The sequence below is a fragment of the Anomaloglossus baeobatrachus genome, chromosome 5 (assembly GCF_048569485.1).
Source record: "Anomaloglossus baeobatrachus isolate aAnoBae1 chromosome 5, aAnoBae1.hap1, whole genome shotgun sequence".
Lineage (NCBI taxonomy): Eukaryota > Metazoa > Chordata > Amphibia > Anura > Aromobatidae > Anomaloglossus > Anomaloglossus baeobatrachus.
Genome location: NC_134357.1, coordinates 507,037,690 through 507,140,337, shown reverse-complemented (window position 1 = coordinate 507,140,337; position 102,648 = coordinate 507,037,690). Strand labels below are relative to the sequence as shown.

Genomic DNA, 102,648 nt, shown 5'->3' with positions numbered 1-102,648 from the left:
GAAAGTCCTAGCAGAGCCAGTCCATGGCCGGGTAACTGTCCCATCCCCAAGTCAACGTGATGACTCACATGTCCTGAATGCGGTAAGCAGAGCCATACAAAAGATGACCCCGGTGGTCTATATTGAACATCCTTTTTATGGTGTTTAAAAGGATTGCAGAATGGGAGAAACTGCTTTTGGAGCAGTGAGTGGAGTGGCTGGCTCCACATCTGACTGGAGAGCCACAAAAGAACTATTGGCATGCTTAGCAACTGTCAGGGCACAATGGGTGCTCCATTGGGCATATCACACAGACAAACTTCCCTGCTCCCAAATGTTTGACTTGATGCGTTTAGTCCAAAAGTGGTTGCAGCTGGAGTCCTCCACCCTAGCACAGATAGTGGAGCAGGTTGTCATTGACCGATTCATTCACTCCTTTCCAATGCTGCTGCAGTTGTGGGTTGCCCAGGATGATCCCCGGAATGCTAATGACCTGATGGGCTTGGTAAAAAAGGTGAAAGGCAGATCAGAGGTCCATGGGGAAACCAGGGGTCAAAGCATTGCCATTCTTGAATACAAAAGGGAGGCCGACACCCACAAAAAGGGTACTAGAGCCACAAGTGACGTGCTTTCAAGCATGGCTGAGCTATTGCGAAGCCTTTACCAAATAATGTAATTTGTTGGAGGTGTCACAGCCCAGGTCACATAGCTGCCCATTAACCCATGACCAAAGAGCCGATGAATTGCATCATGGGTGCAATCTTTGTAGTATGCCTATCCGCTCTGCAGTGTCGACTCTCAACCTGGTGAGGGGTCGCAGGCCTGTCCTGTGTCAATAAACGGAGTGCAAATTATGGGAATATTGGGCTTGGTGAGTTTGGTGAAACAGGTAAGGGATACATTCACTGGCTGATTCTGGGAAAACCGGTGGGTGTCTGCTAAATCTACAGAGATACTAAGGACTACCTTGTGGCTAGAGTGGCCATCGCGACAAATTGTGCCACTGTATCTCCTGAGGTCGACGTTATTAAGGACTTATTTCACCTGGTTTTTGGCGGGACTTTGCCTTTTTCTGGAACTTGTGGGGGTGCCTTTTTACTGCAGTGAGCCAGGTTACCCTTTAAGAAACCTCACTGCAGCTGGAGCCTGATGGGGTTCCCTTTTGTGTATTTGTGGGCGATGAGAAAGAGGCAGCATTCTCAGAGGCCATGCCTTAGCTGGGGGTGTCCGGTGGAAACATTGACACTGCCCAACTTAGGGACGTAACCCTTAAAGGGACATATAATAATGTTACGGTTCTACATGGGATTGCCCAGAAGCCGAGGGCAGATACCAGGTACCCCTACTTCACTGTAAATGGACACTTGTTATATTTGGCTACCAAGCAGAGAGGTAAAGTAATAGAGCAACTGTTTTTACCATGGCCCTATAGACAAAAGGTATTAAATCTGTCCCATTCTAATGTCTTTGGTGGTCATCTGGGCATAGACAAAATCCAGTTGCAGAAACTTCAGAGATTATACTGGACTGGAAGTCGCTTAGAGATTATGTACTATTTCAGGTAATGTACCACCTGCCAGCTAACTGGTTCAGTTGCTCACTTCCATAGTTCCTTACTGCCATTACTTATCATAGTTTGACCAAATTGCTTTGGAGTTAGTGGGACATCTGGTAAGACATTGGTGTACCATCCACAGACAGACAGCTAGAAAGGTTCAAGAAAACTTTAAAGGCCCTGCTCAAGAAGGTAAGTAAGTAAAATGGCCAGGACAGGGATTGCCTACTGCCATATCTGATGTTCTCTTTAACCTCTTCACGACACATGATGTACTGGGTACGTCATGGATCATGGGAGGTTAAGCTCTGTGGCCTGCCGTGGGAAGTCCGCGATGATCTGCACACATATCAGCTGATTTCAACAGCTGACATGTGTGCCTGCTAGTCGCGAGTGGAATCGTGTTCCACCCGTGACTATTAACTCCTTACATCTAACTGCCAATAACTGGCAGCGAGATGTATATGCGCGCCGCCATAATGGTAACTTTCCCGTCCCCATCGAAAATCACGTGACTTCCGGTGGTTGCCATGATAGCACAAGGTCATGTGATGACGCTTGTAGCTATCATGAGTCAGTTGCTTTTACACCCGGCAGACTGCGCTGTGTAAATAGGAGAGCTCCTTTTCTACAGATCTCCGCTGTGTTGCTGTGATCTGGAGAAATGGAAGAGCGATCAGATTGCTGATCGTTATAGTCCCCTCAGAGACCTGGTAAAGTAAAAAAAAAAGTTAAAAGTTTTAAAAAATTTAAAAAAAACCCCAAAACCTAAAAGTTCAAATCACCCCCCATTCGCCCCATTGATAATTAAAGGGTTAAAAAAATAAAAAATGTACACATATTTAGTATCACCGTGTTCAGAAATGCCCGATCTATCAAAATATAAAATCAATTAATCTGATTGGTAAACAGCGTAGCAGCAAAAAAATTCCAAACCCCAAAGTTACATTTTTTCGTCGCCGCTAATTTTGCGCAAAATGCAATAACAGGCGATCAAAACGTAGCATCTGCGCAAAAATGGTACCGTTAAGAACGTCAGCTCAAGAAGCAAAAAATAAGCCATCACTGAGCCATAGATCCAGAAAAATGAGAACTCTATGGGTTTCGGAGAATGGCACAAAATGTGTGACACTTTTTTTGGACAAACTTGTGAATTTTATTTAACTCCTTAGATACAAGTAAACCTATACATGCTTGGTGTCTACAAACTCGCACCGACCTCAGGCATCATAGTCACACATCAGTTTTACCATATAGTGAACATGGTGAATAAAATATCCCAAAAACTATTGTGCAAGCGCACGTTTTTTGCAGTTTTTCCACACTTGAAATTTTTTGCTGTTTTCCAGTACACTATAAGGTAAAATTTATGGTTTCATTTAAAAGTACAACTCATCCCGCAAAAAAACGAGCCCTGATATGGGCAGATTGACCGAAAAATAAAAAAGTTACGGCTCTCGGAAGAAAGAGAGGGAAACACCCCCCCCCTGAAAAACGCAAAAACGCCTGGGGGTGAAAGGGTTAACATCAGCCCCAACATCCAAGCACTGTCCCACTTCCTCCTCCAGGAGGGAACGCTGGCGCACTCATCCTTCTGGTCGCTTTACAGTGGTGTTGTATCCTGCTTCTGCCTTCGGCTCCCAGAACCTGCAGACGCAATGCAGGTCCCTCAGGAGCGTGCTTAGGGCACTTGCTCCTGCTCTCTTAAAGGGCAAGCATGCCATAACCTAGAAGTGCATCTCAGCCGGTGGCTGAGAATCATTGGGTATTTAAGGCATCTTCCCCCTATGGGAGGTGCCTGAACAATGTGATCATACTCCTAGACACACTTACTAGTTGCCTGGTCCCATTTCCAGTTTCCTGTTACTGTTATTAGTTCTGATAATCCGTACCTGTGTTCCAGAATCTGCCATACTTGTTGTACCTGCTAAAACCTGCCTCTAGTCTTCCTCTCTATTCCAGCCACCCTGCCTGGATCTGTGTTCATGACTGCACTCTCGACCCTGGGGTCAGTTACCATGGAACCGAGAGATACTGTGTAGTGGCACCTGGCAGCTACTTTCCAGCACAAGCCTAATCTCACCAACAGAGGCTCTAGTGAATTTGAAGTAGTCACTTAGGGTGATCCCGATCCTGTTGCACTGTGGGTCCGCACCAGCGTGACATTCATCATTAGATAAAATCCCCAGGCCTCTACGGGGTTTTCTCCATTTGAACTCCTTTAGGGCCGACATGCTTGTGGTCTCCTAGACATAGCGAAGGAGATGAGGGTAGGGTCCCTATAGGAGCATCATCAAACAAGTGGCACAGATGCAGAAAATGATTGTAAAAGTGATGCCTATCGTGAAGGAAAGACTTCTTCAGGCGCCAGAGGCCCAGGATAGGGTCTACAATTGATACGTAAGGGTGAGACTATGCAGTCCTGAAGACCGAGTGTTAGTGTTGATTGATTAGTTGATTCCTATGGTGGAGAGAAAACTTCTGGCCAAATGACTGGCCATGCGAAGTAGTAGAAAAACTTGGGAAAGTGAACTATAAGGTCCACCAGCCTGGAAGACAAAAGCCCTATCAAGTATACCATATCAACCTGATCAAGATGTATTATAAATTTGACCAGAATACATATCTCAGTCATTTTTTATCTAAATCTCAAAAAGACCACTCCATAATAGCATAAGAACCAGAAAGGACAGGAGTTTTTGCAAGGCAGAATAAAGAATTTTATTGATACAAAAATCACAAGTAAGCATATATGAAAAAACACGTAAAGGTTAAAATAGTGGTATAGGGGGGAGACACCCAGAGACATGTGGGACAGAAAAGCACGCTCATATAAATATCAGAAACATGGGTATATACATCAGGCTTAAATAAGTTATAAAGTGCAATCATATAATAAGCCTTACTTCAATTGCTTACCCATTGTTAAAAGAGCGTCGCTAATGCGTCGCTAAAACGTCCCACAAGTCAGAAAAACCCTTCCAACGCGCGTTTCGCGTCGCACATCTCAGCTTCTTCAGGGAGGGCCGCCCTGAGGGAGCTGAGATGTGGGACGCGAAACGCGCGTTGGATGGGTTTTTCTGACTCGTGGGACGTTTTAGCGACACATTAGCGACGCTCTTTTAACAATGGGTAAGCAATTGAAGTAAGGCTTATTATATGATTGCACTTTATAACTTATTTAAGCCTGATGTTTATACCCATGTTTCTGATATTCATATGAGCGTGCTTTTCTGTCCCACATGTCTCTGGGTGTCTCACCCCTATAGCACTATTTTAACCTTTACGTGTTTTTTCATATATGTTTACTTGTGATTTTTGTATCAATAAAATTCTTTATTCTGCCTTGCAAAAACTCCTGTCCTTTCTGATCAAAATGTGGTGAGACAGGGAGCTGGTTTAAACTCAGTGTATGGTAGTCAAACCTGAAGCCAATATCGATGATGTCACAGTGGCAGAGACACTGTCACTGGAGCAGAAACATCATTGCCGGGAAATGCTCTAGTGAAACTGACACGTGTTTTCTGAATTACCGAGATCTCGTGGAACATGAGATTCTTATGGAACCTTACGTGAGGGTGAACTTGAAGCAATACCAGATCCCTGAGGCCTGTGCTGATTTTAGAAGAGGTGAAACAAATGTTGAACTTGGGAGTCATTTGAGGAAGCCAATGGCAATTAGAGATTCTGCAATGACTATCAGAAGGTGAATGAAGTATTCGATGTGCATCCGATGAGTATCCGATGCCTCATGTTCATGAGCTAATTGAGAAGCTAGGGCCAGCATGCTATGTTGCCATTTTTGACCTAACGAAATTGTACTAGTAAATACCCCTGTCCCAAGATGCTAAGGAGAAGAGGGCCTTCTCTACGCCTGACTGGGGCTTTCAGTAAACACAGATACTGTTCGGGTTGCAAGGAGCTCCAGCCAGCTTCCTGAGGGCTATGGACCGGATCCTAGCTCCCCACAAGAAGTACACAGCGACATACCTAGACAATGTTGTGATTTTCAGAATAGAGTGAGGAAGTCATTTAAGAAAAGTTCAAGTGATGTTTGATGCTCTAAGGAAGGCAGGGTTTTCTATAACTGAAGAAGTGTGGAAGAAGTGTGCCATTTGGAAGGAGAAGGCCCACTATCTAGGCAATATAGTAGGTAGGAGTTGAAGCCATTCAGAATTGGCTCAATTCAGGGCTTTTGTTGAGATTGTGAGATACTACGGACGGTTTATCCTAAACTTCGCCATGATTGCCGCACCCCTGATTGAACTTGTTAAAGGTAAAAAGTAGGCTATGGCTAACTGGACTTTAGAAGCGGTTACGGCTTTTCAAGAATTAAAGGTAGCCCTCTGTAAACAGCCAATCTTGGTGGCACCCAACTTCAAGAAGGAATTTGTGGTCCACACAGATGCCTCAGAGCTCAGATTTGGGGCGGTTTTGTTTCGGGAGGTAAACAGTAGAGTTGAGTGAGTACCTAACTATTTGTACTCACTATACTCATAACGAGTACTGTGTAATATTCGCGTATTCGTTCCAAATAGCATGTGCAGTGCAAGTCAATGGGGAAATCTTGCAAATTAACGAGTAACCTGAATGCCGCACTATTTGCTACTCGCACTAATAGCATGGCATTCGAGTCACTCATTACTTTGCAAGTTTTTCCCCGTTGACTTGAACTGCACACGCTATTTGGAACAAATATGCGAGTATTAGACAGTACTCGCTATTAGTATAGCAAGTACGAATAGTTAGATACTCGCTCAACTCTACTAAACAGAGAACATCCAATACTCTACATGAGTGGGAAACTGTCGTCCAGCAAAAATAACTATTCTATCCTGAAGAAGTAATGCTTGGCTATTAAGTGGGAGGTTCACACATTAAAGTACTACCTTTTATATCGATGTTATGCTTAATAGGAGAGAGACACTGCAAGGCCAGCACCAAACCAGCAAAAGCACAGCCACAGACAAAAGCTAGGCAAGCCTTTAAAGGCTGGAATATTCTTCACCCAGCTCACAGTAAATGGGAGGGGGACTTTGACAAAAACTTTCTCAGCTGCTGTCCCCGGACAGCTGGTGTCTGGTTTTGCAGACTGAGTATTGTAAAACACCTAGAAAATGACTCTCAAAGAAACACAAGAAGTGTAGTAAATCAAAGGGATAAAACAAATTAGAGAGATCAAATCCAAATGGAGGAAGACAAACAATACTTGTACCACTCACCACTACTACCATGCATGAACTGCAATAAACAGCATTGACCTGGGCTGGGAAAAGGATTGAAATAGTCCGTCTCATGCTGGACGAGATGATCAGGTGTTGGATATCTTCCAATCACTCCCAAAAAACCACTCCCTCTAACCAGCACAGCAGAATGGACATGCAATGCCTGCCTGGAACCACAGACTCAGACTGGTTGTCACAGACAGGCTAGAGGATAACCGCTCACAAAGCAGGACCCCGAGAACCCTTAAACCCTTTAACCCCTATACAGGGATTTGGAATTACTGCAAGGCCCCGGAGATCGCTACCTGTGGAAGGCTGCAGTCCAGAGGAGAGTAGTAGTCAGGCAGGGTCAAACCAGGAGATGCAGAACAAGGCCAAAATCAACAGACAAGGACGTAGTCAGGAAAACAAGCAGATGTCAAATCCGGATCTGACAGCGAGGTACAAAAACGGCAGGCAGAAGAGTAGTTGTGACGCCCTGGCAAAACCAGGCAGTCACACAATAGGCCCCCGCATAACACCTTCCCTCACAGGGTTACATTCAGCAGACCTGAAACCCTAGTCACCCCCCTTAGGGCAAGACAGGCACACTAGTGGGCGGGACCAGGCGGTTAGGGAACACCCACCTAGGGGTCTAGACAGTAGATCAGTTTTAGAGATTGAGCTTGAAGATCAAGTTGAGAGGAGTGGAAGGCTGGGGCTAGGTGTAGCTCCAGCGGAGGTGAAGCTCAAGTTGACTGGTGCCAGCGTCGGAGCCCTGGTACCTTGGCTAGGTGGCAGACGGTGGTCCCCGTCAGCAGGCGATGGGAAGACGGCAGCCGGAGATCAGAAGTGGACCGGGACAGGGTTGGAGCCCGCCGGTACCGACACCAGAGACCCGACCCTGAAACCGAGCACAGAGGGGGTACTTGGACTCTGAAGCCAAGACCGGAACCAACGGCCTAGCTAATTAACCAATTGAGGGCACAAACGGAGTACAGCCAACCCCGTACAACTACGTCCCCCTTTTCATTTGGCGTGTCTGCGTAACCCCTGGGTCCGGAGGATCCCTCGAGCCACACAGCGGGTCCAGACCCGAGCAGCTCGGCTGCTACAGGCGTGGGGGCGACACATAGTCAAAGAACAGGCAGAGGTCAAAACACAGGGATCACTATTCAAAAAAGAGTGGGAACCAGAAAGCAGAAATACAAAACTATCTCTGGCAGACACCAGCAGACAGGAGGGAGAAATAGAAGGGTGGGGTGTCTTTCCATTGGTTGTAGCTGAATGGTGGTAACTTCAGCTGGAAGACACATGCCACCTACAGTCAGCTAGTGGTACTGCAGGTCCCAGGGAAACCCAGCTTAGTGGATGACCGCAGCCTGCACCCACCAGAGCCACTGACATCAACTCCTCTCCTATCACCTGCACACTCCATGGCGGGAACATGGCGTTGCCTGGTGATCAAAGCAGAAGTCACAGGAGCGGACTCTGGTGGTGACGTGACAAAATACAATCCCACCACTTACTAGTACGAGACACCTGCAGCATCCTGCGTTGCCTGGCAACTGAGGAACACAGTGTCCTATATTCACCGGGCAGTTAAACCAGTGAGAGACATGGTGTCCTGCGTCCCCACACACCCCACCACTCCACTATGCGCAGCTCCCTCAGATTGAGACGGGTTACCTGTGTTAGTAGAACTCCACCCCCAATGCAAACAGACCCCTTCCTGGTAAATGGGGGGAGGGTGGACGGTGTTCCCTTTTGGGCCTGCAGGATAATGGCAACGCTACTGACCAGAGTTGTGCTACACCAGACCAGATTTGCTTCCAGAGGGAAGCACTGAACTACCATTCCTAACAGTACCCTCCTCCCTAAGGCTACTTTCACACATCAGTTTTCTGCATTCAGGCACAATCCTTTTTTTTCCTGATCCAACAGATCTGGCAAAAAATGTAAAAACCGTATGCACCGGATCCGTTTTTTAACGGATCCGTTATGCCAAATGCGTAAAAAAACCGGATCCGTTGGATCCGTTTTGCATCCGTTTTTGCATCCGTTTTGTTCGTTTTTTTTTGCTGGATCTGGTTTTTCAGAACATTGGAGCATGCGCAGTTTACAAAAACGGATCCGGCAGCCGCATCCGTTTTTTGCCGCATTGCGCCGGATCCGGTGTCCATAGACTTCCACTGTAAAACACGCCGTATTGCGCCGTATTCGGCGCAATGTGGTTTTTTTGCCGGACAAAAAAACGTTACAAGATACGTTGCCTCCGGCCGCCGCTTTAATTAATTTTGCCGCATCTGGAAAAAAACGGATGCAACGCAAAGCCATCAATGCAAATCTATGGGGATAAAACGGATGCGGTGCCGGATCCGTTTTACCCGTTTTTTTCCGGATTGTGCCTGATGGAAAAAACCTGATGTGTGAAAGTAGCCTAAGAGACTTCTGGGCTCTCACCACTCTTTTTGTCTGGAAACACTTTGTGGAACTCAGCGATGAGATGGTTGGCATTCATTTTACCTCTCAGGACCAAAGACCTGTCCTCTGTAACATACCCTTTCCAATGAAATGCAGTGGTAAAAGAAGCACTTGCTACATTTTAGTTGTTAGATGAACATTCCCATTAAGTTTCTTGGTCAGGGCACCGGTGATGTTACGAGAAATGTGCTGGTGTAGAGCAGGGGCGGGCTAGGCCGAGGGGCGAGGGGCAATTGCCCCCCGGGCTGCTCTCCCAGGTATTGTAGAGGGCCGGCCGCCTGCTGCATAATGTCATTATAACACACATGGCCGCGCACAGTGAATTGCGCGCGGCCGTGTCTCGTGTACTGTGGCCGGGCACACTGACACTTCTACAGGCAAATGACCGGCCGCATAGTTCAGGAGACCGGCCGCTCGCAGTGCACAGTGCGCGGCCACGTGTGCCATAATGACGTCATGCAACACGCGCTGCCTCCATCCAGCCGAGGAGCATCAGACAAGGTTTGCTACTACATCCCAGTTTCTAGGAGCTGCCTGGGTAGTGGGCGTGACCGGCTTTGTTAGTGGGCGTGGCCATGTTTCCTCCCGTCCACTATAATCATGCAGGCTGCGCCCCCCCACCTACCCTCCTTCCCCCCCTGCGCCCCCCTGCACCCGCCTGAACCTCCCATCTGGAGGTCTTACCTCAGACCCCCGCTTCTATTATAAAGAACTCCATGACACCTAAAGTTTCTTTCTGTTTTCAGCTGTATTGCTGAGGCCCCGCCCCCTAAGGATCACATGAGTGTGACGTCACCACAGGTCCTTTAGCCCGTGGGATTTGATTTTACCATCAAAGAAGTCTGTGGCTGCACGGGAGAGAAGAAGAGAGAAGTGTCCCCCAATCATCAAAAGTAAAAAGCCCCCAGTATGTGTCTGAGTGTATAGGATTGTGTCTGTGTATGAATTTTTGTATGTGAATGTTTTCAAATATGTATACACTTCTATGTGACTATATCTGTGTGTGTCTGTGTATGTGTGTGTGTATGTATACAGCTGTACGCAGGAGTGTGTATATGTATACGGCTGTACGCGGATGTGTGTGTGTATGTGTATACGGCTGTACGTAGGTGTGTGTCTATGTGTATACGGCTGTACGCGGATGTGTGTGTGTGTGTATACGGCTGTACGCAGGGGTATGTCTGTGTACGGCTGTACGCAGGTGTGTGTGTGTCTATGTGTATACGGCTGTACGCGGATGCATACCTCCCAACCGTCCCGGATACAGCGGGACAGTCCCTCTTCTGAGCCTTTGATCCCGGATCCCGCCCGTGAGGCTGATTGTCCCGGCTCCACCCACCCACTGTAGCCCCGCCTCGCTGTTTCTCCCTTCTACTATTCATTACAGAGCCGAGCGCGCACCTACTCCTGTGACTGCTGCTGAGGTATGAATCACCCCCTGCAGCAGAGCGACCCCCCTGCAGCAGAGCGACCCCCCCCTGCAGCAGAGCCCCCCCCCCCCTGCACCAGAGCCGACCCCCCCCAGTCCCGGAGCCTGCGTTTGTCTGCAGCTGTTCTCTGACTCCCCGTGTGCGGCTTCTCACTGCTGCAGACACGCGGGGAGTCAGGAAGCTGAGGAGACCGTGCAATCAGCACTTCTCTCTCCTGCAGATAGCACTGGCCAGTAATAACCTATGCAGAGTGACATCTGCAGGCTTCTATTACCGATCAGTGGTCTCCTGCCTGTGGAGCAGAGCTGCTGGGTCCTAGCTTCCCAACAGCTTCAGCTCTGCTTTATCCTGGCTCCCCTACCAGTTAAAGGGAACATGTCAGCAGAAATTTCACAATAAAAATAAAAGATTCCCCTCTGCAGCTCCTGGGCTGCTTCTAGAAAGGTTCCTGTTGTTATTGTGCCCCCTTTGAGACCTACAAAAATACTTTATGAAGTCTTACCTTTTTGTATGCAAATGTGTTTTTATGGTCACGGGGGCGGGCTGTCTGGCGTCCGTTATTCCCCCTCCTGCCGCTTTACGCAGTCCCCCATTGCTCATTTACATACACAAGGACGCCTTCCTCATGTAACTGTCCTCCCGAAGTTTTGCGCATGTGAACGCTTTTTCAGGTGATTGCGCAGGCACGAGATTATGGGCGGCGCTGTGATTGTCATCAGCAGCGTTAACCAAGTACCCGCCCATAATCTCGTGCCCGCACTTTTCCCTCTGACTCCACCGTTATGCGCAAGTGCTGGCCATATGAACCATGTTACCTATTACTGCTTGCACGAGATTATGGGCGGGTACTTGGATGACTTTGCTGATGACAATCACAGCGCCGCCCATAATCTCGCGCCCATGGTAATAGGTAACGTGGTTCATATGGCCAGTGCTTGCGCATAACGGTGGAGGCAGAGTGAGAAGCGCGGGCACGAGATTATGGGCGGGTACTTGGATGACGCTGCTGATGACAATCACAGCGCCGCCCATAATCTCGCGCCCATGGTAATAGGTAACGTGGTTCATATGGCCAGTGCTTGCGCATAACGGTGGAGGCAGAGTGAGAAGCGTGGGCACGAGATTATGGGCAGGTACTTGGATGACGCTGCTGATGACAATCACAGCGCCGCCCATAATCTCGCGCCTGCGCAATCACCTCAAAAGCGTTCACACTTTGCACAGTGCTCACTCCCGCGAGTGTGGCACTGGGCATGCACAAAACTTCAGGAGGACAGTTACATGAGGAAGGCGTCCTCATGTATGGAAATGAGCAATGGGGGACGGCGTACAGCGGCAGGAGGGGGAATAACGGACGCCAGGCAGCCCGCCCCCGTGACCATAAAAACAGATTTGCATACAAAAAGGTAAGACTTCATAAAGTATTATTTTAGGTCTCAAAGTGGGCACAATAGCAACAGGAACCTTTCCAGAATTCATCCCAGGAGCTGCAGAGGGGAATCTTTTATTTTTTTTGCTAAATTTCTGGTGACAGGTTCCCTTTAAAGGGAACCTGTCAGGTGCAATCTGCACTCAGAGCCAGGAGCAGTTCTGGGTGTATATTGCTAATCCCTCCCTAACTGTCCCTGTATACACTAGCATAGATAAAGGCATCTATAGAAAAAGTATTTTTAAAGAGCTTATATCTTATGCTAATTAGCGCGGGGACTAGTCCCAAGGGCGTTACTTCACTTGGCTAGTCGGCTCATATAGCGTGTTAGTACTCACACAGGGGCGTAATAACATGCTAACATGCTATGCGAGCCGACTAGCCAAGTGAAGTAACGCCCTTGTGACTAGTCCCCGCGCTCATTAGCATAAGATATAAGATCTTTAAAAATATTTGTTCCTGATCTCTTTATCTATGCTAGTGTATACAGGGATGGTTAGGCAGGGATTAGCAATATACACCCAGAACTGCTCCTGGCTCTGAGTGCATATTGCACCTGACAGGTTCACTTTAAAGGGAACCTGTCACCAGATTTGGGGCCTATAAGCTGCGGCCACCACCAGCGGGATCTTATGTACACATTCTAACATGCTGCATACCTCCCAACCGTCCCGGATACAGCGGGACTTTCACGCTTTACGTTGTTTGTCCCGTTGCCACGGGCGGGACGGCCGGCTCCTGGGCTCCGCCCACCCACTCTCCGCCTCCCTGCTTTTCCCTCCTACCATCCTAGTAGACGTGGCATAGAGAGGAGCGCTGCCTGTGCTGCTGCTGGTACAGTAAACTAATCTCCCCAGCGCTGATTTCCCTCCCTCCCCCCTCACCCCCGGCCGGAGCCTGTCTGTGCGGTCGGCCTGCCACCTGTCTGTGCGGGCGCCCCCCGCCGCCTGTCTGTGCGGGCGCCCCCCGCCGCCTGTCTGTGCGGGCGCCCCCCGCCGCCTGTCTGTGCGGGCGGCCCGCCGCCTCATTGTGCGGGCGGCCGGCCGCCTCTCTCTGCGGGCGGCTGGCCGCCTCTCTGTGCGGGCGGCCCGCCGCCTGTCTGTGAAGGCGGCCGGCCGCCTGTCTGTGAAGGCGACCGGCCGCCTCACTGTGGCTGCCTGCGTGTCCGTGCTGGAGGCCCGCCGGCTGCCTGCGTGTCCGTGCTGGAGGCCCGCCGGCTGCCTGCGTGTCCGTGCTGGAGGCCCGCCGGCTGCCTGCGTGTCCGTGCTGGAGGCCCGCCGGCTGCCTGCGTGTCCGTGCTGGAGGCCCGCCGGCTGCCTGCGTGTCCGTGCTGGAGGCCCGCCGGCTGCCTGCGTGTCCGTGCTGGAGGCCCGCCGGCTGCCTGCGTGTCCGTGCTGGAGGCCCGCCGGCTGCCTGCGTGTCCGTGCTGGAGGCCCGCCGGCTGCCTGCGTGTCCGTGCTGGAGGCCCGCCGGCTGCCTGCGTGTCCGTGCTGGAGGCCAGCCGGCTGCCTGCGTGTCCGTGCTGGAGGCCCGCCGGCTGCCTGCGTGTCCGTGCTGGAGGCCCGCCGGCTGCCTGCGTGTCCGTGCTGGAGGCCCGCCGGCTGCCTGCGTGTCCGTGCTGGAGGCCCGCCGGCTGCCTGCGTGTCCGTGCTGGAGGCCCGCCGGCTGCCTGCGTGTCCGTGCTGGAGGCCCGCCGGCTGCCTGCGTGTCCGTGCTGGAGGCCCGCCGGCTGCCTGCGTGTCCGTGCTGGAGGCCCGCCGGCTGCCTGCGTGTCCGTGCTGGAGGCCCGCCGGCTGCCTGCGTGTCCGTGCTGGAGGCCCGCCGGCTGCCTGCGTGTCCGTGCTGGAGGCCCGCCGGCTGCCTGCGTGTCCGTGCTGGAGGCCCGCCGGCTGCCTGCGTGTCCGTGCTGGAGGCCCGCCGGCTGCCTGCGTGTCCGTGCTGGAGGCCCGCCGGCTGCCTGCGTGTTTGTGCTGAATGGGTGTGGATGTTGAGTGGATATGGGCGTGACTGTGAAATGGGTGTGGTTAGGGGGCGTGGCCTAAAAATTTGCCGCGGCGCGCTACGCGCGCCGCAAACTTTGTCCCTCTTTTCCTTCTTTAAAAGTTGGGAGGTATGGCGGATGTGTGTGTGTATACGGCTGTATGCAGGTGTCTGTATGTGTATACGGCTGTACACAGGTGTGTGTGTCTATGTGTATACGGCAGGATGCAGGGGTGTTTATGTGTATATGGCTCTACTCAGTGGTGTGTGTATACGGCTGTACGCAGGGGTGTGTGTGTGTGTATGTGTATATGGCTGTATGCAGGGGTGTGTGTATGTGTACACTGCTGTACGCAGGGGTGTGTGTGTGTGCATACGGCTGTACGCAGGTGTGTGTCTATGTGTATACAACGGTACGCAGGGGTGTTTATGTGTATATGGCTGTACTCAGTGGTGTGTATACGGCTGTACGCAGGAGTGTGTATGTGTATATGGCTGTACTCAGTGGTGTGTGTATACGGCTGTACGCAGTGGTGTGTATGTGTATCTGGCTGAACTCAGGGGTGGTGTATACGGCTGTACGCAGTGGTGTGTGTGTGTGTGTGTATGTGTACACTGCTGTACGCAGGGATGTGTGTATACGGCTGTACGCAGGTGTGTGTATGTATACGGCGGTACACAGGGCTGTTTATGTGTATGTGTATATGGCTGTAGTCAGGGGTGTGTGTATACGGCTGTACGCAGGGGGGTGTGTGTGTGTGTGTGTGTGTATGTGTATATGGCTGTACTCAGGGGTGTGTGTATACGGCTGTACGCAGGGGTTTGTGTGTATGTGTATACGGTTGTACGCAGGGGTTTGTGTGTATGTGTAAACGGCTGTACGCAGGGGTGTATGTGTGTGTGAATATGGCTGTATGCAGGGGTGTGTGTGTATGTGTATACGGCTGTACTCAGGGGTGTGTGTATGTGTATACGGCTGTACGCAGGGGTGTATGTGTGTGTGTGTGTATACGGCTGTACGCAGGGGTGTATGTGTGTGTGTGTATGGCTGTACGCAGGGGTGTGTGTGTGTGTATGTGTATACGGCTGTACTCAGGGGTGTGTGTATGTGTATACGGCTGTATGCAGAGGTGTGTGTATGTGTATACGGCTGTACGCAGGTGTGTGTGTGTGTGTGTGTGTGTAGGTGTATACCGTGTCGGTGTATATGTCTATATATGTGTACACATCTCTGTACTGTATGTTTACAGTCCGTGTTTCTGGGGTTGTGTATGTGTGTAAGATGCCTGTATGTGACGCTGCCTGCCCACCATCAGAGTTCACAGTGTTTTGGATTCAGAGTGTTTTCGCTGCATTGTACAGTACAAGCCCAGTGGATGGGTTTTGTACAAATCCTGTGTACACTGTACGTGTACAGCCCACAGCGAAATCTGACTTGTGGTGCTGCTTCCCGAGCCCTGGCATGTCAATTTATTGCTGTGTAGCCACAAGTGTCTCCACAGAGAGATCAGAAGAGAGACCACAGCGGCCCGATCCCTGACTGTGGGCACAGGCTGCTGTGGTCCCTGCGGAGAGCACTCGTGGCCCTGCAGGAGGGGACATGCTGCGTCCAGGACACACCATGTCTAGACCGTGGGCATGTAGCCTTATAGTGCATTGTGTATGTGTAAAACATTTGTATCTGTAGGACACAACACTAAATCTATACGGGTGAGTGCCCACCATCAGGCGTCCTCACGGTCTGGAGACGCAGCGTGCTTTCTCTGGTGGAGACACTAGGCTCCTGGGCGGGAGATCGCGCTGTCAGTGCCCACCATCAGGCGTCCTCATGGTCTGGACGCAGCGTGCTTTCTCTGCTGGAGATGCTAGGCTCCTGGGCGGGAGAACGCGCTGTCCGTGCATACCATCAGAGTGACTGTCAGCGGATATTCGCTATATTATCCCGCTCAGAGCACTAGCATCGCTGTTAGAATAAATTGACTTGCTGAGGATAGGAAAGCAGCGCCACAGGTCAGTTTATGGAGCGTCCAAAAGAGCCCAGGGGGCCGGAGATTTCTATAAATCCATCCACTGTGCCTGTGCTGTACAATGCAGCATTTTGGACTGTGAAAAACACTCTGCGTCCAAGACGCTGCCGACACTGATCGTGGGCACGCAGCACTAAGGGCTTGTTCACATATGTGTTAGGGAATGTCATTTGTCTTTCCATGTTTATGAAAAGAAGTGAAATTAACCCCTGCAGTGTGAGGTAGCTATGCCACCACCTTATGGCCTCCTTCACGTGTGTGTGTGTGTATGTGGTATGTGTTGTGTCCGTTTTTTTCACGGTTACAACGACTACCCATTATAATCTATGGTGCTGCTCACATGTCCATGTGTTTACACAGACCGTGTGTTATCCCTACGGAGACATATGTTTATTTTTCCGGCAGCGCAGATGGCAAAGGCCAATAGAAGTCTATGGTGCCGTGAAAAACACACACAGCACACAGATGGCATAAGTGTATAGTCCGTGTGCCTGCCGTGTTCTGTACGAGTTTAACATTGAAAATATAGGATAAGCTTTGTAATTGCTGTATATGTAGTTAGCTGGGTTATGGTACTGTATCTATGTAGTTTTGCTCCTATATCAATACAGTAAGCTCAGTTATGGTACTATGTCTATGTAGTAAACTTGTTGTCCTTGCTTGGTGTCCTGTTGCTGTTTCTATGTAGTAGACTAAGTAAGTACAATTTTGTTCCTGTATGGGTACAGTAAGCTCGGTTCTGCTCCTGTATCTCTGTAGTAAGCTCGGTTCTGCTCTCATATCTCTGTAGTAAGCTTGGTATTGATTCCCTTATCTCTGTAGTAAGCGCGATTCTGCTCTCATATCTATGTAGTAAGCTTGGTATTGATTCCCTTATCTCTGTAGTAAGCTCGGTTCTGCTCCCTTATCTCTGTAGTAAGCTTGATTCTGCTCCCTTATCTCTGCCGTAAGCAGGGTTCTGCTTCCTTATCTCTGTAGTACAGTAAGCTCGGTTCTGCTCCCATATCTCTATAGTAAGCTCGGTTCTGCTCCCATATCTCTGTAGTAAGCTCAGTTCTGCTCCCATATCTCTATAGTAAGCTCGGTTCTGCTTTCATATCTCTGTAGTAAGCTTGGTTCTGTTCCCATATCTCTGTAGTAAGCTCGATTCTGTTCCCATACCTCTGTAGCAAGCTCGGTTCTGAACCCATATCTCTGTAGTAAGATCAGTTCTGTTCCCATATCTCTGTAGTAAGCTCTGTTCTGCTCCCATATCTCTGCAGTAAGCTTGGTTCTGCTCTCATATCTCTGTAGTAAGCTCGGTTCTGCTCCCATATCTCTATAGTAAGCTCAGTTCTGCTCCTGTATCTCTGTAGTAAGCCCGGTTCTGCTCCCATATCTCTATAGTAAGTTCGGTTCTGCTTTCATATCTCTGTAGTAAGCTCAGTTCTGCTCTCATATCTCTATAGTAAGCTCGGTTCTGCTCCCATATCTCTATAGTAAGCTCAGTTCTGCTCCTGTATCTCTGTAGTAAGCCCGGTTCTGCTCCCATATCTCTATAGTAAGCTCGGTTCTGCTTTCATATCTCTGTAGTAAGCTCAGTTCTGCTCCCATATCTCTATAGTAAGCTCGGTTCTGCTCTCATATCTCTATAGTAAGCTCGGTTCTGCACCCATATCTCTGTAGTAAGCTCGGTTCTGTTCCCATACCTCTGTAGCAAGCTCGGTTCTGAACCCATATCTCTGTAGTAAGATCAGTTCTGTTCCCATATCTCTGTAGTAAGCTCTGTTCTGCTCCCATATCTCTGCAGTAAGCTTGGTTCTGCTCTCATATCTCTGTAGTAAGCTCAGTTCTGCTCCCATATCTTTGTAGTAAGCTCAGTTCTGCTCCTATATCTCTGTAGTAAGGTCGGTTCTGCTCCCATATCTCTGTAGTAAGCCCGGTTTTGTTCCCATATCTCTGTAGTAAGCTCGGTTCTGTTCCCATATCTCTGTAGTAAGCTCCTTGCAGTTCCCATATCTCTGTAGTCATCTTGGTTCTGTTGCAGTATCTATGTAAGCAGTAAGCGTGGTTCTGATCCCATATCTCTGTAGTAAGCTCCTTGCAGTTCCCATATCTATGTAGTCATCTTGGTTCTGTTGCAGTAATCGGGGTTCTGTTCCCATATATATGTACCAGTCTGTTCATAAAGTCTGTTACTGCTGCTTTAATGCAGTGGCCAGAGATAAACAGGCTGTACGCAGGGGTTTGTGTGTATGTGTATACGGCTGTATGCAGGGGTGTATGTGTGTGTGTTTGTGTGTGTATACGGCTGTATGCAGGGGTGTATGTGTGTGTGTATATGGCTGTACGCAGGGGTGTGTGTGTGTATGTGTATACGGCTGTACTCAGGGGTGTGTGTATGTGTATATGGCTGTACGCAGGGGTGTATGTGTGTGTGTGTATATGGCTGTACGCAGGGGTGTATGTGTGTGTGTGTGTGTATACGGCTGTACGCAGGGGTGTATGTTTGTGTGTGTATATGGCTGTACGCAGGGGTGTGTGTGTATGTGTATACGGCTGTACTCAGGGGTGTGTGTGTATGTGTATACGGCTGTACTCAGGGGTGTGTGTATGTGTATACGGCTGTATGCAGAGGTGTGTGTATGTGTATACGGCTGTACGCAGAGGTGTGTGTATGTGTATACGGCTGTACGCAGGTGTGTGTGTGTGTGTGTAGGTGTATACCGTGTCGGTGTATATGTCTATATATGTGTACACAGCTCTGTACTGTATGTTTACAGTCCGTGTTTCTGGGGTTGTGTATGTGTGTAAGATGCCTGTATGTGACGCTGCCTGCCCACCATCAGAGTTCACAGTGTTTTGGATTCAGAGTGTTTTCGCTGCATTGTACAGTACAAGCCCAGTGGATGGGTTTTGTACAAATCCTGTGTACACTGTACGTGTACAGCCCACAGCGAAATCTGACTTGTGGTGCTGCTTCCCGAGCCCTGGCATGTCAATTTATTGCTGTGTAGCCACAAGTGTCTCCACAGAGAGATCAGAAGAGAGACCACAGCGGCCCGATCCCTGACTGTGGGCACAGGCTGCTGTGGTCCCTGCGGAGAGCACTCGTGGCCCTGCAGGAGGGGACATGCTGCGTCCAGGACACACCATGTCTAGACCGTGGGCATGTAGCCTTATAGTGCATTGTGTATGTGTAAAACATTTGTATCTGTAGGACACAACACTAAATCTATACGGGTGAGTGCCCACCATCAGGCATCCTCACGGTCTGGAGACGCAGCGTGCTTTCTCTGGTGGAGACACTAGGCTCCTGGGCGGGAGATCGCGCTGTCAGTGCCCACCATCAGGCGTCCTCATGGTCTGGACGCAGCGTGCTTTCTCTGCTGGAGACACTAGGCTCCTGGGCGGGAGAACGCGCTGTCCGTGCATACCATCAGAGTGACTGTCAGCGGATATTCGCTATATTCTCCCGCTCAGAGCACTAGCATCGCTGTTAGAATAAATTGACTTGCTGAGGATAGGAAAGCAGCGCCACAGGTCAGTTTATGGAGCGTCCAAAAGAGCCCAGGGGGCCGGAGATTTCTATAAATCCATCCACTGTGCCTGTGCTGTACAATGCAGCATTTTGGACTGTGAAAAACACTCTGCGTCCAAGACGCTGCCGACACTGATCGTGGGCACGCAGCACTAAGGGCTTGTTCACATATGTGTTAGGGAATGTCATTTGTCTTTCCATGTTTATGAAAAGAAGTGAAATTAACCCCTGCAGTGTGAGGTAGCTATGTCACCACCTTATGGCCTCCTTCATGTGTGTGTGTGTATGTGGTATGTGTTGTGTCCGTTTTTTTCACGGTTACAACGACTACCCATTATAATCTATGGTGCTGCTCACATGTCCATGTGTTTACACAGACCGTGTGTTATCCCTACAGAGACATATTTTTTTTTCCGGCAGCGCAGATGGCAAAGGCCAATAGAAGTCTATGGTGCCGTGAAAAACACACACAGCACACAGATGGCATAAGTGTATAGTCCGTGTGCCAGCCATGTTCTGTACGAGTTTAACATTGAAAATATAGGATAAGCTTTGTAATTGCTGTATATGTAGTTAGCTGGGTTATGGTACTGTATCTATGTAGTTTTGCTCCTATATCAATACAGTAAGCTCAGTTATGGTACTATGTCTATGTAGTAAACTTGTTGTCCTTGCTTGGTGTCCTGTTGCTGTTTCTATGTAGTAGACTAAGTAAGTACAATTTTGTTCCTGTATGGGTACAGTAAGCTCGGTTCTGCTCCTGTATCTCTGTAGTAAGCTCGGTTCTGCTCTCATATCTCTGTAGTAAGCTTGGTATTGATTCCCTTATCTCTGTAGTAAGCGCGATTCTGCTCTCATATCTATGTAGTAAGCTTGGTATTGATTCCCTTATCTCTGTAGTAAGCTCGGTTCTGCTCCCTTATCTCTGTAGTAAGCTTGATTCTGCTCCCTTATCTCTGCCGTAAGCAGGGTTCTGCTTCCTTATCTCTGTAGTACAGTAAGCTCGGTTCTGCTCCCATATCTCTATAGTAAGCTCGGTTCTGCTCCCATATCTCTGTAGTAAGCTCAGTTCTGCTCCCATATCTCTATAGTAAGCTCGGTTCTGCTTTCATATCTCTGTAGTAAGCTTGGTTCTGTTCCCATATCTCTGTAGTAAGCTCGATTCTGTTCCCATACCTCTGTAGCAAGCTCGGTTCTGAACCCATATCTCTGTAGTAAGATCAGTTCTGCTCCCATATCTCTGCAGTAAGCTTGGTTCTGCTCTCATATCTCTGTAGTAAGCTCGGTTCTGCTCCCATATCTCTATAGTAAGCTCAGTTCTGCTCCTGTATCTCTGTAGTAAGCCCGGTTCTGCTCCCATATCTCTATAGTAAGCTCGGTTCTGCTTTCATATCTCTGTAGTAAGCTCAGTTCTGCTCCCTTATCTCTATAGTAAGCTCGGTTCTGCTCCCATATCTCTATAGTAAGCTCAGTTCTGCTCCTGTATCTCTGTAGTAAGCCCGGTTCTGCTCCCATATCTCTATAGTAAGCTCGGTTCTGCTTTCATATCTCTGTAGTAAGCTCAGTTCTGCTCCCATATCTCTATAGTAAGCTCGGTTCTGCTCTCATATCTCTATAGTAAGCTCGGTTCTGCACCCATATCTCTGTAGTAAGCTCGGCTCTGTTCCCATACCTCTGTAGCAAGCTCGGTTCTGAACCCATATCTCTGTAGTAAGATCAGTTCTGTTCCCATATCTCTGTAGTAAGCTCTGTTCTGCTCCCATATCTCTGCAGTAAGCTTGGTTCTGCTCTCATATTTCTGTAGTAAGCTCAGTTCTGCTCCCATATCTTTGTAGTAAGCTCAGTTCTGCTCCTATATCTCTGTAGTAAGGTCGGTTCTGCTCCCATATCTCTATAGTAAGCTCAGTTCTGCTCCTGTATCTCTGTAGTAAGCCCGGTATTGTTCCCATATCTCTGTAGTAATCTCGGTTCTGTTCCCATATCTCTGTAGTAAGCTCCTTGCAGTTCCCATATCTCTGTAGTCATCTTGGTTCTGTTGCAGTATCTATGTAAGCAGTAAGCGTGGTTCTGATCCCATATCTCTGTAGTAAGCTCCTTGCAGTTCCCATATCTATGTAGTCATCTTGGTTCTGTTGCAGTAATCGGGGTTCTGTTCCCATATATATGTACCAGTCTGTTCATAAAGTCTGTTACTGCTGCTTTAATGCAGTGGCCAGAGATAAACAGGCTGTACGCAGGGGTTTGTGTGTATGTGTATACGGCTGTATGCAGGGGTGTATGTGTGTGTGTTTGTGTGTGTATACGGCTGTATGCAGGGGTGTATGTGTGTGTGTATATGGCTGTACGCAGGGGTGTGTGTGTGTATGTGTACACGGCTGTACTCAGGGGTGTGTGTATGTGTATATGGCTGTACGCAGGGGTGTATGTGTGTGTGTGTATATGGCTGTACGCAGGGGTGTATGTGTGTGTGTGTGTGTATACGGCTGTACGCAGGGGTGTATGTTTGTGTGTGTATATGGCTGTACGCAGGGGTGTGTGTGTATGTGTATACGGCTGTACTCAGGGGTGTGTGTATGTGTATACGGCTGTATGCAGAGGTGTGTGTATGTGTATACGGCTGTACGCAGAGGTGTGTGTATGTGTATACGGCTGTACGCAGGTGTGTGTGTGTGTAGGTGTATACCGTGTCGGTGTATATGTCTATATATGTGTACACATCTCTGTACTGTATGTTTACAGTCCGTGTTTCTGGGGTTGTGTATGTGTGTAAGATGCCTGTATGTGACGCTGCCTGCCCACCATCAGAGTTCACAGTGTTTTGGATTCAGAGTGTTTTCGCTGCATTGTACAGTACAAGCCCAGTGGATGGGTTTTGTACAAATCCTGTGTACACTGTACGTGTACAGCCCACAGCGAAATCTGACTTGTGGTGCTGCTTCCCGAGCCCTGGCATGTCAATTTATTGCTGTGTAGCCACAAGTGTCTCCACAGAGAGATCAGAAGAGAGACCACAGCGGCCCGATCCCTGACTGTGGGCACAGGCTGCTGTGGTCCCTGCGGAGAGCACTCGTGGCCCTGCAGGAGGGGACATGCTGCGTCCAGGACACACCATGTCTAGACCGTGGGCATGTAGCCTTATAGTGCATTGTGTATGTGTAAAACATTTGTATCTGTAGGACACAACACTAAATCTATACGGGTGAGTGCCCACCATCAGGCGTCCTCACGGTCTGGAGACGCAGCGTGCTTTCTCTGGTGGAGACACTAGGCTCCTAGGCGGGAGATCGCGCTGTCAGTGCCCACCATCAGGCGTCCTCATGGTCTGGACGCAGCGTGCTTTCTCTGCTGGAGATGCTAGGCTCCTGGGCGGGAGAACGCGCTGTCCGTGCATACCATCAGAGTGACTGTCAGCGGATATTCGCTATATTCTCCCGCTCAGAGCACTAGCATCGCTGTTAGAATAAATTGACTTGCTGAGGATAGGAAAGCAGCGCCACAGGTCAGTTTATGGAGCGTCCAAAAGAGCCCAGGGGGCCGGAGATTTCTATAAATCCATCCACTGTGCCTGTGCTGTACAATGCAGCATTTTGGACTGTGAAAAACACTCTGCGTCCAAGACGCTGCCGACACTGATCGTGGGCATGCAGCACTAAGGGCTTGTTCACATATGTGTTAGGGAATGTCATTTGTCTTTCCATGTTTATGAAAAGAAGTGAAATTAACCCCTGCAGTGTGAGGTAGCTATGTCACCACCTTATGGCCTCCTTCATGTGTGTGTGTGTATGTGGTATGTGTTGTGTCCGTTTTTTTCACGGTTACAACGACTACCCATTATAATCTATGGTGCTGCTCACATGTCCATGTGTTTACACAGACCGTGTGTTATCCCTACAGAGACATATTTTTTTTTCCGGCAGCGCAGATGGCAAAGGCCAATAGAAGTCTATGGTGCCGTGAAAAACACACACAGCACACAGATGGCATAAGTCTATAGTCCGTGTGCCAGCCATGTTCTGTACGAGTTTAACATTGAAAATATAGGATAATCTTTGTAATTGCTGTATATGTAGTTAGCTGGGTTATGGTACTGTATCTATGTAGTTTTGCTCCTATATCAATACAGTAAGCTCAGTTATGGTACTATGTCTATGCAGTAAACTTGTTGTCCTTGCTTGGTGTCCTGTTGCTGTTTCTATGTAGTAGACTAAGTAAGTACAATTTTGTTCTTGTATGGGTACAGTAAGCTCGGTTCTGCTCCTGTATCTCTGTAGTAAGCTCGGTTCTGCTCCCTTATCTCTGTAGTAAGCTTGATTCTGCTCCCTTATCTCTGCCGTAAGCAGGGTTCTGCTTCCTTATCTCTGTAGTACAGTAAGCTCGGTTCTGCTCCCATATCTCTGTAGTAAGCTCAGTTCTGCTCCCATATCTCTATAGTAAGCTCGGTTCTGCTTTCATACCTCTGTAGTAAGCTCAGTTCTGCTCTCATATCTCTGTAGTAAGCTCGGTTCTGTTCTCATACCTCTGTAGCAAGCTCGGTTCTGAACCCATATCTCTGTAGTAAGATCAGTTCTGTTCCCATATCTCTGTAGTAAGCTCTGTTCTGCTCCCATATCTCTGCAGTAAGCTTGGTTCTGCTCTCATATCTCTGTAGTAAGCTCGGTTCTGCTCCCATATCTCTGTAGTAAGCTCGGTTCTGCTCCCATATCTTTGTAGTAAGCTCAGTTCTGCTCCTATATCTCTGTAGTAAGGTTGGTTCTGCTCCCATATCTCTATAGTAAGCTCAGTTCTGCTCCTGTATCTCTGTAGTAAGCCCGGTTTTGTTCCCATATCTCTGTAGTAAGCTCGGTTCTGTTCCCATATCTCTGTAGTAAGCTCTTTGCAGTTCCCATATCTCTGTAGTCATCTTGGTTCTGTTGCAGTATCTATGTAAGCAGTAAGCGTGGTTCTGATCCCATATCTCTGTAGTAAGCTCCTTGCAGTTCCCATATCTATGTAGTCATCTTGGTTCTGTTGCAGTAATCGGGGTTCTGTTCCCATATATATGTACCAGTCTGTTCATAAAGTCTGTTACTGCTGCTTTAATGCAGTGGCCAGAGATAAACAGACCAAAGGTGGGCCACCGCAACTTGAGGGCCACTGCCTTATGATTGCCCCCCAGCCTAAAATGTGCCAGCCAGCCCCTGGTGTAGAGCGAGAAATAGTGGCAGCCTGGGAGTGAGTACCAAAGAATGACCACCGCCATGAAGTTGTGGCAAGCCTTGGTGTCCACAAGCCTACACGGCAACATTCCCAGGGCAAGCATGACTGTACTATTGTAGATGCTTCCTTCTCGCTATGCACTAATCCCTTCATCCCACAGATTCCCCTTTGAATGAAGACATGACACCCGCTTGGATAATTTGGCCAAATCGGCCTTTATTATACAAACATGACATTAAATAAATATCTTTCTTTAAAGCGAGGAGGGTTCTTGGAGCTCCAAAACCTGGCGGACGTTCCTGTAAAATTGATAAACCATCCGGAGTTGTCCCCAGCCGCAAACGACCACAAGCTCGGGGACACCATGACCGGAAAACCATTTCCCTAACACCGACTCCCAGGGGACCCCACCCTGGAGAGCCCCAAAGTCTGCCAGGTAATTACCATTCCAAATAAAAGAAGGGGGGTTACCATCCACCTGATGTACAACCCCCCACCACCATTTTCCCACCAACTCCAAGAACCCAACCTCACTACCGCCACCACGAGCATTACCTGAGACCTCATAATGCGAGTCACCCCACCAACAAAGTGCTCGCTCCACCTTCCTGAACACCTGCTAACAACAGGTGCATCCACCGCGCCAACCTGTCCGTTCCAAGCCAAGAAACTCCCCACTGCCCTATCCACCTTAATTTCAGTCCTGTCGATCCCCTCTATCGACCGAACCACCAGTAAGGTTTTGTAGGCACAATATCCGACCGCACCATCTTCACCTCTCGGGGAGGCGGAGCATAGCTGCAGTAAACCTTGGCAAATAACTCCAATTTAATCCCCCATAGGGGGATATCCCCACATCATTTTCACCCGTGTGCAACACCAGCACATCGGGGGCATGGTCCAACCTTAAAATGGTGAAAATCCAGTGTTACCTTAGACCACTCATACCTGGAACCAGATCCAAAGCACTAGAACGTGATCTCTCAACCAACCCAGCTGGCACTCATTCCTCCCCTCAACTGCCATCAGCCCCCCCCCCAATTCAGGGCAGTGACCCAATTATCCAACCAGTGGCGCACCGCCTAGGAGAACGTAGAAAAAACAGGGGGGGGGGGGACATTTTTCCTTTTTTTTTTTTTTAAATTATACTTTTGCAGGAAGTCCCCCACTTTTCCACCTTGATTGAGGCCCAAGACCACCAGTGAGCCTGAGCGATCACCCCCCCAACAAAAATAAATACCCCCTGCAACACTCTACCGACCGCCTTATCAACCTCTTTACTGCTCACAACCTGACCCCCCAATTTTTAATTTATTTATTTTTTTTTTTTTTAAATATTTATTTAAGATGTTTTCAGTTTGACCATTCCAACCAAACATTCCATGGGGTAGGTTAACCCCACAACAACCTGACTCAACATGCCACCTCCACTTGACGATGGAGCCACCAATTCCCCTAATTCCCCAAAGAGCAACTAAGAACAACTAGCCGAAACCACTTCACCTCAAATGGGGGTTTTACTCACTGGTCTTGGCAGTGCCCACTGATCCAAGCAATTAACCAGTCCAGTTAAAGGACTCATCCCGCAAATCCCTCAAAAATTGCACTAAACAGTTTAATGACATCAACCAGACATTGAAACTTACAACCAGGAGTGGTCCTGAGCCATAAATTATTAACCTCAGACTCAGACCTTCCTTCAGCCGACACCCTACGTAACCAACACAGCAGTGCCCCTACCAAATCCTCCTCAGACTCCCCCGTGCCAAATTCCTGATCCCCCGTTGCCTCACCAATCCGCCTCGTATGCTAACCTAGTACCCCCAGCAAAGGATACTGTAATGCATAATAAGCCTAGTGCCCAAATACCACCTCACAAAGCTCCTCCGGCCACTTGCAGCTGGTGGACTCTGCCTCTAGTGCCAGGCACCAAAAGCGATCCCACTACCATTGAAAAAGAGCATTAACGCTAATCTCCAAACACCTGGTGCCTGCACTGCCACTATCTTTGTGCTAAAGCAAAAAAGGCGCCGTAACCCAAAGTGCCTCCATAGCCCTGTTAACGGAGGAGAAACACCAAAAATTAGTTGCCAAAAACACCTGTTGACGCAACGAAAACTGATGTTTTTATTGCTGAAGTAATCCCCCCACATGGAACTGGCCACTACCAAGAAAAACTCGAACAAAATCCGATTCCTGGTAACATACTGCCTCCACCCAAGATTGTGGCTCTATGTCCATCCCCCCATTTGCCCTGCTGAAAGCTCTGTCAACTAACCCAACCTGCCGCTACAGTAAAAGTTCACAATCAAAATAGACCACAAGCTCCAAAACCCTAACGACCATCCATTATAACTACCCAGGAAAATATATCCTGGCCCCCACTGCCAGGTCGTTGAAGAATTCCTCCGGCAACCATATACAAAGCGTGGGGGCCTTGCCCCCGCCATAGCCACCTTCTCACTACCCGAAAAAATTCCGGCTATGGGCACATGCAAAAGCAAATTAAAGCATGCCCAGCAACCACCAAAGGTCTGCCACTGCATTTGATTTTTCTTATTAATTTTTTAAATATATAACCCGCTTTGCGCACTTCAGTGAGGAAAGACACACTTCCTTGTCCCGTAACCTGTACTCAATCCCCCCCCTGCTCTCCATCCTCCTAGAATCAATGGAGATTCCCAAGATGTTCAGACAATTGCCAGGGCCCTTCTTTCTCTCCTGGCAAACTGCTGAACTATCCATGCCCTAGCCCTTAGCAAAGATGGCAAAAAATTGGGGAGCTGACCGCCCCATGTACAGGAAGTTGTCTTTTTTTTTTTTTTTGAGGTAAGACTCATCATCAGCAACCCAGCCATACTGCAACCCCCCATTTTAGAAATGAACCAAACCCTTCCAATAGGCACAACAAAATAGGGCAAACCATAAGTAAACACCAGACCACAAAATATGAACCATCCCAAAACAACCTAACAAATGCATGCTGTCAGGACACCCTAGCAACGAACGGCATGTCAGAAACGATAACTCACAAGTGACCCGGAATTTATTCGGCTCCTTCTTTTGCACTACCCCTAACGAAGAAAAACCACCAGAACCAGAAATGGCAGAGATAAAACTGAACCGCCCAATACCTGCACGATACCTCGCACCAAAATTATTATTATATTTTATATACATTTACTATTATTATTATGATTCTAGAACCCACCGCAGCCTGAACCCTGGTATCTCAACGAGCCGTAAGGCCCCGTCACACACAAGGACAAATCCCCGGCAGATCCGCGGCCGCAGCGAAACCCCGGACACACCGCTTCATCTGTACACAGCCACAAACCTGGCACTGATTGTCCGCAACTTCACCGCGACCACCGATCCGCCGCAGATCCATCCCCGCGCGCGACAAGGCCCCCAAGGCTTTATGCAGTGTCACCCATCCTTCCACTGCCTGAACTACCCATCATTTCAACACCGGGTGTGATCGCCACAAAACCAATGAACCTTCCTTGTAGCAGAGCACCCCTGAACAATTCTCAGGCCCCCCCCCTTTTTGTGTGTGTGTGTGTGTGTGTGTGTGTGTGTGTGTGTGTGTGTGTGTGTGTGTGTCTGGATGCTTGCAGAATGGCACACACCAAAAGCCAGTTAACAAAATCGAAAGTTTAACCACTCACCCTTCTCTATCTGCCCTGACACCGCGACCCCCACCACAAGATGTGGCCTAACTTGATGACCAACCGGCGACCTGCCTCAACGCCCGACACCCAAAACGGAAACGGGGGACCCCATTGACCCGACTTTTGCCTGCTCCACACGTTTCGGCAACTCCTTCCCAAACCCTAACATGCTGCAGACCCTACTAACTGACCCCACAGAGGCCCCCCAACATGCTAAAACTAAGACCGCCACCATTCCCCCTGGGCCTAATAAAACACCTACCCAGGAAAATCGCACTAGATGAACACACACAGAACATATAATTAAACTCACCAGGCTGCGTGGGGGCATGGGACCCACCAGCCGGAACACCCGATGACTCTCCTCAGGATGTTGAGGCACTCAAGCCGCTTAAGCAGCTTGCTTAGGGAGACCCCAGCAAGCCACTGCGCTCAAACCTAGCGGGACCACCAGGTAGCAGACTACCTGTTGAACGACCTCCCAGGACGTGGATCATCCCCTCCTAGATGACGACCTCTTCCTCGACACGGACCTCATCCGCGACGACGAGCCCCTCCGTGCTGCTGACCTCCAACATAAAGGCGACCTCCACTGTGATGACGACAGCCTCCTCCTCAATGCTGACCTCCTTCCAGATGTCGATCCCTGCGCCGACCTCCTTACCGATAACCATTACCGAGCTGAAAATGACCTCCACATTGACCTCCAGCCAGATGATGACCTCCGCACTGACCACCACACTGAAAACGACCTCCACGCTGACCTCCAGCCAGATGATGACCTCCGCGCTGACCCCCTCACTGAAAACAACCTCTATGCTGACCGCCAGCCATATGATGACCTCTGCGCTGACCACCTCACTGAAAACAACCTCTATGCTGACCGCCAGCCATATGATGACCTCTGCGCTGACCACCTCACTGAAAACAACCTCTATGCTGACCGCCAGCCAGATGATGACCTCCGCGCTGACCACCTCACTGAAAACCTCCATGCTGACCGCCAGCCAGATGATGACCTCCGCGCTGACCTCTGTCCCCGATGACGACCTCCGCGCCGACCTCTGTCCCCGATGACGACCTCCGCGCCGACCTCTGTCCCCGATGACGACCTCCACGCTGACCCCTGTCCCCGATGACGACCTCCGCGCTGACCTCTGTCTCCGATGACGACCTCCGCGCTGACCTCTGTCCCCGATGACGACCTCCGTGCTGACCTCTGTCCCCAATGACGACCTCCGCGCTGACCTTTCCCTCGATGTTGACCTTTGCTTTTCTGACCTCAAGCCTGAAGCCGCCCTCTGCGCTGACCTCTGTCTCTGAGTGTTTCTCCGGATGTCCAGTTGCTGCCACCACAAGCATTCCCCTCACAGGTATATCACTGGGAAGGACCGCCGCCATCTTGTTGAAGCCCTGATCACTAGAGGCTTTAGGCAGAGCCTCGGTCACATGATACACCGAGGCCCCGCCCACCTCCGCAGGTCCCGGCTGCCTTGTAAGATTCCTCCCCTGTTCCATCTAAAAGCACAGGATGGAGAGATGGACAGGGAGGGTCCCCGGAGAGGGGGCTCTTGCGGCACCACTGAGACCTCAGGAGCTGCTCCTGGTGGCAGACTGTTAGGCACCCTCGCCCTGCATGCCCACTGGGGAAGTGGATCTTCTGCAGCAACCCCCACAGCCGAACCTCCCAATATCTCCAGCACCTGTGCTCTGATGCAGCTCCATCCACGCTGCTGGCAGCCCCCTGCAGCTGCTCCAGAAGTTTTAAATCACCATGATTACAGTCACAGCAGGAGATGAGGTGAAGGGGGCTCAGCACCTTTTCTGCTGGCTTCACAATCGCTGTTCTGATAGTACCCACCCCTTCTACTGATTCTATATTCCCAACTGACCACCCCTAGCACTTAACCCAGCCCCTTAAACTTCTGACCCCCCACAGCCTGCGCTTTCTTTCCCTGCAACCAGTGTTAACCCCTCGTTGCCCTTCAAAGTCAGTCATGAGTCACTTTGCCCATGGCTCCGCTGTGGGCTCCGTTCAGCCTATCTGTCAATATGCCAGTTTAGTGTTTGGTCCTGTGGGTGGGTGCTTGTTTGGCTGGCTATCCATGTCAAAGCCTGGGGAAGGGACACCTGAATGCTGGGCTGGGAAAAAGAAAATCTGACATTGCTGATGGTTCTTGCAAATGTGCAATGACAGGTGCAGGATGGGAGGCATCTGCACCTTTATCCTGGACAGCGGATTGGCAAGCATGTAGGACCCTGTATACTTTCTTTCTTCATCTTCACCTGGTCCACATTCAAAGCTTCCTCTTTAACTGTGAGCAGGGAGCGTTTGAGTAGAAACAGAAGCAGGATAGTTAGGCTCGAGTCACACTTGCATATGACTCGCAGGAGTGCAATGTGAGAAAATCTCGCGTTGCACTTGGCCCCATGTAAGACAATGATGCGGCTCAGATCTGCGTGTATTTTTCTCAGCCATAATCGGACTGATGAAAAAATTGCAGCATGCTGCAATTGTCTGCGAGACAAGTCTTCAAGTGTATGGGTGCGAGAGAAACATCGGACTGCACTCGGATGTTATCCAAGTGCAGTACAATATACGCACATGTGACGCCCTGGACTATTCGGGTCGTCACAGGGTTCTGCACAATCTGCCCTTCCCGTGCAGGGCTCAAACCCCCATGGTTCTGGGAACCTAACCTGCAGTACTTCACAAATCCTAGATACACTTTGCACCACACCTGTCAGGCACACCAGTGGGCTGCTTAAGCAGGAATGCGGCCGCCCACCCAGGGGTCAGACAGTGAGGTGGGAGGTGTCAAGTTCAGTTGAGTTGTAGCCCTCGAGCTGTGAGGAGCTCTGAGGAAGCTGGGAGTTGTAGCTCCCAGGGGAGAAGCAGAATAGGTCGCAGACAGTGGCCTGGACCTAGAGGAGTCGGACCACTGGTCGCAGGGGATTGAGGCTAGGTGCTTGGAACCCGTCAAGGAGGACGGTGGGCAGCCTGGTCCTATCACCGGTACGGGGCCGAAGGCACGTCGGGGTACACGGACCCTAGATCGGGGAGAAGCTTCAGGCGACCTGGCAATTAACCTGCGGAGGACAGGGCCTTTATGAACTGTTCTCACGAAGCTCAGAGATCATGGGCACGAGCGCATCGAGGGGGATAGGGCTTTCCTAGCAAGCGGCCCACTGAAATCCCAAGCATGAGCTCCTTAGAGCAGGGTCCTTCACTTAGCCACAGTGGGGAGCGGGGCCCGGAAAACTCCAAGCTACCGGGCCACAACGGACAATCTATATTGGTGCCAGGAGGCAGGTTACGGACCACCAGGCAGTGCTGCAGGGGACGGGACCCGGATGAGCTCCCCTCAGGAGACAGCGGCAGTCAGAGACTTGGTTTACCCTGTTGTCAGCATCTGCATCATTGCTGAGTGAGTACCCGACTGACCCCTGCACTGCGTCCCCGCATCACCATCCAGAGTCCCGGGGCCTACCCCTACCCGTGGAGGGTAACGTCATCTTGCTGCCCCACTCCATCACCAACTCCCAACGGCAGCGGCGTTACTCCCAATTACCGTACACCACGGGTGGCGTCACGAACTACATCTGTCCCCTGTAAATAGTCCCCCTTTTTCATTTGAGTGTGCCCCTAGCCCCCGGGTCCGGAGACCCTCGAGCCACGAGTAATCAGCGGTCCAATCCGCTGCACGGGCGGCACACACAGGCTGACAATTAAGGAGATAGGGAGATTAATCCCTCCCTCTCCTCCGCAGCGCCACTCTCAGCTTCGCAGCTGTGACCCGATCACATGACACTCAGCTCATGCTCGCAGCAGAGCCTGAGCCAGAGGTCATTAGAATATCGCATCCGATGCCATACGCTAATGTGACTCCAGCCTTACACTGATTATCGTGTTATCAGCCTCCTCGTTGATTGCTCAAACTTGCAGAACTTCACAGATGTCATGCATTCATGCCCACTCATCGGTTCCTATATGTGGAAGCTGATTGGAATACCGACAGGCATATAATAGCTGGTATTGAAAAGTGCTACGGAATATGTGCTTTGGGTGCTATATAAATAAAAATTAAATTATGTATGTGAGGGCCCTCCCACTTCCCAAATTTCTGTTAGAGGGCCACCTGTGGGTTGTGGGCTCTCCCAAATAAATGAGTGGAAATCACGGTCTTATCATCTACCATTCTGGAAAGATCCGCAGCTCTGCTGACAGGACCTGTGATGATGTCACAGTCATGTGATCAGTCACATGGGGAGGAGTCAGAGGAGAGGTTGTAGGAAGTGAAGTGTTTTCCTCTGTAGGAAGGAGCTGCATGTAAGAGAAGAATCTGGAGGAGAAGTCTGCACTGGAGACCGGTAATGAGGGGACGGAGGGAACAGGACTCAGTGCTGGGGGAAAGGACCGGGGCTCTCTACACATAGGAAACACAGGAGAAGCTGGAGGAGAAGACTGCACTGGAGACCGGTAATGAGGGGACGGAGGGAACAGGACTCAGTGCTGAGGGAAAGGACCGGGGCTCTCTACACATAGGAAACAACCAGAAACACAGGAGAAGCTGGAGGAGACGTCTGCACTGGAGACCGGTAATGAGGGGACGGAGGGAACAGGACTCAGTGCTGGGGAAAAGGACCGGGGCTCTCTACACATAGGAAACAACCAGAAACACAGGAGAAGCTGGAGGAGAAGTCTGCACTGGAGACCGGTAATGAGGGGACGGGGGGAACAGGACTCAGTGCTGGGGGAAAGGACCGGGGCTCTCTACACATAGGAAACACAGGAGAAGCTGGAGGAGAAGTCTGCACTGGAGACCGGTAATGAGGGGACGGAGGGAACAGGACTCAGTGCTCGGGTAAAGGACCGGGGCTCTCTACACATAGGAAACAGCCGGAAACACAGGAGAAGCTGGAGGAGAAGTCTGCACTGGAGACCGGTAATGAGGGGACGGGGGGAACAGGACTCAGTGCTGGGGGAAAGGACCGGGGCTCTCTACACATAGGAAACACAGGAGAAGCTGGAGGAGAAGTCTGCACTGGAGACCGGTAATGAGGGGACGGAGGGAACAGGACTCAGTGCTGGGGGAAAGGACCGGGGCTCTCTACACATAGGAAACAGCCGGAAACACAGGAGAAGCTGGAGGAGAAGTCTGCACTGGAGACCGGTAATGAGGGGACGGGGGGAACAGGACTCAGTGCTGGGGGAAAGGACCGGAGCTCTCTACACATAGGAAACAGCCGGAAACACAGGAGAAGCTGGAGGAGAAGTCTGCACTGGAGACCGGTAATGAGGGGACGGGGGGAACAGGACTCAGTGCTGGGGGAAAGGACCGGGGCTCTCTACACATAGGAAACACTGGAGAAGCTGGAGGAGAAGTCTGCACTGGAGACCGGTAATGAGGGGACGGAGGGAACAGGACTCAGTGCTGGGGGAAAGGACCGGAGCTCTCTACACATAGGAAACAGCCAGAAACACAGGAGAAGCTGGAGGAGAAGTCTGCACTGGAGACCGGTAATGAGGAGACGGAGGGAACAGGACTCAGTGCTGGGGGAAAGGACCGGGGCTCTCTACACATAGGAAACAGCCGGAAACACAGGAGAAGCTGGAGGAGAAGTCTGCACTGGAGACCGGTAATGAGGGGACGGAGGGAACAGGACTCAGTGCTGGGGGCAAGGACCGGAGCTCTCTACACATAGGAAACAGCCAGAAACACAGGAGAAGCTGGAGGAGAAGTCTGCACTGGAGACCGGTAATGAGGAGACGGAGGGAACAGGACTCAGTGCTGGGGGAAAGGACCGGGGCTCTCTACACATAGGAAACAGCCGGAAACACAGGAGAAGCTGGAGGAGAAGTCTGCACTGGAGACCGGTAATGAGGGGACGGAGTGAACAGAACTCAGTGCTGGGGGAAAGGACCGGGGCTCTCTACACATAGGAAACAGCCGGAATCACAGGAGAAGCTGGAGGAGAAGTCTGCACTGGAGACCGGTAATGAGGGGTCGGGGATGGAGGGAACAGGGCTCAGTGCTGGGGGAAAGGACCGGGGCTCTCTACACCTAGGAAACAGCCGGAAACACAGGAGAAGCTGGAGGAGAAGTCTGCACTGGAGACCGGTAATGAGGGGACGGGGGGAACAGGACTCAGTGCTGGGGGAAAGGACCGGGGCTCTCTACACATAGGAAACAGCCGGAAACACAGGAGAAGCTGCAGGAGAAGTCTGCACTGGAGACCGGTAATGAGGGGACGGAGGGAACAGGACTCAGTGCTGGGGGAAAGGGCCAGGGGCTCTCTACACATAGGAAACACAGGAGAAGCTGGAGGAGAAGTCTGCACTGGAGACCGGTAATGAAGGGACGGAGGGAACAGGACTCAGTGCTGGGGGAAAGGACCAGGGCTCTCTGCACATAGGAAACAGCCAGAAACACAGGAGAAGCTGGAGGAGAAGTCTGCACTGGAGACCGGTAATGAGGGGACGGGGGGAACAGGACTCAGTGCTGGGGGAAAGGACCGGGGCTCTCTACACATAGGAAACACAGGAGAAGCTGGAGGAGAAGTCTGCACTGGAGACCGGTAATGAGGGGACGGAGGGGACAGGACTCAGTGCTGGGGGAAAGGACCGGGGCTCTCTACACATAGGAAACAGCCGGAAACACAGGAGAAGCTGGAGGAGAAGTCTGCACTGGAGACCGGTAATGAGGGGCCGGAGGGAACAGGACTCAGAGCTGGGGGAAAGGACCGGGGCTCTCTACACATAGGAAACAGCCATTAAACACAGGAGAAGCTGGAGGAGACGTCTGCACTGGAGACCGGTAATGAGGGGACGGAGGGAATAGAACTCAGTGCTGGGGGAAAGGACCGGGGCTTTCTACACATAGGAAACAGCCGGAAACACAGGAGAAGCTGGAGGAGAAGTCTGCACTGGAGACCGGTAATGAGGGGACGGGGGGAACAGGACTCAGTGCTGGGGGAAAGGACCGGGGCTCTCTACACATAGGAAACACAGGAGAAGCTGGAGGAGAAGTCTGCACTGGAGACCGGTAATGAGGGGACGGAGGGAACAGGACTCAGTGCTGGGGGAAAGGACCGGGGCTCTCTACACATAGGAAACAGCCGGAAACACAGGAGAAGCTGGAGGAGAAGTCTGCACTGGAGACCGGTAATGAGGGGACGGGGGAACAGGACTCAGTGCTGGGGGAAAGGACCGGGGCTCTCTACACATAGGAAACAGCCGGAAACACAGGAGAAGCTGGAGGAGAAGTCTGCACTGGAGACCGGTAATGAGGGGACGGAGGGAACAGGACTCAGTGCTGGGGGCAAGGACCGGAGCTCTCTACACATAGGAAACAGCCAGAAACACAGGAGAAGCTGGAGGAGAAGTCTGCACTGGAGACCGGTAATGAGGGGATGGAGGGAACCGGACTCAGTGCTGGGGGAAAGGACCGGGGCTCTCTACACATAGGAAACAGCCGGAAACACAAGAGAAGCTGGAGGAGAAGTCTGCACTGGAGACCGGTAATGAGGGGACGGAGTGAACAGAACTCAGTGCTGGGGGAAAGGACCGGGGCTCTCTACACATAGGAAACAGCCGGAATCACAGGAGAAGCTGGAGGAGAAGTCTGCACTGGAGACCGGTAATGAGGGGTCGGGGATGGAGGGAACAGGGCTCAGTGCTGGGGGAAAGGACCGGGGCTCTCTACACCTAGGAAACAGCCGGAAACACAGGAGAAGCTGGAGGAGAAGTCTGCACTGGAGACCGGTAATGAGGGGACGGGGGGAACAGGACTCAGTGCTGGGGGAAAGGACCGGGGCTCTCTACACATAGGAAACAGCCGGAAACACAGGAGAAGCTGCAGGAGAAGTCTGCACTGGAGACCGGTAATGAGGGGACGGAGGGAACAGGACTCAGTGCTGGGGGAAAGGACCGGGGCTCTCTGCACATAGGAAACAGCCGAAAACACAGGAGAAGTTGCAGGAGAAGTCTGCACTGGAGACCGGTAATGAGGGGACGGAGGGAACAGGACTCAGTGCTGGGGGAAAGGGCCAGGGGCTCTCTACACATAGGAAACACAGGAGAAGCTGGAGGAGAAGTCTGCACTGGAGACCGGTAATGAGGGGACGGAGGGGACAGGACTCAGTGCTGGGGGAAAGGACCGGGGCTCTCTACACATAGGAAACAGCCGGAAACACAGGAGAAGCTGGAGGAGAAGTCTGCACTGGAGACCGGTAATGAGGGGCCGGGGACAGAGGGAACAGGACTCAGTGCTGGGGGAAAGGACCGGGGCTCTCTACACATAGGAAACAGCCGGAAACACAGGAGAAGCTGGAGGAGAAGTCTGCACTGGAGACCGGTAATGAGGGGCCGGAGGGAACAGGACTCAGAGCTGGGGGAAAGGACCGGGGCTCTCTACACATAGGAAACAGCCAGAAACACAGGAGAAGCTGGAGGAGACGTCTGCACTGGAGACCGGTAATGAGGGGACGGAGGGAATAGAACTCAGTGCTGGGGGAAAGGACCGGGGCTTTCTACACATAGGAAACAGCCGGAAACACAGGAGAAGCTGGAGGAGAAGTCTGCACTGGAGACCGGTAATGAGGGGCCGGGGACAGAGGGAACAGGACTCAGTGCTGGGGGAAAGGACCGGGGCTCTCTACACATAGGAAACAGCCGGAAACACAGGAGAAGCTGGAGGAGAAGTCTGCACTGGAGACCGGTAATGAGGGGACGGGGGGAACAGGACTCAGTGCTGGGGGAAAGGACCGGGGCTCTCTACACATAGGAAACACAGGAGAAGCTGGAGGAGAAGTCTGCACTGGAGACCGGTAATGAGGGGACGGAGGGAACAGGACTCAGTGCTGGGGGAAAGGACCGGGGCTCTCTACACATAGGAAACAGCCGGAAACACAGGAGAAGCTGGAGGAGAAGTCTGCACTGGAGACCGGTAATGAGGGGACGGGGGAACAGGACTCAGTGCTGGGGGAAAGGACCGGGGCTCTCTACACATAGGAAACAGCCGGAAACACAGGAGAAGCTGGAGGAGAAGTCTGCACTGGAGACCGGTAATGAGGGGACGGAGGGAACAGGACTCAGTGCTGGGGGCAAGGACCGGAGCTCTCTACACATAGGAAACAGCCAGAAACACAGGAGAAGCTGGAGGAGAAGTCTGCACTGGAGACCGGTAATGAGGGGATGGAGGGAACCGGACTCAGTGCTGGGGGAAAGGACCGGGGCTCTCTACACATAGGAAACAGCCGGAAACACAAGAGAAGCTGGAGGAGAAGTCTGCACTGGAGACCGGTAATGAGGGGACGGAGTGAACAGAACTCAGTGCTGGGGGAAAGGACCGGGGCTCTCTACACATAGGAAACAGCCGGAATCACAGGAGAAGCTGGAGGAGAAGTCTGCACTGGAGACCGGTAATGAGGGGTCGGGGATGGAGGGAACAGGGCTCAGTGCTGGGGGAAAGGACCGGGGCTCTCTACACCTAGGAAACAGCCGGAAACACAGGAGAAGCTGGAGGAGAAGTCTGCACTGGAGACCGGTAATGAGGGGACGGGGGGAACAGGACTCAGTGCTGGGGGAAAGGACCGGGGCTCTCTACACATAGGAAACAGCCGGAAACACAGGAGAAGCTGCAGGAGAAGTCTGCACTGGAGACCGGTAATGAGGGGACGGAGGGAACAGGACTCAGTGCTGGGGGAAAGGACCGGGGCTCTCTGCACATAGTAAACAGCCGAAAACACAGGAGAAGTTGCAGGAGAAGTCTGCACTGGAGACCGGTAATGAGGGGACGGAGGGAACAGGACTCAGTGCTGGGGGAAAGGGCCAGGGGCTCTCTACACATAGGAAACACAGGAGAAGCTGGAGGAGAAGTCTGCACTGGAGACCGGTAATGAGGGGACGGAGGGGACAGGACTCAGTGCTGGGGGAAAGGACCGGGGCTCTCTACACATAGGAAACAGCCGGAAACACAGGAGAAGCTGGAGGAGAAGTCTGCACTGGAGACCGGTAATGAGGGGCCGGGGACAGAGGGAACAGGACTCAGTGCTGGGGGAAAGGACCGGGGCTCTCTACACATAGGAAACAGCCGGAAACACAGGAGAAGCTGGAGGAGAAGTCTGCACTGGAGACCGGTAATGAGGGGACGGGGGGAACAGGACTCAGTGCTGGGGGAAAGGACCGGGGCTCTCTACACATAGGAAACACAGGAGAAGCTGGAGGAGAAGTCTGCACTGGAGACCGGTAATGAGGGGACGGAGGGAACAGGACTCAGTGCTGGGGGAAAGGACCGGGGCTCTCTACACATAGGAAACAGCCGGAAACACAGGAGAAGCTGGAGGAGAAGTCTGCACTGGAGACCGGTAATGAGGGGACGGGGGGAACAGGACTCAGTGCTGGGGGAAAGGACCGGGGCTCTCTACACATAGGAAACAGCCGGAAACACAGGAGAAGCTGGAGGAGAAGTCTGCACTGGAGACCGGTAATGAGGGGACGGAGGGAACAGGACTCAGTGCTGGGGGCAAGGACCGGAGCTCTCTACACATAGGAAACAGCCAGAAACACAGGAGAAGCTGGAGGAGAAGTCTGCACTGGAGACCGGTAATGAGGGGACGGAGGGAACAGGACTCAGTGCTGGGGGAAAGGACCGGGGCTCTCTACACATAGGAAACAGCCGGAAACACAGGAGAAGCTGGAGGAGAAGTCTGCACTGGAGACCGGTAATGAGGGGACGAAGTGAACAGAACTCAGTGCTGGGGGAAAGGACCGGGGCTCTCTACACATAGGAAACAGCCGGAATCACAGGAGAAGCTGGAGGAGAAGTCTGCACTGGAGACCGGTAATGAGGGGTCGGGGATGGAGGGAACAGGGCTCAGTGCTGGGGGAAAGGACCGGGGCTCTCTACACCTAGGAAACAGCCGGAAACACAGGAGAAGCTGGAGGAGAAGTCTGCACTGGAGACCGGTAATGAGGGGACGGGGGGAACAGGACTCAGTGCTGGGGGAAAGGACCGGGGCTCTCTACACATAGGAAACAGCCGGAAACACAGGAGAAGCTGCAGGAGAAGTCTGCACTGGAGACCGGTAATGAGGGGACGGAGGGAACAGGATTCAGTGCTGGGGGAAAGGACCGGGGCTCTCTGCACATAGGAAACAGCCAGAAACACAGGAGAAGCTGGAGGAGAAGTCTGCACTGGAGACCGATAATGAGGGGACGGAGGGAATAGAACTCAGTGCTGGGGGAAAGGACCGGGGCTTTCTACACATAGGAAACAGCCGGAAACACAGGAGAAGCTGGAGGAGAAGTCTGCACTGGAGACCGGTAATGAGGGGCCGGGGACAGAGGGAACAGGACTCAGTGCTGGGGGAAAGGACCGGGGCTCTCTACACATAGGAAACAGCCGGAAACACAGGAGAAGCTGGAGGAGAAGTCTGCACTGGAGACTGGTAATGAGGGGCCGGGGACGGAGGGAACAGGACTCAGTGCTGGGGGAAAGGGCCAGGGGCTCTCTACACATAGGAAACACAGGAGACGCTGGAGGAGAAGTCTGCACTGGAGACCGGTAATGAAGGGATGGAGGGAACAGGACTCAGTGCTGGGGGAAAGGACCAGGGCTCTCTGCACATAGGAAACAGCCAGAAACACAGGAGAAGCTGGAGGAGAAGTCTGCACTGGAGACCGGTAATGAGGGGACGGGGGGAACAGGACTCAGTGCTGGGGGAAAGGACCGGGGCTCTCTACACATAGGAAACAGCCAGAAACACAGGAGAAGCTGGAGGAGAAGTCTGCACTGGAGACCGGTAATGAGGGGCCGGAGGGAACAGGACTCAGAGCTGGGGGAAAGGACCGGGGCTCTCTACACATAGGAAACAGCCAGAAACACAGGAGAAGCTGGAGGAGACGTCTGCACTGGAGACCGGTAATGAGGGGACGGAGGGAATAGAACTCAGTGCTGGGGGAAAGGACCGGGGCTTTCTACACATAGGAAACAGCCGGAAACACAGGAGAAGCTGGAGGAGAAGTCTGCACTGGAGACCGGTAATGAGGGGCCGGGGACAGAGGGAACAGGACTCAGTGCTGGGGGAAAGGACCGGGGCTCTCTACACATAGGAAACAGCCGGAAACACAGGAGAAGCTGGAGGAGAAGTCTGCACTGGAGACTGGTAATGAGGGGCCGGGGACGGAGGGAACAGGACTCAGTGCTGGGGGAAAGGACCGGGGCTCTCTACACATAGGAAACAGCCGGAAACACAGGAGAAGCTGCAGGAGAAGTCTGCACTGGAGACCGGTAATGAGGGGACGGAGGGAACAGGACTCAGTGCTGGGGGAAAGGACCGGGGCTCTCTGCACATAGGAAACAGCCGGAAACACAGGAGAAGCTGCAGGAGAAGTCTGCACTGGAGACCGGTAATGAGGGGACAGAGGGAACAGGACTCAGTGCTGAGGGAAAGGGCCAGGGGCTCTCTACACATAGGAAACACAGGAGAAGCTGGAGGAGAAGTCTGCACTGGAGACCGGTAATGAAGGGACGGAGGGAACAGGACTCAGTGCTGGGGGAAAGGACCGGGGCTCTCTACACATAGGAAACACAGGAGAAGCTGGAGGAGAAGTCTGCACTGGAGACCGGTAATGAGGGGACGGAGGGAACAGGACTCAGTGCTGGGGGAAAGGACCGGGGCTCTCTACACATAGGAAACAGCCGGAAACACAGGAGAAGCTGGAGGAGAAGTCTGCACTGGAGACCGGTAATGAGGGGACGGGGGAACAGGACTCAGTGCTGGGGGAAAGGACCGGGGCTCTCTACACATAGGAAACAGCCGGAAACACAGGAGAAGCTGGAGGAGAAGTCTGCACTGGAGACCGGTAATGAGGGGACGGAGGGAACAGGACTCAGTGCTGGGGGCAAGGACCGGAGCTCTCTACACATAGGAAACAGCCAGAAACACAGGAGAAGCTGGAGGAGAAGTCTGCACTGGAGACCGGTAATGAGGGGATGGAGGGAACCGGACTCAGTGCTGGGGGAAAGGACCGGGGCTCTCTACACATAGGAAACAGCCGGAAACACAAGAGAAGCTGGAGGAGAAGTCTGCACTGGAGACCGGTAATGAGGGGACGGAGTGAACAGAACTCAGTGCTGGGGGAAAGGACCGGGGCTCTCTACACATAGGAAACAGCCGGAATCACAGGAGAAGCTGGAGGAGAAGTCTGCACTGGAGACCGGTAATGAGGGGTCGGGGATGGAGGGAACAGGGCTCAGTGCTGGGGGAAAGGACCGGGGCTCTCTACACCTAGGAAACAGCCGGAAACACAGGAGAAGCTGGAGGAGAAGTCTGCACTGGAGACCGGTAATGAGGGGACGGGGGGAACAGGACTCAGTGCTGGGGGAAAGGACCGGGGCTCTCTACACATAGGAAACAGCCGGAAACACAGGAGAAGCTGCAGGAGAAGTCTGCACTGGAGACCGGTAATGAGGGGACGGAGGGAACAGGACTCAGTGCTGGGGGAAAGGACCGGGGCTCTCTGCACATAGGAAACAGCCGAAAACACAGGAGAAGTTGCAGGAGAAGTCTGCACTGGAGACCGGTAATGAGGGGACGGAGGGAACAGGACTCAGTGCTGGGGGAAAGGGCCAGGGGCTCTCTACACATAGGAAACACAGGAGAAGCTGGAGGAGAAGTCTGCACTGGAGACCGGTAATGAGGGGACGGAGGGGACAGGACTCAGTGCTGGGGGAAAGGACCGGGGCTCTCTACACATAGGAAACAGCCGGAAACACAGGAGAAGCTGGAGGAGAAGTCTGCACTGGAGACCGGTAATGAGGGGCCGGGGACAGAGGGAACAGGACTCAGTGCTGGGGGAAAGGACCGGGGCTCTCTACACATAGGAAACAGCCGGAAACACAGGAGAAGCTGGAGGAGAAGTCTGCACTGGAGACCGGTAATGAGGGGACGGGGGGAACAGGACTCAGTGCTGGGGGAAAGGACCGGGGCTCTCTACACATAGGAAACACAGGAGAAGCTGGAGGAGAAGTCTGCACTGGAGACCGGTAATGAGGGGACGGAGGGAACAGGACTCAGTGCTGGGGGAAAGGACCGGGGCTCTCTACACATAGGAAACAGCCGGAAACACAGGAGAAGCTGGAGGAGAAGTCTGCACTGGAGACCGGTAATGAGGGGACGGGGGGAACAGGACTCAGTGCTGGGGGAAAGGACCGGGGCTCTCTACACATAGGAAACAGCCGGAAACACAGGAGAAGCTGGAGGAGAAGTCTGCACTGGAGACCGGTAATGAGGGGACGGAGGGAACAGGACTCAGTGCTGGGGGCAAGGACCGGAGCTCTCTACACATAGGAAACAGCCAGAAACACAGGAGAAGCTGGAGGAGAAGTCTGCACTGGAGACCGGTAATGAGGGGATGGAGGGAACAGGACTCAGTGCTGGGGGAAAGGACCGGGGCTCTCTACACATAGGAAACAGCCGGAAACACAGGAGAAGCTGGAGGAGAAGTCTGCACTGGAGACCGGTAATGAGGGGACGAAGTGAACAGAACTCAGTGCTGGGGGAAAGGACCGGGGCTCTCTACACATAGGAAACAGCCGGAATCACAGGAGAAGCTGGAGGAGAAGTCTGCACTGGAGACCGGTAATGAGGGGTCGGGGATGGAGGGAACAGGGCTCAGTGCTGGGGGAAAGGACCGGGGCTCTCTACACCTAGGAAACAGCCGGAAACACAGGAGAAGCTGGAGGAGAAGTCTGCACTGGAGACCGGTAATGAGGGGACGGGGGGAACAGGACTCAGTGCTGGGGGAAAGGACCGGGGCTCTCTACACATAGGAAACAGCCGGAAACACAGGAGAAGCTGCAGGAGAAGTCTGCACTGGAGACCGGTAATGAGGGGACGGAGGGAACAGGATTCAGTGCTGGGGGAAAGGACCGGGGCTCTCTGCACATAGGAAACAGCCAGAAACACAGGAGAAGCTGGAGGAGAAGTCTGCACTGGAGACCGATAATGAGGGGACGGAGGGAATAGAACTCAGTGCTGGGGGAAAGGACCGGGGCTTTCTACACATAGGAAACAGCCGGAAACACAGGAGAAGCTGGAGGAGAAGTCTGCACTGGAGACCGGTAATGAGGGGCCGGGGACAGAGGGAACAGGACTCAGTGCTGGGGGAAAGGACCGGGGCTCTCTACACATAGGAAACAGCCGGAAACACAGGAGAAGCTGGAGGAGAAGTCTGCACTGGAGACTGGTAATGAGGGGCCGGGGACGGAGGGAACAGGACTCAGTGCTGGGGGAAAGGGCCAGGGGCTCTCTACACATAGGAAACACAGGAGACGCTGGAGGAGAAGTCTGCACTGGAGACCGGTAATGAAGGGATGGAGGGAACAGGACTCAGTGCTGGGGGAAAGGACCAGGGCTCTCTGCACATAGGAAACAGCCAGAAACACAGGAGAAGCTGGAGGAGAAGTCTGCACTGGAGACCGGTAATGAGGGGACGGGGGGAACAGGACTCAGTGCTGGGGGAAAGGACCGGGGCTCTCTACACATAGGAAACAGCCAGAAACACAGGAGAAGCTGGAGGAGAAGTCTGCACTGGAGACCGGTAATGAGGGGCCGGAGGGAACAGGACTCAGAGCTGGGGGAAAGGACCGGGGCTCTCTACACATAGGAAACAGCCAGAAACACAGGAGAAGCTGGAGGAGACGTCTGCACTGGAGACCGGTAATGAGGGGACGGAGGGAATAGAACTCAGTGCTGGGGGAAAGGACCGGGGCTTTCTACACATAGGAAACAGCCGGAAACACAGGAGAAGCTGGAGGAGAAGTCTGCACTGGAGACCGGTAATGAGGGGCCGGGGACAGAGGGAACAGGACTCAGTGCTGGGGGAAAGGACCGGGGCTCTCTACACATAGGAAACAGCCGGAAACACAGGAGAAGCTGGAGGAGAAGTCTGCACTGGAGACTGGTAATGAGGGGCCGGGGACGGAGGGAACAGGACTCAGTGCTGGGGGAAAGGACCGGGGCTCTCTACACATAGGAAACAGCCGGAAACACAGGAGAAGCTGCAGGAGAAGTCTGCACTGGAGACCGGTAATGAGGGGACGGAGGGAACAGGACTCAGTGCTGGGGGAAAGGACCGGGGCTCTCTGCACATAGGAAACAGCCGGAAACACAGGAGAAGCTGCAGGAGAAGTCTGCACTGGAGACCGGTAATGAGGGGACAGAGGGAACAGGACTCAGTGCTGAGGGAAAGGGCCAGGGGCTCTCTACACATAGGAAACACAGGAGAAGCTGGAGGAGAAGTCTGCACTGGAGACCGGTAATGAAGGGACGGAGGGAACAGGACTCAGTGCTGGGGGAAAGGACCGGGGCTCTCTACACATAGGAAACACAGGAGAAGCTGGAGGAGAAGTCTGCACTGGAGACCGGTAATGAGGGGACGGAGGGAACAGGACTCAGTGCTGGGGGAAAGGACTGGGGCTCTCGACACATAGGAAACAGCCAGAAACACAGGAGAAGCTGGAGGAGACATCTGCACTGGAGACCGGTAATGAGGGGACGGAGGGGACAGGACTCAGTGCTGGGGGAAAGGACCGGGGCTCTCTACACATAGGAAACACAGGAGAAGCTGGAGAAGTCTGCACTGGAGACCGGTAATGAGGGGACGGAGGGGACAGAGGGGACAGGACTCAGTGCTGGGGGAAAGGACCAGCGCTCTCTGCACATAGGAAACAGCCGGAAACACAGGAGAAGCTGGAGGAGAAGTCTGCACTGGAGACCGGTAATGAGGGGACGGAGGGGACAGGACTCAGTGCTGGGGAAAAGAACCGGGGCTCTCTACACATAGGAAACAGCCAGAAACACAGGAGAAGCTGGAGGAGACGTCTGCACTGGAGACCGGTAATGAGGGGCCGGGGACGGAGGGGACAGGACTCAGTGCTGGGGGAAAGGACCGGGGCTCTCTACACATAGGAAACAGCCGGAAACACAGAAGAAGCTGGAGGAGAAGTCTGCACTGGAGACCGATAATGAGGAGCTGGAGGGAACAGGACTCAGTGCTGGGGGAAAGGACCGGGGCTCTCTGTACATAGGAAACACAGGAGAAGCTGGAGGAGAAGTCTGCACTGGAGACCGGTAATGAGGGGCTGGGGACGGAGGGAACAGGACTCAGTGCTGGGGGAAAGGACCGGGGCTCTCTACACATAGGAAACAGCCAGAAACACAGGAGAAGCTGGAGGAGAAGTCTGCACTGGAGACCGGTAATGAGGGGACAGAGGGAACAGGACTCAGTGCTGGGGGAAAGGACCGGGGCTCTCTACACATAGGAAACAGCCAGAAACACAGGAGAAGCTGGAGGAGACGTCTGCACTGGAGACCGGTAATGAGGGGACGGAGGGAACAGGACTCAGTGCTGGGGGCAAGGATCGGAGCTCTCTACACATAGGAAACAGCCGGAAACACAGGACAAGCTGGAGGAGAAGTCTGCACTGGAGACCGGGAATGAGGGGACGGAGGGAACAGGGCTCAGTGCTGGGGGAAAGGACCGGGGCTCTCTACACATAGGAAACAGCCAGAAACACAGGAGTAGCTGGAGGAGAAGTCTGCACTGGAGACCGGTAATGAGGGGACGGAGGGAACAGGACTCAGTGCTGGGGGAAAGGACTGGGGCTCTCTACACATAGGAAACAGCCAGAAACACAGGAGAAGCTGGAGGAGACATCTGCACTAGAGACTGGTAATGAGGGGACGGAGGGGACAGGACTCAGTGCTGGGGGAAAGAACCGGGGCTCTCTACACATAGGAAACACAGGAGAAGCTGGAGGAGAAGTCTGCACTGGAGACCGGTAATGAGGGGACGGAGGGGACAGGACTCAGTGCTGGGGGAAAGGACCGGGGCTCTCTACACATAGGAAACAGCCAGAAACACAGGAGAAGCTGGAGGAGACGTCTGCACTGGAGACCGGTAATGAGGGGCTGGGGACGGAGGGAACAGGACTCAGTGCTGGGGGAAAGGACCGGGGCTCTCTACACATAGGAAACAGCCAGAAACACAGGAGAAGCTGGAGGAGAAGTCTGCACTGGAGACCGGTAATGAGGGGCCAGGGACAGAGGGAACAGGACTCAGTGCTGGGGGAAAGGACCGGGGCTCTCTACACATGGGAAACACAGGAGAAGCTGGAGGAGAAGTCTGCACTGGAGACCGGTAATGAGGGGCCGGGGACAGAGGGAACAGGACTCAGTGCTGGGGGAAAGGACCGGGGCTCTCTACACATAGGAAACAGCCGGAAACACAGGAGAAGCTGGAGGAGAAGTCTGCACTGGAGACCGGTAATGAGGGGACGGAGGGAACAGGACTCAGTGCTGAGGAAAGGACCGAGGCTGTCTACACATAGGAAAGAGCCGGAAACACAGGAGAAGCTGGAGAAGTCTGCAGTGGAGACTGGTAATGAGGGGCTGGAGACGGAGGGAACAGGACTCAGTGCTGGGGGAAAGGATGGGGGCTCTCTACACATAGGAAACACAGGAGAAGCTGGAAGAGAAGTCTGCACTGGAGACCGGTAATGAGGGGCTGGGGATGGAGGGAACAGGACTCAGTGCTGGGGGAAAGGAACTGGGCTCTCTGCACATAGGAAACACAGGAGAAGCTGGAAGAGAAGTCTGCACTGGAGACCGGTAATGAGGGGCTGGGGACGGAGGGAACAGGACTCAGTGCTGGGGGAAAGGACCGGGGCTCTCTGCACATAGGAAACAGCCGGAAATAGGAGAAGCTGGAGGAGAAGTCTGCACTGGAGACCGGCAATGAGGGGCCGGGGATGGAGGGAACAGGACTCAGTGCTGGGGGAAAGGACCGGGGCTCTCTGCACATAGGAAACAGCCGGAAATAGGGTAAGCTGGAGGAGAAGTCTGCACTGGAGACCGGGAATGAGGGGCCGGGGATGGAGGGAGCAGGACGGACTCAGTGCTGGGGGAAAGGACCGGGGCTCTGTACACATAGGAAACAGCCGGAAATAGGAGAAGCTGGAGGAGAAGTCTGCACTGGAGACCGGTAATGAGGGGCCGGGGACGGAGGGAACAGGACTCAGTGCTGGGGGAAAGGACCGGGGCTCTCTAAACATAGGAAACAGCCCGAAACACAGGAGAAGCTGGAGGAGAAGTCTTCACTGGAGAACGGTAATGAGGGGCCAGGGACGGAACAGGACTCAGTGCTGGGGAAAAAGACCAGGACATAGGAAACACAGGAGAATCTGGAGGAGAAGTTCACACTGGAGATCGGTAATGAGGAGCTGAAGGGAAGAATTGAAGCAGCAGCACTCACCATTTGTGTCCACGATTCTTTATTTTAATTCCATAAGATCACCAAATGCAAGGTGCATGGAAGGTGGAACGTTTTGCTCCTGTTAAGCCACGCTTCAATAGGTCCTGAAGGTGGAGGAAAAGTATGTACTGCTGACCATTAATGAGGAGCCGGGGACAGAGGGAACAAGATTCAGTGCTGGTGGAAAGGATCAGGGCTCTCTGCACATAGGAAACACAGGAGAAGCTGAAGAAGTCTGCAGTGGTGGCCGATAATGAGGAGTCGGGGATGGAACTATAAGGCTATGTTCACACGCTGCGCTTTTGGTCAGTTTTTGCTGCAGAATTTTCTTGAGAAATTCTTGTAAGCTTTCTGCAGACATTCCCCAGCAAAACCTATGGCAAAAAAAATTAGCTGTGCGCACACTGCGTTTTTTTCTTAAGAAAATTCTTTCAGTAGATTTTCTTAAGAAAAAGAATGCGCATGTCACTTCTTATCTGCAGCTAACTGCGTTATTTCACTCCATTGACTGTAATGTAATCAGGAAATAGCACAGGAATAACGCAGGTAGCAAGTGATGTGCGTTATACCTGCGTTATTCCCGCCTTATTTCGCATTTTCGGGACATAGCGTACATCCCTGCCCTGCGTTTTGCAGGGAAGTGATGTCACTAGGACAGGAAGAGGAAGAAAAAGCGAAAAAAAAAGCGTGTGCTCCGCTGTATTTTTACTTTCCAGCCGGGTAAACACACAGCGGCGGCCTGGTATTCTCAGGCAGGAAAGGGTGAGAGACAGGGTTAATGCCCTCCCCCTCCTCCTGCAGCCGAGAATCTCAGCCGCAGCTGCCCCGGAACTGTCGCATCCATTATGCGACAGTCCCGGAGTGTCCCCGGCTCTTCCAGATGCCGTGATGCGGTGGCAATCCAGGTAATAAGGAGTTAACGGGAACCAATAGCTGCCGCTAAGTCCAAGATTAGTAATGGCAGTGTCTATGACTCGCCGTCACTAATCTGTAAGTGAAAGTAAAGAAACACACACACACACACCAAAAAATCCTTTATTTTGAATAAAAGACATAAAGCCCCTCTTTCTCCAGTTTATTAACCCCTCCCAAACACACAGCTCCGACGTAATCCACAGCGATGTCCGGCGGCGCTTCCAGCCCTGCTCCAGCCGCGTGTGACAGTTCCCCACACAGCCTCGGTCAGGGAGCGAATGCTGAATGCGCTCCCTGAGCGAGTGCAGAGGTGACTCCAGGACATTTCTCACGGCCGGTGATGTGAACACACTACTGGCCGCGAGAAGTGCAGTATGTGTGGGGGGGGGGACATCATAAATAAAGCTGGAATATCTATCCCTCTATTGTCTGTCTGTCTGTCTGTCTGTCTGTCTCTCTATTATCTATTATCTATCTATTCCCCTAAATATCTATTATCTATCTTTATCTATTATCTATCTATCTATTATCTATCTATATCTATCTATTCCCCTAAATATCTATTATCTATCTATCTATCTATCAATCCATCTATCCCTCTATCTATCTATCATCTATCTATCTCTGTATTATCTATTTTTTTTCCCATTTTCAACATGCTTTATTGCTGTAAAGGCATTAAAAAACGCAGGGAGCAACCTGAAAAAAACGCACCAAAAACGCACAAAAACGCACCTGCGTTATTGGTGCGTTTTTTAACGCAGGTGCACTAATCCTTCACTCAAGAAATTTCTTAAGAAAAATCATTTTTCTAGTGTGAACATAGCCTAAGGCCACATGCACATGTTGAGTATTTGATGAGCTTTTTACCTCAGTATTTGTAAGTCAAAAGCAGGGGTGGGTAAAATAATACAGAAGTGGTGCCCGTGTTTCTAATATTTTTTTACTCTGATTGTTCCACTCCTTGGTTTGGCTTACAAATACTGAGGTAAAAAGCTCACCAGATTAATGTATGCAAATCGCCTAGGGCCCTGGATCAAAAGGTCCCTTTGGCATATATGATAAAATCAATGCTACTAGACACCTGCAAGTTTTGGATGTCAAATTAGGATAGAACCACTGTAATATTTTTATAGTGACCAATTAAATTTCTCTCACTAAACAAAATCCCCTGAAAACATATCTATATTTATTTTAATTTGAAAACTGCTATAGACATAAACATATTGATACATACATTTCTGAAAGGTTCCAGATTCCCATGAGTCGAGAAAGGGAAGGGAACAGGGACTCTTTTACCCTATATATTTCCCTTACTGGATGCAGAGGTTGAACAAAACCAAGATGCTCAGTATGAGCCTCGGTGGCCAATTTTAATAATAGTACTTAGCTTTAGTAGATCATTTTCTGTGTTTTGTGTTTATTTTTATTTACACGATTAGTAGTGGGGGGGTCTCATAGACCCCTACCCATTACTAATCTGGGCCTTTGTAGCAGCTGTGTTTTTTTGACAAATCACAGCTGTCATTAACCTCTTATATTATCGCAATCGGGATGAGCCGTGTAAGTGCCAGGATTCGCGCATCTTATGGATGAGCCAATTCTGTGGTAACTGTAGGCTATTATTGTTAGGCTGGGGAGGGCTAATAACCATGGGCCTCCCCAGCCTCTGAATACCAGTCCCATCTTGGTTGGGTATAAAAAAAAAAAAAAAAAAGCCAAGTGTAGTCCCCGTATTTTGATACACCACCAAGATGAAGCATACAGCTGGGGCCTGCAGCCTCCTGCTGTCTGCTTTATCTGTGCTGGGTATCAAAATACGGGGAACCCAAATCCATTTTTTTCAATCATTTATTTTTACACTCCACTTCGGGGACCCAGAAAGGTAATGTGAGGGAAACCAATCACAGATGCCGACAAAGAGGGTGGGCAGGGAATTGGTGAATATCCATAAGGTTTACTGAGTGGAACCGGAAGCAATGTGACAGCAGTGGTGGAACTCCTTAAGAATAACTGTCCTGCTTTAATCACCATTTTTTTATTTTTACCTATGCAGCCAAACCCAAACAGTAACATGAGGTTCGCGTTCGCCCATTATTGCTTGTGAGTTAAAGGTGCTTAGCACTCATCTAGATAAATTCCTTGAGGGTCTAGTTTCCAAAATTGGGTCACTTGTGGGGGAGCTCTATTATTAAGGCATATCAGGGGCTCTCCAAACGTGATATAGCACCACTAATAATTCCAGCCAAATTTGCATTCAAAAAGTTAAATGGCGCTTCTTCCCTTCTGTGCCCTGTCATGCACCCAAACAGTAGTTTTACACCACACTTGTGGTATCAGAATACTCAGGAGAACTTCCACAACTAATTGTATGGTGAATTTTCTCTTGTTACTCTTGTGAAAATGCAAAATTTGGGACTAAAGTAACATATTTGTGGGGGAAAATGTAAAAACTAATTTTTTTCCTTCCACAATGCTTTAGTTCTTGCAAAGCACCTGAAGAGTTAATAAATTTAACTTCAAATAGAATGTGGTCCCTAAAAAAAGTTTTGTAAATTTTGTTGGAAAAATGAGAAATTGCTGATAAAATTTTAACCCTTCTAATGTTCTAACAAACAAAAATATGTTTTAAAAATGGTGCTGATGTAAAGTAGACGTGGGAAGTTAACTATATTGCAGAATAACTGGTTTAAGAGCATAAAAAATAAAAGTTTGACATTTTCAAAAACGGCACCAAATTTCTGATATGTTTTCACAAATACAAAAAGTATCGTTCAAAATTTGTAATTTTAGTATATAAAATGAGACTGGTCAGAAAAGAAAAATTTGGCCAGGTCATGAAGGTGAAAACAGGGTGGGTGGAGAAGAGGTTAATGTTCTATCATCTGTGCCCCACGGCCCCGATTCTGCCATCCCAATATCTGTGGATGTTCCTGCACTTTATAACTGTGTCTACTTTTTATGAAATATTTATTAAAGATTCAGCTATTTTAGATTTTTCCTTTTAAAATTTATTCTGTGATTTTGGTGCTGGATTGTAGATATTCTGTGATAAATCTCTGTGTGTGACTATAGTTGGATTGTGTGTTATACCGGGGGCAGGACGGGGCCAGGACTGGATGTAGTGATCATGTGAAGCCGGTAACAGCTCCGGAGATTTCTTACATGGGATCTTTCTGATGTTACATCGTCATCTTCTCCCCATTCAGGTCCCTACAATATCGGATCCTCTCAGATCTTCTATATAAGAGAATTTTCCTGATTGACCCATCAAGGATGGATAGGGACAGGGACAAGATGGCGGAGAGGATATTACACCTCACCTTAGAGATCCTCTTCTGGCTTACTGGAGAGGTGAGAGATTCTGATGACGTCACATTACATCATTCTTATCTATGGGAATAACAGATGGACAGAACTGGAGAGGTGAGGACTCTGGAAATGTCTGTAGTGAGATTTATTAATGTGTCTCTCCATATCCAGGATTACACAGTAGTGAAGAAGACCTCTAGTGATCGCTGTCAGGACCCTGTGTCTGAGGGATGGGGAAGACCTCTGAGCCCAATCACGGGGCCTCCACCTCACCCCCTGATACATGAGGACATCAATGACCAGAAGATCCTAGAACTCACCTACAAGATGATTGAGCTGCTGACTGGAGAGGTGACACTGCTGGGAATGCTGAGACATTATACAGTAACGCTATGAAGGGATCGGAGGATGACGGTATCATTGTATGTGTCAGGTTCCTATAAGGTGTCAGGATGTCACCGTCTATTTCTCCATGGAGGAGTGGGAGTATTTAGAAGGACACAAAGATCTGTACAAGGACGTCATGATGGAGGTTCCCCAGCCCCTCACATCACCAGGTAATAGACAGGACTAAATACACATGGACTATAATTATCTGTATGTAAAGAATGATTTCAGTCCCTGTATGTGTTTCCTACAGTTGTATCCAGAAAGAGGACAACACCAGAGAGATGTCCCCGTCCTCTTCTTCCACAGGACTGTAAAGAAGAAAATCTCAATGTTCCTCAGGATGATCAGGTAGATGGAGGGAAGGTGTCATGAAATTTCCCTATGATGTGTATGTAAGAAACAGGTCCAAAATGCAACACACTTAGGCTAGGTTCACATTTCCGTTGTTTTGCATCAGTCACATGCGTTGCTTGACGCATGTGACTGATGCGTTGTACAACGGATGACAAAGAACAGAAATCATTGTCGGACTCCGTTGTGTGCGGGGGGTGGAGCGCGAGGGGGCGGAGCCGAGCGGGGCCATGGCGCTGAGGACATCAGTGCAGCGGGGACTGCACGGCTGGGGACAAGTGAGTGTGTGTGAGTGTGTACACATGCGGAGTGCGGGAGGGGGCAGAGCCGAGCGGGGAAGTGTCGGCCTCCTTGCACACGTATCCAGGGTAAATATCGGGTAACTAAAAGCAAAGCTCTTTTTGCTTGGTTATCCGATATTTATCTTGGATACCAGCGTACACCGCTTAGCTCTGGCTCCCTGCACACGTAACCACTGTAAATATCGGGTAACTAACCAAAGCGCATTGTTTGGTTACCCGATGTGTATCCTGGTTATGGGTGCAGGGAGCCAGAGAGAGCATGCGCAGCAAAATCCTACGGATTGCGCTGCTCAAAAAACGTTACAGGCTGCGTTGCTCCCGCCCGGCGGTCAGTTAAAAAACGACTGACCTCGACGCAGCGGATGCAACGCAGCATCATCAGTCGCAATCCGTCACTAATAGAAGTCTATGGGGAAAAACTGGATTCCTGAAAAATATTTTGCAGGATACCGTAATTCCTCAAGGCGACGGATTGTGACTGATGCAAAACAATGGAAATGTGAACCTAGCCTTAGAAGGATGACGCAGTGTTGATTTTATATGGTATTTATTATTTACACAGGTTGATATGAGGCTTGGGAACTCAATGTAGGTTCCCGGGGTACAGTATATGAGCTTAAAAATACTCATCAAATATGGATTCAGGTTATACGTACAATGACCATAACTCTTAGCAGCATGTTACCCTAAGAACCACCTTGTAATAACACTCCTTTACCAGAAAAAGATGTAACCCAATTAACGATTGTCAAGTCACCCATTAATACAGTCATCTTCCTTGAGAGGTTATAAGCAGTGCCTGTGGCTTGACCACACAGCTTGGGCTTGTGGTTTTGACCATCAGCATCTGCGGCTTCACCATGTGGCGTGGACTCAGAGTTGTGACAAGCGGTGTCGGCCGGTGGCTCATGGGAGCGACTTGACTCACACACTTCACAGTCTGCAATGAGTTCGCTCCTTCAGCTAGGAGGGTAACATCACGCACCCTTGCACATACATCTGCTCGCTTCTGCTTCTTGGTGCCAATCCCGCCCTTTTGTCAACGTCCTACACTTTAATATTTTTCTTATTTTCTTTATATTGTCCTCTCATCTCTACTTGTAAATACAATATTCTTTTCCAATGGAGGCACATAACTTATACAGTTTCCATCAGTTACACCCAGTAGTTTTCACTGACCCTCTATTTTTCCTCATAGGACTTTTCCTGACTCCTTTTCCATGCAGTCCACTCCTCTGTACAGTCAGTCAGGGTAATACTTAGCCACTGTCCTTGTCACCTCAGGCTTCCCACAAACACTTAGCTACCTTTCTGGACCTTCAGCTCAAATCCACAAGAGTTGTTTCTTCTACTTCATTAACAGATATGTAATCTGGCCCCAAATCCTACCATCTTTACTCCAGTTTCTCGGCCTCTTAGTGGTCATTTTAGAAACACAATGTCTTCATCCTTCCTTGTCACACACACTGGTCCGGCCTTCTCCTCGCGTCTCTGTATTTCATTTCCTCTCTCTCAAACTCCAAGGGGTACTTTGCACGCTACGACATCGCTACTGCGATATTGTCAGGGTCAAATCGAAAGTGACTCACATCCGGCGCCAGTAACGATGTCGCAACATGTAAAGCTGCAGGAGCGAGGAACATCTTACCTGCGTCCCGCCGGCTATGCGGAAGGAAGGAGGTGGGCGGGATGTTTACGTCCTGCTCATCTCCGCCCCTCCGCTTCTATTGGCTGCCTGCCGTGTGACATCGCTATGACGCTGCACGACCCGCCCCCTTAGTAAGGAGGCGGGTTGCCGGCCAGAGCGACGTTGCAGGGCAGGTAAGTGCATGTGAAACTGCCGTAGCGATAATGTTCGCTGCGGCAGCTATCACAAGATATCGCATGTGCGATGGGGGTGGGTACTATCGCGCTCGGCATTGCTAGCATCGGCTAGCGATGTCGCAGCGTGCAAAGTACCCCTAAATCTACAACTGATCTCTAACAGCCTATTTACAGAGTCTATTTACAGATTAAAACTTTACTCTTTTTCCTTAGTTTTTTGGACACATAATATCACATCTCAAGTGCAACAATGAGCAGTACATGGTGCCACAACGTCACTGTACAGAGCCCCACATAGGAAATGTGTGCTAGAATTACAGTCTATTGTTTATAAAATAAGTCAACTATAAACCTCTCCAGAGACTCCCACCAGCTGCAGGACTGACCCTCTGTAACTCTCCTCTGCCCAGCTGCAGGGCTGACCCTCTGTAAATCTTCCTCTGCCCAGCTGCAGGGCTGACCCTCTGTAACTCTTCCTCTGCCCAGCTGCAGGGCTGACCCTCTGTAACTCTCCTCTGCCCGGCTGAGAGGCTGACCCAATGTAACTCTTCTCTGCCCAACTGCAGGGCTGACGCGCTGTAACTCTCCCCTGTCCAGCTGAAGGTCTGACCCTCTGTAACTCTCCTCTGCCCAACTGCAGGGCTGACTCGCTGTAACTCTCCCCTGTCCAGCTGCAGGGCTGACCCTCTGTAACGCTCCCTTGCCCAGCTGCAGGGCTGACCCTCTGTAACTCTCTTCTGCCCAGCTAAGAGGCTGACCCTTTGTAACTCTCCTCTGCCAACTGCAGGGCTGACTCGCTGTAACTCTCCCCTGTCCAGCTGCAGGGCTGACCCTCTGTAACTCTCCTCTGCCCAGCTGAGAGGCTGACCCACCTGTAACTGTCCCTTGCCGAGCTGCCTACTCTCCTATGACTTTCACATAAAAGTAATTACAACAAAACATAGTATCAACCATATAATGACAGTACTTAGCATAAGAGTCCTTTAATACCAGTATATCCTTCAGCATCACATGTAAAGCTTTATGTCACACAGCAAGTCTCTCCATTGGGTACCAGGATCTTCTATTTCTTTACACCAGGAACATGACATTACTTCTTCTTCCTTCCCCGGCCTTCACAGTCCTCAGATCTTAATCATATAAAGCATCTCTGTGCCAAGGTAGATGAGGTTGTTCAAAGAATGTCAGCTCCTCCATCTAATTTGCAGCAACTGCAAGTAATGATCCTGTTGGCAGTGACCAGTATTCCTGGGGAACAATCTCAACACCTAGAGGAATCTGATGTGATGAATTTGTGCTGCCCCCGTGCCAGCAGCCGGCGCTGCTCGGGCCCAGACCTTCAGGGGTGGTGCCTTGAGGGTCTCGCAGACACGCCGAATAAAAGGGGGGACGTATATGTACGGGCTGGGCCGTATTAAGTTCATGACGCCACCCACGGTGCGTGGTGAGTTGGGACACCACCGCTGCAGTTACGGGGCACCCGGGGGAGATGTTGCGCAGCAAGTTGTTAACCCCTCTGTGGGCAGGGATGGTGGCCCTGGGACCCGGTGGCTGAGGTGCAAGGGGATTGCAACCGCAAGATGGTGCAGGTGTACTCACTGTTAGTAAAACACACAAGTCTCTGGTAAACCAAGGTGATGGTGGCAGTTGCCTCGGCCGGTCGCATTCAGGGTCCCCCGTCCAGCTGGTGGTCTCTATCTCTGTCCTCTGCACTGTTTTAAGTAGAAATAACTTCCTAGTGTGAAACGTAGGAGTCCGCTCCCGGCTGGATGTGGCCTAAGAAGCCGTGCCCGCAGACGCTGGCCCGTGGGATCTATGGGCCCTGGCGGTGACCTCTTATCCCTAATCAGTGCGCTGTTGTCTTCTATGAGGGACTTTGGGTGGGACAGGACCTCTAGTCCTGGCCTCAATCGGTTAATTAACCAGTCCAGTCGTTTCTGGTTTCCGGCTTCAGGGTCCGAGTACCCCCATTGTGCTACGGTTTCCGGGTCGGTTCCCCGTGTCGGTACCGGCGAGCCACTACCCTGTCCCGGTCCACCTCGGTTCCACCGAAGCTGTCTTCCCGTCTCCTGCTGATGGAGACCACCGTCTGCCACCTAGCCAAAGGCACCAGGGCCCCTACCCAGCCCCTACCCAGCCCCAGCACTCCTCCTCTCAACTTGAACTTCAGAATAAGACTACTGTTTTCCTGCCCTGGGCTGTCTAAACCCCTAGGTGGGCGTGCACCAACTGCCTGGTCACGCCCACTGGTGTGTCTATCTTTCCCTAAAGGGGGGTGACTAGGGTTTCAGGTCGGCTGTGTGTCACCTAATGAGGGAATGGTGTAATGCAGGGGCCTATCTGTGACTACCTGGATTCTCCAGGGCGTCACAAATTGCTGCAGTTCTGAAGACCGATGGAGGCCGAACGTGCTCCTTGATGGGGGTCTCTAATAATGTGGCCATTCAGTGTATGGTTTATACTTGGTGCAGATGACATGATAAAGATGATCATAGACATTAGATGTTGTCTGGATCTTCTCACAATTTTCTGGTTACCGAGACTGCTGGTTACAATTAGGAGGCGACAGGTTGGATTTTGTTTGATCTTTGTTGTTTTTCAAATCATTTCACCAAACATCTCCATTTGTCTGTGACTTTTAAAACATTTATTTCAGGATGAAGATCTGACCCATATGAATACTACAGAGACATATGTGATAGGTGATGAGTGGTGTAAAGAGGAGATTCCTACAGATAACCGCCCAGGTGAGTAGTGATCACTAAATGCAGAGAAGTGACAGATTTGTTGGGGATGAGTGTTTTAAGATTTAGAGACTGTTTCATTAATGTTGGCATGGTGATTCCCGTCTTCTTAATGAAGAGCTGCGGTGGGGTAAGTTATGCTGAATTCATTACGATGTGTTTGAAATTTAATGAATTTGGCACATCTCAGAATCAAGAGTCTTGCCAGAAATGGTATTAAAGTTAGGGATCGACCAGAGCAACATTTTTGATGGGCGTCAGTTATGCTACTACAGTGGCATAACTCTTGAGGGATTTGGTGGATACCACCAAGCCTTGTCAATGCTGCACTCACTTTGGTGGACTTGGCTGAGACTGGCGTGAAAATGTCAAAAATTACTAGAGTTTTGTGACACTTTGAGCAAAAGGTTTGCGACTTTTCTGTGTTCTGTGCCAGAAAACTATTATAAACAGTTTGATAAATTGGCCCCTTTGTGCTAAAAAAATGCTTTTTTACATGATCATCTAGGAAGGTTTCTTCCCTGTATCCATAATCCATTTCTGAGTTGCTGAAAAGGAGATACCAATTTAAACGATTCACAGAAAAAACTATCAAAAGGGAGTAACCCGAAAATATAAATCACAGAAAAAATACTCCTAAAATAAACAATTTAGCCCCAAGAAATGTTACCCTGTTACCCTAGGGCTAAATTGTTTATGCTTTTTTTTTACATGAAAAGAATACTGTATGTTTACTTTATCCTACTACAGTACTCTATAATTATTTTTTTTTTACATTGTTCTACAAATAATACATATAGTCCAAGTTTCTGTATTTGAGAGATATATGCCAAATCTATATATAAATTTACAATTTATATAAGTCTTTTTTTCAATGCATGGTTAACTATTGGATCTGGATGATAATTATTTTATGTTTTTCTGAACACCCCCCACCTTCACTTCACGTTTTCAATATATTGATATTCAATAAAAGTTTAACGAAAAATTTTAGGAGTATTTTTTCTGTGATTTATAGAGATACCAATTTACAGTCCGGCCCATCACAGGTCCTTGTGGTCAAGGGATGTCTCTAAATAAACATTACCAGTCAGCCACAGGCTTCACTGTTATGTACAAGAGAATTTTCTCCTTTTAAAAACCTCAATATCATTCTTCTATAAATGCTATAAATACTGATCTATACAGTTATCTCTACACTTGGTCAAAATTATTGTTATTCTGAACAGTTAAGCAAGTTGAAGATAAATTGATCTCTAAAAGGCATAAAGTTAAAGAGGACATATTTACTTTGTATTTTAGAAAATAAATTATATTCATCTTTTACATTTTAAAAATTACTAAAAGGAGAATGGGGTGATGCAATGATCCAAACGTTTGGGCAGACTAGGAGATGTGTGTCCAGACAGCTTTGTCTAAGGCATGGGTCCCCAACTCCAGTCCTCGAGGGCCGCCAACAGTACATGTTTTCAGGATTTCCTTAGTATTGCACATGTGATAATTTAATCACCTGCACAGGTGATGATTCCAACACCCATGCAATGCTAAGGAAATCCTGAAAACATGCACTGTTGGCGGCCCTCGAGGACTGGAGTTGGGGAACCCTGGTCTAAGGTTTCAGACCTTAATTAGCCTGTTAGGGTTATGACTTGTTCACTATCATCGTTAGGAAAGGCCAGGTGATGCAAATTTCCCAGCTTTATAAAAAACAGCCTCCTCTGACCTTGTGCCAAAACAAGCAGCCATGGGTTAATCTAAGCAGCTGCCTAGCACTCTGAAAATGAAAATGGTGGAGGCCCAGGTGCTCTTTCCTCAGTTTGAAATCTAATTAAGAAATGGCAGTTAACAGAAATAGTGGAGGTCAAGATAAGGTCTGGAACAGCAAACTATTTCTGTGAGAGCTGCTTGTAGGATTGCTAGAGAGACAAATTAGAACCCCCGCTTGACTGCAAAAGACCTTCTGGAAGATTGGCAGACTCAAGTTGTGGTACATTCTTCTTCTGTTCAGAGACACCTGCACAAATATGGCCTTTGTGTAAGAGTCATCAGAAGAAAATCTCTCCTGCATCCTCACCATAAAATTCAGCATCAGTAGTATACAAAAGAAGATCTAAACAAGCGTGTTGCATTTTGGAAACAAGTTCTTTGGACTGATGAGGTTAAAAAATAACTCTTTGGCCACAATGATCAAAGGTATGCATGGAGGAAAAAGGGAACACAATTTCAGGAAAAGAACATATAAATCACTTGTAAGGCCACATCTAGAATATGTGATCCAGTTTTGGGCTCCACATTTTAAAAAGGACATTTGGAAGCTAGAGTCAGTTCAAAGGCGGGTAACCAGACTGCTACATGGAATGGAAGGCCTCCCATATGATGAGAGCTTGAAAAACTTAGAAATGTTTAGCTTAGAAAAAAAGACGTCTCAGAGGAGATCTCATTTATATGTATAAATACATGTGTGGTAAATATAAAGGACTGGCACATAACTTATTCCTTCCAAAGACAATACTAAGGACCAGGGGGCATTCACTATGAGTGGAAGAAAAGCAATTCCGGCAGCTAAATAGGAAAGGGTTCTTTACAGTTAGAGCAGCCAGACTATGGAATGCCCTACCACAAGAGGTAGTAATTTCAGATACTATAACAGCTTTTAAAAAAAGGGCTGGATGATTTTCTCAGTACACACAACATTGTTTGTTATAAGTGACTTAGTGACAAAATGTATACCGTATTTTTCGCTTTATAAGACGCACCTGATTATAAGACGCACCCCCAAATTTGGTGAAGGAAAAGAGAATTTTTTTTTAATGTTAAATGGGGTGCATCTTATAATGGTAGTGTCCATCTAACAAATCATATAGGGTATATGTCCCTCATAGCCCCCCATCCTAAAATTAGCCCCCCTTAATCTGGATATGGCCCCCTTATATTGAATATAGCCCCCTTGTGCTGGGACACGTCCCCCAGTGATGCCACATGTCCCCCATTGATGACACACATCCCCTATTGCTGGCACATGTCCCCTATTTATGACACATGTCCCCCTGTGCTGGCATGCGTCCCCTATTGCTGGCAGCCTGTTACAAGTCTCATATTGCTGGTACACATCCCCTATAGCTGGCATACGTCCCCTACAGCTGGCACAGGTCTCCTATAGATGGAACACGTCTCTTACAGCTGGCACAGGTCTCCTATAGATGGCACACGCCTCCTACAGCTGGCACAGGTCTCCTCCTCCCCTGTGTTTGATATGGCCCCCATGTGTGCTGCCCATGGCCCCTATAGATGGCACACCACCCCTGTGTTAGATATGGCACCCATGTGTGCTGCCCATGGCCCCTATAGATGGCACACCTCCCCTGTGTTAGATATGGCCCCCATGTGTGCTGCCCATGGCCACTATAGATGGCACACCTCCCCTGTGTTAGATATGGCCCCCATACTGCTGCCCATAGTTAAATAAAACACTCTTTCCTTACCTTCTAAGCGCTATCCCTCCTTGTGTCTCCCGGCGTGCTGCTCCTCCTCCTACACTTCCTGGTTCTCGGTGCCGGTCATGTGATCGGCACAGCAGAGTGATATCATCTCTGCGTGCCTGATGACAGCAGCAGAGACACCGGGAGATCAGCGCTAGAGGTAAGTAAAGCTTTTTTTATTTTACTATGGGCAGCAGTATGGGGGCCATATCTAACACAGTGGGGATCATGTGCCATCAAACGGGGGCGCAGGCAGATATAATATGCGCCGCTGCCCCAGCCCATCACCGCGGTGCGGTTTCAGCACCACGTTGATGGACAGCGGCAGTGCATATTATATGAGCGGGAGCAGGAGATCAAAGGCTCCCTCCTGCAGCTTTGACCAGCCCCCAGCACCTCTCCAGAGCTGCCCCCATCTCCCCAGGACCCTGCAGTATATATATATACACACACACACACACATCCATATATTCGGATTATAAGACGCACCCCCTACTTTCCCCCAAAATTTGGGGGAACAAAAGTGCGTCTTATAAAGCGAAAAATACGGTAATTGGTGGATTGAAGGTTGAACTAGATGGACCTAGGTCTTTTTCAAAATATGTAACTATGTAACATATCGCCAACCATGAAGCAGGGGGGTGGATCAATCATGCTCTGGGGTTGTGTTGCAGTCAATGGCATAGGGAATACAGTTAGGTCCAGAAATATTTGGACAGTGACACAATTTTCGCGAGTTGGGCTCTGCATGCCACCACATTGGATTTGAAATGAAACCTCTACAACAGAATTCAAGTGCAGATTGTAACGTTTAATTTGAAGGTTTGAACAAAAATATCTGATAGAAATTGTAGGAATTGTACACATTTCTTTACAAACACTCCACATTTTAGGAGGCCAAAAGTAATTGGACAAATAAACCAAACCCAAACAAAATATTTTTATTTTCAATATTTTGTTGCGAATCCTTTGGAGGCAATCACTGCCTTAAGTTTGGAACCCATGGACATCACCAAACGCTGGGTTTCCTCCTTTTTAATGCTTTGCCAGGCCTTTACAGCCGCAGCCTTCAGGTCTTGCTTGTTTCTGGGTCTTTCCGTCTTAAGTCTGGATTTGAGCAAGTGAAATGCATGCTCAATTGGGTTAAGATCTGGTGATTGACTTGGCCATTGCAGAATGTTCCACTTTTTTGCACTCATGAACTCCTGGGTAGCTTTGGCTGTATGCTTGGGGTCATTGTCCATCTGTACTATGAAGCGCCGTCCGATCAACTTTGCGGCATTTGGCTGAATCTGGGCTGAAAGTATATCCCGGTACACTTCAGAATTCATCCGGCTACTCTTGTCTGCTGTTATGTCATCAATAAACACAAGTGACCCAGTGCCATTGAAAGCCATGCATGCCCATGCCATCACGTTGCCTCCACCATGTTTTACAGAGGATGTGGTGTGCCTTGGATCATGTGCCGTTCCCTTTCTTCTCCAAACTTTTTTCTTCCCATCATTCTGGTACAGGTTGATCTTTGTCTCATCTGTTCATAGAATACTTTTCCAGAACTGAGCTGGCTTCATGAGGTGTTTTTCAGCAAATTTAACTCTGGCCTGTCTATTTTTGGAATTGATGAATGGTTTGCATCTAGATGTGAACCCTTTGTATTTACTTTCATGGAGTCTTCTCTTTACTGTTGACTTAGAGACAGATACACCTACTTCACTGAGAGTGTTCTGTACTTCAGTTGATGTTGTGAACGGGTTCTTCTTCACCAAAGAAAGTATGCGGCGATCATCCACCACTGTTGTCATCCGTGGACGCCCAGGCCTTTTTGAGTTCCCAAGCTCACCAGTCAATTCCTTTTTTCTCAGAATGTAACCGACTGTTGATGTTGCTACTCCAAACATGTCTGCTATCTCTTTGATGGATTTTTTCTTTTTTTTCAGCCTCAGGATGTTCTGCTTCACCTCAATTGAGAGTTCCTTAGACCGCATGTTGTCTGGTCACAGCAACAGCTTCCAAATGCAAAACCACACACCTGTAATCAACCCCAGACCTTTTAACTACTTCATTGATTACAGGTTAACGAGGGAGACGCCTTCAGAGTTAATTGCAGCCCTTAGAGTCCCTTGTCCAATTACTTTTGGTCCCTTGAAAAAGAGGAGGCTATGCATTACAGAGCTATGATTCCTAAACCCTTTCTCCGATTTGGATGTGAAAACTCTCATATTGCAGCTGGGAGTGTGCACTTTAAGCCCATATTATATATATAATTGTATTTCTGAACATGTTTTTGTAAACAGCTAAAATAACAAAACTTGTGTCACTGTCCAAATATTTCTGGACCTGACTGTATGTCAAGGGTAGATGGAAAAATGGATTAAATTCAATTTTAACATCACACCATCTGTAAAATAAAGCTGAAGTTGAAAAGAGCATGGCTTCTACAAATGGATAATGATCCTAAAAACATATCAAAATCCACAATAGACAACCTCAAAAGGCGCAAGCCAAAGATTTTACAAAATGCCCTTCCAGTCACTTGATCTGAATTTCATTGAAAATCTGTGGCTGTGGTTTACAAGGGTGCGCAAACATTTGCATCAGCCCATTTTCCTTATTTTTAAAATGTAAAAGATGAAAATATATGTTTGTTTTGGCTATAATACAAAAAGAAGTCATCTTTAACTTTGTGCCTTTTAGAGATCAGTTAATTTTCAACTTGCTTAAATGTTTTGAATAACAGTAATTTTGATGAAGGTTGCTCAAACGTTTGCATGCTACTGTATACAATATAAATAGTTATATAATTCCAATGCAAACCTACTGATAAATAATAAAATCATTTTTATTCTTGGCAGATAACTGCACTAGGAGCTCAGAGGGACATCTGATATTCACTGATTTTTCAGCAGATAATCTTAGCATCACACCAAATACTTGTGAAGAACATGTGATTAGGTCAGATACACATCAAGACCTTCTCAGAAAAAAACGGTCATCTGATCCTTTTCAACAGGTCCTTTTTTCTGCTTCATCAAAGACAAAACAAAGACACAGCACTATTGAACATAAAATGGCTTACAAAGGGAATAAACCATTTTCATGTTCAGAATGTGGGAAGTGTTTTAATTGGAAAGCAAATCTTGTTACACATAAAAAAATTCACACAGGGGAGAAACCATTTTCTTGTTCAGAATGTGGGAAATGTTTTTCAGAGAAATCACATCTTGTTAGACATCAGAGAAGTCACACAGGGGAGAAGCCATTTTTTTGTTCAGAATGTGGGAAATGTTTTAACCAAAAAGCACATCTTGTTACACATCAGAGAATTCACACAGCAGAGAAGCCATTTTCGTGTTCAGAATGTGGGAAATGTTTTAAGTTGAAATCAGATATTGTCAGACATCAAAGAACTCACACAGGGGAGAAACCATTTTCATGTTCAGAATGTGGGAAATGTTTTAAAAAGAAAGAAAATCTTCTTATACATCTGAAAACGCACACACGAAAGTAGCTATTTTCTTTTTTTTTTATTGACAAAATGTAAAGGAAAAAAATACAAGTTATGGTAAATTCTTCAAACGAAATGAAAAAAACAATTTAGAGCATTAAATAATTATTAGAAAATTGTGATGCAGCGAGGGGTATATGGAAGATATATTTCTCTCAGGAATTGTTTCTCACACTGGTGAGCAACAAGGAGAAGGTCAAACCCTGGCCTGGATCTTCTCTGCTATTCCAGGTTTTTGGGGCAACACCGAGGTTGCACAGCTGAAGGAGTTAGGACAGCATAAATAGACATCAGTGGAGAGTGGTGTTTTGGCTGAGAAAGCTGAAATGTGTTTTGTGGGAACTTCATACCTGAAAGGGCTGGCACGTCCGAGCCCTAAAATATGCTGGATAACAAACTGGACTTTTCTTTTGCATTCCCATCTGATGTACGATTCTGTTTTTTCTTTGCTACCAGTGTGAATAAAACTCTGAGTTTGGACTGAAAAATTGTGTGCCTCTTTACTGTATCCCTGTCATTGCCTGCCAGAGCTAAACTGACGTCACATTACATCATTCTTATCTATGGGAATAACAGATGGACAGAACTGGAGAGGTGAGGACTCTGGAAATGTCTGTAGTGAGATTTATTAATGTGTCTCTCCATAACCAGGATTACACAGTAGTGAAGAAGACCTCTAGTGAGCTCTGTCAGGACCCTGTGTCTGAGGGATGGGGAAGACCCCTGAGCCCAATCACAGGACCTCCACCTCACCCCCTGATACATGAAGCCATCAATGACCAGAAGATCCTAGAACTCACCTACAAAATGATTGAGCTGCTGACTGGAGAGGTGACACTGCTGGCAATGCTGGGACATTATACAGTAACACTATGAAGGGATCGGGGGATGACGGTATCATTGTATGTGTCAGGTTTCTATAAGGTGTCAGGATGTCACCGTCTATTTCTCCATGGAGGAGTGGGAGTATTTAGAAGGACACAGAGATCTGTACAAGGACGTCATGATAGAGGTTCTCCAGCCCCTCACATCACCAGGTAATAGACAGGACTAAATACACACGGCTGATAATTATCTGTATGTAAAGAATGAATTCAATCCCTGTATGTGTTTCCTCCAGTTCTATCCAGTGAGAGGACAACACCAGAGAGATGTCCCCGTCCTCTTCTTCCACAGGACTGTAAACAAGAAACTGCAGATGTTCCTCAGGATGATCAGGTAGATGGAGAGAAGGTGTCATGAAATCTCCTTATGATGTGTAGACGGCTGTGAAGGTCTTGTGTCCAGGCTTATTATTTCCTCCAGTATTATACACTGAATGGGCACTAATTAGAGACACTTTCACACTCACATCTGACATTTAGGCTAAGTTCACACAGGGCATCTTTTGCTGCGTTTTTGAGGTCACAAAGATTCACCTAAATGCATGCATTTCCTTCTGCCAGCAAAGTCTATGAGATTTCTATTTTGCTGTCCACACTGGGCATCTTGACTGCATTTTTCAAGATGCAGCATGTCAATTCTTCTTGCTGCGTTTTTTAGCCCTCCAGTCATTAGATTTTACTTAAAAAGCATTGGGCAAAACGCTCTAAAAACGCTGCAAAAACTCATTGCGTTTTTGGTGCGTTTTTTTGGGACAAAAACACTGCAAAAACGTTCCATCTTTGTAGTTACAAAAGATGCCCTGTGTGAACTTAGCCTTATTAGACACATGACCGCAGAGTGCAGCATAAATCGGAGCGATCAGTTTTCAGGGAAGTTTGAGCAATCTCCAGTGCCTCATATACTGTAACTGTCTCAGCACGAGTATTTCTAAAATTACCGAACTCATGTGGTTCTTACATGTAATGGTGTGAAGAGTATACTGAGAATGGTGCGATCAAGGAAAAATATCCGGTGATATTGGATCCCCTGAATGTAAGCAACGTATAAGGGAAAATGTCAGCATTAGTTCTGAGAACATGTGGAGCTCCGTTATGCCCTGCAGCTGAATACTGCGGTAGAGCTCATCCCTTAGGCTGCTTTCACACTTCCGTGTTTTTCCATCAGTTGCAATCTGTCTCCTTGAGAAAATACAATATCCAGCAAAATAATTTGCAGGATTCAGTTTTTTCCCCATAGAATTGTATTAATGACGGATTGTGGATGATGGGCTTGCGATGCATCCTTCCCGTGACGTATCAGTCGTGGAATGACTGACCGTCGGACGGAAGCAACGCAAAATCGCAAAATGCAACGTTTTTAGTGTGCATCGAAAAAAACAAACAGGGACGGATCCATCGGCGTCCGTCGTTAGATATAATGGAAGCTTATGGGCGCAGGAATCCGTTGTCATCCATGAAATGACGGAATCAGGCGACAGATGTTTTTTTTAGCGTGGGCATGCCCAGATCAAATGGAAATTCAATTCTGGCCACAAAAATCTCTCTCTCACTCACTTTCACTCTCTCTCCACGTGACATTTTACCTGCAGATATATCCACAGGTTTGTCCGCAGGTTTCCCGCAGCAGCTGGCCAGAATCAGCAGCTATCCATTGCTGCGGGATTCCAGCAGACACTCTTGCAACTTACTTGCGGAAGTCCCGCACTGTATCTCCATAGTGGAGAGGCGGGATTTGCCACATGAATAATCGACATGCAGTTACGTGCGGCTGCAGGACATCCGTAACATATTGCGCAGCCGCATATACTGCAAGGCTGACCCTCTGCTACTCTCCCCTGACCAACTGCAGGGCTGACCCTCTGTAGCCCTCCCCTGCCCAGCTGCAGGGCCGATCCTCTGTAACTCTCCCCTGCCCAGCTGCAGGGCTGACCCTCTGTAACCCTCCCCTGCCCAGTTGGAGGACTGACCCTCTGTATCTCCTTTGCCCAGCTGCAGGGCTGACCCTCTGTAACTCCTCTGCCCAGCTGCAGGCGCACCCTCTGTCACTCTCCCCTGCCCAGCTGCAGGACTGATGCTCTGTAACTCTCACCTGTCCAGCTGCAGGGCTGACCCTCTTTAACTCTCCCTTGCCTAGCTGCCAAGCTGCAAGGCTGATCCTCTGTAACTCTTCCCTGCCCAGCTTTAATGACAGCATAAAGCTGATCATAGACATTAGATATTTCTGGATCTTCTCACAATTTTCTGGTTATGGAGACTGCTGGTTGGAATAAGGAACCAATAGGTTGGATTTTGTTTCATCTTCGTTGTTTTTCAAAATCATTCCCCCAAACATCTCCATCTATTTGTGACTTTTACAATATTTGTTTCAGGGTGAAGATCTGCCCCATATTAATACTACAGAGACATATGTGAGGGGTGATGAGCGGTGTAAAGAGGAGATTCCTACAGATAACCGCACAGGTGAGTAGTGACCACTAAATGCAGAGAAGTCACAGATTTTACTAGTCACTGGTTGTAGAATAATTATAACTAGATGTTCAACTTGTTGGGGTTTTTTTTTGGTTGTCTTCACATGGAACTTTTGTCTGGATTTTACACTTTAAGATTTAGATTCTGTCTCATTAAAGCTGGCACCATTCTTGCCAGTCTGTTTTGGATCATTGTCTTGCTGAAATATCCATCCCCTGTGTAACTTCAACTTCGTCACTGATTCTTGCACATTGTTGTCAAGAATCTGCTGATACTGAGTTGAATCCATGCGACCCTCAACTTTAACAAGATTCCCGGTGCCGGCATTGGCCACACAGCCCCAAAGCATGATGGAACCTCCACCAAATTTTACTGTGGGTAGCAAGTGCTTTTCTTGGACTGCCGTGTTTTTTTTGCCTCCATGCATAACGCCTTTTTGTATGACCAAACAACTCAATCTTTGTTTCATCAGTCTACAGGACCTTCTTCCAAAATGTAACTGGCTTGTCCAAATGTGCTTTTGCATACCTCAGGCGACTCTGTTTGTGGCGTGCTTGCAGAAACGGCTTCTTTGCCATCACTCTCCCATACAGCTTCTCCTTGTGCAACGTGCGCTGTATTGTTGACCGATGCACATTGACACCATCTGCAGCAAGATGATGCTGCAGGTCTTTGGAGGTAGTCTGTGGATTGTCCTTGACTGTTCTCACCATTTTTCGTTTAATATTTCTTTATTATTTCAAAAGTTTTCATATAACAGAAGATAAGAAATGCATAAGGGTCTTTCATGTTACCCAATGTTACAGCATATGAAGATTATAAAATAACCTATGTCTTGAAGTCTCGTAAAACGTATGGTACTATGAAATGTATCGCAAATCATGTGGAAGGTAAAATCTGTAAAACATCCTATAGAACATCTTAATTTTAACATGTAATAATCTTCTATCTTTATATTTATTCCGTGTAAAGTGTTAAAGGCAACTCCTTCTGTATAGTCTGGTTCAATAGGTATGAAAACATGACCCTATGTATATCAATTAGGTGAGAAAGAGATATAGAGAGAGGGAGAGAAAGATAGGTAGAGAAAAAGGGAAGGAGGAGAAGACATGGGGAAATGGGGGGGGGGGGGGGGAGAAGGTCTGTATTGTGATGCCGCGCCACTCCTGTGTCCGGGAGCCCATCCCGGCTTCTTGAATATTTATTGTGATAGAGCGCCTGTGAGTAACCAGGTTTGGAATTGCTGTGTTTCTCTATACTGAAGCCACGGGTACCAAACCGAGAAACACAAGGAGTCTTTCCCTTCGTCAAACGCTCTCAACTCCTCCAGACGCCGCAGGCTATCCATAGCCTCTACCCAGTCTGCTCTCCTCAATGTACAGGGGGATCTCCAATGCCTCGGTATGATTTGCCTCATTGAAATCATAAAGTACGAGAGCAAGCCTTTCTTCGCCTTGGAGACTGCCCCTGTATACATTGATAAGAGGGCCACTTCCGGTGAGGGTGTCACTTCCGTGTGATGTAAATGGTTATAGAGAGCAAAGACATCTTTCCAAAGACCCTGTATCCCTGGGCAGGTCCACCAGATATGTAGCATTGTGCCCACTGAGGTCTTGCACCTCCAACAGGCGTCAGATACCTCTGGGAACATTTTATGTAGTCTGGCGGGTGTCCTATACCACCGTGAGAGGATTTTATAATTGAGTTCCTGCATTCTACAAGAAATGGTGGATTTATGTGTTAGGTTAAATGACTTACACCATTGTGCCTTGGGAAAAGTCTGGCACAATTCTGTTTGCCAATGTCTAACGTAGTCAGGCAAGTCGTCTCCTCCACCCCCCTCGGGCACTGCTATGTTGTAGATTATTGAGACTATGTGAGGGGGTGTTTCTCTAAGGAAGCATAGTTTTTCAAATGGAGTCAGATCCTTATGTATCTCAGATCCCGGAGCCAGAGAATCTATGAAACTACGTAGTTGTAGATATTGGAACCAGTAACCTGGTTCCCGTGGCCGGTCTCCAAGCAGGGATATCAGTGGTTTGCATCCCTGTTGGGTAATTACGTCTTTAACTCGTGGAATCCTTCCCATTGGCGTTGAAATCAGTCTGGGATGAGGTTCGTGAAACCAGCATTGAAACGCGGGGTTGCCCACCAGAGGCGTCATAGGACCCGGTTCTCCTGTCAATCTATATCGTCTATTGGCTGTCCTCCACGCTGTAGCCAGGGACAAGAGGATCGGGGAAACTCCCAGGGTCCCAAGGTTAGTTCTAGATGACAACCAGAAGATTCCGTGTGCCATATTCGGGCATAGTTCACATTCAATCTCCACCCACAATTTTCTGTCTTTACTGTGCAGGAGATCCAATATGCAACCACCCACCGCTGCTGCGTGATAAGCTTTAAGATCCGGGAGCCCCGCCCCTCCGTCCCAGCGAGATTTAGTCAGCATTGAGTATTTCAGTCGGGGTTTGGTGCCACGCCATATAAAATTGCTGATCATCTTCTTTAACTTGAGGAAGACATTTTCTCCTAGGTTCAGTGGGATAGTTTGAAACAGGTATAGTATTTTAGGTAGGACATCCATTTTAATTGTATTGACCCTGCCGAACCAGGAAATGGGGAGGTTATGCCATGCTATGAGGTCTTTGTGGATATTTTTTAAAAGGTCTGGGAAATTGTAATTATATAGATCTTGGTGGTTGGGAGAAACCCTGATCCCCAGATATTTAATGTAATTGCTGGCCCACTTAAAGGGGAAGGCGGGTTTGAGAGTATTCTCTTCTACGGATGGTAGCGATACATTTAAGATCTCTGTTTTTTGTAGGTTTACTTTAAAATTGGAGAGTCTGCCAAAGATCTCAAACTCCTGCAGTATGTTGGGCAAACTAGTCTTCGGCTGTGTCACATATATCAAGAGATCGTCCGCAAATAGTGCTAATTTATGAGATGTTTGTCCTATCTGTATCCCTTTTATCGAAGGGTTTTCCCTGAGTGCATTTGCTAAGGATTCCATTACCAGGATGTATAGGTATGGCGATAGGGGGCATCCCTGTCTGGTACCGTTTCTAATATTAAATGGAGCTGACAGGCGTCCGTTCACGCCCACTTGTGCCGTTGGTTCGTGATATAATGCTTTTATCCATTGTAGTAAGCGCGAACGGACGCCGATTGCCTGCATCGTGGCTTCTAAAAAAAACCAATGGACTCTGTCAAATGCCTTTTCGGCATCTACTGTCAAGAGGCACATTGGGATTTGACGCTGACGTGCCTGGGCCACTAGGGACAGGGTTCTAATAGTGTTGTCCCGTGCCTCCCTCCCTGGGACAAATCCCACCTGGTCTTTGTGGATTAGTTTGGGTATGAGGGGGCCTAGTCTCAGGGCTATCATTTTAGAGTACAATTTAATATCCACATTTATTAGTGAGATAGGTCTGTAATTAGAGCAGGTCAGTGGGTCCCTGCCAGGCTTGGGGATTACAGTTATTCGGGCTTGGAGTGTCTGTTTAGGGAACTGGCATGTGTTGGTTATGGAATTGAAGGCTTTCAGCATTATAGGGCTGCAGGCCCCTCCACATATTTTGTAAAACCGGGGGGTGAACCCATCAGGACCAGGGCTTTTACCCACTTTAAGGGTTTTAATGGCATCGCTTAGCTCTGTGTCTGAGAAATCCTCGTCTATGTCTTCAGCTACCGCATCTTCAAGGGGGTCTGGGGCATATTTGTTTAAGTATTCCCAAATGTCGCGATGTCTCGCATCAGGTGATGGGGTATGTGGGGATGGGATGTTATAAAGTTTTGTATAGTAGTTTCTGAATTCTTCTAATATGTGAGGGGTGGAATGTATCTGGGTACCTGTCTGTGAGTTTAACGCTAATATTGGGGTTTGTGCCTGTCTGGGGTGAAGGGTCCTGGCTAACAATCGTCCACTTTTATCTCCAAACTCAAAGATATTCCTACGAAATTTATCTCTGATACACAGTGATTTTCGGTCAAGGATAGATAATATTTGGTGGCGGATAGTAGAAATTTCCGTTTTAATGGTGTCACTGGATTTGGTTTTGTTTATCGTTTCTTTATGGCCTAGTTGTGCTAACAGTTCTTTTAGTTCCCTTGCACTTTCTTTTTTAATTCTTGATCCATGGGATATGCAGACCCCCCTGATCATACATTTCAACGCTTCCCATTTGACCGGGGCAGGTGTGGGATCTGCCATATGATCTATTTTGAAGTTTGCAATGGTTTTATGAATATCCTCCAGGCATTGCTCATTCTTGAGCAGGTTGTCGTTCAGTCTCCATGTGTGTCCCACCCCCCCCATATCTCTCACCCCAATTTCCCCATATACTGGTGCGTGGTCCGACCAGAGAAAAACATCCATTGAACAACCCGGGGATTTGTCTAGCAGGTCGTGGGATATGAAAATGTGGTCTAGTCTGGTGTAGCTATTATGAACTGTGGAATGAAAACTGTAGTCTCTGACTCCGGGATGTAAGACCCTCCAAAGATCGACTAGTTTAAGGGATGTTAGTTCTCGTTTTAATCTGCGTAGTGCCGAGGAGGGGATTGCAGACCTACCAGAGGACGAATCCATGGCTGGATCCAGCACAAGGTTGAAGTCTCCTCCCAAGATGATACAGGTGCCACCCGCAAACTCTGCCAGCTTCTCCAGAGTCTCCACTCCAAAGGATACCTGGTCCTGATTTGGGAAATAGATGTTAGCGATTGTATAAGTATTATTCAGGAAAGATATTTTAAGAAATAGCCAGCGTCCCTCCGGGCTAGTGAGCGTGTCGAGAACTGTTGGCTGGAATGTCTTGTGAAAAGCAATGGAAACCCCACATGCCTTCTTGTTGGGGTGTGGGCCATGGAACCATGTCGGGTAATTCTTGGTTTTACAGTTGGGAGTGTTGGAGGCTATGAAGTGTGTCTCTTGAAATAGGGCTATTTTAACTCCCTTCCTGTGCAGGCGATATAGGATCTGACTTCTCTTTTCGGGCTTATTTAAGCCTTTAGTATTGTAAGTGCAAAAGGTGAGGTGCGACATCACAGAAAAGGGTAGGCAGGGTATAGGGAAAACCAAGGGGAGAAGAGAAAGAGCAGAGATAAGATAGTGGTGAAAGGTAAAATTAGATAAGCTAAGTAGGACTAGGGTGCCTACTGATCTTAGGTATCTACTGGTAGACTATTGTCTAATGTGGCACTCTGCCACGTCCCTAATAGAGGTGCGGGAAAGCCTACGGTCTTTCAGGAACTCCCTTCTGCGGCGAACGCCCACAAGTAATATGAATAACAATCAACGTATACAGTCTAGTAGTGATTAATCACTTTTCCATTCCCCTCCCCCACACCCCCAATTACTTGGTGTGTTTTGGGTATGGATCGCACATCGGGAGGAGAACACGAGGCTATCAACTCAATATAAAATGCCATTAAACCAGAGCTCAGTATCAGATCCAGATGTAAAGAATGAAAGGGGGAGCAACAGATTGAGTGAGACAAAAAAAAAAAAAAAAAAAAAAAAATAAAAAAAAATAAAATAAATAAATAAATATGAAGTGGTGTAGGGCAAAGGACCAGGGGGAAGGACGTGGGGAGAAGTGGGAGGACGGAGTGTAGGAGGCGTATGGAGTGGTGTATGTAGAGAGCATGTCTAAGAGGGGGGGAGAGGAAGGAGGTAGAAATTAGTGTAGGGCATGTGTCCTTTGTAAGTATGTGTGCTGGGGAGGGAAAATGGGTTGAGTAGAGTTAGTTTGTAGGAAGTAGTGCGCTCATAGAAGGTGTGTGAAGAGGAAGACGCAAGGTGGGAATGATACGAAGGAAGAGGTATAAGGGGAGGGGAGAGGGGGCGAGTGGAGGGGAGTAGGGAGAGAGAGAAGGAAAGAGAAGAAAAGAAGAAAAAAAAAAAAAAAAAAGGGGGGGGGACTAGGAAAGTAAGCGTGAGGAGAGAAGATACTGATACATGACGCTCTATGAACAGGTAAGCAGTCCAATACAATCAATTTATATCTCGCCTCCTGGTTTTCCAAGAAGTTTTTGTCCTTTTCTTTGGATGGTCAGCGATATTCAGCGGTGTATATCACGGGGGGATCCTCCACCCCTTCTCTTCTGGACTTGTCGCCAGTGCTCTCTTGGTGGTAAGGGTGCAGGGCCCCCCGGGGTTGGCCAATCTGGCAGGCTGATCATAGGCAGTTCAAAAGTCCCTAGGAAGTTGGGGAGGTCTCCCAAGGACCGGAAGACCGCCGACTTCCCATTTTTCTTTGCTGTGAGTTGGAACGGATATCCCCAGCGATATGGAACATCCTTATCTTTGAGGGATTGGAGTAGTGGTCTTAAGGACTTGCGTAGTTGCAGTGTCCTCCGTGCTAGGTCTGGTAGGACAATCAGAGGTGTCCCTTTATATGTACCCGCTCCTTTCTCTCTGCATCTTTGTAGTATGGCCTCCTTTTCTTTATAGAAGTGGACCCGACATATCACATCTCTTGGTCTGGCCGGATCAGGAGATTTGGGGCCTAGGGATCTGTGGATGCGGTCCAGTTCTATGCGTTGTTCTGGGTCGCGTTGGAGGAGACGGGTAAAGAATTTTTGTGCCCATTCATCCAGCTGTGGTGGTGCCACTGCTTCTGTGAGACCTCTAATTCTTAAGTTATTACGGCGATGTCTGTTTTCAATATCGTCTAAGTGGGTCAGAATGTCCTGTATCTGGGCCGTGTGCTCTGATAGGACTTGTTGATGTGATTCTATATGGGAAAATACCTGTTCCTGCACCTCTTCTGTAGCTGCTACACGCTGGCCAATTTGTTTGATTTCTGATTGTATAGAGGCCATGTCTTGCTTATGGGATTCCCTCAGTTTCCCCAGCAAAGAGTCCATTTCCTGCCTGGTTGGAATTGATCTGATATGTGCTTTCCAATCCCAATCTTCTTCTTGCTCCTGTGTCTGGTCTGATTTATTCTTCTCTCCCTTGTTTCTGCGGGTGGAGGTGTTGGAGGTGGGGAGTCTTTGTTCTTTAGGTGATGTGTGCTGTTGTTGTGGTATTACAGGCTCCTCTCCGGGTGTCACAGATCTGCTTCCCATGGCTGCTGGGGTCTGCTGTATCACAGAGCTGGGGCCCTGCTCTGCCTGCAGTTTATCTGGCAGTCGCTTTTGTGGCTGGGACAGGGGGTTTTCAACACTCCGTTCTGTAGTGTCCTGCTGTGCCTTATCTATGTTTATGGCTGAGCTGGCTGCTGTTATGTGAGGAGACAGTGAGGTCGCTCCACTGCATGTTTGCTGAGCGTTATCTCCTGCCTCAGTGTCTGCCGGCGCCATGTTGGAGAGAGCAGAGGTATCAGGCTGGGAGGCTGAGGTCCCGAAAAAGTGGGTGATATCTGTACCTTCCCCCTCTGGAGTCTGTACACTCGTCCCCCGTCCTCTCCTGCGTGCCATTACTGATCCTGGACCCGGTGAGTGCCTTTGAAGTGTGAGAATTCACCGCTGGTATGTGGGAGCTCCTTCTTACAGCGTCTCAGTGTGCCATCGGCTAGCTCCGCCCCTCCTCACCATTTTTCTTCTCTGCCTTTCTGTTATTTTTCTTGGCCTGCCACTTCTGGGCTTAACAAGAACTGTACCTGTGTTCTTCCATTTCCTTACTATGTTCCTCACAGTGGAAACTGACAGTTTAAATCTCTGAGACAACTTTTTGTATCCTTCCCCTGAACAACTATGTTGAATAATCTTTGTTTTCAGATCATTTGAAAGTTCTTTTGAGGAGCCCATGATACCACTCTTCATAGGAGATTCAAATAGGAGAACAACTTACAAGTGGCCACCTTAAATACCTTTTCTCATGATTGGATACACCTGCCTATGAAGTTCAAAGCCCAATGAGGTTACAAAACCAATTTAGTGCTTTAGTAAGTCAGTAAAAAGTAGTTAGGAGTGTTCAAATCAAGAAATTGATAAGGGTGCCCATACTTTTGCACCGGTCAAATTTTGTTTAAATGCAGATTGCACATTTTCTGTTAGTACAATAAACCTCATTTCAATCCAGAAATATTACTCAGTCCATCAGTTATTAGATACATGAAACTGAAATAGCTGTTGCAAAACCCCAAATTGTTATAAAGAAAAAAGGTTAACATTAATAGGGGTGCCGAAACGTTTTCATGTGACTGTACATGGACTTAAAATGGATCCAGCACAAAGATATTCAACCATGACTAAAACCATAAATTTTAAAGTGCTGTACGCTGAGCGCTGTGTCTTGGGTTTATGTCTTTATACACAAGAATGGTATACAAATGTGCTTCTGACGTGTCCATTCAGTGCACTGAGGGAAATGTAGATGTGACGCCTGCCTGGAGCCATGGACTCAGGATCGGTGAAACAGGTGAATAGAGGCAACCACCCACAAAGCAGGAACCTGGACCCCACAACCCTTTAACCCCTATACAGGGATTTGGAATTTACGACAGGACCCAGGTGATCGCTGCCCGCGGAAGATTGTAGTCTTGAGAAGAGCAGTAACCAGGCAGGGTCAAACCCAGAAGGTAGAACAGGGACAAAAATCGTCAGGTGGGAGAGTGGTCAGATATCAGGCTAAGGGTCAAAACCGGAACTAGCAGCGAAGTACAGAAACGGCAGCCAGAAAAGTGGTCGGGTAAACAAGCTAAGGGTCAAAACCGGAGCTAGCAGCAAAGTACAGGGACAGCAGGCAGAAGAGTGGTCAGGTAGTCAAGCTAAGGTTAATATACAGGAATACAAACAAACAGCATGGCACCAGAGACTAGCAGGGATTTACAGGAGTATATTTGGCACCTCTCAACAGAAGGGAGAAAGCATAAGAGGAGTGTGGTGCCTTCCCATTGGCCCCAGCTGAAAGGTAACTACTCAGCCGGAAGGCGCACACCACCACAGTCAACCAGTGGTACTGCAGGTCCTAGTGAAACCCAGCCTAATAGATGAGCGGAGCCTGCGCCCAACAGAGCCACTGACTGCCCCCCCATCCCCAGCTCCCCCCACAGTGGTGATACGTCGTTGTCTGGTGATTGAAGCAGAAGTCGACTCTGGTGGAGACGTAACAGTAGACAGGTGTAATATCTCTGGGGAAGGTCAGTCTTCTTTCTTACATGCGCTTTTGTCTCATCTAGAGGCTACTGTTTGAAATCTCATGAAAAGACATTCAGACGTCCCTCTGCTGCAAGCATTGAGATTGATAAGCTGGGATGCAGATGACCATGTACAACAATAGTGATAGTCCTGTTTACAAATTGCAGACTTGTTTGGCTCTGTGTGCAGCTTTAGATAGGTATTATGGATGGCTGCAGGGACTGCCTTGTTTTACATGCATGTGATGCCACAACTGATATTTTTGAAAAAGGCTCAATAGCATCTGAAAGCTTTGGTCATGGTTGTATTGGTGGTGAGTTGTTTTGTTATGTGAAGACTTTGCAAGAGGAATAGAAAGAAATTATACAGGCAAGAAAAGACTAGGAAATACAGCACTTCATTAACACATGAAGAAACATCACTGACCCCTTTGGGAAAAGTAAGCTGGCCAGCTATATGATCAAGGCTCAATCTATCCAGCGATCTCCTTGCACTTGTATTTTTGGTAACTAGGCTGCATCCACAAGTAGTAAGTGGTCGGTGTCCCATTTGCATCATCCACAAGTAATGTTTTTCATGTTCCTCCTCTATTTCTATTTACTGTCAGGCATCCGTCCATGATTGTGTGACAATGAACTATTTGTACGCTACAACTTCTGAGCCAAACTCAACTCCAACCTGGTCAAGTTTCTGTTAGTGCCGTCGCTGATGTACCACTTAGTGAACTGCACAGAATTTCGAGAAATGATGCACTCATCCTTGCTGGATGATGCCATTATTTCTTACAGAAAGGGGTGCCTTCCATGTGTCACAGGTTTAGGGTTGTGTAGCCACTCTTTCTCTTGGAATTAAGCTTGAATGTTGTTAGGTCCAGGAGGTGGATCCACTGGACCGTGCACCCCACCGGAGGCCTGGGTGCACGGTAGCCGGAGCACTAATGGGGCAGGGACAGCGTCCCACAGGGAACGGGTAGGACAAAGTCACTGGGGCCTCAGAGTTCCTGGAAACGGAGACAGTACAGGATTCCGGTACACGTGTCGGGTAGGAACGTCAGGCAATGGTACTGGTAACGGGACACGGCACAAGGGGACCTGAGCACCTAGCTCACAAGACTAAGCTTCAAGACACGTTGCTCAGGCCCCCCCCCCACATAGAAAGGCCAGTCTTATATACCCAGCACAGCCCTATGTCATATACTGCTTCAGGTGTGCTGGGCCCATAAGACCAGTCAGAGTGGGCGCAGCCCGGTCCTATACAGAGGCATGAGACTAAAGGCCACTTTACACAGAGAGATAAATCTGCGACAGATCTGTGGTTGCAGTGAAATTGTGGACAATCAGTGCCAGATTTATGGCTGTGTACAAATGGAACAATATGTCCATGATTTCACTGCAACCACAGATCTGCCAAAGATGTATCTCTGTTTGTAAAGTGGCCTTAAGACTCAGAGTCAGACTCATGAGACCAGGAACAGGACGCAGGAGAGCACGAGCAGAGCGGCAGCCATGACCAGTGGACACGTGGACCTGATCAGTGGTCACGTAGCGGTGCAGCGACGGTGAGACCGGATCAGTGGGTACGGAGCGGTGCCGGGATGGTGTGACCAGATCAGTGGGTAAGGAGCGCTGCTGGGAGACCGGGAGCGTGACAAATGTGCGTGGCTCCATAGAACAGCAACTATGGTCATATACAGTACATGTCCTTCATGGCTCACTGTGCAAAGGTTTTGTAGTAATATGTACAAGGCACTCCTGAATTCGGTAAAATATGATGATTTTTTATTATTTAATACTCAGTATAGTCAAGTCATAACTACTTGACTATACTGAGTATGAAATAATAAAAAATCATCATATTTTACTGAATTCAGGAGTGCCTTGTATATATTACTAGTTATATGGTTTGGAAACCTACCTGAGCACCCTGGTAACTAGAAATTCGGTAGAAGTGCCTTATCCTTTTTGAACTGTGCCAAGGTTTTGAACTGCAGCGATTCACCCTTGTAACCAGAATCTAGGATAAAAACAAAGTGAGCAAATACCTTGCAGTAAATAAATAGTAATAGTACATATAGATAACACGGAGTACTTTGTTGATGCTATTTTCATCAAAAGAGTATAAACCCCATCCCACCGCGACAAGGTGTAATTATAATGGTCCTTAGCTCTTGTAGTTGACCCCTCTATGTGCTAGGAGCCCTCCAAAAGATGGGGGCAGAGCAGGATCCAGACCTGACTGCTTAAGCACCCCATGTGAGGGCTCGTGCGCACGTTGCGTAATTGCATGCATTTACGCTGCATATTGCACTGCAGCGTAAATGCATGCGTCCTGCGTCCCCAGCACAATCTATGAAGATTGTGCATAATCCATGCGCACGTTGCTTTTTTGAACGCAGCGATTTGGATGCTAAAATTTTGACCCAAATCCGTGCATACAAAAAAGCAGCATGTCAATTAATTGGTGCGCTTTGGATGCAGCTCCCACTCTGTCTATGGGAGAGCCAGCATCCATAGCGCATGAAATCGTCATGTAATCTGCTGAAACACTGCATCCATTACGCAGTGTTTCTGCAGCGATTTGAAGCGCACATGTGCTGTCAAATCGCTGCAGAAATTTCAGCATTTACGTGCGAACATAGCCTCAAGCTATATAGACCAAATGTAGAACTCAAAAGGGAGAGCCTTATATGTACAAAGTTCACAAAACTAAAGGAAAACCAGGAAATGAGCCAGAAGATAAGTGCAATGTGTAGATGCTTATTCCACATGTTATACCTGGAGAGCCAATTCATGAATAAGTAGAAGATTATTATTAGTATAAAGAAGTCCCTCCAAAATAAACAGCCACCTAGCATAGACACTATATAAATAAGTGGAGTGAAGGAAAAATATGAATATAATTATGTATCACACTCACATAGAAGAATGTCTAATTAACGACTTCCAGTATAACTAAAAAGAAATGTTTTGCAGTAATTGACCACAAAGAGTAGTACTTGCTAATGAAATTATATTTATGCGGGATAAGGTAAATTGGAGTCAGAAAATGCAAATGCCATGTGCAGGTCCTGTAGAGAAACTGGATGAACTAAACCTGATACACAAAATAGTTAACACTCTATGTGTCTGCTGCATAATTGCTAGCCACACCTTGTAGATCAGGGGTGGGGAACCTCCGGCCCGCGGGCCGTATGCGGCCCGCGATGACCTTTTCTGCGGCCCCCGGGGCAGATTCCCGGTGGCTGAGGTGCTCGGGCAGCCGCTCATCTTGTCTATCGCTGGCCGACAGACAGCACTGGGGGTGGGACTTTCTCCCTCCCTCTGGCTCCTACATGCTCCTCTGTGAGATTGCAGCTATAAGCAGAGTGATGGGAGAGGGGACTGCACTGCACTAAGAATGCTGTATAGTGCCGTGCGTTCTGCCTCTCACCCTCCCTTTCTGTGCACTCTGCCTCTGTGCTTGGCTGTTCAGGTCTAGCACCGCAGAGGAGAGAGAAGACGAGAAGGAAGCCAGCCCTTGAGCTGAGCTGCTGCATCCATCTTGTGGCAGGCAGGAACTTGTGCTGCACCTGAAGGCAACTAAGCAGGAGGTACTTATATGTGAGCTAAGTGTGTTTATATCTAATATATCAAATGTATTTGTGACTTAAAAGTCCAGTATGTATGTGTTGTGTATACGGCGTGTATGTGTGCTGTGTATACGGCATGTTGAGTGCTGTGTATGGCTTGTTGAATGCTGTGCATGGCTTGTGTGTGTGTGTGTGCTGTATACGGCATGTGTGTATATGGAGCGTGAGTGCTGTGTACAGTATACAGTATCTCCTGTGCATGTGTACTGTATATGGCCAGTGTGTGTCGTGGGTGGTGTACAATATGACCAGTGTGTCAAGGCTGTGTGCAGTATACGGCCAGTGTGTGATTACAATGTGTGGTTTACAGCCAATGTGTCAAGTTTGTGTGCAGTATACGGCCAGTGTGTCGGGGCTGTGTGCAGTATACGGCCAGTGTGTCGGGGCTGTGCCTGTATGTACAGTGTCTCCTGTGTGATATATATGATTTACCAATCTTATTTTCATAAAGAGTTGCCTGCGCTCCAGACAAAGACAAACCTGGAAAAGCAGTTGTGAGAAGCAAACATTACAACCGCACCAAAGAGAAGCAGCTCCGGCCGCCATAGTAGGGGTGATTTAAATGTGTGACCAAATATAGCCGGGTCATTTTCAAGTTGATAATTTTTTGTGGCCCCCGAAGGTTGGCCACAAAAAAGGTAGAAGGAAGGTAGAATTTTCCAAATGGCCCCCAGCAGTAAAAAGGTTCCCCACCCCTGTTGTAGATGAACAAGATATTCATAAGAGCATGTAGTGTACCTGGAATTAAGGCAGGTTGAGTGTAGGGAATCCTTCCAGAATGCTGTCTGCTCCGATGTGCATTTCGGCTGTGCACCTTCGTTAAGAGGCAGTGACTTGCAGTGAAAGAAGAGGTTAAAAATAGGCACTGTCCAATCGGATCGCGGTATGATCCGTGATGACGCTTGTGTTGCTGTTGCCATCAGGGAAGCCCGTCGGCCTCCATGTCATATGCCAGGTGACGTCACCTGCCACTGTGGTAGTTAGAAAATAGTCAGCCATTGGCATAGGGGGGACTGAAATCATAATGTTACATAACTGGCCTGCTAGATATTACAAATAGAAGTCTCCTTATCTACTTTTAGTGTGAAAGTCTGGTATAGTTTTTAGGTAAAATTTATGCAGAAATGTTAAAACACTTTTTAAGGATTTAGAAACTTGCAAGCACCCAGGAGCTATTATTTTTACAGAAGAAACTAAGGCAAATAATTTTTTAGATTCCCAGTGCTCCCATATTTGTATGCTTAGCCAATGTATATATTGGCTTGCATGAAACTGTATATAAGAATATGAAGGACCTGTTCTCCTTTCTTGTAGCCACTACTTAGTTTACATTAAAAAAAGATATATAAATCCTTACTTTTTCCCCAGAGATGTAAGGAGGTGGCCATGTTCCTGCCCATGAAGGCACTGATCATACTGTCCAAATGTGATGTTTTCCTGTATAATGTAATGTGATATGTTCATGCATAATTACAAGATACAGTTAGGTCCAGAAATATTTGGACAGTGACAAAAGTTTTGTTATTTTAGCTGTTTACAAAAACATGTTCAGAAATACAATTATATATAATATGGGCTGAAAGTGCACACTCCCAGCTGCAATATGAGAGTTTTCACATCCAAATCGGAGAAAGGGTTTAGGAATCATAGCTCTGTAATGCATAGCCTCCTCTTTTTCAAGGGACCAAAAGTAATTGGACAAGGGACTCTAAGGGCTGCAATTAACTCTGAAGGCATCTCCCTCGTTAACCTGTAATCAATGAAGTAGTTAAAAGGTCTGGGGTTGATTACAGGTGTGTGGTTTTGCATTTGGAAGCTGTTGCTGTGACCAGACAACATGCGGTCTAAGGAACTCTCAATTGAGGTGAAGAAGAACATCCTGAGTCTGAAAAAAAAGAATAAATCCATCAGAGAGATAGCAGACATGCTTGGAGTAGCAAAATCAACAGTCGGGTACATTCTGAGAAAAAAGGAATTGACTGGTGAGCTTGGGAACTCAAAAAGGCCTGGGCGTCCACGGATGACAACAGTGGTGGATGATCACCGCATACTTTCTTTGGTGAAGAAGAACCCGTTCACAACATCAACTGAAATCCAGAACACTCTCAGTGAAGTAGGTGTATCTGTCTCTAAGTCAACAGTAAAGAGAAGACTCCATGAAAGTAAATACAAAGGGTTCACATCTAGATGCAAACCATTCATCAATTCCAAATATAGACAGGCCATAGTTAAATTTGCTGAAAAACACCTCATGAAGCCAGCTCAGTTCTGGAAAAGTATTCTATGGACAGATGAGACCAAGATCAACCTGTACCAGAATGATGGGAAGAAAAAAGTTTGGAAAAGAAAGGGAACGGCACATGATCCAAGGCACACCACATCCTCTGTAAAACATGGTGGAGGCAACGTGATGGCATGGGCATGCATGGCTTTCAATGGCACTGGGTCACTTGTGTTTATTGATGACATAACAGCAGACAAGAGTAGCCGGATGAATTCTGAAGTGTACCGGGATATACTTTCAGCCCAGATTCAGCCAAATGCCGCAAAGTTGATCGGACGGCGCTTCATAGTACAGATGGACAATGACCCCAAGCATACAGCCAAAGCTACCCAGGAGTTCATGAGTGCAAAAAAGTGGAACATTCTGCAATGGCCAAGTCAATCACCAGATCTTAACCCAATTGAGCATGCATTTCACTTGCTCAAATCCAGACTTAAGACTGAAAGACCCACAAACAAGCAAGACCTGAAGGCTGCGGCTGTAAAGGCCTGGCAAAGCATTAAGAAGGAGGAAACCCAGCGTTTGGTGATGTCCATGGGTTCCAGACTTAAGGCAGTGATTGCCTCCAAAGGATTCGCAACAAAATATTGAAAATAAAAATATTTTGTTTGGGTTTGGTTTATTTGTCCAATTACTTTTGACCTCCTAAAATGTAGAGTGTTTGTAAAGAAATGTGTACAATTCCTACAATTTCTATCAGATATTTTTGTTCAAACCTTCAAATTAAACGTTACAATCTGTACTTGAATTCTGTTGTAGAGATTTCATTTCAAATATAATGTGGTGACATGCAGAGCCCAACTCTCGAAAATTGTGTCACTGTCCAAATATTTCTGGACCTAACTGTATAAGAATGCCATGTATATGTAGCAGTATTGGTTATGCTATGTAGAAATGTAAAATACTGCTATGTAGGATGTTTATCAAGGTAGCTCTGTCTGGGGCATACTACAGGAGCACAAGTGGCTAAAGGGAACCTGTCACAAGATTTGACGACTATAAGCTGCGGCCACCACCATTGGGCTCTTATATACAGCATTCTAACATGCTGTATATAAGAGCCCAGGCCGCTGTGTAGGACGTAGTACGTAATCCACATAATCCATAATAGGGTCCTGCGCAGGCGCACATTGATCTGCCCTGAGTAGAGCAGATCAAAGTATTATAGTGCGCCTCCGCGGGACCTCAATGCCGGCTAGCGTGGATGACGTAGGACGCGTCATGCACCCAGGCTTCAGAAGAAGGAGGACAAAGATGGCTGAAAGAGGAGGTGCCGGTACCGGAGAATGGAGACACCTATCCGACCAGTCTGCACTGCACCGCCTCTTAGGTGAGTGTTATAAAGTGATTTTTACATTCTACACAGTGGCCTGGGCTCTTATATACAGCATGTTAGAATGCTGTATATAAGAGCCCACTGGTGGTGGCCGCAGCTTATAGTCACCAAATCTGGTGACAGGTTCCCTTTAAGTGTAGGTCTAGATTCTGTGACAGGGGTTAGTGGAGCAAGAGAAAAAGTTGTTCCTGAAAGAGCAGGGAATTAAGGCTGGGTAGTGCTCTTGAAGCAACTATGCTCTGATGAATAGAGATTCAGGCTAGTACTCTACTGCCAAATTCTCCTGAGACTTCTGGGCCACAAGACTCGAGTACAGTAGCCTATGTCCTTGTGGGGGAGTACAGATCCGGAGCTGCAAGTAGGAACAAGTAAAGTTGTTTTTCATGGAACACATAAAGTGTCTTCTGATTTATATGTGTGGAGGAAGGCTTTTGAAAATGGAGGACTTGGAGGACACAGAATCCGATGGTCGGCAAGTGAGTGTAACACATCCAACACATTTCAGTGGGGACAAAACTTTTCTGTAGAGTATCAGGGTGTGATACTGTAGTTGCAGCTCCCCCACAAAAACCGCCCTTTGGCACCCTACACATGACCAATCTGCTCCAATGTACTGTGCTCTTTGCTATAGTGCTTGTGCCGTTCAGAGAATGTCTGAGATGGAATTGCATAATAAAAGTGATTAAGGACCCCTAACACTATAATCTATCATTCCTTCTTTTGAGGTCTATTATCTTAGTCTGTCAATAATTGAATTGTATTGCAGTTTGCATGGAAATACTGTAAAGTTTATAATAATAATATACGGTAAATAGTCATATAATTCCCATGTTAAGTTTGTGAAAAATAATAAAAGTAATTTTTAATATTTTTTTTGCAGATGACTGTACCAAGAGCTCAGAGGGATACCTGATATTCTCCGATTTTTCAGCTGATAATGGTGGTATCACACCAGATACTAGTGAAAAACATGTTATTATACCAGATTCACCTCAAGACCTTCTCAGAAACAGTCTGTTATCTGATCCTTTTCAACAGGTCTTTTTTCCTGCTTCATCAAAGACAAATATAGAATACAAATATCACAGAAGGGCTGATAAACATGAAATAGCTTACAAAGGGGAGAAATCATTTTCATGTTCAGAATGCGGAAAATGTTACAATACTAAATCAAGACTTGTAAGACATCAGATAATACACACAGGGGAGAAGCCATTTTCATGTTCAGAATGCGGGAAATGTTTTAATCAGAAAACAAATCTTGTTACACATCTGAGAATTCACACAGGGGAGAAGCCATTTTCATGTTCAGAATGTGGGAAATGTTATAATGAGAAATATCAACTAATAACTCATCAGAAAATTCACACAGGGGAGAAGCCATTTTCATGTTCAGAATGTGGAAAATGTTTTAATTGGAAGCAAAATCTTGTTAAACATCTGAAAAGTCATAAGGGGGAGAAGCCATTTTCCTGTTCAGAATGTGGGAAATGTTTTACAGAAAAGTCCCATCTTGTTACTCATCAGAGAACTCACACAGGAGAGAAGCCATATTCATGTTTAGACTGTGGAAAACATTATACTGAGAAATTTAATCTTGTTAAACATCAAAGACATCACACAGGGGATAAGCCATTTTCTTGTTTAGAATGTGGGAAATGTTTTACAGATAAATCAAAGCTTCTACTGCATCAGAGAATTCACTCAGGAGAGAAGCCTTTTTCATGTTCAGAGTGTGGAAAATGTTATTATATGAAAGCTGATCTTGCTATACATCAGAGAGTTCACACAGGGGAGAAACCATTTTCTTGCTTAGAATGTGGGAAATGTTTTGCAGACAAATCAAATCTTGTTAAACATCAGAGAATTCACACAGGAGAGAAGCCTTTTTCATGTTCAGAATGTGGGAAATGTTATTGTAGGAAATCTGATCTTGCTACACATCAGAGAATTCACACAGGGGAGAGGCCATTTTCTTGCTCAGAATGTGGGACATGTTTTGCAGACAAATCAAATCTTGTTCGACATCAGAGAATTCACACAGGAGAAAATCCTTTTTCATGTTCAGAGTGTTAAAAAAGTTATAGTACAAAATCTGATCTTGCTTTACATAAGACAATTCACACAGGGAAGAAGCCATTTTCTTGCTCAGAATATGGCAATTGTTTTACAGATAAGTCAAGTCTGGTATCACATCAGATAAGTTACTCGGGCAATCAGGAGTTTTCATGCTCTTAATGTGGAAAATATTTTAAACGAAAATCTTTTTTAATTTTGCATCAAAGATATCACGGATAGCAAAAGCCATAATCATGTTCAAAATGTGGGAAATGTTTTACAGTAAAACAGCACCTTGTTAAACACCAAAGACCTCACACAGGGAAGAAGCCATATTCATGTTTCAAGTGTGAAAAATGTTTTACAGAGAAATACAGTCTAGTTAGATTTTTATTTAACTCACACAAGGTAGAAACCATGTTAATGTTCAGAATCTAGGAAATGTTTTTATAGGAGAACAAATGTTCAACATCTGGAAACACACACACAGGAAAGTAGCTATTTACTTTTTATTATTTATGGTAAAGGCTAAAAAAGTAGGGGAAAACAATTTAAAGCATTGAATGATTATTAGAAAATGCAACCATTTGCTATTGAAAACTAACTACTATCCAAATAATACACATACAGTATTTTCTGGATTGTAAGAAACACTTTTTCCCCTCCAAAACTGGGGGTAAAATGGGGGTGCATCTTACAAAATGGATATGGCTTACCGGGTCTGCGGTGGTGGAGCGGGGTCATAGAAGGCAGGGTGTCACGTCCCCACCAGAGTCCGCTCCTGCGACTTCTGCTTCGGTCACCAGGCGATGCTGTATTCCCGCCGTAGACAGTGCTGGTGATAGGGGAGAAGTCATGCCAGTGCCTCTAGTGGGCTTAGCTGGGTTTCCCTGGGACCTGCAGTACCACTGACTGACTGTGGTGGTGTGTATCTTCCAGCTGAAGTTACCACCTTTCAGCTACAGCAAATGGGAAGACATCATACCCTTCTAATTCCCCCTCCTGTCTGCTGGTCCCACGAGATATAGTTTTGAAGTTCTGCTTGTTTCTGGTTCTCGCTTTCCTCTGACTATTGATCCCTGTATTTTAACCCCTGCCTGCTCTCTGACTAATTTCCTGCCTGCCGTTTTTGTACCTCGCTGCCATCTCCAGTTTTGAACTCAGCCTGATTTCCTGACCACGCTCCTGTCTGCCAATTTTGTCCCCTTTCAGTTTCTCCTGGTCTGACCCTGCTTGACGACTACTCTCCTCTGGACTGCAGCCTTCCACAGGTAGCGATCTCCGGGGCCCTGTAGCAATTCCAAATCCCTGTATAGGGGTTAAAGGATTTTGGGGTTCTCAGGATCCTGCTTAGTGAGCGTCTTTCCTCTAACCTGTCCGTAACACCCATTTTGAGACTGTGGTTTCAGGCAGGCGTTACACAGGGTCGTCGATACTGAGGGCTCGGAGGAGCAGTGGAGCGGCTGAGAAGGGTCACAGGACGGGTTCGGTGGTGTCGCGGAAGCGAGCGCCATTGATTTGCAAGCGGACTGCAGGGGTGTCCCTGCAGTGGAGCGACTCAGGAGGGTCACTGGATGGGGTGTCTCTGCGGTGGGTGCATTGAGTTGATAGTGGGCTCCATTGAATCGCCCGCAGTTAACGCAATGGACTTCAAGCAAATGGTCGTGGAGGCGAGGCGTGCGCAGTTTCACTCAATGGACTTCAACACAATTGCCGCAAAGTTCTATCTGCGCACGCGTTTCCTTCCCGGCCTTTTTCTTGAAGTCCAACTTGTCAACCACGGACGATTCAATGGAGCCTGCATTCAGCTCAATGGCACCTTCCGCCGAGACACCCCGTCCTGTGACTCTCCACTGCAGTGACACTGCCGGTAGATTAAGGGCGCCCACCGCCGCTGCGACACCCCCGCAGCCACAGCAGATTAATGGCACCACCGAGGTGGTCGCCTACCCTCCTGAGCCTCAACACCCCCTCCTCTGAGCCTGCAGCATCACTCTGCTTTCTGTGACCTTCCTGAGCCGCTCCACCACTATTGCTCCCCCCTGGTTAGCAGTAGGATTAAGACACACAGGGATTATAAAACAGACCCTCATTTTAACATTAAAAATTATATTTTCCTATTTTTCTCCTCTAAATTTGGGATGCATCTTATAATCTGGTGCGTCCTATAAAACGAAAAATACGGTATATTGTACGATGGCCACCGGACAGCTCCTCAAGGGTGATATGTATCACAGAGGTGATTATCCTCTGTGATGTAAGCCTGGAAACAAGCTCCATTTTCATAAAGGATTGAGGGTGTTAATAGGGCTGACAAGGGTCAGGTTTACGAGCAGTCAGAGAGATGGGTAGGACTCACTGCTAACATATCCCATCTTGGGGTGTGGTACTTCAAGTAAATGGAGACCTGTAGTCTCCAGTCTGTGTATCTATGTGGAGGTGTGCAGAGCGCCAGCAGTTTTATTTTTGTTAAGGATCCTGACACTATCCTGAGCAGGTGGACCCCGCAGTATCATATGAACTTGTTATTTTGTTTTACTGTTTATTTTAATACCTGGAAAAGGCTGTTTACGTTTATCTTATTGGGCAGTTTATAAAGATTAAATATACCAGCTGACATTTAAATAGTTTCTGTGTTTACCTCAACAAGCAGCCAAGTGACTTGCATTACTACAGTTGGTGCTAGAAGTGCAGGTAAGCTTCTCAGGAGCACGTGTGTGACTGCCTCGGACGAACCGCATGTTTTGGGTAAAAGCGGCTGAAGGACTAAAGATAGACAGCATGGAGGAGCTGAGCAATTAGCTATTACAAGCCAATGTGTAGGAGCAGCAACCTCAGCAGGAGACTAATAAGCAACCCCAGCAACAACAGCTAGCCCAGAAGGAAACAAACCGTTGTTGCAACGTGTCCAGCAATAGCAGCAGCAGGCACTGAAGGAGCAGGTGAAAGTCCTAGCAGAGCTAGTCCATGGCCGGGCAACTGTCCCATCCCCAAGTCAACGTGATGACTCACATGTCCTGAATGCGGTAAGCAGAGCCATACAAAAGATGACCCCGGTGGTCTATATTGAACATCCTTTTTTATGGTGTTTAAAAGGATTGCAGAATGGGAGAAACTGCTTTTGGAGCAGTGAGTGGAGTGGCTGGCTCCACATCTGACTGGAGAGCCACAAAAGGACTATTGGCATGCTTAGCAACTGTCAGGGCACAATGGGTGCTCCATTGGGCATATCACACAGACAAACTTCCCTGCTCCCAAATGTTTGACTTGATGCGTTTAGTCCAAAAGTGGTTGCAGCTGGAGTCCTCCACCCTAGCACGGATGGTGGAGCAGGTTGTCATTGACCGATTCATTCACTCCTTTCCAATGCTGCTGCAGTTGTGGGTTGCCCAGGATGATCCCCGGAATGCTAATGACCTGATGGGCTTGGTAAAAAAGGTGAAAGGCAGATGAGAGGTCCATGGGGAAACCAGGGGTCAAAGCATTGCCATTCTTGAAATACAAAAGGGAGGCCGACACCCACAAAAAGGGTACTAGAGCCACAAGTGACGTGCTTTCAAGCATGGCTGAGCTATTGCGAAGCCTTTACCAAATAATGTAATTTGTTGGAGGTGTCACAGCCCAGGTCACATAGCTGCCCATTAACCCATGACCAAAGAGCCGATGAATTGCATCATGGGTGCAATCTTTGTAGTATGCCTATCCGCTCTGCAGTGTCGACTCTCAACCTGGTGAGGGGTCGCAGGCCTGTCCTGTGTCAATAAACGGAGTGCAAATTATGGGAATATTGGGCTTGGTGAGTTTGGTGAAACAGGTAAGGGATACATTCACTGGCTGATTCTGGGAAAAACGGTGGGTGTCTGCTAAATCTACAGAGACACTAAGGACTACCTTGTGGCTAGAGTGGCCATCGCGACAAATTGTGCCACTGTATCTCCTGAGGTCGACGTTATTAAGGACTTATTTCACCTGGTTTTTGGCGGGACTTTGCCTTTTTCTGGAACTTGTGGGGGTGCCTTTTTACTGCAGTGAGCCAGGTTACCCTTTAAGAAACCTCACTGCAGCTGGAGCCTGATGGGGTTCCCTTTTGTGTATTTGTGGGCGATGAGAAAGAGGCAGCATTCACAGAGGCCATGCCTTAGCTGGGGGTGTCCGGTGGAAACATTGACACTGCCCAACTTAGGGACGTAACCCTTAAAGGGACATATAATGTTACGGTTCTACATGGGATTGCCCAGAAGCCGAGGGCAGATACCAGGTACCCCTACTTCACTGTAAATGGACACTTGTTATATTTGGCTACCAAGCAGAGAGGTAAAGTAATAGAGCAACTGTTTTTACCATGGCCCTATAGACAAAAGGTATTAAATCTGTCCCATTCTAATGTCTTTGGTGGTCATCTGGGCATAGACAAAATCCACTTGCAGAAACTTCAGAGATTATACTGGACTGGAAGTCGCTTAGAGATTATGTACTATTTCAGGTAATGTACCACCTGCCAGCTAACTGGTTCAGTTGCTCACTTCCATAGTTCCTTACTGCCATTACTTATCATAGTTTGACCAAATTGCTTTGGAGTTAGTGGGACCTCTGGTAAGACATTGGTGTACCATCCACAGACAGACAGCTAGAAAGGTTCAAGAAAACTTTAAAGGCCCTGCTCAAGAAGGTAAGTAAGTAAAATGGCCAGGACAGGGATTGCCTACTGCCATATCTGATGTTCTCTTTAACCTCTTCACGACACATGATGTACTGGGTACGTCATGGATCATGGGAGGTTAAGCTCTGTGGCCTGCCGTGGGAAGTCCACGGTGATCTGCACACATATCAGCTGATTTCAACATCTGACATGTGTGTCTGCTAGTCGCGAGTGGAATCGTGTTCCACCCGTGACTATTAACTCCTTACATCTAACTGCCAATAACTGGCAGCGAGATGTATATGCGCGCCGCCATAATGGTAACTTTCCCGTCCCCATCGAAAATCACGTGACTTCCGGTGGTTGCCATGATAGCACAGGGTCATGTGATGACGCTTGTAGCTATCATGAGTCAGTTGCTTTTACACCCGGCAGACTGCGCTGTGTAAATAGGAGAGCTCCTTTTCTACAGATCTCCGCTGTGTTGCTGTGATCTGGAGAAATGGAAGAGCGATCAGATTGCTGATCGTTATAGTCCCCTAAGAGACCTGGTAAAGTAAAAAAAAAAGTTAAAAGTTTTAAAAAATTTAAAAAAAACCCCCAAAACCTTAAAGTTCAAATCACTCCCATTCGCCCCATTGATAATTAAAGGGTTAAAAAAATAAAAAATATACACATATTTAGTATCACCGTGTTCAGAAATGCCCGATCTATCAAAATATAAAATCAATTAATCTGATTGGTAAACAGCGTAGCAGCAATTCCAAACCCCAAAGTTACGTTTTTTCGTCGCCGCAAATTTTGCGCAAAATGCAATAACAGGCGATCAAAACGTAGCATCTGCGCAAAAATGGTATTGTTAAAAACGTCAGCTCAAGAAGCAAAAAATAAGCCATCACTGAGCCATAGATCCAGAAAAATGAGAACTCTGGGTTTCAGAGAATGGCACAAAATGTGTGACACTTTTTTTGGACAAACTTGTGAATTTTATTTAACTCCTTAGATACAAGTAAACCTATACATGTTTGGTGTCTACAAACTCGCACCGACCTCAGGCATCATAGTGACACATCAGTTTTACCATATAGTGAACATGGTGAATAAAATATCCCAAAAACTATTGTGCAAGCGCACGTTTTTTGCAGTTTTTCCACACTTGAAATTTTTTTGCTGTTTTCCAGTACACTATAAGGTGAAATTTATGGTTTCATTTAAAAGTACAACTCATTCCACAAAAAAATGAGCCCTGATATGGGCAGATTGACGGAAAAATAAAAAAGTTGCGGCTCTCGGAAGAAAGAGAGGAAAAAACCCCCTGAAAAACGCAAAAACGCCTGGGGGTGAAAGGGTTAACATCAGCCCCAACATCCAAGCACTGTCCCACTTCCTCCTCCAGGAGGGAACGCTGGCGCACTCATCCTTCTGGTCGCTTTACAGTGGTGTCGGATCCTGCTTCTGCCTTCGGCTCCCAGAACCTGCAGACACGATGCAGGTCCCTCAGGAGCGCACTTAGGGCACTTGCTCCTGCTCTCTTAAAGGGCAAGCATGCCATAACCTGGAAGTGCATCTCAGCCGGTGGCTGAGAATCATTGGGTATTAAAGGCATCCTCCCCCTATGGGAGGTGCCTGAACAATGTGATCATACTCCTAGACACACTTATTAGTTGCCTGGTCCCATTCCCAGTTTCCTGTTACTGTTATTAGTTCTGATAATCCGTACCTGTGTTCCAGAATCTGCCATACTTCTTGTACCTGCTAGAACCTGCCTCTAGTCTTCCTCTCTATTCCAGCCATCCTGCCTGGATCTGTGTTCATGACTGCACTCTCGACCCTGGGGTCAGTTGCCACGGAACCGAGAGATACTGTGTAGTGGCACCTGGCAGCTACTTTCCAGCACAAGCCTAATCTCACCAACAGAGGCTCTAGTGAATCTGAAGTAGTCACTTAGGGTGAGCCCGATCCTGTTGCACTGTGGGTCCACACCAGCGTGACATTCATCATTAGAGAAGATCCCCAGGCCTCTACGGAGTTTTCTCCATTTGAACTCCTTTAGGGCCGACATGCTTGTGGTCTCCTAGACATAGCGAAGGAGATGAGGGTAGTGTCCCTATAGGAGCATCATCAAACAAGTGGCACAGATGCAGAAAATGATTGTAAACGTGATGCCTATCGTGAAGGAAAGACTTCTCCAGGCGCCAGAGGCCCAGGCGAGGGTCTACAATTGATAGGTAAGGGTGAGACTATGCAGTCCTGAAGACCGAGTGTTAGTGTTGATTGATTAGTTGATTCCTATGGTGGAGAGAAAATTTCTGGCCAAATGACTGGCCATGCGTAGTGGTAGAAAAACTTGGGGAAGTGAACTATAAGGTCCACCAGCCTGGAAGACAAAAGCCCTATCAAGTAGACCATATCAACCTGATCAAGATGTATTATAAATTTGAACAGAATACACATCTCAGTCATTTTTTATCTAAATCTCAAAAAGACCACTCCATAATAGCATAAGAACCAGAAAGGACAGGAGTTTTTGCAAGGCAGAATAAAGAATTTTATTGATACAAAAATCACAAGTAAACATATATGAAAAAACACGTAAAGGTTAAAATAGTGCTATAGGGGGGAGACACCCAGAGACATGTGGGACAGAAAAGCACGCTCATATAAATATCAGAAACATGGGTATATACATCAGGCTTAAATAAGTTATAAAGTGCAATCATATAATAAGCCTTACTTCAACTGCTTATCCATTGTTAAAAGAGCGTCGCTAAAACGTCCCACAAGTCAGAAAAACACCTCCAACGCGCGTTTCGCGTCGCACATCTCAGCTTCCTCAGGGAGGGCCGCCCTGAGGGAGCTGAGATGTGCGACGCAAAACGCACGTTGGATGGGTTTTTCTGACTCGTGGGACGTTTTAGCGACGCATTAGCGACGCTCTTTTATCAATGGGTAAGCAATTGAAGTAAGGCTTATTATTTGATTGCACTTTATAACTTATTTAAGCCTGATGTATATACCCATGTTTCTGATATTTATATGAGCGTGCTTTTCTGTCCCACATGTCTCTGGGTGTCTCACCCCTATAGCACTATTTTAACCTTGACGTGTTTTTTCATATGTGTTTACTTGTGATTTTTGTATCAATAAAATTCTTTATTCTGCCTTGCAAAAACTCCTGTCCTTTCTGATCAAAATGTGGTGAGACAGGGAGCTGGTTTAAACTCAGTGTATGGTAGTCAATCCTGAAGCCGATATCGATGATGTCACAGTGGCAGAGACACTGTCACTGGAGCAGAAACATCATTGCCTGGAAATGCTCTAGTGAAACTGACACGTGTTTTCTGAATTACCGAGATCTACACAGATCGTGGAACATGAGATTCTTATGGAACCATACGTGAGGGTGAACTTGAAGCAATACCAGATCCCTGAGGCCTGTGCTGATTTTAGAAGAGGTGAAACAATTGTTGAGCTTGGGAGTCATTTGAGGAAGCCAATGGCAATTAGAAATTCTGCAATGACTATCAAAAGGTGAATGAAGTATTCGATGTGCATCCGATGAGTATCCGATGCCTCATGTTGATGAGCTAATTGAGAAGCTAGGGCCAGCATGCTATGTTGCCATTTTTGACCTAACGAAAGGGTACTAGTAAATACCCCTGTCCCAAGATGCTAAGGAGAAGAGGGCCTTCTCTACGCCTGACTGGGGCTTTCAGTAAACACAGATGCTGTTCGGGTTGCAAGGAGCTCCAGCCAGCTTCCTGAGGGCTATGGACCGGATCCTAGCTCCCCACAAGAAGTACACAGCGACATACCTAGACAATGTTGTGATTTTCAGAATAGAGTGAGGAAGTCATCTAAGAAAAGTTCAAGTGATGTTTGATGCTCTAAGGAAAGCAGGGTTTTCTATAACTGAAGAAGTGTGGAAGAAGTGTGCCATTTGGAAGGAGAAGGCCCACTATCTAGGCAATATAGTAGGTAGGAGTTGAAGCCATTCAGAATTGGCTCAATTCAGGGCTTTTGTTGAGATTGTAAGATACTACAGACGGTTTATCCTAAACTTCGCCATGATTGCCGCACCCCTGATTGAACTTGTTAAAGGTAAAAAGTAGGCTATGGCTAACTGGACTTTAGAAGCGGTTACGGCTTTTCAAGAATTAAAGATAGCCCACTGTAAACAACCAATCTTGGTGGCACCCAACTTCAAGAAGGAATTTGTGGTCCACACAGATGCCTCAGAGCTCAGATTTGGGGCGGTTTTGTTTCGGGAGGTAAACAGTAGAGTTGAGTGAGTACCTAACTATTTGTACTCACTATACTCATAACGAGTACTGTCTAATATTCGCGTATTCGTTCCAAATGGCATGTGCAGTGCAAGTCAATGGGGAAATCTTGCAAATTAACGAGTAACCTGAATGCCGCACTATTTGCTACTCGCACTAATAGCATGGCATTCGAGTCACTCATTACTTTGCAAGTTTTTCCCCGTTGACTTGAACTGCACACGCTATTCGTAACGAATATACGAGTATTAGACAGTACTCGCTATTAATATAGCAAGTACGAATAGTTAGATACTCACTCAACTCTACTAAACAGAGAACATCCAATACTCTACATGAGTGGGAAACTGTCGTCCAGCAAAAATAACTATTCTATCCTGAAGAAGTAGTGCTTGGCTATTAAGTGGGAGGTTCACACATTAAAGTACTACCTTTTATATCGATGTTATGCTTAATAGGAGAGAGACACTGCAAGGCCAGCACCAAACCAGCAAAAGCACAGCCACAGACAAAAGCTAGGCAAGCCTTTAAAGGCTGGAATATTCTTCACTCAGCTCACAGTAAATGGGAGGGGGACTTTGACAAAAACGTTCTCAGCTGCTGTCCCCGGACAGCTGGTGTCTGGTTTTGCAGACTGAGTATTGTCAAACACCTAGAAAATGACTCTCAAAGAAACACAAGAAGTGTAGTAAATCAAAGGGATAAAACAAATTAGAGAGATCAAATCCAAATGGAGGAAGACAAACAATACTTGTACCACTCACCACTACTACCATGCATGAACTGCAATAAACAGCATTGACCTGGGCTGGGAAAAGGGTTGAAATAGTCCATCTCATGCTGGACGAGATGATCAGGTGTTGGATATCTTCCAATCACTCCCAAAAAAACACTCCCTCTAACCAGCACAGCAGAATGGACATGCAATGCCTGCCTGGAACCACAGACTCAGACTGGTTGTCACGGACAGGCTAGAGGATAACCGCTCACAAAGCAGGACCCCGAGAACCCTTAAACCCTTTAACCCCTATACAGGGATTTGGAATTACTGCAAGGCCCCGGAGATCGCTACCTGTGGAAGGCTGCAGTCCAGAGGAGAGTAGTAGTCAGGCAGAGTCAAACCAGGAGATGCAGAACAAGGCCAAAATTGACTGACAAGGACGTAGTCAGGAAACCAGGCAGATGTCAAATCTGGATCTGACAGCGAGGTACAAAAACAGCAGGCAGAAGAGTAGTTGTGACGCCCTGGCAAAACCAGGCAGTCACACAATAGGCCCCCGCATAACACCTTCCCTCACAGGGTTACATTCAGCAGACCTGAAACCCTAGTCACCCCCCTTAGGGCAAGACAGGCACACTAGTGGGCGGGACCAGGCGGTTAGGGAACACCCACTTAGGGGTCTAGACAGTAGATCAGTTTTAGAGATTGAGCTTGAAGATCAAGTTGAGAGGAGTGGAAGGCTGGGGCTAGGTGTAGCTCCAGCGGAGGTGAAGCTCAAGTTGACTGGTGCCAGGGTCGGAGCCCTGTTACCTTGGCTTGGTGGCAGACGGTGGACCCCGTCAGCAGGCGATGGGAAGACGGCAGCCGGAGATCAGAAGTGGACCGGGACAGGGTTGGAGCCCGCCGGTACCGACACCAGAGACCCGACCCGGAAACCGAGCACAGAGGGGGTACTTGGACTCTGAAGCCAAGACCGGAACCAACGGCCTAGCTAATTAACCAATTGAGGGCACAAACGGAGTACGGCCAACCCCGTACAACTACGTCCCCCTTTTATTTTTGGCGTGTCCGTGTAACCCCTGGGTCCGGAGGATCCCTCGAGCCACACAGCGGGTCCAGACCTGAGCAGCTCGGCTGCTACAGGCGTGGGGGCGACACATAGTCAAAGAACAAGCAGAGGTCAAAACACAGCGATCACTATTCAAAAAAGAGTGAGAACCAGAAAGCAGAAATACAAAACTATCTCTGGCAGACACCAGCAGACAGGAGGGAGAAATAGAAGGGTGGGGTGTCTTTCCATTGGTTGTAGCTGAATGGTGGTAACTTCAGCTGGAAGACACATGCCACCTACAGTCAGCTAGTGGTACTGCAGGTCCCAGGGAAACCCAGCTTAGTGGATGACCGCAGCCTGCACCCACCAGAGCCACTGACATCAACTCCTCTCCTATCACCTGCACACTCCATGGCGGGAACATGGCGTTGCCTGGTTACCAAAGCAGAAGTCACAGGAGCGGACTCTGGTGGTGACGTGACAAGACACAATCACACCACTTACTAGTACGAGACACCTGCAGCATCCTGCGTTGCCTGGCAACTGAGGAACACAGTGTCCTATATTCACCGGGCAGTTAAACCAGTGAGAGACATGGTGTCCTGCGTCCCCACACACCCCACCACTCCACTATGCGCAGCTCCCTCAGATTGAGACGGGTTACTGTGTTTGTAGAACTCCACCCCCAATGCAAACAGACCCCTTCCTGGTAAATGGGGGGAGGGTGGACGGTGTTCCCTTTTGGGCCTGCAGGATAATGGCAACGCTACTGACCAGAGTTGTGCTACACCAGACCAGATTTGCTTCCAGAGGGAAGCACTGAACTACCATTCCTAACAGTACCCTCCTCCCTAAGGCTACTTTCACACATCAGTTTTCTGCATTTAGGCACAATCCTTTTTTTTCCTGATCCAACGGATCCGGCAAAAAATGTAAAAACCGTATGCACCGGATCCGTTTTTTAACGGATCCGTTATGCCAAATGCGTAAAAAAAACGGATCCGTTGGATCCGTTTTGCATCCGTTTTTGCATCCGTTTTGTTCGTTTTTTTTGCTGGATCTGGTTTTTCAGAACATTGGAGCATGCGCAGTTTACAAAAACGGATCCGGCAGCCGCATCCATTTTTTGCCGCATTGCGCCGTATCCGGTGTCCATAGACTTCCACTGTAAAACACGCCGTATTGCGCCGTATTCGGCGCAATGCGGTTTTTTTGCCGGACAAGAAAACATTACAAGATACGTTGCCTCCGGCCGCCGCTTTAATTAATTTTGCCGCATCTGGAAAAAAACGGATGCAACGCAAAGCCATCAGGCACAATCCGGAAACAATGCAAATCTATGGGGATAAAACGGATGCGGTATGCGTTTTACCCGTTTTTTTCCGGATTGTGCCTGATGGAAAAAACCTGATGTGTGGAAGTAGCCTAAGAGAGACTTCTGGGCTCTCACCACTCTTTTTGTCTGGAAACACTTTGTGGAACTCAGCGATGAGATGGTTGGCATTCATTTTACCTCTCAGGACCAAGGACCTGTCCTCGGTAACATACCCTTTCCAATGAAATGCAGTGGTAAAAGAAGCACTTGCTACATTTTAGTTGTTAGATGAACATTCCCATTAAGTTTCTTGGTCAGGGCACCGGTGATGTTACGAGAAATGTGCTGGTGTAGAGCAGGGGCGGGCTAGGCCGAGGGGCGAGGGGCAATTGCCCCCCGGGCTGCTCTCCCAGGTATTGTAGAGGGCCGGCCGCCTGCTGCATAATGTCATTATAACACACATGGCCACGCACAGTGAATTGCGCGCGGCCGTGTCTCCTGTACTGTGGCCGGGCACACTGACACTTCTACAGGCACATGACTGGCCGTATAGTTCAGGAGACCGGCCGCTCGCAGTGCACAGTGCGCGGCCACGTATGCTATAATGACGTCATGCAACACGCGCTGCCTCCATCCAGCCGAGGAGCATCAGACAAGGTTTGCTACTACTTCCCAGTTTCTAGGAGCTGCCTGGGTAGTGGGCGTGACCGGCTTTGTTAGTGGGCGTGGCCATGTTTCCTCCCGTCCACTATAATCATGCAGGCTGTGCCCCCCCAAGAAGAGAGAAGTGTCCCCCAATCATCAAAAGTAAAAAGCCCCCAGTATGCAGGGCACTGCGGCCGCTGCCGCTGCCCCTGACTGCTGAGCCCCTCGCTACATCCCCCCCATGGTCACCTCTCCCTCCTCCCCACTGTGCAATGCCCCCCGCTGCCCCCCTTCCCTGCTGGGACCTCCTACAGGGCATATAAACAGCTGCCGGAGTCCCTCCTTTCTCTTACCACATCTGCCCTCAGGGTGAGCATCGCCGATGGACCCCCTGGAAGCAGCGGTAAGAGAAAGGATCGGACGGGAGGGAGCCGAATGGCTTGCCTACCTTGTGGGCACCAGCTCCCTCCTGCCGGTTCCCAGCAGCGGTGGGCGCAGGTCCTCCAGACCCTCCCGTCCACCGCAGCGTCTAAGCCCCACAACAGACCCCAGGCGCAGGGCAGCCCGGTCCAGAAGGTCCGGTCCGCTCTCACCCCCGGCCACCTATCCCCTGCCCCACCGGGCAACGTTTTCACATATATCGCGCAGCGCTGCACCCCCGACACCCAGCCATGCTGCCCCACACCCGGCATCGCGTTCGTCCACGCCGCGCAGCGATGCTCCCCCTCCCCTCAGGAATGCTGCCCCCATCCTGGCATCAACTTCGCCACTTCAATACATCGCGCCTCCCCCCAGGCACTCTGCACCGCCCAGGATGACGCAGCTCTCAGGTTGCTTACCACTCCATGCTGGGGCTGCGTCACATCCGGTATCCATGGCAGCCGAGTCACTTCCTGTGACTCGGCAACCATGTGACTATACTGTACATCCGGTTTTCGGGCCCTGGACCGGAAGTGATGTCATTAAAAGTAAAAGCGGCAAATTTAAAGGGAAATGCAGTCATAAACAAACATGCTTTATAACTGCATTTCCTGCCCAGCGTTCGCATTCATTACAAAGCGAACGTGGTGGTCTGCAGCAGTCAAGCACCCACCCTCCAGCCAGCAATCTCCACTGCCCTATTATATCACATCAGCAGCCAGGCCATATTATGGGAGCATCAGAAAGCAGAGGCTCTTCAGCTGAGGGATCAGAACAATCCGACTCGCACCAGGAATGCAGGGACCATCATGGGCACCTTCCCCAATCTGACCCTAGCAAGAACACAGATTTCCATGGAGAAGAGGATCCATCTTTACCCCTGACACCCCCATGCTCCAACCTACAGCTACAACCGCAGGAAATCCAAGGTACTCCTCCTTTAGATTTACCCCCCCTGCACCCCCTGCCAACCCCTGCAATCCATCCATCGCCCATCCTGCCAGTAAGCCAACCGCAGATAGAAGCAAGGCACTCATCACGCGTGGGGTCAGCCGAGCCAGGATCATCAGCTCTCCATCGTAGACCCCTTAGGGGTCATAACCACAGAAGATCACCGTCCACTTCCCGCAGCAGAAGCCGAGATAGCCATGGGCGTCACTCACGGCGCTCACGGCACAATCACCATTCCCGATCATCCAACCGCAGCAAGAGGTCATCCCGCAAGAGACACCACACGCCATCCAGCACCGCGTCATCCGACTCTCGCCGCAGCCGCTCACTAAGCGGCCCTCCAGGCGAAAGGTTTGCTAATCACCACCACGGCAGTGAACCACTACCCGAAGAACTACCCCAGATGGCGGCGCCAGAGGACCAACCTACCACATCGGCCGGTGAGTACAGCTTTACCAGCGCTTGGGCAGGGGGGACCCATCCAGGAGTAATGAGGGAAGCGGTTCGATCACCGTCGGGTCTAGTTCTGGTTAACCCCGCGTTCGTAAAACGCCAAGACATAGCGCATCAGCGCCCTGAACTACACAGGGACATGTTCTATTGTGGTGTTTCACTGCTAGGAACCCATCTAAACCCGGAAACAGTTCAAAAAATTTGGGCTAATGATTATGTGGATATCTGGTCCCTAATATCTGCGGATCAAAACACCGTCGACAAGGAAAGGCGAGGCAACGACCGCCAATTCGCAAAAAAATCAACCGTAGCCAAGACCATAAATAATTGGTTGCAGGCTTTCTGTGTTCTGGGGTGCGTGATGGGTCAGAAGCACCCCGAACGATGCTCAGAACTCTTCACTTACTGCGACACCATTTACAACTCCTATAAAACCCATGGGGGTTCAGCATGGTGGAAGTATGATGAAGAATTTAGGAGACGCCTGGCTCTCCAACCACAACTGGGTTGGGGCGTTAAGGCAACCGATTCGTGGCTCAGACTCATGATGGCGCAGAAGTCCTTTCAGTCCTTTCCAGGCCAATTTTCACCAAACCACGGCACACCGGGAGCCGCAAATGTTCGCAGACCAGGTTGCTGCTGGCTCTTCAACGAAGGCCATTGCAGGTATCAAGGTCTCTGCAAATACAAGCACGAGTGCTCATCCTGCGGGGGCAATCACACCTCCACCAAATGCGATAAGCAAACAACTAGGCACCATGCAAAAAATGCACCACCAGGTCCCAAGGACCCCAGTGAACGTGCACGAGATGGAGCCATGGCTCGAACGTTACCCCAATAAGGCAGCGGCTGACACCATCAGAGACGGCTTCACCCACGGTTTCTTTATCCCCTTTAATTACTCCTCAGAACCAACCTTCGCCCCCAACCTGAAATCTGCCCGGGACCTCCCACAGGTCCTGGAAAACAAATTACTCAAGGAAGTGGCACTAGGCCGCGTAGCAGGCCCATTCACTAACTTACCATTCCCAAACCTTCGCGTTTCACCCCTAGGTGTAGTGCCTAAGAAAGAAAAGGGTGAATTTCGCCTCATACATCACTTATCCTTCCCGGCGGGGAGGTCAGTAAATGACGGCATCCCCACAGAGGACTCAGCAGTGCCCTACGTGTCTTTTGACAAAGCAGTCGGACTTGTACGCAAAGCAGGGCAAGGAGCATTAATGGCTAAATCAGACATAGCGTCCGCCTTTCGCCTGCTACCAGTGCACCCTGATTGTCACCACCTGCTAGGGTGCTATTTCAACAAAAAATTCTTTTATGACATGTGCCTTCCCATGGGTTGCTCCATATCCTTCTCTCACTTCGAGCTCTTCAGCACCTTCCTAGAATGGGTGGTTAAGGACGTGGTAAAGAACAAATCAGTCACCCATTATCTAGATGATTTCCTGTTCGTTGGCCCCGCCAACTCGGAAACATGCGCTATTGCGTTAAATTCATTCCAGGCATTAGCGGACAAGTTCGGGGTTCCGCTATCGGACGAAAAAACAGTTGGCCCTGTGACCTGCCTTTCCTTTTTGGGAATCGAAATAGACTCAATTAAGATGAGGTTTCGGTTACCACTGGAAAAGGTCCAAAAAACAACATCGCTCATTGACGGGTTCTGTGCGGTTCGTAAGGTAACCCTGGCGCAAATGCAATCTCTATTAGGCTTGCTCACCTTCGCCTGTAGAGTCATGCCCATGGGAAGGATCTTTTCCCGTAGGCTTTGCCTGGCCACTAGGGGCATAGCTGCCCCCACCACAG

The 102,648-nt window shown here is 48.6% G+C and overlaps 1 pseudogene; it reads left to right on the top strand.

Annotated features, from left to right (window-relative positions):
- The first annotated feature begins 5,824 nt into the window (after positions 1 to 5,824).
- LOC142312852 (uncharacterized) lies at positions 5,825 to 87,941 on the top strand (annotated as a pseudogene).
- Positions 87,942 to 102,648: the final 14,707 nt, after the last annotated feature.